This window comes from Gossypium raimondii, chromosome 10, assembly GCF_025698545.1.
Source record: "Gossypium raimondii isolate GPD5lz chromosome 10, ASM2569854v1, whole genome shotgun sequence".
Lineage (NCBI taxonomy): Eukaryota > Viridiplantae > Streptophyta > Magnoliopsida > Malvales > Malvaceae > Gossypium > Gossypium raimondii.
In genome coordinates, this window is record NC_068574.1 from 3,853,570 (window position 1) to 3,973,544 (window position 119,975).

At 31.9% G+C, this 119,975-nt stretch overlaps 13 protein-coding genes, 1 long non-coding RNA gene and 1 pseudogene across 19 annotated transcripts; 8 read left to right on the forward strand and 7 right to left on the reverse strand.

The window, feature by feature from the left end:
* The first annotated feature begins 18,272 nt into the window (after positions 1-18,272).
* On the forward strand, positions 18,273-19,746 carry LOC105778557 (fe(2+) transport protein 1). Its single transcript, XM_012602277.2, has 3 exons — positions 18,273-18,946; positions 19,032-19,181; positions 19,262-19,746. The coding sequence occupies exons 1-3, from the start codon at positions 18,335-18,337 to the stop codon at positions 19,565-19,567; spliced, it is 1,068 nt and encodes a 355-aa protein (XP_012457731.1). The 5' UTR covers positions 18,273-18,334; the 3' UTR covers positions 19,568-19,746.
* Positions 19,747-19,847: 101 nt separating this feature from the next.
* Positions 19,848-20,787, reverse strand: LOC105775142 (hypothetical protein). The gene is made up of 2 exons (XM_012597674.2): positions 20,291-20,787; positions 19,848-20,207 (listed from the first exon to the last, which is right to left on the reverse strand). Exons 1-2 carry the CDS (start codon positions 20,731-20,733, stop codon positions 19,859-19,861), a joined length of 792 nt encoding a protein of 263 aa, XP_012453128.1. The 5' UTR covers positions 20,734-20,787; the 3' UTR covers positions 19,848-19,858.
* Positions 20,788-26,506: 5,719 nt separating this feature from the next.
* Positions 26,507-27,978, forward strand: LOC105777311 (fe(2+) transport protein 1). Its single transcript, XM_012600506.2, has 3 exons — positions 26,507-27,186; positions 27,267-27,416; positions 27,495-27,978. The coding sequence occupies exons 1-3, from the start codon at positions 26,569-26,571 to the stop codon at positions 27,798-27,800; spliced, it is 1,074 nt and encodes a 357-aa protein (XP_012455960.1). The 5' UTR covers positions 26,507-26,568; the 3' UTR covers positions 27,801-27,978.
* Positions 27,979-27,992: 14 nt separating this feature from the next.
* On the reverse strand, positions 27,993-29,423 carry LOC105777310 (O-fucosyltransferase 23-like). Its single transcript, XM_052621943.1, has one exon. It carries the CDS (start codon positions 29,079-29,081, stop codon positions 28,038-28,040), a length of 1,044 nt encoding a protein of 347 aa, XP_052477903.1. The 5' UTR covers positions 29,082-29,423; the 3' UTR covers positions 27,993-28,037.
* Positions 29,424-32,142: 2,719 nt separating this feature from the next.
* Positions 32,143-36,105, reverse strand: LOC105777309 (putative E3 ubiquitin-protein ligase LIN). Of its 4 annotated transcripts, none has more exons than XM_012600504.2 (7): positions 34,946-36,101; positions 34,720-34,849; positions 33,670-34,640; positions 33,434-33,581; positions 33,101-33,343; positions 32,657-32,966; positions 32,143-32,551 (listed from the first exon to the last, which is right to left on the reverse strand). In XM_012600504.2, the coding sequence occupies exons 1-7, from the start codon at positions 35,923-35,925 to the stop codon at positions 32,532-32,534; spliced, it is 2,802 nt and encodes a 933-aa protein (XP_012455958.1). In that variant the 5' UTR covers positions 35,926-36,101; the 3' UTR covers positions 32,143-32,531. The 4 variants fall into 4 exon arrangements, with proteins under 4 accessions (XP_012455958.1, XP_012455959.1, XP_052478622.1 ...); XM_012600505.2 differs by having other exon boundaries at positions 32,143-32,528; positions 34,946-36,098; XM_052622662.1 differs by lacking the exon at positions 32,143-32,551 and having other exon boundaries at positions 32,818-32,966; positions 33,101-33,159; positions 33,299-33,343; positions 34,946-36,104.
* A 9,212-nt stretch (positions 36,106-45,317) lies between these two features.
* On the forward strand, positions 45,318-46,048 carry LOC128033826 (maturase K-like; annotated as a pseudogene).
* A 3,279-nt stretch (positions 46,049-49,327) lies between these two features.
* Positions 49,328-52,755, forward strand: LOC105777089 (BTB/POZ domain and ankyrin repeat-containing protein NPR1). The gene is made up of 4 exons (XM_012600154.2): positions 49,328-50,457; positions 50,732-51,485; positions 51,872-52,069; positions 52,275-52,755. Exons 1-4 carry the CDS (start codon positions 49,909-49,911, stop codon positions 52,535-52,537), a joined length of 1,764 nt encoding a protein of 587 aa, XP_012455608.1. The 5' UTR covers positions 49,328-49,908; the 3' UTR covers positions 52,538-52,755.
* A 5,157-nt stretch (positions 52,756-57,912) lies between these two features.
* Positions 57,913-61,620, forward strand: LOC105777706 (uncharacterized). 2 transcript variants are annotated; one of them, XM_012601094.2, is made up of 9 exons: positions 57,913-58,234; positions 59,109-59,306; positions 59,469-59,557; positions 59,648-59,783; positions 59,980-60,054; positions 60,379-60,500; positions 60,577-60,652; positions 60,873-60,932; positions 61,166-61,620. In XM_012601094.2, exons 2-9 carry the CDS (start codon positions 59,166-59,168, stop codon positions 61,292-61,294), a joined length of 828 nt encoding a protein of 275 aa, XP_012456548.1. In that variant the 5' UTR covers positions 57,913-58,234; positions 59,109-59,165; the 3' UTR covers positions 61,295-61,620. The 2 variants fall into 2 exon arrangements, with proteins under 2 accessions (XP_012456548.1, XP_012456549.1); XM_012601095.2 differs by lacking the exon at positions 57,913-58,234 and adding an exon at positions 58,283-58,600.
* A 5,177-nt stretch (positions 61,621-66,797) lies between these two features.
* LOC105778174 (uncharacterized) lies at positions 66,798-68,780 on the reverse strand. The gene is made up of 3 exons (XM_052621778.1): positions 68,378-68,780; positions 67,575-68,285; positions 66,798-67,356 (listed from the first exon to the last, which is right to left on the reverse strand). Exons 2-3 carry the CDS (start codon positions 68,272-68,274, stop codon positions 67,013-67,015), a joined length of 1,044 nt encoding a protein of 347 aa, XP_052477738.1. The 5' UTR covers positions 68,275-68,285; positions 68,378-68,780; the 3' UTR covers positions 66,798-67,012.
* An 8,680-nt stretch (positions 68,781-77,460) lies between these two features.
* Positions 77,461-79,007, reverse strand: LOC128034141 (uncharacterized). Of its 2 annotated transcripts, XR_008190249.1 has the most exons (4): positions 78,275-79,007; positions 78,045-78,159; positions 77,811-77,891; positions 77,461-77,716 (listed from the first exon to the last, which is right to left on the reverse strand). It is a non-coding gene; the product is annotated as an uncharacterized LOC128034141 (long non-coding RNA). The 2 variants fall into 2 exon arrangements; XR_008190248.1 differs by having other exon boundaries at positions 77,811-78,159.
* An 843-nt stretch (positions 79,008-79,850) lies between these two features.
* LOC105776601 (protein ROOT HAIR DEFECTIVE 3 homolog 2) lies at positions 79,851-87,879 on the forward strand. The gene is made up of 22 exons (XM_012599356.2): positions 79,851-80,344; positions 81,059-81,125; positions 81,267-81,369; positions 81,840-81,910; positions 82,671-82,734; positions 82,822-82,887; positions 83,005-83,052; positions 83,139-83,201; positions 83,306-83,362; positions 83,673-83,831; positions 83,914-83,982; positions 84,071-84,162; positions 84,470-84,548; positions 85,217-85,382; positions 85,537-85,661; positions 85,777-86,039; positions 86,124-86,220; positions 86,293-86,430; positions 86,514-86,618; positions 86,731-86,825; positions 87,031-87,127; positions 87,333-87,879. The coding sequence occupies exons 1-22, from the start codon at positions 80,191-80,193 to the stop codon at positions 87,624-87,626; spliced, it is 2,472 nt and encodes an 823-aa protein (XP_012454810.1). The 5' UTR covers positions 79,851-80,190; the 3' UTR covers positions 87,627-87,879.
* A 317-nt stretch (positions 87,880-88,196) lies between these two features.
* LOC105776602 (CBBY-like protein) lies at positions 88,197-91,611 on the reverse strand. The gene is made up of 11 exons (XM_012599357.2): positions 91,260-91,611; positions 91,046-91,095; positions 90,829-90,892; positions 90,689-90,737; positions 90,513-90,581; positions 90,132-90,190; positions 89,956-90,036; positions 89,439-89,593; positions 89,255-89,339; positions 88,611-88,754; positions 88,197-88,515 (listed from the first exon to the last, which is right to left on the reverse strand). Exons 1-11 carry the CDS (start codon positions 91,511-91,513, stop codon positions 88,413-88,415), a joined length of 1,113 nt encoding a protein of 370 aa, XP_012454811.1. The 5' UTR covers positions 91,514-91,611; the 3' UTR covers positions 88,197-88,412.
* A 1,605-nt stretch (positions 91,612-93,216) lies between these two features.
* On the reverse strand, positions 93,217-98,741 carry LOC105777573 (uncharacterized). The gene is made up of 15 exons (XM_012600918.2): positions 98,614-98,741; positions 98,400-98,507; positions 98,205-98,319; positions 97,342-98,036; positions 97,092-97,223; positions 96,482-96,571; positions 96,259-96,382; positions 95,554-95,877; positions 95,263-95,327; positions 94,776-94,950; positions 94,574-94,678; positions 94,385-94,486; positions 94,129-94,299; positions 93,693-93,824; positions 93,217-93,613 (listed from the first exon to the last, which is right to left on the reverse strand). Coding segments are annotated over exons 1-15 (2,514 nt in total). The 5' UTR covers positions 98,616-98,741; the 3' UTR covers positions 93,217-93,439.
* Positions 98,742-101,404: 2,663 nt separating this feature from the next.
* LOC105778282 (uncharacterized) lies at positions 101,405-103,741 on the forward strand. The gene is made up of 5 exons (XM_012601966.2): positions 101,405-101,889; positions 102,073-102,183; positions 102,273-102,423; positions 102,731-102,999; positions 103,127-103,741. Exons 1-5 carry the CDS (start codon positions 101,513-101,515, stop codon positions 103,368-103,370), a joined length of 1,152 nt encoding a protein of 383 aa, XP_012457420.1. The 5' UTR covers positions 101,405-101,512; the 3' UTR covers positions 103,371-103,741.
* An 879-nt stretch (positions 103,742-104,620) lies between these two features.
* On the forward strand, positions 104,621-110,027 carry LOC105778281 (probable phospholipid-transporting ATPase 5). Its single transcript, XM_012601964.2, has 11 exons — positions 104,621-105,269; positions 105,352-106,811; positions 106,903-107,013; positions 107,167-107,443; positions 107,669-107,757; positions 107,848-107,932; positions 108,011-108,220; positions 108,327-108,452; positions 108,583-108,681; positions 108,895-109,086; positions 109,174-110,027. The coding sequence occupies exons 1-11, from the start codon at positions 104,850-104,852 to the stop codon at positions 109,879-109,881; spliced, it is 3,777 nt and encodes a 1,258-aa protein (XP_012457418.1). The 5' UTR covers positions 104,621-104,849; the 3' UTR covers positions 109,882-110,027.
* Positions 110,028-119,975: the final 9,948 nt, after the last annotated feature.

Consider the following 119,975-nt stretch of genomic DNA (forward strand, 5'->3'; position numbering starts at 1 on the left):
AATTAGACCTTCAAAATACCAACAATTTGCACTCACATTATTTCAATTAAAATAATCATCAAATTGAATCTAAATTGCCTTTTGAAATGATCAAATTTGATATAGAAAACTGTCTCAGTTTGAATGAATGGTATTGAATGCCATATATATATATATATATATAAACCCACTAGCTAGCTAAGGTTGCCTTAGTTTTGCCTAGGTACTTTACTTAGAGTACTTATTTGTGGGATTTATATTAATATATCTATCCAACTATCTAAGCCAGGTTTGGTTGATTAGCTTTGCTATCCTTGTCATTATTTGACTAATTACAGATAAAAAATTCATTTTTTAAAAATGTTTTTTTAACTAATAAGATAAGATTCTAAGTATTTTGTATTGTTAATTCTAATATGGGAGTAGTGCATTAAAGGACAAGCTGACACGTCAGGCCCCTCCTGTGTAAATAAATTTATACAGATACAAAAAACAACAAGAGTGTACAGCATAAATAATTGCTGTATGTGATGTGGGGTTGGGAAATCTGCATGGCAAATGGCTATGTCGAGTACCATAGAAAGTTATTGCAGCGTAAAATACAAGGCAGAAACAATCAAAGCAATTAAATATGATATGGGTTCGAATAGTAAGGAGTTGGACTGTAATAAAATGAAACCCTAAATGCTTCATAAGTAATAAAATGTCTAAAAGATTTGTTTAATTGGTTGTTGATTATTATAAATATGTGTGTCATAGTCTCTTTCTCTCAGTGTCAGCAGATGTATCATTTAACCCCAGAAAGAGATCTTTTTTTTTTCTTTATTACTTATAATATGCGTGATGCAGGTGATCTCTCTTTTTCCTTTCCACATTGCCTCAAAATTAGCATCATTCACTTCCAATGTTATGTTCTTTTCTCTGTCTTATATTCATCCACTTGCATTTGTTTGTATTTGTACATGTTTTCCGATACCTAAAAACCTAGATGAGTGATCAATCTCATCCACAGTATCGTTTTCCAGCTATTAATTATTATATAAGATTGTATATGGATGGATGAGTCAATATCAATTGGCATATTTGGCACATATGTCGTGTTCATAGGACAACGTGTGGTGAGACATGGAATAAGGGCACTGTCCAAAGGGCAGGTCAGAAAAGAAAAGAACCCTAGAAACACGCCGAGGAAGTGCAGCAAAAGGTGTGGGGGCAAGGGGGGGTTTTGCCGTGAACTGTGAGTGAGTGAGCGTGATCGAAGATGATGGGGTCCAAGGCGTACGTTTTTTTTCCCCTTTCTTTCTGCTGCTGCACCAGACCTGCAGTGCAGTGATGGTCATAATAATATATGATAATGGGGTTATAATAATCAATGCAATGCAGCACTCAAATTTTTTTATGTGTTGGGTTTTTTTGGCAGAGAGGTTTGATGCTAATCTTGGAGGGTGCAAAGCCGACAAAAATCAGAGAAAGATTGAGAGAGATGGTGCTTGTATGTGTGCGTTGTGTAATGCTAACGCACGAAAACAAAAGACCCATAAAATAATAATGAAAAAGAAGACCCATAAACCTGCTAATTTTGGCACTTTTGTGTGTGTGTGTGAGTTCAATTTCAAGTGTCCCCTCTCTTTGTGGTTTGAATAATGACAAAACAACCTTCATGGGAAGGGAGGGATCCACGTGAAATGACTTTGCTACTTTTGCTTTAGTTTTTTTTCCCTTTCATGTCTCTCTTACTCTGGGTTTCTGACACGTACAATCTTTGCCATCCATGTTCATTGTTTCTTCCATATGTTAATGTTATGTCATGTTTTTCTGGACCCACACCTCCCCCTCTTTTGTTTTTATCAGTTTTCAGCTTGGTTACTTATTTGATTAGAATTACTTTTCTTAGTGTTAGTAGTTAAAAGGGGTATTTTACAAAAAAATATATATAATAAAAAAATTATTTATCAAAATGATACAAAAAAACATAACCGTTAAAAAAAAAAGGCTACAGAGGATGTGACAACACCCTGGTGGAGGGGCTGCCACAGGCGGCACCAGTGGTGCCAGTGGTAGAGGCGGCACCGATGGTGCCATTGCCACAGGCGGCACCACCCCCCTTATAATGGGGGGACCATTCGGCTGGTGGATGGAGAAGAAAAGGAGAGGGAAAGGAGAAGAAAGAAAGAAAGAAAATGAAAGAAAATGAAAGGAGAAGAAAGAAAGAAAAGTAAAGGAGAAGAAAGAAAAAGAAAGGAAAGGAAAGGAGAAGAAGAAGACCAAAGGAAGGAAAAAGAAAGGAAAAAAAGAAGTAAAGGTAATTTGTTTTATTAATTTAATTTTTTGTAATATTTATGTAAAAATCTATGTTATGTATATTCTATGTGTTTTATTATTTTATTTAGCATATATCTTTTATAAAATTTATTTAGCATGAAAAATCAATGTTATGTACATTCTATGTTGATTAGAATTTTTTATGAAATTTATTTAGCATGTTATAATTAGTTTTTTACAAAATAGCATTAAAAATAAAATGATAAAAAATATGTTTAAGAAAACATAAAATACGAAAAGAAAAAATGAAAATTGTATATTCACCGAAAGTAATAAAATACGAACAAAGGGTAAATAAGGGTATTTTACTAAATATTTTTAAAAATGTAATTAATTAATACATTTCAAACATAATGTACTAAAATAATATAAAATAATAAAATACAAAAATAATATATTTTATTGAAAGTAATAAAATCCGGAAAAACACGAGAAAATGACCAAATAAGGGTTATTTTTCTAAATTTATTTAAAAACAGAATTAATTAATACATTTCAAACATAATGTACTAAAATAATATAAAATAATAAAATACAAAATAATATATTTTTATTAAAAGTAATAAAATCCGAGAAAAAATACGAGTAAATGGTCGAAATAATGATTTTTAAAATTTATTTAAAAACACACTAAATTAATAAATTTCAAACATAATGTACTAAAATAATATAAAATAATAAAATACAAAATAATATATTTTATTGAAAGTAATAAAATCCGGGAAAAAATACGAGCAAAGAGCCGAAATAAGGGTTATTTTTCTAAATTTATTTAAAAACACACTAAATTAATGAATTTCAAACATAATGTACTAAAATAATGTAAAATAATAAAATTGGAAAATAGTATATTTTTTTAAAGTAATAAAATCCGGGGAAAAAAATACGAACAAAGGTCCGAAATAACGGTTTTTTACTAAATTTTTTTTGAAGTTGCAGGCACCGCAATGGCTTCATTGATTAACAACGATACACACATATCTGATACGGCTAATAATATGGTAATATATTATTATTTGTTAATCACGAGTTCTATTAAAAAAGGATATACGTAATATATAGAAATAAATCATGTTATCCTAATATTTTTTTCTGTAATTTTACACTATCAAGGCTCGTACCGAGTAATAAGGGCCCGGATGAATGGTTTAAGGTATCCCCCGGATTCACGATTGATGCCGTACTTGGAGCAAGCCGGATTTGGGTCAGCAGCATTGATCCGGACGTTCGACTTGCGGTATGATTTATTATCTGGCTAGTGGAGCGGTGGCGCCCGGAGACCTACACTTTTCATTTTTCGTGTGGGGAGTGCACGGTGACCTTAGAGCATGTTGCACTGCAGCTTGGGCTCCCAATCGACGAGAGTTCTGTAATGGAAGTAACTGCATTTACTGAGCAGGCTGCACTATGTTATCAGCTATTAGGAGACTCGCCAGAAGATGATGAGACAAATTTTACGAGCTTGATATTTACATGGCTGAAAGCAAAATTTGGATAGTTATCAGCGAATGTCACTGAAGGTGAGTTGATATGCGCTACTCGAGCGTACATCATGCATATTATAGGGGGAGTACTGATGCCCGATGCAAACAACAACAAGGTGCATATGATGTACTTACCCCTATTAGCTGATTTGACCAATGTTCGCTCGTATAGCTGGGGCTCCGCTGTTCTAGCAGTGTTATATCGGGAGCTTTGTCGGACGACAAACCTTTTTGTTGTAGACATGGGCGGATGCCTTACATTGCTGCAGTCCTGGGCGCTTTATCGGATGCCATTTTTGGCATCGGTTACTCATCAACCATATGTTTATCCACTAGTGAACAAGTGATAAACTATAACTTGTCATTATTTGTAGTCATACTATATTGACTGATGTTACCAACCCTAAACCCTATATTTGTTTGTATAGGTAGAGTATTTATCCGGGTATCGGGAGGTCGCACACTGTCCCGATATACCGACTGATGATCGAACAACATGCCGGAGAAGGGGTAAGCTATTCTAATATTCGTGACATCTTACTTTCTATATCTTACTAACATGTTATGACTAATTATAACCATGTTATTAATCATGCAGTTTATATGGATGCCATATCGTAGCGCGAAAATTACAGCTGTGATACCCTCGTCTGCATACGTTCATTTTGAAATGTGGTGCACTAACGAATCAATTATAAATTTCAATGTAGTCGAGTGGTACCATGGGAATTGGGTGCTACGAGAGTTTGGTTGCATCCAATATATCCCGGATCTGCCATGTGCGGTGGGGGCGATTCACGGCATCAACAAAAGAGGAAAACTGCAGTTGGATTGAGGGGTTAAGCACCGATAAGTTGTTGCGCTGTGGAACGATCGGATGGGTCGAAGACCTCAGATGGTTATGGCTTCCGATTTGCAACCATCATTAGAGTACATACAATGGTATTATAGTTGCGGAACGCTATATATACTTGGAGGGCAGTCGACTGTAGTCCCCCCGCACATACAGTGACTTGGGGGATCGTACCCAGCGGCCCCGAAGGAGGCAGAGCTTGCGACAGATCATGATCCCGAACCAGAGCCCAAGCCGGAGCCCGAGCCAGATCTCGAGCAATCACATTTACATGGGGATTCACATTGCTATCATCCGGATTTGGCGGGCAATGACTATATTTTGAGCTTCTCAGGGGGTGAATACGCATACGAGTTTGATCTCTTTGGATCTTACCCGCCGCAGTACCGGTGTAATATTCAGATCGATACCGATCCCACCTATAGTCGATTCACTATCAACGTACGATATTGGAGCCACCATCCACGGTTCTTGAGCTCCGTGTTCTTCACCATATGCATTGACATCTTCATTTTGCTCCATACCGGCTAACTTAGCAAATAAGTGAATCGGTGCATTCTTGTCACTTCCATTTCCACAGTAAAGAGCGACCATTGTCTCCACGTCTTCGTCGTCTACAAGTTCCATTTCGGTGAATTTGATCGGATTTGTCGAAACTGAAAACTTGTAGAAAATTTTTTATATCCTTCTCCCACAACGTCTAACAATTTTTGCATTAATCCTTCCCTTCATATCATCCAATGAGACATTTCTATTAAATCTCATTACTATTTATTCCCGACATTCAAATATACATCCAACAATTGTTGTCAAGATGATTCCATCGAAATAAACGCAAACAAAAAACTTATCATCCATCTTCAATATTTAATCTGTCATAAAATAAACAAAATCTCAAAAACAATCTCGAACGGTAAATAAATTACTTAAATAAAAAATTAATATTTCAATACGCAATTTTTCATCCTTAAGCTCATACTTTTTAGTTATCATTTTGTACATAAACAACGTTTAACCACTAATCCTAATAACTAACACAATAACAATAATAATAGTTTTTACTCAAAATAATACTAACTAACAATAATAATTAGGGTTTTACTAAAATAATAACTAACCATAATAATATTAGTTTTTACTAACAATAATACTAGGTAACAATAATTATTAATAACTAAACCCTAAAACTAACAATAATAATACTAACTAAAACCATCAATTTGAGTTTTTATTAATCTTAATAATTACTAACAATAATAACTAAACTAACAACAAAAATAATAAAATTATACAAAAAAACATAATAACAAGATAATCCATTATTTTTTTAAAAAAGCACCTTATTTTTTCTATTTTTTTCCTTCTCTTTCTCTCTTTTTCCGGCACCACCTCCTCCACCTTCTTCTTCTTCTTCTCCTTCAGCTGGACGGATGCTGGACTTATAATACAAGTGGTGCCGCCTGTGGCATCCCATTTTCTACTCTTTCTTTTTTGTATCATTTTAGTAAATAATTTTTTTATTATATTATTTTAAATTTTTTTTGTATTATTTTTGTAAAAGACCCTAGTTAAAGTTCCCTTGGGTAACCAATATATGGAATACATCCAAAAACAAAAGCAAAGTTACAATGTATAAGTTAACCCAAATAAATCACCTAATTACACTCTCATCTTATTATTATTTTATATCTTTCATTATAATCTCATTAATTAAGGATATTCATCTTCATACAAGTTGTAAAAATGATCGATTAATGATATGTACATGTGATATAAGATAAACCACAACTGTTTTAAAAACAATTGTCAAAGCATATTGTGGGTCACTATCGCAATGCCATGCTTAGCTAAGTTTAGATGAACCTTCAATTGATTTGCTGTGACTAGAAAAAAAAATTCTATCATGTACGAAAGGGAAACAGATAAACACTATTTTGACGGGGTTTAAGTTTCAAAGTTACGTATGTTTTGTACGTTATTATAAAAGTAGGGAAAAAACAGATTACAAATCAAAGACTTGTCAATGTTACTTGATTACGATTTTAAATTTTTCCTATAAATATATATTATATTACGACAAATTCACAATATATGAGTAATTTTTTAAAATTTTATATGAAAAAGTTAAAATTACTTTCAAAATTGAAATCCAATTAATAAGTGATGTTAATTCGATTAAAATTTTGAATATAGCATAGATGTGTAAAACATTGAGACTTTATTAGGTTGATGACATAAGTGATAACCACCCTATACACATTGCTGACCATGCCCCATATTACCAACTTGCTTTGCCAATCCAATTGATTACCCTTTAAAAATTTTGGGTTTATTCGATGTAATATGTATAAAGTAAACGACTCTGTCTAAAGGGACAAAAAGTTTGAGAAACCCTAAATGGATGATTATCATATAAAACAAAGCAAAAGCATCACTAGTTTTCATCTAACCCACAAAGAGAGATCATTGTATTAATCATCATATCTATACATTCTTCATCCTTTTACACATATAAAATGTAGGTTCACTCAAGTAGGAAAAGTTTAGTGCAACCATAACTTTGTTATAATTATTTAGTTTTGGTCATATGTGTAGTTTTCAATGCTATGCACATCTAAGATTAGATACATATTGAAAAATCATGTTCAATTTTTAATTAATTTTCAATAAAAATGATGTTGGCTAAGGTTGAAGTTTTGGTATATTCTTATTTTTATATTGAAATAATTTTAGGTCTAATCGGGCATGTATTATTTATGATTATGCATATAATTATTTGTTAATCTCTAAATTTAAAAGTAAAATTAGTCATTATTTTTGTGTTACTTTTGTTACTTTATGGCTTGTGGGGTTAAAATGTTCATATAACCTTAATCTACAAGATAAATTAAAAAATTAGATATTAAATATTAAATAAAATTATATTGTTTGGTAAAAGTAAATTTTTTAAATTATTAAGTTTATTTGGGTTTTATCCAATTCAAACAGTTTTTATTAGCTTAACAGTTTTATGTCGATTAATTCTTTTCTCGATTTTTCAATATCGATTGAACAAGTTCAATGAACTGGATAACCACACATGATATAAAAATTAGCAAACATTTGAAAATATACAACATAATAATAATAAGATTTGGACTTTGATTCTTAGGGGTGGCGATGGAGGATTTAACCACTTCCTATCTATTTTATTATATTGTGTAGAATCATTAGTGTCAATAATAATACTTATATAAAATAATCAATGCATTTATCAGTGAGAGCATCACTTTTGATAAAGATAAGAAATTAAAACAATTAACTTATCCAATTAACAAATTAGTACATACTTATGGTTGAGAAAAAAAGTAATTAAGTACATACTTCGGGTCAATATATCTATATATTGGCGGATTAAATACGATTTAAGAAGCAGAAGTTATATTCAAATTTTTTTGAGGTTGGAATTAAATTATATATTATTATAATAGTAAAAATATAATTTTGTTATCTTTAAAATTTTTATCATGTTAGGGGATTAAAGTATAATTTTACCATTTTAAAAAGAGTAAATAAATTTTTTTCATTTGAGGGGTCGGGGCCCTTGCCAGCCCATTAGATCTGCCCCTATACATATGGAGATTAAGTTAATTAGTGATAATATTATAGCTTAAATCACGTTTAAGATTTTTATAATGATTTGTTCCATCCATTACGATCACTTTGATAGTGATCAATAATATTTAATTTATATGCTTTGTTAATTAAATAATTAAAAGTAATTCTTTCCCTGGAATGGAAATAAATATTTTATTACTCTTAACAACCTAAAAAGAAGAAGTGCCCACAAATTTCATTTATTAATTTTCCATAGAAAGTGGGTTATATTATATAGGTCCCCACCCAATTTTTATTTTACCAAAATAGATTACATGCTCTACACGTAAATTATGGTTTAATTTAAATTATCAAAAATAAATTAAGGTGTAATTTATGAATCTCCAAGGAATTATTAATTAAAGAGAAAGTTGACCTAATTTTTTATGACGACTTTTCAATTTCTTTTATAATTAGTACATACAATTTTTTTTATTTTTATTTTGCAAGTTTCTCCACAGAGTTCGATATTACATACGATTGGTAATAGTAATTAATATACTAGAAACAAAGCTTGAGGGTGTTTTTGGGAGAAAAAAAAATATCAAAATTATTTTGTAGTAATTAATATGATAACATTGAACCCCATGTGATGATCTGATGGTTAGGGTGTTCACCGCCCCAGATGTTATCTGGGTTTGAGTCACGCTAGTTGTGTTTGTTATATATATGATGACATTGCATCTTATACGAGAAAAGGTTTATTTTATACTCATTTTGCATTTTTTAAATTTTCTTGTACAAGATTTTGGCCTTCTTATAATATAATTTTTAATAGGTATAATGTTAAATTTGGATCTCAACGTTTATATCTTTTGTTAATTTGGTCATCATTCTCTTTTGAGTTTAATTTGGTCATTAACTTTTCAAAAAGAATCAAACTATTATTTTTAATTAAAATATTGACTAAAACATTAATTCTTTTAATGATGATAACGCTGCAACCGCGTGATAGTCTATGCATACTTCACACTAACATGAAACCATTTACCTTATATGTCACATCAGCAAGATTCAAAAAAATTAGCGTGGGGTATATATGGATTGCCATCTTTTAAAATTTAATATTTTAGTAAACATTGACTAGAATATATAAGTGTCCCCATTGATTTAATTATTTTGAATGAGGGTGTTAAGTTAATGCATCAAAAAGTAATTATCATCAAATTAAATATACTTTAATGAGGTATTAATCGGTTATATATGGTGCACCAACTTGCCGCCCATGACGAGTCCCCCTGCATGATCTATCATCCATATCTTTTATTGACAATTTCTTTTATGTTATAATATAAATTCACACCCCCCCCCCCCCCCGAACTAATATTTATTTCTCCTGTCATTGTGTATGCAAAGTTTTGTCAATATGACGAAAAATTATCAGGGGCTTTTTTGAAAATTAAGGGTGTTTCAGCAATTTTTAAAATAATTGGGTGCTTCTCAATGGACTGTTTTGCTTGTTTTCTGATATATATATTAAATCATCTTTGATTGGAATAATTAGGTTTTCGATTTAAAAGGTTGAAAGAAGTTATGGGTAATAGTAAATTGTACTATACATGTATAGTTAAGTTGTAGATTTAACTATCACATCCTCCTGCATTGATAATAATACCAATACCAATTGAGTTAAGACTCAATTGGGTGTTATGCTTTAATCTTTAATTACAGTACTGTTTTTGGAGGTAAATGGAGGGGTAAGACATGTATGTATGTATGTATTGTTACTTTCAGAAAAGCTGGTAGAGGCATTGCTTTGAGATCTTTGTCACAAAGAGGAGGAGGCTTATGCTTTTCTTTTTGTTTTTGGACAATAACGTGGGCAATAGTAGTTGAAGAAAGAAAGAAATTATATAAGATGGTATTAAGACAACCTAGCTATTACTTCATCCCACATGTTTTGCCAACTCTCATGTCACCAAACAAGTAATGAAATTGACATTAATCCCACCCTGTGTGTTTATTTATTCATTTTGGTGCTGTTTTTTAAGTGTTTGGGACACAATATCTGACACAACTTGAATAGAGGATCTCATCAACTAGCTAGAGTACCCATGCATGTCTTTGTCCCTAATCTTTTCATCTTTGATTAGGATTTAGGAGCACTGTCCATGACAATGAAAATTTTGGTTTTTTGTCAACTCTTTAACCTTAAGGTTACTCAATAAAATTTTTTTATAGTAATTAATTATACTATCTAATTATTAATTAAAATTTGAGTTAATATTGGGTGTTTAAGTTTTTTTTAATAAAGATATTTTGATGATCAGATAAAAGTTATAAATATAGCATAATTTTAAAATTTAAAATTATGAAAGAGATATAATCGTTATAGGATCTTTTTACAAGAGATAGGTTTTATAGGATTGTAAGGAGTTTGACGACACATCACGTGAAACATTGAAAATATATATAAAAAAAGCTCAAGTTTAATGTTTGATCGTTGGGTTCTTTTTTTAACTTTTTGAAATTTATATGTTTATAATAATTTTTTATTCGCAAGCGTAGATTATTGAAACTGGACCACATTAAATATATTTTCTTAAAAAATAATAATCATAAAAAAATATAAGGAGAGTAAGTTACATTTGGGTAAAAAGAGATGGAAAAGGGTGTCATAACATTCCATAGGGTCGGGTGGGGGATTTTGAAGGGGATGGAGTGCAAAAAACGAACATGAAATATGGACCCCAATTAAGAGCTACATAGAGACCCTAGATATGAACCTTAACATTAAATTTACATTTTATTTATTGTTTGGGTTAATTGTGGAATAGGGGGGTACACTCCATCACATTAAAAGTGATGTTTGCTTCTTTTGTTCCCTCCACAACACATTTCCTCTTTATGACATCCCACTCACAAAGCAAGCTGAAAAGAGAAGGAAAATTAGATATATTGATAAAAAAGAAAGGTTCCCTTCCACAATGCATATCCCTTTATTTAGGATTTTTAAAGCTTGCCATGTGTTTACTTTTAAGGCATATTATGTATGGTTTTGGTAATGTTGTAGAAATAAAGCTAAGATATCATCATTATTCCATGGTTGAATCAATCAAAAACCCAATAAGGATGAATCAATAAAAAATGGAAAAGCAATGAAAAAAATAACTTCTTTTTTTTAGGGTGTGTAGTGAAAGAATACGGAGTGAACACTTCACATTCTCTCCCATTAAGAATATATATAGTAATGGTAAAAGTATCATAGCAGTCCTAATTTTAGGAATTAGATTGTATTTCGTCCACTCTATTTAAAAAATTAATAAATTAGCCTCTGTGCATTAGATCAAAGAGTAAATCGGTCGTTTCTATTAAAAATTCCATCCGTTTGTACTATTAAAAACTAACATGATTGATGGAAAAAAAAATAGTGACACGTGATATATCATGTATACTAAATGTTGACGTATGGAGAATAGTAAAATGCAATCTAACTCCTAATATAGGAACATCTATGATATCTTTAGCTTTTTTACCTTTGTGCTAAGCCTACACATTAACCTTTTTTAAGTCCTTTTCAATTCAATTAAGGGGGGGGGGGGGGGTATTTGAAGATTTTGCAGCATCTCAAAGCCGTTCATGAGTGCAAAGCAACCCAACACCCATATTGGGTATAGAATGATTATGTACTTCCTTTTTCTAGTTTTTTAAAAACCTTAAAAAAAAAAAAAAAGGTCCTAGTGAGTAGTGACCAACAAAACTCAACTACCCAACCTTCATTGTTTTATAGTGGACTACTTTTTCATGTGGAGATATAATAATTTGAAACTTAGGATATATATATATAGGTAAAGTATCAAGATTACTACGCAAAGGCAACTAAATGTGCCCTTTTTTTTTTCTTTTTTTCCTAGTTGAAGTTTCACCTTTCTTCCATTTGATGAATGCATTATTGTTGTTGGTATATGGTGAGATGAGAAAAAAAAAAGTTGACCATTGGTATTGACTTGCTTTTTTGGATCCAATGGCTTCAAACTATGAAACTAATCCATCAACTTTTAAAGATTCTTTGATGTCACAATGATAAAGCATTTGCCACATGGAGAGAGAGAGAGAAAGAGGAAATCATGTGTGGCCCATCATTATAACAATTGGGTGTTATCGAGTGGGGGTGACTAGTTCCAAAGGAAAATGTGGTTGATTGGATGGACCACAATGAACTGGTCTCAAACTCGAATCTCAATGTGAGGTCAAGCTTGTGTGCTGTTAAGTCCAAAACCTTTGATGAAGTCAGAAATAAAGGTCTTTATTAAATACATTGTCCTTTGGGATAAGCATGCATGTAGATGTAGTAAAATCCAAGATGAAAAAAAAAAAAAAAACCAAGTTATAGTTCATGCAAGTGGGAAGGGAAGTAGCTTGCATGTGTTCATAGACAGATTCAACTGTGAGCTATAGCTAATTGTGTCAAGGTTTACTAGTCTTTTTGGTACTGACTAATGACCTTAGCTTTTGTTTATCAATTACCAAGAGAAATGAAGAATAGAGGAGTGGTCAAAACAAGTCTATAGGGTGCTGGGTAAGGTTTATGCTTTGCACTTGGTTTTCAATTTTAATCCTTAAATTTGATTTCATCTGTTGAATCTAAATCTAAATTGACTTGAAACTAAATTAATTTTAATTTAAAATCCACCCAAACATGAAATAATCTGAACTAGAATTCTTTGAACAAATCATTCAAAAAAACTTGAACTTCCGAAAAATCCTAACCTCAAATTTGAATAACTTAAATAAAAAACAACCCGAACCCAAAATTGATCTAAACTTGAGATAGATTCAGAACTGAAATCACCCAAAATCTTTACAACCCAACTTAATTCCTTCTAAATTAACTTAATCGGAGATCAAATCCAACCGTCCAATTGAGAGGTATGTTTTGCAGACTATAGATAGAACTGCTCGATTCTTAATTTGTGTATTGAACGGTTTTCAGTGGGTTCATTGGCCCAAACAAAAAATGATTGAATATTGTGTATTTATATAGGAATTATAACCCAAATGTTTGCAGATGCACATCTCCATGGCTCATCTTGGGCTCTCAAAGCCTTGAATAAGATGGGATGCAGCAGGAGATGGGAATCGGGAGTCCCAGTCAATTGAGTTGGTTGAACTTGGCCCAAACTCAATGTGTATATCCAAATTACCAAGCTGCACACATTGAGTTCATTAAATTTCTCAAATAATCATTTTCACTGCTTCATCTATGCTTTAAATATCAATGGATATAACCGATTGAGTCTTAATTTGATTGGCAGTGACATTGTTTTCAGTGTAGGAGGGTATAGTATGAACGCGCTAAGATGTATTTATTCTCCTATTTAGGAATTAGAAGAGAGTAACGAGTAGTTCTGAGTATTACATCTCAACTGCAAACATTTCCATGAACGATGTTATTAAGAGAGGCTTCACTTGCCACAATTTGATTATAAATAATATATGTAAAATTAAATTAAAATTGAATTAATTAATTGAACCGAATTAATAAGGTCAATCAACCTGTTATTTAAAATTAATTCGTTTGGAAATCAATTAATTTTAAAAATTTTAATTAATTTGATTCGAAAACAACCACTTAAACAAATTAATAATAATACATGTTGTATATAATAATACATCAAAGAAAAAATATTAATTTTTGAAATATAATACATAAAATATCTAATAATTAACAAAATAAAATTCAAAGCTCAAAAACCTTAACACTATAATTGAAAATTGACTAAATTAATCAAAATTAGTTGAATTCAGTTAATTATTTTCATTAAAACTTTAATTTAGTTAACAGTTAAGCATTTTGAAATTTTGATTAGCTCAATTACTTATAGGTTGGTTTAATTAATAACCGAATTTATCATTTCGATACTAAATAATATTAAATACAATTTTAACAATGCTTGTTAGACCGTTTAAAGTTAGGTTTAGTTTATTCTTGTGTCGTGAATCATTATTTTCATATTATTTTTATTAAAATATAAAAACATCAACGAAATATAATTTAGCTAAAAGAAATAATAAATATATATTTCAGTACCCATTTAAACTTTAGTTAAATTTAAAATCGAGTCGAGTTAAAATTTTAAATGAAAATAAAACTCTTTCAATTTTATTCTTCATCCCATAAAATTTAAATCTGAATTTTACTTTAAATGAAACATAAAAAAATGTTAATCTCTCCTTTCTTGTACATTTTAGTGAGTAAAGTTTGTTAAAGGAAAAAGATGTGGAACTAACAATAACAACCATTGATTTCTTAGGAAAATAGTGTACAAACTGCATCTTCCTCTTCTTTTGCTTAATATGTCAAATTTCTAGTTGGAGTATGGTTTAATTTGAATTTCAATGTATTGAAATATACCCTTCCATTTCTACTAAAATTCCTCTTTTCTAGCTAAACATAATTACTTTTTTCCTTTTCTTTTTCAAGGGTGAGTTTGGATGGACGGTGTGTATTCTTGCAGTTAGTGTAAAAACAACAGTAACGGTGAGATTAGATATTGTAACAATATTGTAACGTGAAACAAAAAATAAATTAAACGCACCGTACTGCACTTTACCACCCAGCCAAACCCATCCTAAATCTTTCTTTTAAATTAGATTTGAAAATAATGGCCTCAGTCCTCGTATGCTTTAGGGTTTTTGCAAGATGTGTTGGAGCTTATGCTTCCATGGTTAAATTAATATGTGCTTACTAAAATTTTCATTAAAAAAAGGAAATTTCTTGAGAGGAATATATATATATATTCTGGATCTCAAACGAGTTTTGAGCTTTTAGCATTAATATGACAATACATCTTTCAATACATTAGTTTAAAGTTTAAATATGTCAAAAGTCTTTGTAATATTTTGAAATTTTTGCATTAATATGTGCTCAATAATTTTTTATTTAAAATCTCACTCTCTCCGTTTAATTTTGCGTTAAAGTTAATGATCTCAAAGGTAATACAATTTTTTAGCCCTCAACATTTATAGTTTTTTTTTGTCAATTTGCACCTTACCCTTTAAAAGTACATAAAAATTTAAATATATTTTTTTCTTATTTTAAACAAAAACATAATTTTTTAAAAAATATATATTTTTAAAAAATAAACTCTTTAAAATTTAAAAAATATTTTTTAAATATAAAAAGATTCTAAAATTCAATGTTATCTAAATCAGGCCGAACTAGTTGCACTAGAAACTAACTGGGGTATCAATTCAGTGAGAGGTAAAAAACAGTAAAGACTGGTTTAACTGAGCTAAAAAACCAATTGAATAGATAGTTGAATTGATTTTTATAATTTTTAATAATTTATTTGCTTTGAACCGGTCTAATTAATCGTGTTATAGGAACCAATTGGTCAGATCAATTGGAAATTGATTCAACCGTTTTTTATCTCTCACCTGACCGATACCCTAACCAGTTCCCGATCAAATCAATCCGGTTTAGATAGCATTGAATTTTACAATTTTTATATTTTTAAAACAATTTATTTTTAAATCTTTTGAATTTTAAACAGATTTTATTTTTTAAAATATATAACTTTTAAAATTTATAATCCATTTAAGGGTTTTATTTAATAAATATTATGCATATGCCACAATTATATTCGTCAGAATCGACAATATAGAAATTGGATTAAGATGCTACATTATTTGAGTGGCTAGGTATAAATTGTCCATTTCTTTTCAGGCATCAAGTTGAATCATTTCCCAAAATTGAAGTACCAAAAATATAATTAACCTTTTTTATAGATAAATTTAAAACTTTCACATCTTATTTTGGATATGATTTTTAATACGTTGACCGACGATTATTTTTAAAGTATAATTTATTAATTAACAATATATTAAACATAAAACCCTTTGATTTTATAACTATTGTAAAATGATCCATAAACCAAAACTTACAGCACACAATCATTGTCTGAATTTGTGTACAGCATGTACTTGAGAGATCTAATTAACTTGGCATTTTAATTAATCAAGCTTAGGTTAGATCAAAGTTAATCCGTACTTAATTAAGTACTTGTACATACCCTCATTCAATTTAATCAAAGATTAGTAAACACAACATCATCATTCATACTGTTATCCTTTCAAATGATCGTCATATGTATAAATATTAAATTTCCCCCTATGATTATCATGTAATCAGATAATTACAAGCTGTGGCAATCTTCATGCCATATCGGTTTAATTAATGCGTTTATTTGCTTTGAATCGAAAATTATAAAACTTAATTTCTGGGTTCACGATGATTCGATTCTTTCGAGTTCGTGATAATTTGTTTTTTCAATACGTTTGAATAGGCCTAATAAAAAAGCTTATTGTAGGACACCTTTTTAGTATGGTAAAAGTATAGGACACCCTATGTACTTTGAAGCACTAGATGGGTATTGTAATTCAAATGGTTTAATTAATGTTATTAGATATTAGTGTTGGTATCTCTAAACCTCTAAATACACCAATTTCAACTTTAATTTAATAACTTACCACTTACAATTAAACCAACCATATTGTAGGCCCTCAACCCATCACTTTATAATTGGCCTCAAACTTAGGGAATATATTGTTAAGCCAACAAAACCCATAAAATAAGGGATTAACTCCAGAAATAGAAGATGATAAATGTCATGAATAAGAGATACGGCAGATCACACGATTAAAATGTCCTTAGCAATCCCCATATAAAAGACCGACACATATCCACCTTCTTCGAGGTGAGGTTAGGAAATTGTTTTAAAGAGGTCAAAAATGAATATATTTTTGTTCGAGAGGATCAAAATGTAATTTTATTCATTTTTGGGTCCAAACTCTCTCATTTCAAAACTATCCGGAACAACTGATTCACTCCCTCACACTGTATCATTTTCATAATGTTAATAGTTTGAAGAATCTAAAATTTAACCGGCATAGAACAATACCACTTGAACACATAAATTTAGTTTCAATTAATATATATTAATAGTGATAATTTGATTTTTCGTCGCCAGAGTAAATATAATATATATAGATGTATACTTTTCATTTTATATTGTGTCCGGTTAATTTACGGCACCAACACTTAAAAATACGTGCTCGTATTTTTATTCCATTTATCATAATTGTCGGCATATGCCGAACACAAAGCAACCACGAGCCGAACATGCTTCTTGTGTGGCAAGCAACCTGAGATTTTTATAATTTTGAGACTTGTATATATTTAAACAAAAGTCAATGAATTAGTATTGTAATATGTTAGAAAATTAATCAATAATTTATTTTGGCTGTAGTTTCCTTTCTCTATGCTTACGCCCACAATTATTGAGAATGGCATGAAATTTGATGCCTACCAATTTTCAGATTTCTCTCTTAATGGCATGCTTCAAGCCTTGGAATTAAAGAATCACATGCTTTGTTTTCACTATAAAGAAGATTCAATTGTCCTTTTCAATAGAATTCCGATGGGTTTAATATACTATTTAGTACCTATATTTGACGTTAATGATCAATTTGATACTTGAGTTTAGTTTTAACGTTCTGTTTAGTACATGAATTTTTTCAAACGTACTTGAGTCTTTCTTTGTCCCATACAAGTACTTAAGTTTGACTTCAATGTTCAATTTGGTACTCGAAGTTTTGTTCCGGTTAAATACTTATGTTTCTTTCTACCAGAAAAGTACCGAATGATATATTAACCCATTAAAATACAAACTCAGAATTTAACACGGTTTAAGTAATTCAATAAGTAAAATTAAAGCTCGAAATTATTCATTTACAAACTTTTCTGTGTGCAAGAAAGGAATTTAAAATCTGTTACAAGTTTCAATCAAGTGAATAAATAAACTAAACTAGAAAGAATGAGTTTGTCCTATTGTACTTCGGAAAATTTTAATCTTCTTTCTACTTTATAGCAATCGAAGAATATATATATATATATATATATATATATATATATATATATATATATATATACGTGCTATTTAAATAACATGATGTCACATCATCTCTATATATAGAACCACAGTTATGCATCATCCCCATAACTCAAAGTCCTAAACATCAATTAATCTTTCAGGTGAGGTGACCAAGAAAGGTGCCAATGGCTTCTTTACTTGTCAAGATTTTTTCTATCTTCTTCATCATCATCTGCATCTTCACACCACAAGCACTTTCAGTAGTACCAGAGGAATGTAAAACCGAAACCGATGGCTGCACCAACAAGGAAAAGGCCTTACCCCTTAAGATCATAGCCATTTTCTCCATATTGATCGCTAGTATTATCGGTGTATGTTCGCCTTTATTCACACGTTCGGTCCCAGCCCTTAATCCCGAAAGAAGTTTATTTGTGATCGTCAAGTGCTTCGCATCAGGGATTATTCTGGCTACTGGTTTCATGCACGTTTTACCGGACTCTTTTGACATGTTAACATCTAAGTGCTTGAAAGAGAATCCATGGCACAAGTTTCCCTTCACAGGGTTCGTCGCCATGTTATCCGCAATCGTGACTTTAATAGTGGATTCCGTGGCTACATCGATATACAGCAAGAAAAGCAACAATGAGGTTATCCCAGAAGTTGCATCACCTGCTGGGGGTACACAACAGGACATGGCTGTGGTGAATGTTGGACACTTTCATGGTCATCATCATGGTTTAAAGCCCGCACAAGGAGCTGTAGATCAACAATTGTTGCGGAACCGTGTGATCGCCATGGTTAGAAATTTTCAGCTTTAAATATTATCTGAAAGTAGACATGTTTAATTACATCACCTCATTTGGCTTGACATGTTGTATGCAGGTGTTAGAATTGGGGATTGTAGTTCACTCAGTGGTGATAGGGCTATCACTAGGAGCTTCAAACAATACTTGCACCATTAAAGGCCTAGTGGCAGCCCTTTGCTTCCATCAAATGTTTGAAGGGATGGGTCTTGGAGGTTGCATTCTTCAGGTATTTCTTATACTTATCCTTTTTGTTCTTCAGGGTCAGATCATTCATCGAAATGCATCTAACACAATGAAAAATTATAGGCCGAGTACAAAGCTATGAAGAAGTTTACCATGGCGTTCTTCTTCTCCGTAACGACCCCATTCGGAACAGCACTGGGAATTGCTTTATCCAATACATACAAAGACAACAGCCCAACAGCCTTGATCACAGAAGGGTTGCTAAATGCATCGTCGGCCGGGCTTTTGATTTACATGGCTTTAGTTGATCTTCTTTCAGCAGAGTTCATGGGACAAAAGTTGCAGGGTAGTATTAAGCTCCAAATAAAGTGCTATGCTGCAGTTCTTCTGGGTGCTGGTTTTATGTCCCTCATGGCCAAATGGGCTTGATCATTTTCAAAACTATACGGCGAGTGAATTTGATGTAATAATATTGGGAGACAAAAAGAAAAACAAGTGCAAAATAATTATCTATGTTGACCATATGTTTTGCTGAAAACATGTTTTTGTATGTTGATCTTTACATTGATACAGTCACCAATCCAATAGAAATCATCAGTTTTTCAGTATTCAACTGTTCCATTGTTATCCTCTTCTTTTTGCTTTACTTAATCAAGAAATGGCATTAGATTCATAACTGATTGCTTTGAGACTTGAATCAGACATATTAGTCATCCATTTCTAAGGACCATTTGTTTCCCCTGCTGCTATACTGTATGCATAACATGGCCTCACCGAGTTCGCATGGACTGTTACATAAGGAGCTAGTTGCAACGAAGAACCCTCACCGAGTTCGCTTCTAAGCTGCCTTCCCATCCGCCTAATCTTGGAAACAACTTTATCAGCTTCTTTTGATATCTCATCAACCAACACTAACCACTCAAAGACCCTTGCATAGTCCTTAACAGGCCAATGGTCATGCCAAAGAAATGGATTCTTTCCAGCCATTCGAATCACATCATGCATTTCAATAGGACCATTTATGATGCTTTGCTTCAACTGCTCAAGGTCTCTCTCAACAGTCCATTTTCTTCCATGAATGAACCCTTGAGCCGAGTAATGAGCTAACCGAATGAACTGTTGAGCAGAGTAAAGCTCAAGGTCTCTCTCAACAGTCCATTTGCTTCAACTGCTCGGAGATTGTATACTCTGGTTCGATTCTTAAGATCAGAGTAATGAGCTAACCGAATGAACCCTTCACGAAGTGAATTAAACCTTTCGAACCGGAAGACATTATTGAACAAAACTGGCTGCAAACTGTCGGGTTCCTTGTAGAAAAGTGAAGCACTTAAGCTTGGCATCAAAAGAGTTCGGTTCACCATTCTAGCAGTTAAACAAGCTCTTGCAAATGCTATCTTTTGATTATTTAGACCCCAAACAAGTTGACGGGCTTCCAAAAACTTAACTCTATGAATCCCTTCATCGGATTGCAACAACATAAAGCGGCCTAGAATCATGTCCAGGTCGTCCCATTCAAGCACTACATCTCCAGATGATAAATGGTACAAAATAGCTCTGAAGAACAGAGCAATGGTGACCAAAGCTAGACATTGCATGTTATGGAAGTCAAATTGCAGGCGAATAACCTCGAAAGCTCACAGTTGGACGACAAAACCATTTGAAATTCACACACTTAATCAACCTTGTTGAAGAAAGAACATAGGAAACAAACACCAACAAAATGTAGCTTTGATATCAGAATCTGCAAAGTTCAGAAAAGAAATTATCATGAGAAATCATTTTAAGCATAGGAAAGTAACATAGGTGTAAACCAGGCTCAATTCAATTGTAAGAAACCAAGAGATAATCCAAAGGAAAATAAACGTAAAGAAAATAAACGTCATTTTCACTCACAATCTGCACAGTGTCATGGATTGACTGTTGGAGGCGGGGCAGGGCAGATGTTATTGTGTAAATTCCTTGTGGGTTCTGAGTCGGAAACTAGAATGGATTGCCAATGCTAACCTTTTGTTTCCAGCATCAATACGTAAACATAATAGTGATGGAGTTTGAACAAACTATAATGTTAAGAGTTAATGTCGCCATCATGCAGTCCTCTGCAACCAAGTTAATCTCTGAGTCACAACTCAACTCACATTTTTTTCAATAAATTAGCTTCCAGTATTAGATTAATTTTACGAATTTAATATTTAATTAATAAAATTAGCATAATAGTAAATTAAATTCTAATTATTTTTAAATGTGCTATTATCACAATTTCTATTAAATCATAATTATTTTTAAATGTGAATTTAGTAATATAATGAAAAATAAAAGGTGTTGTACATCAGTAATAACCAACCCGAGCCCTAGATAAGACCCAAGTCTGCCATCCGTGACCCTGACAGGTCCCACCGAACGATTGAGTGCGAGGCGAACCATGAGAGGACAGCAAAGGAGTTTGCTGATCTAGCTCGCACAAACCGAGTGAGGATCGCGGCCCAAGTCCGCATATATCCAAGGTGCTTGTTGAAGGCCCAAGGTGCTCACAAAAGGGAGATCACATGTTCTACAGGCGACCCAGAATAAAACACATGTCTAGTGAGCCTAAAGCACACTCAAAATATTAGTCCTAGGAATAGAGAGGATTGGAGCCCGCACAGAATGTCAGTACTAGAAACGATGAAGTCAAAACAAAACAATGGGGTCAGGTTGCGAGCTACAACAGTAGAAATACCTAAAGGCAGGATATTCTTATTAGTTCAAAAATTTTTTCTAACTTGGGCTTTTATATATATATTATAGATATATATTAATGCACAAATTGTTCTTGTGTATTTAATAAAATGTGTTATATTAAATTATTAATTATTTTTTAGTATTTACCACTGATAAGCACTTTGTAATTTGTAAAAATTACAATAAAGATATTCATTTTTATAGTGAGAAAATTATTGCCAAAATATTTTTTTTTATTTGAGCAATATAAACTATGAATTAAAAAAGAATAGGATATTGTTGTTGACAATGTCTCAAGGAGGTTTTCAGGCTCCAAAGAAGATCAAACGACGTGAGGAAGAGCCATCGAATAAGGGAGGAACTGCCTTTATTAGGGAAAAGATGCTAGCCGTGAGACTCGCTTGTCGTTTAAGGAAACATTATTGGGTAACGTTCCTAGTGGTACTTCTGCAGACCAAGAAGATTTTATTGAAGACGACAAAGTTACGGAATGATGATGTGGAAATCAGTGTTGTTGATGTCTTGCTATCGGTAGTCCTTTCCGAAAGAGTTTGTTCCTTTGTTGAGAAAAGCATGGAGAATACTGTGGCGGTGAAGCTCCTTGGTAGATGAATTGATTTCAACGCCATGTTGAATAAATCTCTGGGATGTGAAAACCCACGAAATTGATGAAGCTTGTGGATATTGAGAATGATTGTTTGTGCTCACTTTGTCAGCTATTCATGTAATTAGGATATGATCTTCGCTCGTGAAAATAAAACACATTTCATGATGAATCGTTGATCTTTTAAAAGACACTTACGATAAAAAAATTAATTATTAGTATGCGGAGAAATTAATTATTATTGTCACTATACCAATAATAAACATAATAGAATGGTTGTGTGTTGAAGTTAAAAGTTGAGGATTTAGATGCTAATAATAGAAAGGAAAAACCGGCTGAACAAGTCTTCACCATTAGCTGTGTTGTTGTTATACTGTATTCTTCACCATTACTAGTATGCAAAATGAAAGTGACGTATACGGTGAACTACCGTTTGGGTGATTAAAATAAAAATATTTTAAATATTAATAATAAAATTACAAAAATTTCATTTTAAGCTATCAAAATAAAAAAAATATCTTAAAAATTGAGATGATAATTTAAAAAAAAAACAATTATAGTTTCATAAAATGATATTTAAACCTGAACTTGCAGTGCTGAGGCAATCATATCTTGGATGTGATCAGCATGACTTGGCATTTAATCGATAAGATTAACTAATTAATCCGTACTTAATTAAGTACTCATGGTCTTCTTTAATAAAAAAAACGTAGTCATTGTCCTTGGAAATGGAACCCCCTCATTCAAATGATTTTTTTTTTCCTTGAAAAGGAAAAAGCATCATCATATGTTATCCTTTCACATATCATAACATTAAGAAGTAAGAGTATTTCGAATATTCATTCCTGTATTATAAAGATGATTACATTATTTGAATGGCTAGCTTTGATTTATCAAAATTTTTTATATAATATTTATGACAAATTTTACATATTTATTCTTAACCTATTTTGTAGACATTTTAAGAATTTAAAATCCTCAAAACACGTTTAATATATTTCAAAAGTCTTGAATCAATTCAATGATTTCAAGGTGTTTTTGAGTATCCCCTAAGTCAATAGCCATAAGTTTATCCCTTTTAATGGCTTCTTTCTATTTACATTCTCATCGTTGACTTGAATTAGTGGCCAAACTGCAAAAACAAAATATGAGCAGAAGTAGGCACTTATGATCAAACTGCGACAATCATAATACAAACAGGGGACAGCAAAACTGTTTACGCAGTTTGATTTTTCCTATGTCTGCGGAGCCTAACTCAACGAGAAGAATTCACTATCTTTAAAACAAATACAGCCAGTGAACCGAGTTCTAATACACCCCAGTGAAGATTTGTCACTTTTGTACTCAAATGTTAGACTTTTCATCACTAAATTTCCCCCTAAGAACTTAGCTTTTAAATGTTAGAAAAATCAGTTAAAAAAACGGCTTTACATTTACAACCATAATTTTAAAATTTTTCAAAACTAAACCCTCTTATGATATTTATGATAACAAACTCTAACCGGAATAAAGGCCTAAAATATATCAACTATGAGTACTTATCAAGAGCTTTAATTCTTTATATTATTTATTGTGCATAGACATTAGCGTTTTATTGTTTACCTTTGTACATGTTCTATTCTATCTTTTAGAGAGCTTTATTACAAATCCTTATAAGAGTTTAACCTTTTGTTTTAAGTGAGCTTAAACCTTGTAAACAATTATGTTTTCTTTGTTTACTCATTTCATTCCTTTGTAGAAGGAGATGTTCCACAATTTAACCTTGAAAACTTGGTGAAAGATATTTTTATCTTAGCCAAAATAAAGTATTCGAAACCTTAAAAGACAACAATTCAAAGTTAATAAATCAAGAAAATTTTTGACAAGTGGAACTAAGGTAGAAAATGTAAGCAATTGATAGTACTGAACCTTTATAAATCATTGCGTCAAAATTTGTATCCTTTCAACGTTGGCAAAATTCATGCTCTTTTTAGTAAAATTTGATTCACCTATGTTTATTTTTCGGGCATTAATTTGTATAGTTTCTAAAAATTCAAGTACCAAAAGAATATTTGTTATAGGTTTAATTCTTTATAATTGGAGCCTAAAAGTATATTCATTTTCTCAATCTTTGAACTTTGTTTTGGCCTAATTTAATACTTAAAGTATGCATTTGTTATATTTTTAATCCATTTATAACAATGTTTAAGAAAACGTTTGACAGCTTTGGCCGATAAAAACCTTCACTTGACATGTTTTGGTTAATGAAGAAGAGTCACTTGGCATCCTTTTATAAAATATTAAACTTTAAAATATTATAAAAATAAAATAAATATTTATAAATTCAGAAAATGTGTATGAATTATATTTTTATAATTTTTATATATTTATTTATCTTTTATAATGTTTCAACCTTGATATATTTGGTAAAAGAAAATGGATATCTTTTATAAATAAATAAAAAAACACATCGTGGCACTATTTGATTGGCCACCAATTTTTTTAACACTATGTTAAAATATGGACTAAAAAATTTAATAGATGCATACTTTAAGTACTAAATGGAGAAATAAGGTATACTTTACTTATTACACTAAAAATAAATCAAACTAAACTGGCAATATTAAGGATTTTTTTTTAAATGATAAATAACTGTTCATGAAATGTGCTCCATTTCTATGGACGAGGATTGAACCTCTGATCTCGTGATTAAGGGATGAGATGAATAATCACCATACCATACCTTATAATTTAAGTTTAAGATAATTATATTTTGAATTTGTGTACATTTAATTAGTCAACATTAAATAAAATCTAATCCGTACTTAATTAATTACTCATTGTCCTTAGAAATGGATTCCATCATTCAAATGATTAAAAAGAATATCATCATATTGTTATCCTTTCACACCTTATAAAAGTCAAAGAACAAAAATAGTATTTTATTAAGGTAGAAAAGCAATCAATTCTCCTCTTTTTTTTCTGTTATTGTAATATTTAATTTGATATTTTGTAAATTTAAAACAAAATTCAAAAAACAAAAATAGTATTTTATTAAAGTAGAAAAGCATTCAATTCTCTTTTTTTTCTATTTTTTTCGAATTTTTAAGTTGTTAGACTTAGTTTAGGAATGCTTCTCAAAAGTATTGCTGGGAAAATAATTTTTGGAAAAAAGCTAAATTTGACTTGAGAGAAGCACTTTTGAAAAGCATTCATGAATTACACCTAAGTGAAGCCGTGAATATGCAAATGGAATAAAAACAAATGCTTAAATAGAAAACTAATCGATAAGATAAAAGACTTTAATATCAAACCACAATCTTTCTTTTTCTTTTTCTTTTTTCCTTTTTTTGGAAAAGAGTTATAAGCGAATGAAATTCAAAGATACAATGAAATTTAATGATTATTTGAATTTTGTACTAACGAAAATAGTTTATTGAGCATTGACTAAATTATAACAAGAATATCATCTTCTATAAATATTTTATGCAGTAATTATTTATAGAATAACGTAAGTATGATAAAAGATGGAGGAGGAATAGAAAGAACTTTTGTTTATAAATTACACAATAAAGATAGATGAGTTGATTGGATCTCATCGAAGAAGATAAAAGGATTGATCAATAAAATAAAAATAATATTTCTCTGCAAGTTACTTCTTTGGTTGCAATTGATGAAGAAACTAGTGTTGAAAACTTGCAATGAAAATTCATAATTAACTAAAAATATTAACAATTAATTTAATCCTAAAACTCCAATTAAATCACACCCATCGACAAGTTAAATATAAAATTAATCAAATTTATATTTGCAACTAAATTTATTCTGAAAATTTTAAAAAATTCAAACAGCAAATAGCTTTCGTTAAATCAATTCTAATACGAATTAAATACTAAAAATTAATATTATTATATATAAAAAATGTTAAATTTAGCTACCAAATTTTTATAAAAATGCATGTAAGTTAAGACTTAAACCAATTTATTTTAAGCTTTTTATCAATAAGATGTTGACTTAGCAATATATTTATATTTATACTAGTTAAATAACTTCGTCTCTATGTATACAACCACACTTATTCATCATCCCCATAACTGAAAGGCCCCCAAAAAACACTTTCTATCTTTACATGTCAATGGCTTCGTTATATGTCAGACTTTTTTCTATCTTCTTGCTTATCATCTGCATCTTCCCACCACAAGCACTTTCAGTAGTACCAGAGGAATGTCAAACCAAAACTGATGGCTGCACCAACAAAGAAAAGGCCTTACCCCTTAAGGTCATAGCCATTTTCTCCATATTAATCGCTAGTGTTATCGGGGTATGTTCACCTTTATTTACACGTTCGATCCCGGCTCTTAACCCCGACAGAAATTTATTTGTGATCGTTAAGTGCTTTGCAGCCGGGATTATTCTGGCGACCGGTTTCATGCACGTGTTGCCGGACTCTTTTAACATGTTATCGTCTAGGTGCTTGAAAGAGAATCCATGGCATGAGTTTCCCTTCACGGGGTTCGTCGCCATGTTATCCGCAATAATAACCTTAATGGTGGATTCCATGGCTACATCAATATACACCAAGAAATGCAACAACGGGGTTATCCCGGAAGTTGCATCACCTGCTGGGGGAGGACAACAGGAAATGGTTGTGGTGAATGTTGGACAATTTCACGGTCACCATCACGGTTTAAAGCCTGCACCAGGAACTGTAGATCAACAGTTGTTGCGATACCGTGTGGTTGCCATGGTAAGAAATTTTCAGATGTTAACAAGGATACTAACATATTCAATTACATCACCTCATTTGGCTTGACATGTTGTATGCAGGTGCTAGAACTGGGGATTGTAGTTCATTCAGTGGTGATAGGGCTTTCACTAGGAGCCTCAAATAATACTTGCTCCATTAAAGGTCTAGTGGCAGCCCTTTGCTTCCATCAAATGTTTGAAGGGATGGGTCTTGGCGGTTGCATTCTTCAGGTACATCATCCACTTATATTTTTATTCTTCATGTTTAAGCATTCATCAAAAGGCATCTAACTCAAACGAAAATTATAGGCCGAGTACAAAACAATGAAGAAGTTTATCATGGTGTTCTTCTTCTCCGTAACGACCCCATTTGGGATAGCACTGGGAATTGCTTTAGCCAACACATACAAAGAGAACAGCCCAACAGCCTTGATCACTGTCGGACTGCTAAATGCATCTTCGGCTGGGCTTTTGATTTATATGGCTTTGGTTGATCTTCTTGCAGCAGATTTCATGGGATCAAAGTTGCAGGCTAGCGTTAAGCTCCAAATTAAGTCTTATGTTGCAGTTCTTCTCGGTGCTGGTGGCATGTCCGTCATGGCCAAATGGGCTTGATCATCTTCAAAACTAAAATCTTGTTGGGGAGAACTTTGATATGTAATAATATTGGGAGGAAAAGAAAAGTAAAATAATTATATGTCTATGTTTACCATGTGTTGTTGAAAACATGTTTTTTTTAAGTTGACCTTTTCACTGTAACAATCACCAATCCAAGGAAACCATTCTGATTTCAGTATGTCTCTACATATACAGATATCCTTTAGGCCATTCAACCAGGAGGATGAATTGGGTTCAACCTAAACAAGAAATGGCATTAGAGTCATAACTAATTACTCTGAGACTTGAATCAGACATATTAGTCATCCATTTCTGAGGACCATTTGATTCCCCTGCTGCTATATTGTATGCATAAGACGGCCACTGAACATCGACCTCGTTCTCGTTCTTGCATGAGCTTGTACTCCCCATTCTCATCATCTTTTGTGTTCTCTCAAAAACTATGTGGCTTGAAAAAGTCGAAAAACTGTTGCCTACGAATATATCAGCCTTCGAGCATACCTCATTATCAATTGCAGACTGAATCAGATATGGATGTTTCTTGTAAATTCCATCAACCCCTAAGTTCTTCTTTTCACAAGGAACCAACCCTTTGTTCCAACCACTCAATAATGAAGAATCATTAAGGAGGTTATCAGCAACAGCAAGATAAACAACAATGGGAGCTTCAAGATTGATGATTTTCCCCACTCTTTCTATAATTTCTTGCTTGCTGCTACATATTTGGCTAACACCTGATCTTTGTTCTAACTTCTTACAATGAATCATCCAATCGATTTCGACCCTTATATGGACAGCTACATAAGGAGCCGGTCGCAACGAAGAACCCATGCCGGGTTCGCTTCTAAGCTTCCTTCCTATCTGCCTAATCTTGGAAACAACTTTATCTGCTTCTTTTGATATTTCATCAACCAACACTAAGCACTCAAAGACCCTTGCATAGTCCTTGACAGGCCAATGACCATGCCAAAGAAATGGATTCTTTCCAACCATTCTAATCACCTCATGCATATCAATAGGACCATTGATGATGCTTTGCTTCAACTGCTCAAGGTCTCTCTCAACAGTCCATTTTCTTCCACTTCCCTTTCGGAGATCGTATACTCCGGTTCGATTCTTAAGATCCGAGTAACGAGCTAACTGGACAAACCCTTCACAAAGGGTATTAAACCTTTCGAATTTGAAGACTTTATCAAACGAAATCGGCTGCAAGCGGTTGATTTTCTTACAGAAAAGTGAAGCACTTAAGCTTGGCATCAAAAGAGTTCGGTTCAGCATTCTAGTAGTTAAACAAGCTCTTACAAATGCTATCTTTTAATTATTTAGTCCCCAAACTAGTTGAGGGACTTCCAAAAACTTATTTCTACGAATCCCTTCATCGGATTGCGACAACATAGAGCGGCCTGGAATCAAGTCGAGGTCGTCCCGTTCAAGCACATCTCCAGATGATAAATGGTACAAAATAGCTCTGAAGAACAGAGCAATGGTGACCAAAGCTAGACATTTGCATATAATGGAAGTCAAATTGCAGGCGAATAACCTCGAAAGCTTACAGTTAGACGATAAATCCATTTGAAGTTCACACACTTAATCAACCTCGTTGAAAAAATAACATAGGAGACTGTGAGAAAACTTGCTGTAAAAAAACAAAAACAAGAATAAATTAGAAATATTTTTTTTATGGAAAGTGTGTGCTTATTAAATCGAAAAAATAATGCTTATATAAGGAAAAAAATTCAACAATCAATCTCTAAAAATGAACAATAAATTGAAAATAGCTAAATTATTTATCATGAGAAATCATTTTAAGTATAGGAAAGTAACATAGGTGTAAACCAGGCTGAATTCAAGTGTTAACACAAAAAGAGTGCAAATAAGATAAAAGAAGAAACCAGTAAAGGTTATCTGTTTATGGGGCTAGCAAATTGAACAAAGGAAACCAAGAGATAATCCAAAGGAAAGTAAACGTAAATGAAAAAGCCAATGTAATGTTGAGAGAGACGTTCGCATTTCACTTACAATCTATAGTGTCATGGGTCGACAGTTGGAGGCAGGGCAGGGTAGGTGCTTCTGTTTAAATTCCTGGTGAGTTTTTGAGTTGGAAATTGGAATGGTGAACCTTAAAAGAGTTTAAAAACTTTGTTAGATAATCATTAATCTTAATTCATAAAGAATGAAACATATGTCATGATTAACCGTTTACTTCTTCTAAAACATCCATAATAATAATAATAATAAATTAGTATTGCTATCAACATTTTGAATTTTCAACCCATGAAGGGAAAATTTCATGTTGATCATGGAGAAATTGATTTTTAAAGTAGTAACCGACTTCATAACCTAAGTATAAAGGTGAACACTTTTATCAATCCACCAAATATTTGGGTTCTAAAATATTGTTGTTATTAAGATACCAATTTGCCAATATCAAAATTTTAATTTTTACACATTTTACTATCAAAGTGTAATTACATGTTAATTTACTATGTCATGTTTAGTATTCTTTTTCTTTCTTAATTAATAACTAATAAAAGAAATTTAAAAGATAATTACTTGTGGAATTCGTCCAATTAACCCTCTCCTAATAATTGAAGAATCATTTACACATAATTCAGATAGATCTATTTTCCATAATTGTTACCTAATGAATCATATGCTAATTGCATATAATAATGGTTTTTCAACACATTTTAGATGAAAAAATATTATAAGGATAGTTTTATAAAATAAAATCAATTTCTATAAAAAAATTTACAGTAACTCTTTATAAAACAATCTAATAATATTAGAAGATAGAGGAAAAATAGAATTTTAAGAACTTATCGGTATATCCTACAAATGAAATTCCTCTCCTTTAGGACGTCTCATGTCTCATGACTACCTAAATAGATAATAGTATCTTTAGACATAAATGTAATTATTCAGTAGGTATATACTTGAATAAGACCCTTTGTTATCAATTAAGTGGCATAACTTTCGGTGATAAGAGACATAATTGATCATTGTGAATAATGACAACTCTTGCTTAATAACCAAGTGACATTATTTTTAGACCATCATTTGTAACTATTGTAACATAGAGGTCGGCTTTAGCAGCAGGTATTGAACCGACAGTCTCAAGCATCATCAAGATCCTCTTCTTCTTCTTCGGCACCGCCATCACAACCATCAGCTGCTGCATTGGACAAGAGCTCTTATAGGGTCCATTCTCACCTGCAACATTCAATGTTTTTCATCTGAAAAGGCCCACTTGGAACGTCGGAACGATAGTCCCGTTTCTCTATATCAGCCTAGTAAAGGAGTTCATGCGTGAATCTAATTGCACTTCACGTTTAGCGTATCCTCCAAGTTGATGTGGTTTATGAAGACCATGGAGTTTAGAGGATTGCCACTGTTGTTATAATGCGATTTTATGTCTGAAGTCTCATGCAAGTATGAATTGCCGTGCTCCTATTCTCCAGTTAGCTTAGCATTGGCCTGGGGATTGAGTTAAGGTGTCTTGTAAGAATATGATGATACTCTATTCTATATTAATAAATGAGGTTTGATGTATCAGTTTGATCACTTTATACAACAGCAACTTGTATTGGCAGCCGTTTTCATAAGTGAAGCTTTTTCAATAATAGACAGACAAGAAAGGAATTCAAATATTGAATATTACTGGTGTAAAACACCCTTATCCTTAAAAAGTTTAACCTTTGAGGTGCCAACCATAGCTAACCAGCACAATTCAAGAGCAATAATAAGAGTTTAAAAACTTTCATAGAAGGATCCAAGAAAACTAATACAGCAAAGTACTGTTAAGTGGGGTCAGGCATGTGAAGGTGGGGCAATTAGAAAGCCAGACAGGGTAGCTGAAAACATGAAATATGTTATTTCAGAACTAGAAATTGGAATGAGACAGATTTCCTTTTTAATTGCTTCTGTTTTTGTATTATTCAGTGGAAAGAGCTGCCCCTTATGTCTTTTTCCACTATATAATACATCCACCACAAACTCTTTTTTTGTTGGATTTTTGAGATATCAATTGAATCCAAACATTCACTGCCCGGTAGCCATGTGCCATGTGCCATGAGCCATGACTGAGGATGAGATTTTTTATAAATAAGATTTTTGAGATAAAAACAGATTGGTCATTGAAATCATTTGTCATTCTAGCGAATCTGACAAAACTGTGATATTCCATGGAGATAGGATGATAACTTATGTTATCAAGATTCAGGGTGAGTATTAGATACAAATACATGTCCAATACGAGGATCATATATGCTATACTCGTGTTGATGAATACAAGGTGAAAATAACCAAACCAAACACTGTTAAAACAAAAGAGAAAACATTAGCCATCAAGCTCTTGCATGTTATAGTAGTTTTAAGTTGTTCTTGTCATTTTAAATCTGTATGTTATTGGTCATCATCATGTTTTCCAGGAAGAAAACAGATTTTTCATCCCATTCTTTATTTGGGGAAATCATGTGTATATATACATTTATATTTACCTACACTCTCAAAAGATGTGAAGAATTTGGAAGAAGTAGCAACTTATCTATCATCCTCTCTAATGAATTAGGCCAGGGTGATTGGATAATCACTTTTTTGAAATCCAATACTTGGATGATTTCTTGCATTTCTTTAACAAGCCAGACCGTCCAGGCCTCAAGCTCTGGCTACCGGTGCCTTGCAGTGCTTGTGAGTCGGTTGAATAAGCTCATCAGGCTATGTATTCTATCAAAGATGAACATATTGATCTGTCAAGGATGGAGCAAAAGATAGCAACATATAGAAGTATTGAAATTTCATATACTAAAGAAAAGAAATGATTGAATGGCCAAGGCTAGCTTTGAAAATGTCACCTGAGCTTTTTCTGATTTGCTGCAATGAGAAAGTAGCAAGCACCCTTTCTTCAAGTACTCGATTGGAATTCAAGGATTCTAGTAACCGGGGCGTGAGTATTGAGCTTGCCATGGCCTGGAAATCTTTATCTCCAGCCAAATGCAAAAAACAGCTCATCCAGGCAATGGTTACCAGGCTCGCTCGTGCTAAACTAGGAATGTCCTTTGCCATGGAATTTGAAAGAGCAGCCAAGAATCTCTTGTTACCACTATTTAGCAATGCAATTGCTGCTTTCTTTTGCCAATTTTCTATTTCTTCCTCCCCTTCATCCTAGCAAAAAATAAAAAAACTAACAGACATTAGAAAAGAATAGGTATCTGCAGCAGTTTTAGCAATAAGTGTAGTTTGAAATCTTGCAACTATAATTAACAACCATACATAGACAAATCATATTAGTAGCTTACCAAGAAATTATCACCTATTTCCTTCTTTTGAAATGAATCCTCCAAGTTTTCATGAAAGCCTGCTTGTTTCAAAAGCCAACTTTCAGTTGTTGCCTCTCCCATGTAAGAAAACCGACCTCCCAACATCGTAAGAGCTTTGGCGGATTGTTGTTGAATCTTATCATTACATTTTTCACAATCTAAAGTTTCTATAATTACCTCAACTGCTTCTTCTCTGTAGACACTGCATCTAAAAGGATCTCCCTGTAAAATGACTGCAATCCGTGATTTCTGAATCGAAATATTGCAGAATTGGTGGTATATAATGCTGTGAATGGCAATGAAATTAATTACCAGAAGATCAAGCTGTAACAAGAGGGCCGCAACCAGGGGGCGTTCTTCTGGTAGAGCTTTGTGCAAGCATGCTAATAAGATGTGCATGGTATTCAAGCCTCCCCATCCTCTCAACAGTTCATTTAAGAATTTCATCATCTGTGTTCTTCTGTTAACATTCACTTGGTAATAAGGAGATGCATTTGAAGTTCGAGAACAAATCAAAAAATCACAGTAAATCGTAAACGGATTGGTACCTGTTTAGGCAGAGTAGCTCAGTTAGTAAAGCAATAACAGATCCATTAGAATCCTTACAGTTCCCAACCATAAGTTCAATCAGAGCTGCCTTGTTCAATTTATCAGCTACATAGTGTCGACAACTTCCATCAGCTCGAATGCAGCAGGATATGATCAAGGCAGCCTTATTCCGCTCGAGAACACCACCGAACTCCACATTTCTCATCAGAAGGTTCAATCCCCCAAGAGAAACCACTTGGCAAGCATTCTCTAAGTTTCTATCTTCATTAAAACCAGTTAAAAGTTGGTCTAGGAAGTATAATGCTGCCACTTGAGGACTACATCTTATTGTATAAAGAGTCTGCAAGTGCTCTCCAAATTCTAAAACTCTAAGACTTAGGGGTATCCACTCAGTTGATATCATTTGCTTTGCCTTTGGCCTCAACAAGTAAAGCAGCACTGCAGCTTTTAAAAATAGACTACTATTTTTCAACAGTTTCAAGAAGATCTCAAGCTGTGGATCTGAGTTGAGTATTATCTGCCTATTCACTTTACTCCTAGTTATAAATTCTGCTAAAATCAATATTGCTAATTCCATAACTTCATCGTCGTTGGAAGCAAACAAAACCTCAAGGACTCCTTCAATAATAGGCGCCTTTGTTAAAGCAGCTTCAATGGTAGAATCACCATGTGAGTCCAACCATGCTTTGGTCATTACCCGGATTGCGATTTCACAGTCACTTAGAACATCTGAGGAGCAAATAGTAGCTATGGCTTTACTTAAATCACTCAAAGGAAGATCAAGATGTTCCAAGTTTCTCATTGAATTATTTCTGACATTAATTTTCCCGTTTACCAAGCATCCTTTTGGCCTACTTTGGCAGCTAAAAAACCGGAAATGGCCTGATTTTTTTGTCTCGGGCAATAATTCAGTTCTCGGAGTGCTATAAATATGGCTTGATGATGACCTCCTATGTGTCTTCTTCTTGTTCTGCCAAGTTTCAGAACCATGAATGATATACTCTCCAATATAACAGTATGATAAACTAATCGCAGCCTGATAGAATTACCTGGTTGTAGTTTTCATATTTGAACTCATTTTCTTCTGCCTCGAGGCGACATATATCGATCGATGTCCTGATTCGGTGATTAAGCTCCATGGATTGCCACTCGGTTGCGGCACCAAACACAGTCTGATACCTTTAGAAACATTCAAGACAATCAAGAAAAACAAGTCAAAACTTCTTGAATGCTTAACACAAAATGACTTAAAACTTATCTAAATTATTAACTTACAAGTTTCTATTAATAGAAGAAACTGAAGCATGAGACTCAGATGATCTCCTTCTTGATGATCCATAACTGGAACTTGATGGCAAAGGTACTGTAGGAACTGGTGGGACTTTAGCCCCAATTTTAAGCCACTCTTTGTAGTACATAGCGAACATAGCTGTTCCCATATCCATTTGGTCATTATAGAGCTTACTTAAAGCTTTCATTTTGGTCTCTTTCAAAGCATTGCCCAAGTTGGAGAGATGTTCAAGTTCTTTGTGGTACCAAACCTTAAGATGAAGCAAATGGGGAAGGAAAAAATGGTCCCATAAATCAGGAAGCAAATGGGTTCTGGCTAGAAAAGCCGAATCACAAAAAACTTGAAGCAAATGCCTAGCTGATAACCTATGATTCTTCTCCAGCTTGTAAACTATAGATAAGTATAGCTGAGCACACGCTGAAAGATGAGAATGGGGTACTCCACAAGTTGAACCATTCCTCGATTTTTCACAATTCAATGAAGCAACAATACTCAAAAGCCGAATCGAATTCCTTAACAATTTCATCCTCAATTCCTTTTTGTTCCCTCGATCTTCCACTAACTTGTCAATGCTCTCAATACCAAGTTCCATGTTCATAAAAATCCCACCATCCGAACCAGCTTTTCGCCGCGATAATAAGCAAGAGGTGCACTTATCTTTCACCATTGCACGGTAACTCTCATCTTTAAGGTACCTACCAGTGTATCCACCGAGTATAGATATAACAGCTTTAATGGCGGCTTCATCGATTACAGGCTCATCTGATTTTGGTTTAAATGATGAAAACAATGAGGACCCATTTCGGATAACAGTTTTTTCATCCTTGTGCTCGGTTATCTCCGAGCTTTTTCGGCCACGGCAGATGTAAATAGGTAATGCAGTGGAGTCATCTGGTTGGTTCTTCAATAACTTGCCTTTTTCGAACCCTTCTTCCTTGAGCAATTGATGTAAAGAAGAAGCCATTATTGGGGTTGAAGAAGGAAAGAGGAATGGAGAAGAGTCTATAAAGCTTCACTGACATTCCTCCGAGAAACCCACAAAAAACTAGAAGATAACGAAACGACAGCTATGGAAGGAAAGAGAGTTCAAAAAATGGGGTTGTAGGCAAAACAAAAGGAAACTAGGACTGTAAGTCTTTGTGGGCGGTGGTTTTGTTTGTCCCTTTTCGGCCGTTAAGAGAAGTATTTTTTTTTTAATTATGGCTAGACCTCGAGTCGACCAACCGGTTTAATCCAGTTAAAAGCAGTTAACTTCCCCGTAAAAGGGGGTTCATATTTGTGAACCGGGATTTTGAGGGATCATCAAATTATGCTATTAGTCCTTGTACATTTCACGATGTAGAGATGTAGTCCTCTTGCAACTTTAAATTTTAAAAATTATATACTCTTATTTTTTTCAATTTAAAAATCCTGCAATTAGTTTAGCATGTTTTTTACATCAATCATATACCAGCAACGTAATCAATGTATTAATAAATTTTAACGTAAAATACTAACAATATTGATAATTAAACTAATTTTTTAAATAAAAAATAAGAACACTTAATTCTACCTCTATAAATACATAAATTCACTAATATATTGCTAATTAAATTTAAGGATTATATCATCAAATATAGTATTTCTTTTTTTCATCCTCAATTCTAGTATTTCGGGCATTGGATAATTTTTAGGTACGATGATACTTGTGACTTTAAAATTTATGAAAACTATGTAGAAGACATGATGATTTATTTGACGAGCTTCTAATTAAACATTAATTATTTATTTATTTTTAAAAATATAAAAGAATAAAAAATTATAAAATAATAATAATTTTAAATTTTAATTAATTGCTAACGTGCAACAAAATTAACAGGCGATAATTTTTCCATTGATTTGACAAATAATATAAGTTTAATAATTAAAAGAGATGAAAAATTAAATGAAATGTTAAAATGACCTTTTTTATAAAATTGAAAGGTCAAATAAGTCATTATACCTTAATACATTTACAAATTTAGGATGGGTTTGAATGGGCGGTGCGTTTACCTACGGTTAGTGTAAAAAACAACAGTGACGGTAATATTAGATACTATAACGTGAGACAAAAAATAAGTTAAACATACCGCACCGCTTACCACCGCCCATCCAAACTCACCCTTAGTTGAAAACCGTCTAAATGGGACATACACCATTAAAATTAGACCAAACAAACGAGTTAAAAATATGACAAAGCACATGTAGTCTTTAAAGAAAATTTATTTTGTTGTTTTAGTTCTATCTTCAAGTCATGCACTATCAAATTCAAACATTGAAAATAATATTGTTAAAAGAAACAATCACGGATCCTAAAACCTAGAGAATATCTTAATTATATAAAAAAATATGCCCAAGTCTCTGTAATTTTAAATTAAAAAATAGAAATTATGTTGTAACATATAAATGGTTAAATTTGGTGGGCATGTTGGTTTGATAGTGGGAAGGACCAATGGAGCACATTGAAAAGACTAAACTTTTTTTTCCCTGATTGTGATTTATGAGGTAGGAAAACCAACTCATAGTCCAAACCTCATGTGGGGAAAATAATAAGAAAAAAGTAAAACTAGGAACGTAAGATGGTGACCTATCAACTTTATGATTCACGAGACAATGGGCATTTTCAAGGATTATTTTGTCGCACCCTTGTTTACGAAGCATCATATGCTGTCCTACGCAACTTTTTTTAACTATATTGTAAATTATTTTAAATTTTAAAAACAATTATCAATAACATAATTTGGACCGTCAAATGAAATAAGATAATTTCGAAGAATCTTTTTTAACGTTTTGTGGTCTTTCTTTCTCCCTCATTTCACTTCTTCTTCTCTTTGCAACTTTGGTTTTATCTAAGTTTGGTGCTATCTTCACTTAATCATAATCACAATATGTTTATTAAGTGTGTTTAGGACAAACTTATTGTTACAACCATTTCAACGGGTAAACTATTAAAATAATCACTTTTATTTTTCTTAGATTTCATTTTATTACTTATTTTTGAAATGTTATATTTTAGTCATTGGGATTTAATTGTCATTAACGGTAAGCTGACGTGACACGTTAAATCATCATTTCAAACGAAAATTTTAGGTTAAATTATACAATTGGTCCCCATGTTTTTTCGTTTTGAGCAATTTATTTTTTCCTTTTTATGTTAAAAGAGATGGAGAAGAGAGGAAAATAGAAGGAGAAGTAGAAGAGAAAGAACCAAAAAAAAAGGAAAAGTTAAAAGAACATAAAAGAAAAAAGATAAATTGCTCAAAATGAAAAAAATATGGGGACCAATTATATAATTTAACCTAAAATCTTTGTTTGAAATAATGATTTAACGTGACACGTCAACTTATTATTAACGGCAACTAATGGCTCAATGACTAAAATGTCACAACACATTAATGTAAGTGACTAGAACGTAACATTTCAAACATAAATTACTAAAATGTAATCCAAAAAAAATAAAAGGTGACTATTTTGGTAATTTACCCGAATTTCAACAATAAGAAATATTACGAGTGTTATATCTGGTTTTTGGTGAAATTTTGCTCCATTTATGCATTGTTCTAAAAAAATGTAACAAAATAAAATGAAAAAATCTAATAAAAAAATAATTGTACGTAGTACAAACTTTTTGGAATTATTTTGCTACATTGAGTACTATATATTAAACAAAATGCCAGCTAGAATTTAGTCCTTAGCTGCAAAATTACATATTTCATCGGGGCAGTATTGGCCTTATTATTCACAATAATTTTCATGTTTGTTCGTTTGCAAATGCAATTACAATCAAGGTAGCCTGTATTTTTGGTGGGGATATCGTTATTGGTATTTACTCGTATTAATATGTTTTAGATTTATTAATATTTTTAATAATTTTTACATATATATTTATAATTTTATATACAAATATATTTTAATTACATTTATATAACTATATTTATATGTAAATATAAATTTTAAATTTATTTATTACATTTCAATAACTTAATTTAATAGTTATGTTTTAATTTTAAATGTAATTATAGATTAATTAAAATGGTAAAGAACAAAATTTTAAAAATCAAATTTTATAACAACTTGTTCAGATTTATATGCATCGATGTAAGTTGGTATTGATCGAAACTAGAGGTGTTCATGGACTTCATCTGAAAATGTAGACGAAGAAATAAATATTCCTGAACTAATGGATACTGAACCAACAGATCCTTGTAGAAAAAGAAAAATAGAGTCAGATAGTCAAACAGATGATTATCTTAGGTCTTTAAACAAAAATTTTAAAATTGATAATGATGCTATAAGAATTTTTTATAATAACATCGAAAATATTGCAACCACTGAAGTAAAACCTGAATATCCAGGAGAAACTTCTAATCAACCTATTCAACAAAGAATAGATGATTTAAATAAAAGAAATGTGGCCCAAGGAGGAATTTATTTAGATTTGACTGATACTCTTATTTCAAACTATGAAAAAATTATAGATGATTGGGCACAGTCAATGACTATTGTTGTAAACAACAACACATGGTCAAAAGAAAATTTTTTAAATTACTTAGTTGGAACATTTTAAGGAGATGTTCTACAATTTCTCAGGCGATGGGAATAATCTGAGAAAGGTAAAGAACAAAAGAGGCAATTAATCAACCAGATAGGAATCCCTAAGGATCTTTTAAAAGAATTAACCTTAATTCTAAAAACAGAATTTTGTGGATATTATGATAAAAAGGATCAAGATAGCACATCTAGTTATATCCTTTCTAAGATTAAATTATGTGATATTTGAAAAATGCTAAAAATTGGGTCCAACCCAATCCGCCCATATTAAAAAAAATTATATAAAAAATTTTAAAAATATAATACATTAAAAATACTAAAAATATTAAAATAAATGTTGCCCAACAAATTGTAAAATAAATTTTAAAAAATCTTTATACTTAAATAATATTAAGATAGGCACAACTTAACAAGTAAATTGCCTTTAAAATAGTAGAAAAATTAATAAGAAAACAAGAACAATAATATTAAAATAGTAGCAACATAATAATGAAATGATAGCAAAATAATGGAAAAACAAACAGATTTTTTTTGCAAATTTGGGCCGGATCGAGTTTAGGCCAAAAGACCTTACCCGAGGCCTGGCCTAAAATGGGTCTTATTTTTTGTCAAATCCCATTTTTAGGCCTATATTTTTATTCAACTTTTCTCACTTTTCAAATAGACCTTCGGGTTAAACTGAATGACTCAATCTATAAATAGATCTAATCAAAATGTACCAAAACAAATCGGAATGATAAAAACATACTAAAATTTTGATCAAACTGTAGAAGTTTAAGACCTGAATAGAATTAGTAGCAGTAGGATATCGTCAACATGCTTATGATCTATGTTTTACGTTTGTATAATAAATTCTTTAATAAAATAAGTCAAATTTTATTCTATTTGAATTTTTATGCCTTTTCCTTACGGCTGCTAAATCGTACTTTCCTAGAAAAACAATTAAAAATACACTTTTAAATCAAATATAAGTTAAAATATGTAATAAGCTTTTTTATAAATTTATAATTTAGTCTTTAGAAATTTATCCTTTTTATTTTCAGATTTCAAAATTCAGATTCAACTATTAACATTGGTAAGATTATTTTGTTAAATTAAAGTTTATTATAATATCATTTTTTTACTTACATTGCTACCAAGTAAGGTTTTTTTTCAAAATGTCACGCCAAAATTTTAACTAAAAAAATTAACAGTGTTAACAATTGAGCTTAAATTTTAAAATCTAAAAAGTTGAGAGACTAAATTTCTAAAAATAAAAGTACAGACTAATTTTCAAATTTGTGAAGAGTACAAAGATGAATAACATATTTTAACCTGAATATATGTAAATTATTAAAAATGCCTCAATTTCTTGAATTTTGTCCACAGGCGAATCTAGGGGGGCTGACTGGTCCGACCCTCCTAAAATGAAAAAAATTTTACTTTGGCTATTTAAAATTTTTAAAATTTTAAATTAATAAAGGTAAAATTACACTAGCCTCCTAAAAATAATAAAATTTTGATTTAATCCTTTAAAATTTACATTTTTACTATAATAAAAATTACAATTTAATTTCAACCCCTAAACCACTGTTCTAACTTTTCCCCTGATTTTATATCTGTTTTCTTTCGAATTTGGGGTAGCTATGATTGCTAAATGCTAACCCAGTAATGTCCTGCTTTTCTTTCCTATTCATTTTTAAGGAAAATGTAGAACAATCCAACACATTAAACGGGTTTATTTCAATTAAGGTTTTCTTTTTCCTTTTCATTTTTTGGTAAATCATGAAATCATATGATTGCAACCCCACATTTCCAAAGAGGGGAAGAAAGAGCTAAAATAAGTAATTTCATCTCCATTTTGATCAATACATGGAATCTGTCCATGGCTTCCACAGATAGATAGGTAATAATTAATTTCCTCTAATGAATTATATATTTTAAAGAAGAATAATAATTTCACATGTTATATTTTTCGGTATGTTTAGACAGTACAAAGTAATTGAATGTAAATATGATTATTTGAGTAGTAATTAATACATTATATTTACAAAGTTACATAATTTATAATTTAAAAAAATATTTAGTATAAAAATTATTAATATGATAAAAGTAATTTCTAAACAAGTAAAAAATTAAAATCAAATCATCATATGTATCATGTTAGTCTAAATATCATATGCATTTTTTATCTACTTCTTCTAATGCATATTTGTTGGGTTATTTCCTTTTAATATTTAACATATTCATTATCATCATCTGTTGGGATTTGACTGAATTTATCATCATCTAAATTTAAATATACATAATTAAGATTATTAATATCTCTTTCTTTCATTTGCTCTTCGAAGTATAGATCATCTCAATTCCACCTATCATGGAATTTATGAAATAAGCGCCATGCTAGTATGATTCAACCTTGTTTTTTTATGCTATACTGAGATAATGTTGTTAATATAGCAAATGTTTTTTAGAACAACAAATGTTTTCTCAACCACATTTCGAAGCCTTAAATGTATCAAATTAAAGAGTTCACAAGTTGTCTATAATGCTTGTGTCTAGCACTATTTCCTCGAATGGTATCATACCCAAAGATTTAGTGTAAGAAACCATTTTTATTTGCATAATTAGCATAAACATTATCATATTTGGGGTCATAGTCTAAATAGTATATAGTTTTAATTATAAAAACTTAATTTGAAGAAAGACTTATGCTAAGCTATATCACCTTTTATAATACGTAAATTAAAGGTAGGTTTGGATGGACGATTTTTGTCTCATGTTATATTCTCTAATCTCACCACCACCACTGTTTTTACACTAACCACAGGTAAACACACCGCCTATCCAAACCCACCCTAAGTAAAAAATAATATAAAATTTATTATATATAACTTTTATAAAAAAAAATTAAAGGGTTTTATAAATTATCCAAAACTTATATAACACTTCTTATAAATAATATTTTTTTCCAGAAGTTTAGAAATTTTTTAAGATTTAAATAATATTTTTTGTTATAATTTTATAAGATAAACAAATTATTTTTATAATATAATTTTAGGGTTTATAATATAATAATTTTTTTACCATAATCATCTCAAATACTTATATATGTTCACACTTATAACTTTTATAACTTATATAAAAATAACTTTTTTAAAATTAGATTTGAGTGTAACTACTTGTATTTAATAAATTAAAAGGTTTTGCTGATTGAGTCTTAACTCGATTGGCATAGACATTGTTGCCAATGCAGGAGAATATGAGTTCGAGTCTGCTGAAGTACATTATCTTCCTATTTATAGATTGGGGTGGGGTTATGGGTAATTATAGGCATTATGTAAAAAAAAAAATCAAATGTGATCAGAATTCATAATGAGATTATCAATTAGATGACAAATTTTATATAAAAATATAATACTTTAAACATATGGTAAGTTTTTGATATATTGGTAATATACTTTTTTTATTTCACAAGTAACTTTATAAAATTATTATGTATCTTTTTTTAATACTTATTAAGTATTTTATTATACTCTTATAGGATATTTGTCAACCCTAATCTTATTTGTGAAGTTTAAAAACTCTACTGACAGTATGAGATGAGTTTTTAGACTCCACAAGAAAGGTTAAGAGATTAACAAGTGTTCTATAAGAGACGCATAACAATTTTTTTATGACTTGTTGTGGAACAAAAAAAGCGCATTGCCAGTATACCAAATATCAACACTTTTAAAATCCAAAATTTTGAACTCAAATATTAAAAAGAAAAACTTCAAGTCTATTCCTAACGAAGTATCAGTATTGCTGGCAAATGTTGACACCCTGAGTCTTTGAGTATCCAAATTCAAGTCTTGCAATCATCATTTATTGGTTTTGTCGAAATATATTTCAATTATTCATTCGATTATGCTTTGTATTGGTTTAATTCTACCTTCTAACTGCCTATTAAAGGATTTCTGGTTCCACCATACACAATTTCATATGTGAATTTTGCTTATACTTTGTATTAATTTAATCCTGACTTAAATATATATTGATAATTATATTATAGTTGTATTTATAAACTCTAAAATTCATCAGCCCTACTTCAGCCTCCATTTTTCTTTCCATTTTATTTGGAAGATGCTAGGCCCGACCAGGAAGCCCTTTGAATATTGGACCGTACATTACAAAAGTCCATACATCAGGCCTTAATATTATTGACCAGAGAATTGTGTGAAAACTACAGCTCCTGTATTCAATTAAAGAAGTTGTCTGGGGTGAGTCCCATTCATGTGTCAACTTTGGGTATTATTGGGATCAAGTTGAAGGTTTGTAGGATGCTATGGATTGATTGGTATTATCATAAGTACTTTCCATTGATTATATGAACCCACTAAATATGACAAACATAAGGTCAAATTTCTTTGACAAAGTATGGGATGACAAATTGTTCTCGCGATTGTGCCTAAAATAATAAATAAAATAATTTTAAAAGATATTTTTATAAAATGTAATTGATTAAAATATTTAAAATAATTAAAGTTAAAAAGTTTTAAATAAATGACTAAAGAAGTTCAGATGTGACAGGAAATAAAATATTTTCAAAAATTTAGTGTATAATCGATTAAATACATTGCGTTAGTTAATTATTTAATAAAACTCGTGTTTATAAAGTTTTATAAAAGCTCTATAATATATATATATATATATATTTATAAAACCTGCATAAATTATTTTTATTTTATTAAATTTAAATTAAAATATTAAAATATTAAAATAATAAAAAATATTTTAGACTCACTTAGTAGGGTTAGGGAGTTGACAAGTGTCCTATAAGAGTATAATAAAATATTAAAAATAATACATGTCAAGTTTTTAAAAATGCATGTGGAATAAAAATACATTACCGACAGACTAAATACTTGTCTTATATATAAATAGTGAAAATGAATAAGGGATCGGATTCGACCCAATTCCAACCACAGCTTTCTTTTAACCTTTAAAAATAAAAAGTCAAAGAAAAATCAACTGAAATAATTAACTTATACAATACCAATATATAAAAAGAAAGAAAGTAAATAATAGACTAAAATAAATCTAAGAACTTCAAAATTTTAATAAAAAGTAATGTAGATTTTAATTTTAGGGTGTGAAAGGAATATATTTGAGTGTAATGACTCATTTTCTTTTTCCAATCACAGTTCGGGGCCTGTAGCCACACACATATGTATTTTATTTGGTTATTTTAATTTTAAATTTATCAAACAATAATTATATTTTAAGGTGTTTTAAATTAGAACATGGTAAATTTATTATCATATGTATGTATCGTATTAGTTTGTTATTTTCATATATCATTTAAAATGATTTAATTGTTATTTATGTAAAGATTGAAATTTTAAAATTTAAAAATATAGGAATTAAGAATTATTCAATTAGAGAATATGGACTAAACTACAACGTTACATATAGATAAAGATTAATAGCCAAATAACCAAATGTTTTTTTTTTTTGCCAATAAAACATATTCATAAAATGATTGGAAAAACACAAAACATCACCGTATCAGCAGAGTAGAACACCACAGAAACAACAGAGAAAGAAAAGCCTAACAAAGATAAATGAGCAGACATAAAATCAACTCTACCAGAGTGAGGCCGAACCCAAAATTATGCAATAGGCAGAGTTGGCAAGCTGTCCTTGTTCAGGATAAACACCAATGAAGATGGTGGATGATTTATCCAACCAAATGGATTTAATTAGTACCGTTTGGATCAATACTAAAATTTTAAATTTCGAAAAAATATAAAAAATTAAAATTAACACGATTTCCTATACCACTTATTTTTCGGGGGGTATATTTATGCACTTGCTCATGAGCATGGTTTAAATAAATCAATGATTTTTTTTAAAAAAATCAGGGTTATGGTAATAAATTCAATTCACTAATTGTGAAACGTTTAATTCTTCGAATGGATCAACAGAATCGTATTAGTTCTGCTAACCATTCCAACCAAAATCCGGTTTTTGGACACAATAATAATTTGTATTCTCAAATGATAGTGGCAGGATTTGCAGTCATTGAGGAAATTTCATTTTCCTTACGATTAATATCTTACTCACAATGGGCAGAAACCGCAAAATCTCATAATTTACAATCAATTCATTCAATATTTCTTTTTTTAGAGGACAAATTCTCACATTTTAATTATGTGTTAGAGACACTAATACTTCATCTCATCCATCTAGAAATCTTAGTTCAAGCCCTTCGTTACTGGGTAAAAGATACTTCTTCTTTGCATTTATTACGATTCTCTCTCTACAAGTATTGTAATTTGAAAAGTTTTATTACTCCAAAGAAATCTATTTCGATTTTTAATCTAAGATTATTCTTGTTCCTGTATAATTCTCATACACGTGAATACGAATCCATTTTCCTTTTTCTCCGTAATCAATCTAAGTTTTTATTTGTTTTTTTGAACAATTTTATTATAGGTTCTGATCATATATATATTTTTACACAATACTTATAACCATCCATAGTCTCTCCTTAAGTCATAAATGTGTTTTAATGTACTCGAATCCATATTCTCCTGCATAAATAATAATACTTATATTAATTAAACTACGATTTAATAAACTCATGTGATGTGATGTGATGTTTTGATTTGATTTATTTTCCTTTAATTTTTATAAATTTATAAATGGAAACGTAAAGGTGGAACCAATTCCACCTCATCCAATCCTTACATGTCATATCTCAAATGTGAACGCAAATTCAACAAATTGATTGGATTTTTACTTTGTCGATGCTACTGCGAAAGGAAGGGTCTTGGAAATCGAAAGTAACCAAACTTGAATATTGTGAGTCTTTCTCTCTCTGCCGACTGACCAATTGCATGCACATTATTCACGTTTATTATTAACTTAGTAAAATACGTTGGTACATTTTTGCAAATAATTTATATGCCCTTTAGAAAAACAAAGGGTTACGCCATTTTTGTCTATAGATACACCTAATCTATTTTATTAGTAGTACACATTTTTTAAATGTGACGATATTTTTTTTGTATAAATTAGATTAAATTATTTTAAAATAAAATAAAAATTCTATGACTCAACTTTAGTACCCATAAATTTTATTTAATGAAAAATACGCCTAAAGTTGATCGTTAAATTATCCATGCAATGAATAAATTAGTTTTAATTATTTAATATATGTTTGCATAAAAATTATTTAATTAATAATTAATAAATTAAAATAAAGACTAAAACCATATTTTCTTATATTTTGAATTATTGTAAAAAAATTAATATGACAAAAAGTATTATGATATTATATATTACATAATAATTCAAATCTAAATATTGTAAAATATTAACTAATATTAAAAATTAAAATGTTAAATGAAAAAATATATTTATTTTAGAAAACCTTAATAATTTGTATATAATATAAAACCAGTTTTATTTGGGAGTCATTGAAATTAATAGGAGTAATTTGGTTATTTTAAAATGTTAATAGGAGAAATTTAGGTGTTTTGAAAAACAAAATTAATTAAAATTTTAATTCAATAAATGCTTTTATTGAGATTAAATATAGGTAATTTAATTTTAATTAATTATTAGGTGTTTTTAATTAAATTTTCAGTTCAATAAATACTTTTATTGAGATTTTTTCAATAACTTTTATTGAGATTAAATATTGGCAGTTTGGGCAAAATAAAAATATAATTAATTAGGATTTGTTAATTTTATTATTTATTTATTATTTTAATCTATTTTCTATCTATGTAAGGTATAAAATTGGTTCCTAAAAGTTTATAAAAACAATTAAGCTCTTTTTTTTTACTCAATTAGGTATTTAAACTTTCAAAATGTATAAAAAAAATCCTCAAACTTTTCAAAAAAACAATTAAGCTCCTGTATTTTTTTTGCACTCAACTGGGTACTTGAACAAACCTTTCAGTTAAAGCCACCACATATCACAACCATAGCGTGACATGTGGCAAAAAATAATAAAAAATAAAAATCAATAAAAGTTTTAAAAATGATTAAATTTTAATAAAAATATTTAAAAATTAGAAGAAAAATTATAAAAATCACAAAAATTGTAAAATTTTATAAAAATCATAAAAATTATAAAATATATAGAAATATAGAAAAATTATAAAATTTTATAAAGTCATAAGAAAGTTATAAAAATATAAAGAAATATAAAATTAGTAAAAATTATAAAATTATCGTACTAAAAAACATTTTGTATTTTTTCTATATTTTTATTGAATTTTATTTTATCATTTTTCATACATGTCATATTGTGTTGTAACACATGATAGCTTTAACTAAAAAAACTAGGAGTTGTTAACTTTAATGGTCAGAGTTAAAGTTAATCGTTAAAGGATTTTTTTTAATGTATTTTATAATTTTTATACAATTTTACAATATCTTATAATTTTTCTTCTAATTTTTAATAAAATTTTAATATTTTTTATCCTTTTTATTAAAATTTAATTTTTTTATATTTTTTATTGATTTTTATTTTTTATAATTTTTTGCCACATGTCACTCCGTGGTTGTGATACGCGGTGGCTTTAACTGAAAAAAATTTAAAGGCAGCTAACTTTAATGGCCAACTATTAAAGTTAATGGTCAAATATTATTTTTGATACATTTTACAGTTCAAATACCTAATTGAGTGCAAGAAAAAATTAAGGACTTAATTGCTTTTTTTGAAAAAATTTTGAGGGCATTTTTAATACATTTTGAAAGTTCGAGTACCCAATTGAGTGCAAAAAAAAAAAAGGCATGGCCTTAATTGCTTTTTTTGAAAAAGTTTTACAACTTTTTTAATGTATTTTGAAAGTTTAAATACCCAATTGAGTGAAAAAAAAGAGTAAGAACTTAATTACTTTTTTTGAAATGTTTAAAGGCTTTTTACACCTTTAAACCATAATTTATCTAAATTTAGATAATTTATACTTAATATATCTTATAACTTTTTTTCCACACAACCTTTTTTTTATGATTAAGAATAAAAAAATAACTTTAAATGTAACACCCCTAACCCTAAACCGTCGCCGAAACAAGATTACGGAGTATTACAGGACATATCGAATAACTTATAACTAATTCACAAATAAATAACATACATAGCGTACTGTAATCAATACATCACCTAGATACATTATCAAAAGTTTTTATGATTCTCCTTTCAAAAAATTTTCTCTAACAAATCCAAAGTTTTAATTGGCTTTTAAGTAATTTATTAATAAAATTAAGTAAAATAGAAAAGCTTAAAACTATTTTCCAATACATAAGTTATAGTTTAAGTTTTTAAATTACTTTCAATATTCAAGAGCTTAAAGCTAAACCTTGATATCACACTCAAAACATCATTTATAAACTTCTTTACTTTTTTAAAATTAAAAATTATTTTATTATTATTTTTTTTATTCTAAGTTAGGGCCTACATTATGATTAGAAAAAAAAATCCAAACCAGTTGACAGTTGGCAAGTAACAGCGAATAAGGAGCCCACAAAACTAATGTCATGGATGACGTCATCGGAACCTAGCCATAATTTACCACGTCACCTTTAGCGTCATCTAAACGACTTCATTTCACCCTCTCAATTCCACAATGACAAGCCAAAAAATATGAAATTTCCTAATAATCGTCGTTTTCCGGACGGACGTGGGGACTATTTTTCTTTTTTTTTTTATTTATTATTTTCTGCATTTTTCTTAATTACTTTTTTACCCTTCTCTTTCAAGTTTTTGATTTTCTTCATCAAAAGAACGGGGGAGATCTTTTTGACAAGTTCAATTTTTTTTCTGCATCTTTTATAGAGCTAATTAGGTGAAAATTAATGCGTTTTCTTTCTTTTAGGATCTGATTCCTGATCTTCTTTTAAAAACTTTTCCTTTCTTCTGGTCTTTTTTTTTCCCACTTATCATGTCAATTGAAACGTTTGGAAATTCAAGCAAGTTTGTATTTTTATGCTTTCAGTATAATTGTTTTCCGCCATGTATTTTAATAAAATTTACTCTTTAAAAAAATTCAAATTGGGATTTTCTGTTTCATCTCATTGTTGCATAAAATTATTGTGATGATATCAGTATAGATTTTTTTTTCTGTTCAAATGATTCGGTTTTGAGTATTATTTGTCTGAAAACTTATTTTCTGAGAAGGAAAAAAAAACCAAAACTATATAGGAATAATTGCTAGTTTTGATACTTTTGTTTAACAATACTATTTCGGATTTGTACACAGTTTTCTTTTACATTTAGGTTCGAGATTTAGTTTTCCTTTATGTTTTTTTCTGTTGGCTCAATAGCAATAAAAGGTTGGATTTTTGGGACCAGAGTTTGGATCTTTCTTGTTCATGAATTAAGCTTTTGTTCAAGATTTTAATGGCTTATTTGTCTGAGCCATCATCTTCTTTGAGTTTCAGTTCATCTTCTCATCTATCAAATGGCTCAATCACTCACAATATACCCCCTTTTTCTGTTCCTGAAACTGGGGCTAACCTTGAAGCTTTAAGTTTGACCAAGCTCAGCTCTAGTTTGGAGCAACTAATTGTTGACAATTGTCCTGTTTTTAGTGATGCTGATATAGTTGTTGAAGGTGTTGCTGTTGGTGTTCATAGATGTATTTTAGCTGTTAGGAGTAAGTTTTTCAATGAGGTTTTTAAGGAAGGATCTGGGTCTTCTGAGAAAGATGGAAAGCCAAGTTATAACATGTCTGAGTTGTTGCCTTATGGCAAGATTGGACTTGAAGCTTTCCAGGTGTTCTTGAGTTATTTGTATACTGGAAAGCTCAAGCCTTCTCCTATGGAGGTTTCAACTTGTGTTGATAATGTTTGTGCTCATGATGCTTGTCGACCCGCCATAAGTTTCGCCGTGGAGTTGATGTATGCATCATCCATATTTCAAATACCGGAGCTTGTTCCACTTTTTCAGGTAGAAAATCATGCAGATTTGATTTTTTAGCAACTTTGTTTACTTGTCAAGGGCATCAATTTTAAGTGTTGACTTGTGATTATCATAGTAATAGTTTATATATATATATATATATATAGATGTAAATGCATTGAATGTGTACTCAGTGTAAGCTTCCATGGATACCTTTGATATATAATAGAAACCATTATGTTGATATGGTAATTAAACAACATTGTTGGCTCGACTAGAACAAGAGAATGCCTACTGATTTCATTTTTGTATATATTTGCAGCGGCGGCTTCTTAACTTCGTTGAGAAGGCTCTCCTAGAGGATATCATCCCAATCCTCGTGGTTGCTTTCCACTGTCAATGCAGTCAGCTAGTTTCTCAATGTGTTGATAGAGTAGCAAGGTCGGATCTTGATAGCATCTGTATCGAGAAAGAGCTTCCTTATGAAGTTACGGAGAGTATTCGGTTGCTTCGCCGCAAGTCTCCCTCTGATGGTGAAGGCAATGAGGCAGTGGTTGATCCTTTGCAAGAGAAAAGAATTCGGAGAATACATAAAGCATTGGATTCTGATGATGTCGAACTTGTTAAATTACTTTTAACTGAGTCTGACATAACTTTGGATGATGCTACTGCACTCCATTATGCTGCAGCATATTGTGACCCCAAAGTTGTCTCTGAGGTACTTGGCCTGCGTCTGGCTGATGTCAATCTGCGGAATTCTCGTGGTTACACAGTTCTTCACATAGCTGCAATGCGAAAAGAACCATCGGTGATAATGGCACTTCTAGCAAAAGGGGCATCTGCCTCAACACTGACATTTGATGGACAAAGTGCTGTTAACATCTGCCGGAGGTTGACAAGACCAAAGGATTATCATGCCAAGACAGAGCAAGGGAAGGAAACGAATAAAGACCGGATATGCATTGATATTTTAGAGAGGGAAATGAGGAGAAATCCAATGGCTGGAGATGTTTCTGTTGCTTCCCATGCATTGTCTGATGATCTGCATATGAGACTTCTGTACCTAGAGAATCGAGGTATTACTTTATTCGGGGGATTTCATGTGGCTCTCTCTAATTGGTTTGTCATATTGCATTTCCCAGCATTTCATTTATGCTGTAGAACTAGCTGAGATATAAGTCGTAGGTCTTGTACTTTGGTCATCCATTTACGATGCCCCAATAAAAGGCTATGTTTCAATCGAAAAAGTATGAATGTGATCAAATACTCGGTAGGCTTCTTTCAGTCGACTTTTAGATAGAGTCAAGCATGTAAATTTTCTCTTTATAATCTGGTTTAAGATGTGGTTTTGTTCCTTCGGATTTAACTACTTGCACTTAAAAGTGCATTCATTCTGCAAGTGCTCCTATTACGAGTTTGTATTCTGTAGAAGATTAATCATTAGTGGTGTTGTCTATTGCAGTGGCATTGGCAAGGTTACTTTTCCCTAGTGAAGCAAAACTAGCCATTGACATAGCACATGCCGAAACAACCTCCGAGTTAGCTACTGGCTTTCCATCAAAATGTTCAAATGGAAACTTAAGGCAGGTTGATTTGAATGAGACACCCATTATGCAGAAGCAAAGACTTCTTGCTAGGATGCAAGCCCTTATGAAAACAGGTGAGGGATTGCGCTTTAAATATCTTTATATTCAGGTCCATGCATCTCTTCCATGTCATCCTTTCTATTTTTGCATTAGGAGGTTCATTTTTTGTCTATGTCCTGTTCAAGCAAGTAGTTTTTAGTAGCTATTCTCTGTTGGAAATTGATACAAACAAAATTTGCTCACAACTTCTTAAATCTATTATGTTGGTTTGTTTCACAGTGGAGATGGGTCGGCGCTATTTCCCTCATTGCTCGGAAGTGCTCGATAAGTTCATGGAGGATGACCTTCCTGATTTGTCTTACCTTGAGACTGGCACCCCGGAAGAGCAAAGGATAGAGAGATCACGCTTCAGGGAGCTTAAGGAGGACGTTCAAAGGGCATTTAAGAAGGACAAGGCCGAGTTTAACCGCAACGGTTTGTCTTCATCATCATCGTCATCTTCTTTCAGAGATGGGGGCCCCTACAAGTATAGGAAATTGTGATTATATCAGTAAGGATTTCTTGTGAGTAAAACTTATAACTCTTCTCTGCTTCTGTCTACTACCTGTCGCCAGGGATAACTTGTTTGATAACCTATCCTCTGGTGATAAAGGTAACCAAACTTATACATACACCATTAAAGATCTATAGGAAGTTTATGTTCTTTAGTGACTTAGAGAACTATGATAATAGAAATTTTCAACTGATTCATCTCTTTTAACCTTTGTTTATTTTCTGAACAAGTGGAGCAATATGCACGGTGGAAAACGTTTTTTGACGATCTTATCATTCTAACCAAAAACCCTGCGGCCGAAACCATCAACTTTAATGAAAATTCTTGGCATCGTACTTTCATGTGTTTTTATAGCATTAATCATACTGCAAATATACGGTTCCAGAACTTTGAATAGATACATAAAAAGAAGAAAGAAAATGTGAAAGTTATGTCTTTGGTTGAAGGCATCAGATACCTGTAAAAGAAGTAGAAAATGTTTCAAAGAAGAAACGTCGTGTGGCTTTAAAGGAAGAATTTTTAGCTTAGCATAGCAGGCGAAGCAAAGAGGGAATCCACATTTTAGGTAGTAATTTTAGCCGTTCACTAGGTAATGGGGGTGCCTTTATTCTTCACTTTGATTATGGCCAACTTTACCATTAACATCATAAGGTCATTCCATTCATCCTCTGAGTGGCATTTTTTTTAAAGATGAATATAGAACAATTCTGGTATTCACCAGTTTCGCTATTTAAAGTTTGAAAGAATAAAAATATAATAAAGTTTGACAAACTTTTAGAGTTTTTCTCATAAATATTTCTAATAAACAAATTTTCAAAAACTTTTTAAGTTATTTTCACTATTTTTTTATATGAAATATTATTTTTATATATAATTAAAATTAATTATAAATTAAACAAAAATAGAATTCGATTCAATTTCAAGTAACTAAGATTCTTTAGCATACATTGCATAACCCGTTCAAACATCTCGATATTTCGATTTTTTTTACTCAAACTCGAGCCATTGCGGCCATTGAGCCAATTTATAGAAAATCTCACCATATCTACATGTTCCAATCTGGCAATCTCCAAGCCCCTTCAGTCAGGCTTTTGAGCAATCCTTTTGATCTTGGGAATTTTTAGTACAATGCTGCTACTACTTTAGCAGATGTTTAGTAGCAAGCTTGGGCCTATGTTTATGTTAGTTGTCAGTCCACAGACCAAACTGTCACAAATCCTTGATTAAATGTCTATGCTCAAGTAGTCAAGTTTCAACCTAAGCCCCAACCAGGTATTTTTTTTTAACTAACCCAAAGTTAATTATTTAGCTAATAAAATTTTAACACTGTTGACAAAGGTTAAGGTGGAATCCCATTTTATGTAAAAGATTATGTGGATAATTTTAATCTAAGTAAATTATGTCTAATACTCATCTCAAGCTTTGAGATGAATTCTTCTAAAATTATAATGTTCCCAAGTCCATCTATATTATGGTTCAATTTTTTGTTTTTTTGAATTATAACAGGAGGACAAAGTCTTAGTAGCAACGCGATTAGCGCGATTTGAACCTAAGCTACATCTGGGGTGGTGAACACTCTGACCATTAGGTTTGAACCTTGGAGACGACATTATTGGAAGGGGCAGCTACGAACCCTAAACATGACCCATAAAACGGAAATGATGTGTTATTTTAAAATAAAAATAATTACTTGATAGTTATGTAATAAAAAGAATTATGTTGTAGTCAATGATCTCTTTGTCTATTGGCAAAAATATTATGTTATAGGTACGAGAGTTTGAATTTGATCTCAAATAATTATTCTAAAGATTTTACAAAAAATTCTCATAATGTTAAATTAAATTTATATTTTAAATCCGAAAAATTAAAACAGATAAATTAAAATTTTAAACAGCATCTTGGAATATGTTTTCATGTAAAAGTACAATTTAAATTTTGCACTACAAAATCAAATCAAATAATTAAATGATAACTCTGTTAAGGAAAAAAAATTATTTACTTCTTTTTTATACGAGTATAGCAACATAATTTTTAGTTTTTGTTTTTTGATACAATACTTAGAAGTACCAATAGTACGTCTCTAGCCCTTAAATAAAAGAATAATATATTTCAGTGCACTCAAACCATGTTCACTTACACCAGCAACAATGTCGATGTTAACTGAACCAAGACTCAATCGACTAATATGAGATCTAAAAAATTTCAGATTTTCTTTTTCCTAGTGTTACCCTTTTTAGTTGCGTAAACCAATAATAATTAAATATTTTCCATCGAATTAACTAGAAAATTAAAGAATGGAAAAGAGTAGTTGAATACAACTACTTCATTTAAATTTATTTAATTATTTGATTAATATATTTATTAATTATCTGTATCTAGCATACACTACTACACTAGAAGTCTAGAACCCACCAAACCCATGCATCTCATTTACTCAAATCAATTGCTATCACATTATTTTGATATTTTATTAAACTATAAGGATTAAATTCATATTTTTATAAAATATAGGGATTAATAGTAGAAATTAATCATTAATCAATTACAGAAATTTAAGGGTAAATTATACAAATAGTCACCCAATTATTCTCGCGTTCTTGTTTTCGCAGCTCAACTTTAATTTTTTTTTTAATTTAAGTATTAATGTTTGAATTCGTTTATGTTTTGGTCACCCACGGTTAAATTGATAACGAAAGCTTTTTTCTAATTTGTATATTAACACATTTAATCATCAATACTTACTTAATCTATTAATTTGATCCTAATTCTAAATAACTCAATAAATCTAACCATTCACATTTACAAATTCTATCTATTTGATCATCAAATTTCCCAATCAAAGCTTTCGGCTTTTAAAACTCCCTAATAGTTCAATAGATGCGGAACGCCTCTGTTTTAAAAGCTGAAAGCTTTGGTTAGGAAGTTTGGTGATCAAATTGATAAAATTTGAAAATATGAAGGGTTTAAATTTATTGAATTATTTAGAATCAGGATATGTAAGTATCGAGGACTAAACATGTCATTATATTTAGAAAAAGACTTTCAGTTGTCAAAATAACGGCAAGTGACCAGAACAGACACGAATTCAAATATTAGTGCTTAAATTGAAAATTTTTAAAGTTGAGTGACCAAAACAGGAACACGGCATAATTGGGTGACCTTTTGTATAGTTTACCCAAATTTTAATTTGGTGAAATTTGGTTATCATAGTTTCTTTTTGTAATTATATAATCCTTGAAAGCATAAAAGGATTGGATTGAAATAAGCTAATTAAAACAGGTAGTAGTTTAAAAAAGTAAAAGAAAAAAATTGAAGAACATGGGGGTGTTGGATGGAATTTCATGCACGTCTTGTTTTAATTTCTTATTAAAATTTATCGAATCACATAACACTATTTTATTAAAAGCAGATCATATTCGCTTATTATTTTATTGCACATTTATTTATATTATTAAATTTTTAATTGAGTTAACATCTAAAGTTAATTGTAGTAGAATCTCGATATTTAGTTTATTGGTCATGAGTATTTATCTCGTAATTTAATTTATGAGTTCAAGTAATAGAGATTGTTTGTTTGTAGTGTGTGTCGTAATAATCTATTTCCGTAAAAAATATATGAATTGTAAAAAAGAAAAAACCCTACTCTTAATATCACTAAACTATTAGGAAGTTTATATTTTGATCATTCAACTTCAAAATGTTACAAAATGGTCAATTAACTATTTGAAAGTTTTCATTTAAGTTATTGGGCTGTTGTATGACTTTCTCTGTTTACACCGGTTGCACTAATCCGAAGCTCTTATTCTCCTTTTCTTCTATAGTTTAATTTTTTTTTCATGAAACAGCCTTGAACATCGTGAATCTATGAACAAAAATTCAAATAACTTTCTTATTTGATCTCGAACACCGACCGTCAAATCGACTTTGATTTAAGGTATATTCTTATATTCGTCGATGAGTACTAATCCACTATTCCATTCGTTAAATCGTCGCTTGGAGTTTACTAACCAGACTTTAAAAAGAAAAAAAAACTTAACAATTCAAAGACTCAAATAAAAATTCTCGAATAATTCGGTGACTATTTTGTAAATTTTTTAAGTGACCAAAACATAAATTTACTGATAGTTTAATGATCTTACATGTAGTTTTATCTAAAAAAAATCTATACTGATTTAATTTTAACAAATTACATAATTTTCGCATAAAATTTTTTTAATATATTATAACAAAATATTAAATATAAACAAATCCTTGCATTTTCGAGGAAAGAATTGCTAAAATATAAAACGATGTTCATTCATGCCAAAAGCACAATGAAAGCCAAGGCTAAGGGAATGCTAATAGGGCGGATAAGGGGAAGGCCAGTGCCAGATAGCCAAATTAATTATTGAAAATTATTATTATTTATATAAAATTCAAAAAGATATATATTTGAATCCAAAATATTATAAAATTTAATATTTTAATTTAACATTTTATACCAATTTTATATTAATTTATTATATAAAATTTTCAACTACATTATAATTATATCGTAATTTCGTTTTATTTTGATTTCTAACAAAAAAAAATTCATGGTTAAACTCTAGTGCTAATAAGGATTGTCATTAACTCAGGTATGAAAGGATTCTGGATAAGTAAAATAATAATATGAGGTTTTAAGTTTCTTAAAAGTTACAAAAAAATTTCTAAGTACCTCAAAAGCTGATAAAAGAATTTGGGCCCTTAAAAGCTAAATTTTTTTAGGGCCCCTTAAAAGTTGGTAAACCTTTTTTTGGCTTTTAAAAGTTAAAAAAAAATTGTTGAGCACTTTAAAAATTAGAAAACAATATTTTGAACCCTTTCAACTTTGGGCAATCACACCTCTAAACGATTCCCAGGTCGGTCTTGAACTCAGGGATGATGGAACCTGTTCCCACCTCACAACCCCATACTTAGAAGACCTTACTTCAAATTCAATGCTTCTTAAACAACTTACACATATATATATTGTATACACTTACTCTCACACCAAGCAATGGAAAATTTTGATATTTAAAAAAAAGTAACAAGAATGGTAAAAGACAACGCAACCTAAACAGATATAATCGAATTTATAATGAAATTCTTAAAAAATCTAAATTTATATTATTCGAACAACATATAAAAATATTTAACTATTAATGCAAATAAATCTTCTCAGGACAAAAAAAAAGTTACTAGATAACAAACTAGTCACATGATTCCCATTTCAAGAGTTTTAAATCACTTTGAGCTTTGGAATTGATTCAAGCAAACAAAAAAAAGTAAAATCCAAAATTTCTACATATAAAACATAACATAACCCATAAAACAAGTGTCACACATTTCTCATTTTTGGTCTTATTATTATCATCTTCCTCTCAATCTTGCAAGGATAAGATTGCAATGGGCTAAACTCCACACTCTCCACTGAGTAAAGTGCCCCAAACCAACCAAATAATCTGAACACCCCAAACGTCTCTCATTAGCCAATCTCATTACATGACCCATCACCATTCACCCCCAACACCTATATTCACCAATCCACATTCCACACTGCTGCGTCTTTCCTTCTTCTGCTGCTGCTTCTTTTGCTTGACTTTTTTAATACCTTTCAATTATTTTGGTTATTATTGAGTTGGTTGAAGATTCCAAAATACTCTTCCCACACTGATTAAACCTTACGGTTGGTGCTCTCATTTTCTTTTTGGTACCCAAATGATAAAATAGGATTTGATTTCACTTCTTTCTAGTTTCGTATACCTTATGTTTTGGTTTTGAGTCTTCTTCTTCTTTCATGGGTTGTTGTTCATTTTTGCATTGCTATTTTTGCCATTTGTACTCTTTAGTTATGGGTCTTTAAAGGTTTGTTTTTTCTGGGTTTCAGGCATTAATTAGCCTTGGAAAAAAAAAACCCTTTTCTTTTCTGGTCTCTGGTTTAAGGTTTCTCTTTCAAAGATTTGGTTTTTTTCCCCTTTCCTCCTTTAAATACCAACTTGCATTTTGCTTACATTTCATGGTTGTTTCTTCAAGCTTGTAACAGATGCTTATGGTAAGTCGATTTATCGGATTTGTTAGCTGTTTTGCGTCTATCATTATAACTTTTGATTGCTTGATCCAATGCCATCCAAGTGTTCTTCAAATAGATTACTTCAAATTTCAATGTTTTTTCATTGCATATTTGCATTTGCATTTGCTTACCTGAAATGGGAATACTTGCTTGATCTGAATCTTACCATTAGTATTTGCTTTCTTCATTTTGATTAAACTTTAAGAATTTTGGTTGTTTCGTGTGTGCTTTAACTTGACTGAATTGAAGTTATCGTTAAATGGAGGAGATCTTATATCTTGGAATAGGATGGAAATTGTTGGCATCTGTGTTGATTATTTATCTCCTTCAAGCCTTTGCTTGTAGACTATATGGTTTGTGGTAGTATCCAATGTAGAAACCTCCTTAATTTTCTTCTTTAGAACCATTATTCTAAAACCTACATGATTGAATGCTTTCTTTCTTTTCTCTGATACCAATTTGTTTTTGTTTATGGCATTGATGAATGAAGGAGGGAGGAGACTAAGAGGAGACACCCATGTTGCTAAGGTGATCTTGAGATTCCAATATGAGAGAAGTGCCTAAACAGACAGTGATGGCTATAAAGTCTTACCAAAACCAGGCTCAGTTGTTGGTTAAGAACTACTTATTTGCAGATCCCTTCATTCCATACACTTCCATCCTTGGTGGCATTCTTGCTTGCAAAGTGGTAAATTGAGTTTTGCCTATGCTAAATATGTTTCAACTTTTGAATTCAGGATCATTGAATCTTAAGGCAGGATGTCCCCTCGTACCGTTTTATCATGAAACTTGGATGAATGGATTTTTCCTTTAATGATGTTCATTTTACATGTTTCTCTTCATCACTCAGGCATATGATCTTACCCAGTTAATCAGCAATTTTTACAGCAAGACTTACCCTGGTCTTACTAAAATTCAACGAGTAGAGTGGAACAATCGGTTAGTGTCGTGCATGATCTAGTTTCTCCTTATTTTTCTTCTTCTGTTATCATGTTCATTCCCTAACTGCTCGTTAATGTATTTTGGCAGTGGTATCTCTACTGTTCATGCCATTTTCATTTCTGCTTTGTCGTTGTACTTGGTTTTCTGGTCGAATCTCTTTTCTGATGAACTTGCTGGTCTTCTTGTCTTCCGAAGCTCACCACTTTCTACTTTTGGATTAGGGGTAAGTTTTAACCTTCTTATGTGATCTTTAAGATGTTCAACCGGGTATCCATCTTAAATGTTTATTAAACATGGCATCACTATGTCTCATATAAACGCTGCTTCTAAGATCACTTTCCTGGATAAAATTCAAGTGCCAACTTTTGGTACAATTGCTAGGCCTTTTTAAAATACTTATTACTTACTATATTTTACAGGTTTCTGTTGGATACTTCGTTTCGGATCTTGCAATGATTTTATGGCTATATCCCTCTTTAGGTGGAATAGAATATGTAAGTGTATACTCTAAGTGGATAGCACTCTGGCTTTGATTTTTACTCTTTGTTTGTTGTGTTACTGCTGTAAAGAATGATGGCACCCATTCTGTCACCACAGTCGAAGTTTCCATAAAAACTCAGCTGTTTTCCTCGCACCTTTCAACTTAAGACAAACCCATTCGACTTATTAATTGAATAGAGTTGAGTATTTATACAACCGTAATGGTTTAAAGCAAAGCAGGCAACAAATTATCAAGTGTCTCATGCCTGAACTGCTTATGTTCATGTAGTATATCGATGCTAAGGGATGACTAATAATATACTAGCATCTGATTGCAGGTTATTCATCACAGTCTTTCAGGAATTGCAGTGGCGTATTCAATGTTTACTGGCGAAGCACAGCTTTATACATACATGGTTCTTATATCTGAGGTGACAACACCGGAGATTAACATAAGATGGTAGGTTCTAACTAGTGAGATTTTATTTATTGAAATTCTGATATAAATTAAACCATCTCCTGTTTCGGTGATGAAGGTATCTTGATACAGCTGGTATGAAGAGGTCCACTGCATATCTCATTAATGGAATTGTCATCTTTTTGGCTTGGCTGGTGAGCTAAACTGTTCTATAGTCATCGTAAAACTGACATGAGTAGTTATATCACAGAAAAAAATAGGAAAAAGAAGGGAAAAGTTGAACAAGTAATTAGATCCTGGTGACCTTCAAAACAAGCTTTTGTTTGTATTGGGTAGCCGAAATTCCTTTATTAAAGTTCCTTTGCCCTTGTCTTTGAGCATGTCAGATGAACTGAGGTAAATTATAAATTGCAGGTTGCAAGAGTTCTGCTATTCGGCTACATGTTCTACCATGTGTACTTGCATTATACACAGGTAATTTCACCTCCATGATCTTTGTATTTTAAGGCATGGTCAATCTGTGTTTCATCCTGATATTCACCCTCCTCCGAACACATTGTCTAAAATTTGTACGCCCACGAATAACCATCTCTTCACAATTTCCATGCCCAAACTGTAAACCATTTGAACAATCCTGGTATCATTGATTCGTTTTGCTATAATTATCTGCTAAAATTCTGTTCCGACTGACTTGATTGATTCAATAGGTGATCAAGATGCATATCTTTGGCTATATCTTGGTTTTCGGTGTGCCGGCAGTATTAGCCACCATGAACTTGATGTGGTTTGGGAAGATTATTAAAGGTGTGCTGAAGACTTTAGCAAAGAGGCAGTGATGAAATATCGCCAGTGAATGCCTAATAAATCTTCAGGTATCGTTCTGCCCGAGACTTGTACATTTTTCTACTACTGCTGCCATGTAAAAAATCATAGAGAAAAAAGTCAAAATCCAAGTATTAAAGAAAAAGAAAATCGAGTCTGATCTGGTTTTTCCAGTTGATGGAGATAGAATCGTCGTTGTAAATTGTTCCGATCTAATATATATTTTTGGTAATCATTTCTCTTGTACTGATATGTATACCTACACCATATCTTTCATTTACTTCTTTCATGAGCACATTTTACTCTCAAAATTTGAATTAAAGATTGTTATATTTGAACATTTCTTGATTATTTGAACATGGAATTCTTTGCCTACTTACATTACATTACATTACCTAATTAGCATATTGAAGATTTTCTTATTGGCACAACCACATGGTTCTGAATTGGCAAACTTGATATGTTACTCTGACTCTTCATTTTCTTTGAAACATCTGTGTTCAATAACTTCAAACATGAACACGAGAGTATAATTTTACAATAAAATAAAAACACTTTTTTTGAAAAATTAAGCATGCTCATATCGAACATATATCCATATTTGACACTTTAAATCTGGATAATATAAACTTTATCAGCAATAATCTCCATGGAACAGCAGTAATCCATATCGACATAATCTGACAGGATCAGCACAGCAACCTAAAGACAATAAAAAAAAAAAGTATGGTTTTAAAACTCTTTTTAATTCATTGCTTTGTTGTAAGAATCCCATTAAAGTTGAATAAAAGGAAATCTAAAACAAAGGTAGGCAGTAAAGAGACTGGCAATGTTATTAAAAAAATTCAAGCTTTTTGCATTTGCTGTCCTGCAGATGCATTGCTTTTAAGTTTTAGCATCTGAAAACAAACAAACTTATCTGGAAAGTAGATTTTAGGAGTTGTAATCCTAAATATACCTAATAATGTTCTTGAAAGTGGTCTTAAACTGTCATCTAATGTTTGGACTTGGTAAATCCAACTTTAGAATTTGGCCTCTTTGTTTTATGTGTGTGGTAGGTTGAAGGACCTTAAATAAGCCATGGAATGGGGGATGGGGCGTTTGAGTTTTAAGCCCCTAAAACTATCCCTACTACTAACATCATCATCTTACTAGACTTGATTATCGGTCGGGTCATTTGTCTAAATTTAAAGATCTGTTTGAAAAGTAAGAGGATTTAGAAAAAAATATAAGCTCGAAAAATGGGTTTGGACAAAAAATAAGACTCTTCTTCTAAACAGGTCGGACCTTGGGTAATGATTTTTTTGGCCCGGGCTCAAATCTGCCTAGAAATTTTTTTTGTTCTTATTTTGTTACTGTCTTGCTGTCATTTTGCTACTATTTTAGAGGCATTTGCTTGTTAAATTTTAACTATTTTAGCTTTATTTAAGTATAAAATTTTTTAAATATATTTTTAATTTGTTAGAAAATATTTATTTTAATATTTGTAGTGTATCTGATGTATTAATTTTTAAAATTTATTTTTTTAATTCGAGCGAACCGGGTTAAATTCGAATTTAAATTATTATTGTTATTATTATTATTGGATAGATCTTGAGCAAAATTTTAAACTCACTTTTTCAAATTAACCTAAACCCAAACCTAAAATTTAACATCAATTTTATCCGATGAATGATTAGGTGATCACCTAACCCCATGAAACTGAAATCTATTATTTTTATAGGGTTTTAATGTTGCAGGCAGAGGACCGTAAAATTATAGTATAAAAATATAATGTGAATCTTCTATGAAGTATTCCCAGAGATCGCCTCCCTAGAGAAGAGCAAAGTCGAATAGAAATTTTTGAATTTACATTGAATGCACTTTCATTTTTCAATTGAATTAATCCAATCAACCAACCCCACTTTAACCAAACTTTTAATGACTCGAACAGGGTTCTAATTGAATTGATTAATTTTAAGCTTGAGTTAACTAATGAGGCCTCTCTTAATTCTATAATTTCGGTAACATTAAATCATATACGACCAAAATTAATCACCTAAGTTTGAGTATTAATTGTGAATTGAGTCTTAATTTGATTGATATTGATATTATTGTTAGTGTTGGAGGATGTGAGTTTGAATGTGTTGAAACGCATTATCTTCCTATTTTAAGGGTTGGGGAGGGGTTATAGATAACTTTAGACATTGTATCAGAAAAAGCAGATATAATAAGAACCCGTAATGAGATTAATGTTCAAAAAAAAACGTAGGTACTAATTTGTCCAAGTAATACTTCTCCCATATCTTTGATTAATGTAAAACCCAATTCAACTCAAGCTTCACTCAGGTTCAAGACGACAACTAACTAAAATTTATTTAGAAATTACAAGAATTAAAAAAAATTGCAAGAGTTCAAAATGCAATTATAAACCAAATATATTTAAGTTTTTGGACGAAGATTTTTTTTAAAAATTGAGATTTGTAAAATGTTAGTATTTGTAATTATTTTATTTGGATAAATAAATGATTTTGGAAAAATTGAATTTTTAAAATTTTATAAATTAAAAAGTAAATCATTTAAAAAATGTAAAATATATATTAAAAATGATTTTAAAATTTAAGTTTTTGATGTTATAATGGCCTGCCCCGCTAATCCTTCTTTGCTCATCATTGCGGCGGTGAGACGTGGACGTCTCACCATTGCATTCGAAGTTTGCTGCTCTAAAAGTAAAAAATACAGACACGTGGCGACATTGACTTCGAAGTTGTCAAATCTTCATGTGTTGGTAAATTCATTAAACAAATTATTTAACACTAAAATTAAGCCTACATGTAAATTAATTCTACAACTTAACCTAATTAGTAAGACACTAAATTAAGCCTTAAACCTCACAATTTTACTTCAAAACACGACAAAAACCAATGTGTAAAAACTTAAAAATATAAAACAAATAGGTTAAATTCTAAAATTAGTCTATGTACTTTACAAATGTTATGTATTTAGTCCCTATAATTTAATTTGATCAATTTTAGTCCATCTACTTTTCAAATGGATCAATTTTAGTCTTGTATTTTTGAAATTTGAAATTTTAGTTTTGACTCAAATAGTAAGAGTTAAATTTGTTTGTTTAAATTCAATTGGTTAAAATATGTCATAGGTCCTTGTACTCTTCATAAATTTGAATTTAATCCTTTTACTTTTTAGATTTTAAAATTCAAGTCCAATTGTTAACACTATTATTTTTTTAGTAAATTGCTGGTGTGAAATTTTGAAATTAAAAAAACCTCACTTTGTAACAATGTAACTAAAAATAACATTGTAATGAACCTTAATCTAACAAAATAATTTTAAACGTGTTAATAGTTGAAATTGAATTTTGAAATCTAAAAAGTAGATTTAGTTCATATTCTCCAACCAGATCATTTTAAGTCCTTATACTTTTTGAAATTTAAAGTTCCAATCTCGACGCAAATAATAATTGTTAATCCATTAACTAAAATTTTAGTGAGTAATATGTAGAAATAACAAGCTAGCATGACATTACACATATGATTATATGTTTTGACACATCAGATTTTGATAATAGTAAAACTTGATTTAATGAAGTTAACAGTCATTTGGTGAGAATTGAAATTTTAAATTTTGAAAAATAAAAGACTAAAGATACCAAATTAAAGTATTGGGACTAAATCTACAACTTTATAAAGTGCAAGGACTAATAGAAAAATTTAACCAAACAGAAAGCACGCATCAACTATTAATAGAAAAAAACAAGAAGATTTCTCAACGTTTTGATATAAACCAGGCAATTACATGAATAAATAAGACAGTCCATGGCATGGTATGGCCATGGGACCTCAATTTGCTTTAAAAGAAAGGCCTTTATAATAAAATGTGCAGAATAATCGAGCTCCGAACTCAACCTTTCATGAATTTCCCAAACATGTTTCCCCAATAATACAACAAATCTTAACAGGAAACTGTGCCAAACTTCCCACTACAGAGTTTATATATATATTTACAGAAGAAATCAAAGTTTTGAGCTCCAAAAATGGGGGAGAGGTCCTGATGATTTTATTTTTTTATAAAATGGATCTTTAAGTGTTCCAAAGTTAAGCAACAATGCTTCTCAATTCACGTCCATTCTGCACATTAAAAAAGTATAAACCTTTGTATCCCATATTAAGCTGCTTTGGAATAGAATGCAAACACTGTTTAACCTACTGCTAGTATGTCTTATCTCTAGACTCTGTGGTCTAAAAATTCTTTCTTTATATCAAACATTCTCTAATCTGCAGATACTGTAAAGCTAATGAGAGCTATGGTAGGCACACACACACCATGGCTACAAATTTTCTTGTTCTCGAGGATTCTTATTCTTCTTTTTTTCTTAGTATATGCTGATGCTCTGTCAGATCATAACAAAAGCATTTTTTGAAGCAAGAAAGAAGCAAAAGCAGATTTTCCCATTTTTTTACCTCGAGTTTCTTTGTATTTATGGGTTTTTATTTATTTATTGATGATATGGGCATCTTTGCAAGGTCATGTTCCTCCATTTCAAGTTCATGTTGGGAACCAATTGGGGGCCCTCCTCCTTGTCCTGCCAATCAGTTGCATTTAAATTTTCAAGTACAAAAAGCCCTTTAATTATATGTAACATTTTGAAGATTTAACTACAAACAATGTCTAATGTAATCCAGCTTGATGGGGTTTAGCTAAGTCAGCAAGTAAACTTAATGGTACTATAAATTGAGTAGCAAATGGCCAAAATAGGGGGGAGGTAGATAGTAACTGGTGAGAAAAGGTGGGGGGAGAGAAAAGCTGAAGATGGCAATTATATCCAGCCTCTCTAACATAATAATAACACTCTATAAAAGCTGCATATATATAAACCCTTTTGTCAGAAAATTACAACCCAAAGCTACCAAATTAGCCAATAATTGCCTCTTCTTCCTCTTTTTTCTTTTGTTTTTTTTCCTCTTTCTCAATCTGAATTCACAGTGGAAACTAAAGAGAGAAAAAGGCCCAACTTTTGTGACAGGCAAACAGAGACTACAATACAAGAAGAAGAAAAGAAAACTACTACCTCCTCCAATAATATAACCCAGAATGGCATTTCTGTAAATTTATGGAACCAGACATCCCTCGGGGCCTCAGGGTTCAGAGATGCATTGACTGGTCGCCTTTTGACCAGTACCAGAGAAGTACTGGTCACTGCATGTTCAGTAGCCTGCAACAATATTTTCTCTCACATTTCTACCTCATAAATGATAAGATGAGCCCCTCACATTTCCACTTCCCCTACTATGGCATGTGTGGTTCACACTCCAAAGGACCAACCATGTATTATGAGCACTGTTTGAAAGGGTTGTTTTGGGGTTCTTTAAACAAAGAAGTGTAGTAGGGTTATACTGCCAAGTCTGTAACATATTAAGGCAAACTTAAATAGAAAAAAGTTGCAGACTTTGTATGACAATCTTTAAACAAAGCACTTATGGCCTGACCTACCACTTTTAATCCATGTGATTCAATCAATTGAAGGAGATACACAACAATTTGCTTATACTTCACTTTTGAAAGCATTACAACCAAGCCTTAGTTTGTGTTTAAACACAAAATATGAGTTTAAACACTAGAGATTAAACATTAGAATGATCAATGGAAGTGAGTAGAGTACAAACATGAAACATAGAGGATTACCCAATTACTATATACAACTACCAATGTGATTAATTAATATTAAAAGAGAATCACTTGGGAGCTGATGACTGGTTCTTGTGGGAAGCTAAAGCAAAGATGGAATTAGCAAGCTTGTTAATGGCATCAACCAGGCCATCCATTCCTTTTTTATTGACCTCAGTCTTGGATTCTTCAATCCTTAGTCTTCTTTCATGGAAGCTTAAGAGATCTCTATGCCGTCTCTCTTCTCTTTCTTCACTAGCTTGGATGGCTTCTGCTATAATGGAAGCACTTCTGGAGATTGCAGTGCTTACTTCATTTATGTTGTTTGCAGTCCCACTGGTGCCTTCGCCATTGCCACCACCTCTTCTCCTTCTCTTTGCTGGTGAGTCTGAATGCTCACTTGTATCAGAATCTGAGCTATCATCACACATCTCCACAACATAAAAATATGGAACCAATGAAATTAATCAATACTAACTGAAGATTTTATGACACACGGAAATTATCAATTATTAGTGATGGAAATCCTGCCAACCCTTTCAAGCACACGCACGCACAAAAAAAAATGAATGCTATTAAAAGGCACATTAAATCTATGTGAGCAAGGCAAGGGAAAGAGAGAGCACCTACCTATGGTGGGCAGTGGCTGAGCATATGAAAGAGGTGGTGGTTGTATTATTGGTGCTGGCGGCGGCGGCAGTTGTGGTGATGCTTGTGGTAGAGGTAATGGAATTGCAGCAGGTATAGGAGCTGAAAGTTGATGTTGTAAAAGAGGAGGTAATGAAGGTTGAAAAGTACTAACCATTGGTCTATCCATAACATAAGGTAAGTTGGTAATATTGGGATCTGACCCTCCACCACCACCAGCCGTAGCGGCCACCGTTTGAGCTCCTTTCTTCTCCACCACCTCCTCCAAACGTTCATATATCTGGCGCAACATGTTACTAGGCAAGCTTTTTTCTTTTCTTTCATTCTTCTCCATCTCCCAATATGATCTTTGCTTACTATCATTCCCTTCTCTCTCAGCTACTTTCCTTTGGTACTCCCTCACTTTCTTGTAGTCCCTCATGAGATTATCCCACTTGTCATTGCACTGGTTTTGGCTCCTTAAACACCCTTTTCCCCAACAATAATCTTCCACCCATTTCCATCTCAACTCTGTCGGTTTGTTCCTCCCTTCACTGTGATCCCCACTTCTCTTCATCCTTCTCTCATAATCCATCTCTTTTGCCTCAATCAACACCATTGTTTCATTAACAGTCCAGTTCCCTTTCCTGTATTCCCTAGTTACAGCATTGTTACCGCCTTGGTCATCCATCATCAAGTGCATGCGAATACACCCTAAAACAACATAAGCTAAAATGGCTCAACCAAAAAAAAGAAGCAAAATGACGTCTTTTTTACAAGAGAAAGAGAAATGAAAGTGGAGGGACCTGATTTGATGTCTAGGTAACAAAGTAGTCAAATATCACAAAGATTTCTAAATGTGGCAATGGAAATACTATATGTTTTATTATATGCATGATCATGTTTTTGCTGCACTTAATAGAACTTGATCATGCTATTTTTCAGTGTGATTGTGTTCTTGGTTTGCACTAACCCCTTAAAATCATAAAAAAGAAATCTTGAGAGGTTAAAAAGTTTAAATCTCAAACTACTTATTGAAACCAGTGGTGTGTCTCTCCCCACGAAGTGAGGGAAAGCTTAGCAAACTATGAGAGAGACAAAGAGAAAAAGAGTGGGAGAGAGGAAGTGTTCTCAAGTGAACCATTATAAGAAAAATGCCAACCAAATCCATTCAAACTGACATTTCAACAAACCCCAAAAATTTTCAATGAGAATGGTGAGAGAAAAGAAAGTGAAACTGTTTTTTTTTTTTTTTACTTTATAATATTTATATTATATAGTATATTTTATTAACTTTTTTAATCCTGTTCAGGATGATCTAGCAAGATTTTGGCTAAGCCACCAATGTTATCATCCTCACTCCTCTTTTCAACTACATCTATAGTTGTGAAAAATAAATAAAAAACATCTATAGTTGCTTCCTACTATAGAATAATAAAGAAAAAACACACTTTCACAACTGTATAACATTAACTTCCTTAATAAAGTAAAATTAACTCACTTTATGTTTTTTTTTTACAACCATTTGACTTTTTAAAGTAGTCAATTTAAAAAAAGTTTCTAATTTAATCAAATACTAAACAAATTTTATTATGCCAATAGCTTGCAATGCTAATTAATACTCATACTGGTAAGTAAGATCATTCAACATGATTTCTGACCTTAAGGGTGCGTTTGAATGGTGGTTAAGCATGATGCGTTTAGTTTATTCTTTGCTTCATGTTATAGTATTTAATTTTATCGTTATCGTTGTATTTACACTAACCGCGAATAAACGCATCATTTATTTAAACTCACCTTAAATCTTAATATCTGAAATATTTTAAAGTTGGGTTTTGTTTTGGTGTATGAAAAGATGATCGTATGTGGTTAGATTTTGCTTTAAATCTTTATACTTTTCATTCATTTAGAATTTAGTCTTTCATGTTTAGATTTTAAAATTTAAATTCAATTGTTAATGTAATTAAAAGTTTTCTCTTAAATTTATTGGTGTGACATTTTAAAATGTAAAAAAATGTTATAATAAACTGAAATTTAATAGAAAATTTTTAATGATGTTAACAATTGATCTTGCTTTTCTAAATCTATAAATTAAAAGACTAAATTATAAATATATGAAGAATACAAGTACTTAGCATAAATTTAATATAATTATGGAGGGTAAAGTTGAGGATAATTACAAAAAGGACCGAACTCAAGGAGTTGGTTTGGACATAATGGGAGGAAGAGGACAGCTTTGTCCTTTGGGGAGGAAAAACACAGATGTGAATTTCGTCTTTTGGGAAAGACATTTAAAGCCCTTCAGTGCCACGGCATCAACTTTTTTTTTTTTCCTTAGCTTTTATCTACCTGCCAACCAGGGACCAGGGTTAGGGTACCAAAAGTGGTTGCCAGTGGTCTCACATTGACTAGGGTTTTGACCATATAGACGACGAGCCCTGGCCCATAGGGTCTTCGAAGCCCCCTTGACTAGTCTCTTTCGTTCTAAGTTTTTGGACTCTAGCCTGTACTTTGATTTTTCATTTTAGCTGTAACAAATTTTTTTTCAACATTTATTTTTTATTTTTAATATGTTTCTCCAAGTATACATTTATATCAAGTACTTTTGTTAGTTTATTGTCAATATGAGTTCTTCATGGGTAAAACTATTGGAAAGTCCTTGTATTTAGGGACGGAATATATTTTGGTTTTTTTTACTAAAAGAATCTTTGTATATATTAAAACGTGTAAATTAGTCCGTTTGTTAAACTTTATCTGTTATTACTAATTTGATCTTTGATTTATAGTTAAAATATCATTTTAATATTTCTTATATTTTTTTAACACTAATTTAAAAAAAATCTTTAAAATAAATATAAAATTTTAAAATTTTACAAAAAAATTAAAATATTTTGATTTGTCGCGTTCCTCGACCGCCTGGATTATCCATCGTTATCGGCAAAGAAGAAAATCCCAAGATTGGAATTGATTCATCATCTGTTGCTGTGTTCCATTTCCATGATTTTGGACTTGATTTTAATTCTATTTCCAACAGCTCAACTGGGAAACCAGGGATTAACCATTGTAAAGAAACCAAAATCAAAGAGGGGTTTACAGTTTCATATGTTAAAACATTGGGGAAGTGGTGGCGAATTCCGTCGTGGGGTTATGTCTACCATCGTTGCAATTTGGGTGGACATTATATTCACCGTTGCCCTACTAATGCTGACCCTCAGTTTGACTATAAAGGGTTTCCAACTCAGATTTGAGTTTTAAAAGCTTTAAGATTTCGTATGCCTCGACTTCAACAACTTCAAGTAGCTGTAATTCCATGGGTGAAAATTGTTGTTTTGACGAGGTATTGTTTCGCTAGTTTCTGTGAAAAATGCATGAGAGATTGCATTGTTTCAATGGCTACCTCTGTTTGCCGAAGGCAAATAATGGGTGATGATCTTCTTCATAATATGACTCTCAGAGATACTATCAATCGAATTCTAAACAATCTGAGAAAGTTTGGAACTGAAGCTTCCGCCATGAAAAGGAAGCTCACGCTCTCAATGGATGAAGACGAGGAACAAAGGAAGCCCATAATTTTTAATAGTTTTAATATTTTTTAATAATTTATATTTATTTTAAAGTTTTTTTATTTTTTAGAATTAATGATAAAAGAAAAAAATTAAGAAATCAAAATGATATTTTAACTATATTTCAGCGAGCAAATTAATAATTAGCCATTTAAATTTACATTTTATGTCATCATTTAACGAATGGGTTAATTTGCATGTTTCAAATATATAAGGATTAATTTATCTATTTTCTTTATAGAATGGTCGAAATACAATCCACCCTTTAAATATAGAGGCTTCCTTGTACTTTTACATTCTCCATAAGATAAGTATATATTTATATATGTTTGTTTTATTATCACTGTTTTTCTTAATATATTATATTTAAATTCTACATGTGGTAAATACATATATATTTACAGTTTGAAAAATTAAGAACAATTAAAATTTACAACACTTTTAAAAATTTAGATACACATGAATTAACTAATTTTAATAAAATTAAATTACTTTTCATATTCATTTTACGATACATTAAAATACAAATACCTTTCCCGAATAGTTGTACATTCATTTTATACAATGCAACCATGCGGTAAGGAATGAAGCAAGAGACAAAACCATAAATAGTTTTTGAAGTATTTTTTTGTTATTATGTAATTAATAAGAATTATATTATTAAAGTGAATAATCACGTATTTTAAATATAAATCATAAAATAAAAATAAAGAAAGAAACCATTGTTTTTGGTTCGAAATTATTGTCCATGCATAGATCATGCAACACAAAAAATAATATGATGTAAATTATTAAAGTATGTTTAAATATATTATACTTGGTTATAATAAAAATAACATAAGAACAAATACATTGTGCATTTATAGATGACGCTAGGGGCGGATCTAGGAGAACTGACAGAGGTCTTGGTTCCTTTAAAAGGAAAATTTTAATAATTAAGCCTTTTATAATTTATAAAATTTTAAATTAGTAATGATAAAACTACATTTTAGCCTCCAAAAATGATAAAAATTTGATTTAATCATCTAAAAATTATAAATATATAAAATATTAAAATAACAGAATTATATTTTACTATCATAAAAATATATAATTTAATTTCAGCCTAAAAAAAAATTTGACTTCACTCTTATCCCTTAAGTCATATTTATATCCTCACTACATAACACAAATGCTTATAGTAAAATAGAAAAATAAATAAATTTATAGTAGGAAGAAAAGCAACCACGAGAGCAATATATGTTGAATAATAAGGAAGTTGGACTCAGAGTCGATTCTGGGGGTGGCTGCATGTCCCAGCCCCTAAAATGAAAAATTATCATTTAGGCTCTTTAAAATTTTTTTTAAATTTTAAATTAATAAAAATAAAATTTCATTTTAGCCCTATTTAAAATTATAAAAATTTGATTTAATATTTTAAGAATTATAACGATATAGACTATAAAAATTTAAAATTTCATTCGACTAACTATTGTTCACTTTGCCGCTGGTTGGGCATACGCCATCGAAGTTGTTGTGGGATTTGGGAAAAGTGATGAAAAATCATAATAATTAAGGAGATAATGAAATACTATCCGCAACAGTTCCATATCAACTAAAAAAAATCAATTATTACGTGTAAAATATAAGAATAGGGAGCCACGAATCCGGATAATGAATGGCATAATGGTTTTTTTGGTTTTTCAATTATTAAAATATTATTTTAGTTATTTATTTAATTTATTATTTTTTTAGTTATTGAATTTACAATAATGATTGTCAAGTGGATGATATGACAACATTTAATTAATTTTTTAAAATTTAAAAATATTTAAAAATATTTTTTTATACATTTACATAGGACTGAAATGAACCGAGTTTGAACGAACAACCTTTGTTCATGTTCATTTATTTACTTTTAAGTTTGTTCGTGTTCATTAAAAATTTCAATTTTTTGTTAATGTTCGTTTTAGTTAAAATTATGTGTGTTCATGTTTGTTGGTTTAATGTTCACGAACATATTCATTTAACTTAATCGAACATGTTCACAAACATTAAACGAATATATTTATGAACATGTTCATGAACATATATTACTCTTTATTTAAACTAGAAACAATTTAAAATAATAATATATTGCTTATTCATAAATTTAATAAAAGTATTATATAGGCTTATATATAATTTTCTTTTATAAAAACTCATATCTATATCTATACTACTATATATAAAAGGAAGGCTCTAAGAGTTTCCAGCTTCGACACGTGTCCTTGTTATTCTTTCTTTTCCTTTTTTTTTTACATTATTAGAAAAGCGGTTTAATTTCAATTATGGTACCTCTACTTTCTAATTATAAAAGGAAGGGCCTTCCCACATTGACACGCCATCGTTTTTCTCACATTATAAACAAAGTTAGTTAATTTTCAAATCTGGTCCCTCTATGTTTTAACTATATAAACATGGTCAAATTTTAATTTCAGTCCCCATGATGCTTTTGAGATTTGATCTTTATACTTTAATTTTTGACATAATTCATCCCCTCAACATCTATAACGTCATTAGTTAATCTAAATATTTTATTCTAATTAAACTACCAAGATAAATTTAATAAATTGTTAACATCATTGAATTTTTGTTAAATTCGAGTCCATTACAATGTCATTTTGTGACATGATTATCGAGTGAGTACATTTTTTATTTTTAGAATGTCACATCAACAAATTTAGCAGATGTATTTTAATAATGTTAATAGCTAGACCTGAATTTTTTAATTGAAAAATAGATGGACTAGATTTCAAATATACAAAAAGTAAAAACTTGATGCATATTGCAACATTTTAATTTTAACTATTTAACCCAAAAATAATTAACCCAACGTGTGCGAGTTAAAAACCATACTAGTATAATATTGAATGTATCACAGTAGAGGAAAAAGGGATGCTATGGTCTTCCCTTAGGTGGCATATGTCATTCCTTTGTTTTGGTTCTTATATTACGTTCAAAATTGAGATTTTTATAATATTATTAGTTAATTCAAATACTTTATTCTGATTAAAATATTTATGTAAGTTTTAAATATTGTTAATATAATTAAAATTTCCTGTTAAATCAAGTTTGTTATAATTTTTTTTGTTATATGGCTACACGTGAGTAATTTTTAAATTTTAAAATGTTACACTAGTCAAATCCAATAGAATAAATCTATGCTAACTAGATTTGAATTTTTAAAACCTAGAAAAATAAATAAGCTAAATTTCTAGAAATAAAAATATAAAATTTAAATTTCAAATATGAGAAAAGTTTAGGAACTTAAAGCATATGGATCGATAAAGATTTAAGAGTTAAAAAAAAAAAGAAAGAGAGTGAGATACATGGAACATTCAATTGAAATGGACACCTAGTCCGATCACACTTAATATAAAAATAAACATATATCAACTTTGGTTTAATATGTAATATTTGATAAAATAAATTATGATCTAGTACTTTAATTATTATATGAAACTTTGATTATGATTATCATGTATAAATCAATTATGGTTTTGATTCAATTGTACATCTTTAAAAATAAATATAATAATTTATTTTCATATTAGACTAAAATAATTGTTTGTGTATATAGTAAATAAACATAAGATGGCATTAGATTAGATCATATCACTATTAATTTGTGAAAATTGAATCAAAATAAAATTTATGTATAAAATTATACAAATTCAAAATTCATGCATAACATTTCATATAAAATTAAAGTTTAGGAGGACATGGGTTCGAGTGCGATGAAGCATGTTATCTTCCTATTTTAAGGGTGTTCAATCGGTTAACTGACTTGAATTATCATTAACCGAATTAACCGACCCTTTTAAACCCTAAACCGTTAATTGAACCGAAATTTTTTCAAAAAAATTTAACCGAACCGAACTTTTTCGGTTAATTCGGTCGGTTAACCGAATTAACCGAAATTTATATATATATTTGGTTAAAACAAGTATAGACATATAAAAAATTAACAAATCGATTAATTTATATTTCCAAAAAATTAACCGAATCGACCGAATACTTATATATTATAATATTATTTATTAAATTCGGTTAATTCGGTTAACCGACCGATTTCGAACCGAATTAACCGTTAACCGAACTTTCAAAAAATTATTAACCGACCCCTGACCGAATTAATTCGATTAACCGATGATTAACTGAATTCGGTCGGTTAACCGAATTAATTCGATTTAACCTGAAATTTACACACCCTTATTAGACATTATATAAAAAAGAATAGATATGATAAAAATCTATAACGAGATTAATATTTAACAAAAAAATTTTGGTAAATGAAGGAGGGCTTTTAAGGCCCTATCCACAAGGTTTTAAACATAAACATTTAAACACAAACATTCCTCCCATAAGTAATCTCCATACAATCACTTAAGATATTGTATTAATTTTAAATTTATCTATAAACTTTAAATATTATAAACAAATCCTTAAACTATAAAACTATCATAGAAGTTCCTGTATTTAGAGGTAGATTGTATTTCGGTCTCTTTCTTTGAAAAATAGGTAAATTAACTTTTATACATTTCAAACATGCATGCAAATTAGTCCATTCGTTAAAATTTTTTGTTAAATGATGATGTGAAACGTTAAATCCATATTGAAAATTATTTTTATGGGTAAACTATAAAATGATCACCCGACTATGCTATTCATTCTATTTTCTTCACCCAACTATTAATTTTTTCGATTTAGTCACTAAATTTTTAAAATTAAATATTTTAGTTACTCGAGCTTATGTTGGCTTTTTCATTGGTCTATTAACAAAATTAGCCTCTAATTTAATAAAAATAATAAAAATATTTTAAAAGGAACTGTTGCAAGTGATGTGAAAGAGAGTACTATTTTTCTTATTTTAATATCTCACATGGGTTAGTCGATGGGTTATAAAAGGCTAAAATAATTTTTAAAAATAAATTTTAATTTTTAGAGTTAGGACTAAATTGACGTAGATTTGCTTTTATTTTTCTTTTCATGCTCGAGTTTTCAAACCTATGGATTATATTCATGGATTCATTGGTGATTAGTGGGTGACTATTTACGCTATGGGTAAATTACATTTAAAGTCATTAAATTTCTAGTAAATTTATGTTTTGTTCACTTGATTTCAAAAAGTTATAAGTTGATCACTAAATTATTCAGAAATTTTTATTTAAATCACTAAGTTGTTAAAATTTTTATTGTATAACCTTCTCCATATGCACCACTTGCACAAATTGAAAGCTCTTCCCCCCTTCTCTTCTATAGCTTAATTTTTTTTTTATGAAATGGCTTTGAACATAACGGATATGTGCACCAAAATCCCAATAACTTTCTTCTTTGATCTCCGATATTGATTGTCAAATCAACTTGGATTTAAGGTAAGTTATTCTATTTGTCAATAGATACTGATCTGCTATACCGATTGTTGAATCGTTGTTTGGAGCTCGCTAGCTAGACTTAAAAAAAAAAAAACAACCTAATGACTGAAATAAAAACTTTCAAATAGTTCAATAACCTGAATGAGAACTTTCGAATGGTTGATATACTATCCCAAACTCATACCAATCCAAGGTTGCATTAACATTAATGTTGTTCTGCAACAAACATTTTACAAACATATGGGATTAGCTTTGGCGATAAATTAATCCCTGTAACTATTTAGTAATAAATTTGGTGTCTGCAGGAAAGATTTATTTGTTGTTTCCCTGTAATGTTATGGCTTGGATTTGGATGGTGATTTTTTTTTCATCGTTATTCTCTACTTTTATTAATAATAATATTATTATTATTTTGTTGAGAAAAAATTGTGTTTGTGTCAGTAATCAAGTCATCATATTTTTTAAAATTATTTAATTAAAAAAGACTTTGCACCTTTTTAATATAAATTCATATAAAAGTTTTACACATTAATAATCTATTTTATACAAATTTTATCACATTTGTGTATTCATATACTCATACTCATGTTGTTTCATGGTTTAATTATTTTTCAATATTTATATTGTATCTTAGTTCATCTTATATTGTGTATACTTTATTAAAATAGTTTAATTTTAATTTTATTATAATAAATCAATTAATTTATCCAAATTTTCAATTAAGAATTATTTTATGAAATAATTTTATTAATAATGATTTCGCATGCGCATTATGCCAAAATAATACTCAGGTTCTAAATGTTTGGTTTAATTTCAAAAGTTTTATATACGTTAAATTCACCAAAAGAAACATAGCATATCCATAATTTTTAATTACTAAAGCCCTTTTCTATTGAAATTAGAAGTCAAACAAAGGCGGTAAATAAAGAATTACTTCAAATTTATTTCGAGATCTTTATATAAACTCAGATATATTTTCAAGAAAGTTAGAGTTGAGATTCACCTGCAAGAAATAACCTTTTGCTGTTTTCTTTTTTATAAATTTCCATTCAACAAGGCTTTTAGCGGTAACCGGAACCAAAAACAAACGAAGATGACAAGCCTGGTATTCTTTTGAATTACATGGATGTCCCCGATTGTAAAGAGAGCAATGTTTCATTGGAGTTGTCTCTTTCGTCGTGGTCGTCTGTAACATTGGGAAAACAAGAAATTCATTACGATAAATTACAAAGTAGGATAGGGAAGAGCAGTGGAGTTTTTCTGTCGGAACCGAGCTATACCACTTCCAAAATTTCGTTAGAGCTGTCTATTTCCGTTGATAATATGTCCACTAAAACTGATGAGAGAAAACAAGCGATTTGCTACAAAGAAAGCAATGATCAATATACAAGAAAATTAGACGCTACCGATGCTGATATCTCGTTAGAATTGTCTCTTTCAATGAACAAACCCCAAAGGGTTGAAGTCGGTGAACGTAACAATCATTATAAACTGAATATCAATGAAGCCCTTACTTTGGCAACTACGAGTGATAATTTTACATCCAATGCCGATAGCTCGTTAGAATGGTCTCTTTCAATGAATAAACCCCCAGGGTTTGAAGTTGGTGAACGTAACAATCATCATAAACTGAAGATCAATGAAGCCATTACTTTAGCAACTACGAGTGATAAGTTTACATCGAAGAAAAGACGAACAATGGGGAAACTGACGAATAGAAATAAAAGAAATGAAGTTGAAATACCGACTCAAGTGAGGCATCATGATGATCCATGGTGCATCAAAAAGAAGCTTTACACAAGTGATCTCGGAAACATGTCAAGGCTGATATTACCATCGGAGTTGGTGGAGTCTCATATTTTATCGCATTGGAACGCCGATCAGCTAGCCCAAATTGAAGAAGGTTTACCCGTATTAATTTGGGATTGCGATACCCGCACCGAACATGAGATGAAGTTCAAAAGATGGAAAAATGGGGCAAACGTGCTTATCAAGAATTGGATAACACAGTTTGTGAAGAGGAGAGAACTAAAACAAGGGGATGAAATTGGTATTTTCTGGGACACCACTAACTCAAGGTTCAAATTTTCCGTTCTTAACCGAGCTCCAATGCTTTACCAGTAATTTTTACTTTTTTCTGTTTAGAAGAGAAGTACGATAGATTTGCGTTTCCAATACTGGAATAAGAGGCAAAGAGAACAGTGGAAGAGGAAGTCGAGAGGGACCGATTGCGTAACTTGCCTGTCTGATGGGCGAGTATTCTGTCATGCAAATCGGAGAGATGAGGGATCTGGAGCGAAGGAGGAAGCAGATGAACAGTTTTGGAGCTTTGGAAAGAGAAGCAATTAAAGTTGGAAGCTGTTTCTGTTTTGTTCTTTTCAGGAGCATCTCCTGTCTTTTTGCTGGGTTGGGTCATATATTTGGGCCTATTTCTTTGTCTTTGTTGGGCTGTTTTGCGACTTGGTTTTTTAATAATAATACGCAGCTGATTATTCTTAAAAAAAAAAAAACTGGAACAAGAGGCTAAGGGGCTACGGGCTAAATTTGATGGATATAATACCCAGCTGTTACTAAGTTTTTCTATTTTTAATTAATAAATATATTAATTTTAATTTTTTATTTTAAATCATCTTTTACTTAATAAATCTTTTATTCCTATAAGAACTAAAGTTGGCATGTGTATTAACCTCTCTCTTTTTTAAGTCAAATTTCAATTTTAGTTGTTATGTTACAATCAAATTTAAGAATATTTAATAATGATCAAATTTCAATTTTGATCCTTATTCTACACTTGAATATAAGATTCAATTTTTATATTTTTAGTTTTTTGACATAATTTAGTACCTCAATCTTTTACAATGTTATTGATTAACCTAAATACTTTATTTTGATAAAAATTAATGTAATTTTTAGAGTTGTTAACACTATTAAAATTATTTATTAAATTTAAGTCAACTGTAATGCTATTCTTTTGTTACATGACTAGTAAATGAGTATTTTTTAATTTTAAAATGTTAACAAGATTTAAAATGTTAAAATTAGACTAAATAGAGGACTAAATATTTAAAGTTAAAAGTAAAAAGTAGAAAAAATTTGGAAGTATATTTTAATATTCACGTAATTACTCTATAATTTATTTAAAAATAATTAATAATTAACCTAAGTAAAACGTGATAGGATAAAAAAGAACAGTTATGGTTTTAAAAGATGAGAGTTAAAATATTCATTGACAAATACATGTGCCAAGTAAATTTCATCATTACCATTATCATTTACCACGTCAATTTGATTTTCATCATTGCCAAAAAAGAATTAAAGAAAAAAGAAGAAGAAAATTCTGGCAACCCCGAGGGACAAGCTATCCCGAAACTCTGGTCGTAAGCCAAAAGACTGCTTCTTTCTAATTGGATCCTTCTTCTCTACTCTTCGCATTTTCTCTCGCTTTCCTTCTTATACCTCAACCCAAAATCCAAACAAGCCTTAACCATCAAGAGTAGAATAAAGTTTTAAAATAAAGTATCTGTCTGCAGTACCTGATTCTTCACCAGAACCAAGAACAACCAAAACCTAATTCCATACTGCTTATTCGGTGTTTACAGATCCACCTTTGATTCCTCAGATATATATATATTTTTCAATCCTTGATCCGGTTTTGTGGAGATGGCGGACACAGACCATCGTTGCTCGACACAATTGATCGATGGAGATGGAGAGTTCAATGTGGTTGGACTTGACAACTTCATGCGGACTACTAAATTCTCTCACTGTGGCCTCTCTTATGCTGTCGTCGCCATCATGGGCCCTCAAAGTAGCGGTGCGTTGCGTTTTGATTCGTTTCGAGCTTTGCTTCCTTTTTCTATCACTTCGTTTTTTGTTTGTTTGTCGTCTGCATGTTTACTTTTAGCTCCTTGAAGTTTCTTGGATTAGATATTGTTGGATTTTTGTAAAAATCGGATTTTTTTTGTTTCAAAACTTACTTCAATTTTGATCGACTCTATTACTTTATTTCTTCGAGCAAATCTAGTTTCTTTAATGTATTGCTTTTGTTAATACTAAAATGAGATTGAATCTCGAGTGAAGTTGATTGATTGTGTTTAGTTAAATTTGGCTTTTGTGGATAATTGTCTCTGTAAGTGAATATTTGCATTCGAAATTCTTTTTTCTCTAATTGTCTAATGTAAATACTGAACTTGTCTGTAACATTTAGTGGATTTTGGAAGAGAATTTATGTCCTATTGTTTTTATCAGAAAATTTGTTTTGAAAGTTGATGCTTGCATGCTAATACAATAATTACCATTTTTCTTTCTATTATACTTTTTTTTTACACATAACTATTGGATCATTTAAATTTTTTCTCCGAATTTAGTTCGTTGGTAAATCTCGTTAGGTTGATTACGACTGTTGTAATATTTTCTGTGGCAACCTGATGGTTTATAGGGATGGCTGCTCTTATCTTTAGCTTTTATAATGTATTGCTTGTAATGGTGTTTGCCTTGTGGACTAAAAGGTTTCCTATTTTGTTGATAGGGAAGAGCACCCTGTTAAATCATCTTTTCCAAACAAATTTCAGGGAGATGGATGCATATAGAGGAAGGTTAGTTCTTGCAATTCTCAGATTCTATTGTTTCAGAAGGAATAAATATTTGCCCTTATCTTATTACTGTGTAGTATACTCTTTCTGCTTTTATTTCTCTATTATATGATAGATTTCTAAACTAATCTAATTTCATTGCAGGAGTCAAACTACCAAGGGTATTTGGATTGCACATTGTGTTGGTATAGAGCCTTTCACAATTGCTATGGATTTGGAAGGTACCGATGGAAGAGAAAGGGGCGAGGTAACTAGCTTTTTATAAAAGTATTTGATGTTAAAGATAAAAGCATTTGCATTGACAAAGCAAGTTATAAGTTGGTTCATTTGGAGAGGAAGGGCTTTTATTCAGTGAGAGGCTTTTCAGATTAAATGGATGGGGTGGAATACTACAATTTCCTCGATTTTGTTTTATTTTGGCAAGATATGATCGTAGAAATATTTACTCGGTTGGGACATTAACAGGATGCATATATATATCACATCCTATTTACTGGGCTTCCTTTTGGTGTCCACTGTCCATCCTCACCAACAAACACAAAGAGACCAACATGGAGGCATATAAGGCTTCTGATTTTGTAGTGGGCATCTCAATGTTTATATTGCTAGATATAAAATGTGTATTGATTGATTATTCCAGTCATTTTCATTTGTTTGGTTAGTTGCATTTCTTTGTTGCTACATTACATTGGCTTTTTCTTATTTTCTTATTTTCAGGATGACACTACATTTGAGAAACAAAGTGCCCTCTTTGCTCTGGCAATTGCTGATATTGTGCTCATAAACATGTACGTATCTAAATACATGCTTTTGATGTATAGATTTGATGGTTATTGCAGTAGGTTGGAGCTTACAGGGCTCATGCCATATGATCTGTAGAAAATTTGGCAAATAACAGGCGCTGGACTTTTAGAGAGTGACAGGGTAAAAATATTAAAGGTTTCTTTTCTTGAAAGCAACATTGTCAGCATTACTGCTAGGATCTCTTAAATCACTATAAATCTCTATCATTATATCATTGCTTTGCATTTAAATTTGGATATATGGACATTTAGATGGCCCATACCAGATGACCAACATGATCACATTTACAAAAATTTCAACCTCCCAACCTTACATGTATTCGAACTTCAATTGATAGACTCACCGCCTTTTCCAAAGGCTAGCAGTGGATGAAGGCCTGTCTGTGTTGAACCTCCTTTGCTTACTAATGGCTCTTGTGCTGCCGTTCTTTCTCCTTGTTCACTGAAATATCCTGAATTAGAAATGAGTAATGTTATAATATGTTATGCAGCTTTAGGACAATCTTGAATATAACTATAAATCTTAATTTTGATCCGTCGAAATAAATCATTGTGCCATTTCTCATCATTGTTTTTTTAGTTATCTTTTATCGGTTTCTTGTTTATATTGTCATGGTGCTTTATTGGTGATGCGTGTGTTTGGCTTTTATGGAGTTTGATTTTGTTCTTATATTTCAGCCTATAATTTCAAATAAGATGCTAGAAATAAATTTAGGTGTTAATCAGACAGTTGATATTGATATAGGTGGTGTCATGATATTGGTCGGGAGCAGGCTGCCAACAAACCGCTTCTGAAAACAGTTTTTCAGGTACTCCGTGTGTACCTAATCCTTTTCTCCTTTGTTTATCTGCTTTATTTATTGTGTTTAAGAGTCTTGTTTCTAATTTTAATCAAGGTTATGATGCGATTATTCAGCCCCCGGAAAACAACACTTCTATTTGTTATACGTGATAAAACAAAGGTCTGGATTAATTCTTTTCATTTTCTTCTGAACTTATTTTGACATTTTCTGGCTTTGAGCTGAAACCTTTAAATATACACCTTTTTTCCTTCTCTTTTTTGTGATTGGTTTTTGTAGACCCCCCTTGAATATTTGGAGCCTATACTAAGGGAAGATATTCAAAAGGTAATGTTGCGAATTCTGTATTTCTACTCTCCCTCTCTCTCTCTATTTTTTTTCCCTATCATTTTAATTGGTTGAGTTCACTGCAGATATGGAATGTAGTTAGTAAACCTGCGGCCCATAAAGATACACCCCTCAGTGAATTCTTTAATGTAAGAAGATTAAGAATGTTATTTTTGCTGATCACTTGTGTGCATTTACTACATATTACTGCATGGTTATTAGCATTGCTTCACCGTTCAACTTTGGCATGAAGGTGGAGGTCACTGCTTTATCAAGCTATGAAGAAAAAGAGGAGTTATTCAAAGAGCAGGTAGCCTCTCCCTCTCTAGTTGTCAAGTTTCATCATATTTTAAAAGTACTTGCTATAACTAACTTTTAGTGACTGTTGTTAAGCCTTTCCATGTTATTTGTTTAACCTAATAATTGTACTTTGGTTATAATTATCCTTTGTTTTTTTTGATACATGAGAGAAGGCTTGAAGCGTATGGATTTTTTTTTTTGTTGGGGGGAGGAATGAGTATAATCCTGAAGCTTGAAGCTAAACTAACCATTTTAATTTATGTTAAGAAAAAAAGAGCACGGCTTCAGAGCCTTACTTCCTTATCTGATATCTTATGCAGGTTGCTCAACTAAGGCAGCGTTTTTTCAATTCTATTTCTCCAGGAGGACTTGCTGGTGACAGACGGGGTGTTGTCCCTGCCTCTGGATTTTCTTTTAGCGCACAACAGATATGGAGAGTTATAAAAGAGAACAAGGATCTGGATCTTCCTGCTCACAAGGTTCCTCTTCATCCAATGTTCCTATCCAAATGGCGTTTCTTTGTTTCCCATTTAAGCAAATGATTTATCATCATGTTCATAGGTAATGGTTGCCACAGTTCGTTGTGAAGAGATTGCAAATGAGAAGTTCTGTCGCTTATCATCTGATGAGGTACTTTTTGCAGTTATCTTCCACTTAGTTGTTACTTTGACTAATCGAATACTTTGTTTTAGTAACAGAAATAGTAAATGTCATGTAGGATTGGTTAGCATTGGAAGAAGCTGTTCAATTTGGGTCAGTATCTGGTTTTGGGAGAAGGCTGAGCTCTATCCTAGAAACCTACTTTTCAGAGTAAGTTTATCTCTATGGTTAGCATGTTAAGTAACGTATAATTGTTTGATGCACTATTTCAATTTTAGATTTATGTAGAAGAATGGTCTGCTAATTTAAAAAAAAATATCTGTAGTGAAGACTCTAAGCTATGCATTATGTTACCTGCCTTTGTGAGTTAAAAGTTTTCTTCACTCAACTTTCGTGGGTTGTTCCGAATTGTTTATTGTTTAAATGATTCGATAAATTTATTATTCATGTTGAACCACTGTTCTTTTCCCTGCACACCATAATCCTGTTTGTACATTTCAAATTTCTTTTGCTATAGATATGACTCGGAGGCAACCTACTTCGATGAAGATGTAAGAAATGCAAAAAGGAAACATCTTGAGTCAAAAGCTTTGGATGTAAGTTCCATTTGCCTCTTACCACTATGTTACTTATTTTATTTCAAAAGGTAGATTGTTTGTCTAGTTAACATTCAAGCTTTCTGTGTTTAATTCTAAGAGGTTTGTAGCATTTACCAAGGATTTTTTTATCGTCTGCTTGAAATTATCTTCATACATGCAACTGCAGCTAGATTTCCTAATATCTTTTGTCATGTCATGAATGATGAAGTGACAATATTTGGTGGTGGTGTAATAATCTCCATCTTCTGTAACCAGTGAACCATGGTGGTGTGATTTGATTAATATCTATCAATTTTATTTGTCCCTTCTCTTTGGTTCTATTAATTCTGCTTGTGGCTTCGTTTAGAGCTTTCTATGATATTTTTTTGTTGTAGAGAGAATTCCCGACTCCCTTGATGGTAAATTAAATAACCTGGCAGCTACACAACTGATGTATTCAACTATTACACTTAATATGTAATCTGTTAAAAGCCATGTGAGTGGATTTTCAGATTGTTCTTAATTAGCTCTAGTATTGTTTGCATGTGCGTACCGTTCAAGAGTCACTGAGGCTGGTATGGTTTTCAAATGGTTCACAGTATGTGTCGTAATGAGTAAGCTTGTTGAAAATTTTGATATTGCGCAAAAAACTTCCTCTGATTGAGGTATTCTCTTGAATTGAGCAGCTTGTGCATCCTGCTTATCTCAACCTGTTGGGACATTTACGTTTCAAAGCACTTGAAAATTTTAAGTCTAGACTAGAACGGATGCTGAAGGAAGCAGAAGGATTTGCAGCTTCTGCTCGTGCATGTACTGAGTCTTGTATGCATGAGTTTGACCAAGGATGTGCAGGTAATGTAATAACTTCTCATCTTGTGCTTGTGCTGTAATGACCTATGCCAAGTAATCCTAAATTATCATAATAATAATATGATCTTAGAAGTACTGAGTTTAGCATGTTCAACTTGTTACATCTGCTTCATTGGTCTATTTTCTTCTCTTCCAGATGCTGCTATCAAACAGGCTAATTGGGATGCTTCTAAAGTTAGGGAAAAACTGCGACGCGATATTGATGCTCACAAATTATCTGTTCGTGATGCGAAATTGTCAGAATTGGTTGCTAGATATGAGGTAATTTTATTTATTAAATCAACATTGTAGGACTGTTATATCTATAGATATTTATTAAAACATTTCACCATTGTTTTATCAATCGGCCAAGTGTTGACATTTTAGTTTTACTCAGGAAAAGCTTAGACAATTGTTATGTGAACCAGTGGAGTCTCTATTTGATGCTGCTGGAAGAGACACCTGGGCTTCAATAAGACAACTTCTTAGACGTGAGACTGAGACTGCTGTGTTAGAGTTTTCAACTGCCATTTCTAGTTTTGAGTTAGACCAACCTACAATTGAGAGCATGCTGCAAGGTTTGAGGGATTATGCAAGAAATTTGGTGGTGAAGAAAGCAAGAGAGGAAGCCGGAAAAGTTCTGATCCTCATGAAGGATAGGTAGAGAACCTTAATTTTTAAGTATTATTTTTGCTGTTTGATTAGAATAGTCTGTTGTCTTTAATGCTTGATTTACTGTATCAGGTTCTCAACTGTCTTCAGTCATGACAACGAATTAATGCCAAGAGTTTGGACTGGAAAAGAAGACATTAAGACAATTACTAAGGATGCTCGTGCTGCGGTAATCTTTTTGGATATTTCAAGTGTGTGCTTCAGCAATCTGCAAAACTTCTAACTATTGTTCTGGTTGCAGTCTCTGAGGCTGTTAGCTGTTATGGCTGCCATCCGGTTGGACGAGAAACCAGATAAAATCGAAAACATACTACTTTCTTCCCTAATGGAAGGAACCGTGACTTCTCCAGACCCTCTTGCCTCTAGCACATGGGAGGAGGTAATATGGGTTGGTTAGTTTTGAAATGTACATCGTACTTTTTCAAACTAAAGTTTCTTATCTAAAAGTCACACATGTATTAGGTTCCTCCTGAGAATACCCTGATTACACCAGTACAATGTAAGTCACTATGGAGACAGTTCAAATCAGAGACTGAATATACAGTTACTCAAGCTATTTCAGCACAGGTGTGTCATCTAATGCTCCAGTTGGTTGCTACTCTTGCTACTTGTGGGGGATGGCATATCAATGAGGAAATAGTTTAGGCTATCTTTCTAATGATTTCATTTCTTATTTTAGGAGGCATACAAGCGAAGTAACAACTGGTTACCTCCTCCATGGGCAATTGTGGCAATGGTTGTCCTTGGATTTAATGAATTTATGCTTCTTCTAAGGTAAATTTCATCTAATCTAACTTGTATTGTGCAGTTATTCATCTCTTCTTCTTATTTGTTTTGTTCCTGTGCAATGCTCTTTAGCATGAATATTGACATAAAGACTGATTCTTATCTCAGTTCATAATACTAGTATGGATCTTCCTTGTTTACATTCTACCTTGATAGCTATTGTGCTCATAATAATTCTTTGCTGATGTAACAGGAATCCTCTCTATCTCATGTTTCTATTTGTTGCTTTTTTACTCTCAAAAGCCATGTGGGTACAGATGGATGTCCCAGGGCAGTTTCAACATGGCACTGTGAGTATGAAAGACAATGCACTCTATTTTTGTTAATTCTTCCTGGTAGTTGTGGCCAGTGATTTACTGTTTCACGTGAAGTTGCCCATAGCATATGTTCCTTCAAATTTCTGCTTTTGGTGCTGAAACGTTTTACTGTGGATTTATGTCCTTATGTTTTCTTTTGTTCTTTGAAATGTTACCAACTGATTCAATTTCTTTCCAGCTGGCTGGGCTAATCTCTATTTCATCAAGGTTTCTTCCTACTGTCATGAATCTTCTAAAGCGACTTGCTGAAGAGGCCCAAGGCCATCGAACCCCAGAGTCCCCCACGCAACAGCAATCATCAGTAGCTTTTCAGAGCTTCAGGAATCAAAGTCAGCTAAATCCATCAAGCTCAATTGCACAGTCATCTGTATCATCCAACGTTTCTGTGTCTGATAGTAGTGTCGAGTACTCGAGCCCTAACTTAATGCAGAGAAGAAGTACAAAAGTTCAAGAAGCAGAGCTTTCTCAATAAAAGCTAGTCTTCCGGTGTAGAATGTATACCAAGTTAGTTCAAGTACTACCTCATGCAACTTAAAATCTTCTTTGGGATGAAAAATGGGGATATATAATATATGGAGAGAGAGTCTTTTACATAAGTAACGAAGGATGCAGGATTTGGATGTGCTCTATATGTTAAATGAGTTTGCCAAAGTTACCAGGGAGATTTGTTTTGTACGCACTTTTGAATAAATTTAATTAATGACATCTTCCTTTTTATCCTCTAAGTGACACTCGGGTATTCTAGCCCAAAACATCATTTGATGCTACAAGTTGGTTTAATTTTGCTGTACTTGCCTTTGCTTCTTCCATTCCCGTGTTCCTCTCCTTGGAGCTAAAGGATAATATCGATTTCTCCGCCTGTGCATTGTACGGTTAACATTAAGTTCAGTCCTCGGTGCTTTCCTTATTCTCTCAGGTTAGTGGATAAACGTAACTATACTACACTATTTTTTTTCCAATTGAACTTCAATTGCAGCATTAATTAGTACTCCTTTTTTCTGATTTCAGTGGATATGATGTCGGAGCTCCAGACCAACAGGAATTTCAACTTGAAAAGTTGCAAGCTAAATGTGTAGAAATCCATGAAAAAGCAAGACCTAATGTTGCTGTGAAGGAAGGTATGACAATCTTGAACAAAAATCATATTACAAATTTTAAGCCTGTATCTGCTTGACCAATGAACATTAAAGTTTCCAAATGGATTGCATTAAATGGCGAGCAATCAGCTCAGGCACCTTGATGAAGAATATTTCAAGGGTCAAGACCATCGCTTTTGGCATAGTTTAGAGATTGTTAGATCTGCACCTCCAAACCCATCCATTATAGCATTGGCTGTAGGGAACTCTGCTCTTGATGTGAAACTACAAAAGAGTAGACAAGCAATGATTCACATCATACGAAACGAGGATTGAATAGCATTACATGATTGACAATGTTGAGGAGTAAGCCTTTTTACCTGCTCCGCAGCGCGACACGGGGCATGCCTATCTGCTCAGCTGCAGCAAGTCCAGATTTGCTTCCTGCCACGAGGATGCAATTGTAGACAGGAACCTCAGCAATCTCTGCCCCTGCACGTAGTGAGGCTACAATCTTCTCCAACCTAGATAGCATTCACAACATCAGATGGAAGTTGGTAATGCTTCAGCCAAATGAGTGACTCGGCGAATCACGCATAAACAGAATATAATACATAAGTCCATGCATTTCCATTTCTATTTTCCCTATCTCGAAAAATCATGGAAATTTTAGTATATTTATATACTTCTCAACAATCAGCATTGACTAGAAATACTATTGACAATTGCTAAGGATGTTTGAAAATGGTGGTGCTGCAATGCTAGTCGTCTTAAGTATTGCAATTCCGGTTTTGAAGTCATAATATCTTACTGTGGGTGCATTCCAGGAAAAAAACAAGATAACTAAGAAATAAACCAGAAGTGAAGCTATAATCAAGAATCCATGTGGAGCACAGAATTAACAGCTTTCCAGACAGGTAAAGCAAAAGGTTACATGAATTTCAAGTTACTAATTTCCTTTCTTTGTCGGCCTCAGTTAGAAAAAGGAAATCTAAAGAACAAAAATAGGAAGTAGAGGTCTGACCTTTCAGATGAGCTGGTATCAATGTTAACACTCACTTTCAGCAAGGACGCAACCTCCTCCGCTATTCTTTGTTTCTCAGCAGAAGCTGGCAACGAAGCAAGAGCAAAACCTTTTAATACCAACAGACCGAACTGAAAGAATGCATACCATTTTCTCACCAAATACAAGGACCGAGAATATATACCTGCTTTTCTAGCTTCCTTAGCTAGTTGTTCATCCAAAGAAGAAGACATTCCTTTGCCAAACACAAGTTGACCATATAAACTCTTTTCTACTTCCTCATTCCCAACAACTTTTATTTTCGAGAGTCGTTCATCACCGAGTTTCTCAACTATAGAACTTTTTTTTTTTTTGACAGCAAAGGGAAAACATTAGCAAGCTTGCAAGCAGTCAACAAAGCATCTTGAACTCTAGCAAACTGGTAAGTGTTCGAAGTTAAATTCATTAGCTTAAGCCGTCAATATCTCTGAGGTATTGAGAAGGATGTCTCGAAAGGACTCCATAGTACAGATAAACTATGTCATTGAGATTTGCTTTTACAAGGTGCTGCTGTATAATGAACCGGAACATGCTTATACAAAAAAAAATAGATGGAAAAGAGGGAGAGAAAAGCTAGCAGCATACTCGAATCATAGCGGAATTACATCTCTTATAGTCCAGAAATGATGCATAGCATAATATTGGATATCACTAGGACATACCGAGCAGTTTTTTCTCCACTTCTACTGTAGGCTGTTAAGATGATCACGGGTATTCCTTTGTTACATGCATCATCAATAAAACTGCATAAACACAACAGTAAAACCAGATTTGAAGGACTGGTGCTGAGGACAAGTAGGTTTCAGAAATGAATAAAACACAAAGATCGACAACTTACTCCTCAACTCCTGGTCGTAAAGGTAAACTTTTCAGCATCAGTTCCTCCAGTGCATTTTTCTGCCAATAATATGATGATCATCCATTGGCTTAACATGTTTTACATTATAACAAGCAGCAAACATGATGGCAAGCAAAGCTTACATAGTTACAAGAAAGACTGTACGGTGAAGAAAGAACTCAAAGGTTTCAAGGAAAGGATAAGGAGAGCACTACATCCATGAAAAAGTTAATATCATTCTTTATCACAATTCAACTGTGTCTTGTTCGGACTCTTCAAGGATCCTCCAAATACAGTTAAAAATTTCCAACATATCCGCATAGGACACATACAAGTATCTACCATTTACACCTAAGTACGAGTAATGTAGATTCAGGTTACCTTCTCTCGCAGTACACTTTTCACAAATGGCTCCTTCTCACTTGTAGGCAATGAAGTAGGCCAACCAATCTGCCAAAGTATACCAGACTTTAAGCCACAAAATTGATATAATATCATGCAAACATACAATGCAAACCTCTAAAGCGATTTAATGCTTTCAACGACGAGAAATGTACTCGATTAAAATATAGAACCAGCATCTTTTCTTCATTACCAGCACTTCTCCTGGAAAGTAATCACAAAATGCATTTCAACACGATTCATAGTTTCAATCATTTATATATACATGGAAAGACGACCTTAGCCAAGGTTTCACCTTACAAGATCTGAATACACGGGTTCAGTCCAGTTTGCGCAGTCAAGCCCGAGCTTTTGAAATGCTGGAAATGTTTGAACAATAAACAGTAAATGAAGTAATAAACAAATGATTAGCAAATGATCATGATTAGCAAATGATCATGAAGCTTAATCATTGAAGTATTAACTTAGATCCTTTTGCGGAATAGACATATGATCACTTCATTTGGCCGCACCTAAATTGAAGGCTTGGCGATTACCCAAACGATATGCATCCATAATGACCCTGAAACAATTAAGAATTGTATCTCAAGCATAGTCATCGAAATTGCTCTATTGAACAGCTGAATTGAAAAAAAAAGTAAAAAGGGCAAATCCCAGTAACCAAAATGAGGAAAAAGAAAGGGAAAACCATATTAACACCAAAAAGTTAACCTTATAAAGAATTACCCATCAACTTCGAGAAGAACAGCTAGTTCCTGAGGTGGGTTTTGGCTCTGGGCACTAGAAGGTGAGCTGAAAGCAGTGAAGCCATTGAATTGCAGGGGTTTTCCATGGAAGTTGAAGTTCCTCGGGAAAGTAGAGGAAAATGAAGGATTGGTTTTAGGAGGCAGAAAAAGATGGTGGTTATTGTTAATAGTTGCAGTTGCGGTGTTATTGGAGAAGGCGAGAGTGTGAAGGATTGAACAAGAAGCGGTTTCCATGTCGTGATTTTATTTTGCTAAGATTTTTCAAAGAGAGAGATAGTGGCTGACTGGCTGCCAAAGAACTCGTTTCTGGCTTACTGATTTTGTTGGTCGGTCTTTTCTCTCATCAATGTTCGGTTTCTCGATTTAATTTACCATTACACCCTTCTCTTCTTCTTTTTTTACCCGACCCGTGAACTTCATTATGCAAGAGTTAGAGGTTAATAGTTTGTTATAAATTAATCGAATTTGTTATATTATATTAAAATAAACCATAATCAATTTTAACTTACTAGTTTTGCCAATATTTATACATGAAATCAACCATAATAAAAATGAAAATGCTTTCATGAATAAATAAATTTTGTATTTTAATTAAGTTTAAAAATATTTTATAATTGTTTTTAAACATAAGTTGTACAATAATTTTAAAATAAACATATTTTATAAAAGTTATTTATGTTTTATAATTTTAATAATATAGCATTTTTTATATTCAAAACATTATTATATTTCAAATAGTTTTATACATAGCTAATGCATTGCACGAAAAAAAGAGAGAGTTCCGCTTTGGTATATTAATAAAATAAGAAAATATTTAGTACACTATCAATAGAGTTTTTCGACTCGAAACAGGGTCTGACAAATGTGTTATAGAAGTGTAGTAATATATTAAAAAGTAAATATTTCAATTTTTATGGTTATTTGTAGAATTAAAAAATATATGTTAGTATACTAAATACTAACCTTAATAAAGTTAAGTATTAAATATAAGTGTTAGTATTACTGACAATGTATTTTTTTATTTCACAAGTAATTTTACAAAATTGACATGTGTCTATTTTCTTCTTCTTTTTAAATATTTATTGTTCTAATATTTTACTATAATCTTATAGAATGCTTGGCAACCCCTTAATCCTATTTGTGGGGTTAGTGTACCAAATATTTTCTCTACATATAATTATATTATTTTATAACATTAATTTTGTTTTCTAAAATGATTTATTTCTTAAATTTAATCAGATCAATATTAATATATTATTTTATTTGTATGGCTTTGTCATAAAAATTAAATATAACATTTAGATTTAAGAAAAAAATAATTTATTTTTAGAATAAAATCAATTTAACATTTCTAACATAACTATCTATCTACTTATTTATTCAACACTTTTTTTTGCTGAAAGTTTGGATTAATTAAAAGAATTAATAAAATTGTCAAACACATTAATAGAATTAAATATTAAAAATTTTATTTTAATTAGAACAAATTTTTTTTAACTATTTATCAAACACAAATGCTTATCATAAGTTTTTTGTGAATGCTTCATATAGACGACGAGCTTGTACACAAGTTTTACATCCAAAACTGACTCCCTGAACCTGAGTACCTTCCAAACTCATCCTACTAAAATACATTGGAAATCAACAAGGAAAACCCAGTAGCTTATACCTACTATCACCACCTTAGTTGGATTCGGAAAGCAAGCAAATCAATGCCAAATAGCCAATGACCTTTTCCTTTTCTCATCTACTGAATAACTCATAATAACCCTTTATATATAAACGCTCATGTTAAGTATAAGATGACAGAATAAACACAAAATAATGCCAAGAGGGGAGCTTAGGGATTTGGTTTTTCTTTGAAGACCTGGGAATCTGCAGTAGATTGCTGTGTCAATTGTAAAGGATCAAAAACATTTCAGGGAAGACCAAAAATATTTGATCTAAACAAGTATCTATAAATTATATTTTACACTTTGCCATCCTCATACAAATTAAATAAGAAAAAGCAAAAGCGGCCTACAAAATTGATGCTAGCTTGTAGCTTCTAACAAGGAAAAAAAATGAAAGCAAGCATAACATACAAATAGGAGGTAGCAGAAATTGAAGAAAAGCCAATCCTGCTTACCCCACTGCATTCACTATGTTCCATTTCAAGTGCTAATCTGAGAATTTTTCTAACTTCTTTCTGCCATCGTCCAAGCTATCCATGTTCTTCCTCTTCTTTGATAATCTAGTTGGATTTTGAAACCCATTTTCTTCATTGGTGAATTGTGCAGCTGTTCGGGCCCGCAACTCTTCTAAAGTCTCACCTTCTTTTGCTCTTTCTAGCACCTGAAAATCATAGACAGCATTTACATCGCTGTTGTTGAAAAGGGACATGCAAAATTGTTAAATCTTGGAGACGACTTACCAGATGACGACCGTAAAGATGAGTGCTTGAAAGTGCTTGAAGTGCATTTTGAGCTTCTTGCTTTGTAACAAACTCCACAAATGCGAACCCTCTATGGTTTCCAAATTTCATTGGTAGTCTTAAGCTCTTGATCTGGACAGCCAGAAAAAAAAAATTAGGGTCAACTAGAGAAACATAGAACATTTTGGTGTCTAGCAGAAAAAATATTAGTGCCGAGCTTGGATTAAAAATTCTTAAATTAGGTTCAAATTAATCAAGTTTCAATATTTTTTCCCTTTTAGGTTCTTTATCATGCAAGATTCCATCATTCACTACAATGATTCTCATGAGCAATATAGAATTGTATAACGATGACGACTAGAGTTAGTTATGTAATGGGGGAATATGTAGTCCTTAATCATTTATGAAGTTTATAAGTTTACAAAATAAAAAATACCTGGCCAAATGGGCTAAATAACTGTCTTAGATCCTTTTCTGTTGCTTCGAAAGCTACATTTCTTACAAGCAACTTTGTTGAACTTTTATCCTTCTCAACATTTTTCACTGCTTGTTCTTTCTTGGCATGACAAAGTTGTAAGATAAGTGCATGCCCATCCAAAATAGTTCCCTAAAAGAGAGAAAGGCATCAAAACGCTGCACCTCAAATTGTTGAAACTATATTTTTTAAGCTAGTTGATCTTAATTGTAATTACCTGCAAGTCTCTACAAATATTTGTTGCTGTCTCTACTGAATCAAACTCAATAAAACCATAACCCATCGAGACTTGCTTGCCATTCTTCAAGTGCTTTTTTACCTGCCAAAAAGAATGGCAAACCCATAAGTATCAGAAGGACAAGATCGATAGTGATTTAAAAAAGGTTCTGAATACCCAAATAATTACCCTGATGCTCTTTACTCTTCCTTCCTTCACAAGTTCAGTGAAATGATTCTTCAAGCTCTCTTCGGTGGTCTTGAAATTGATGTTCTTGACAAATAGAGATCGTGACTGAGATAGAAAAGCAATGATAAGTAATCAAAGCAAAAGCTTTATTGCACCAAAGAAAGAGAAGAGGAAAAAGGAAAACTCATATCATATGCCGAACCTCAATTCTATCAGGATCGATATCTGCATCTGATATTCCTTCTACATGTTGTTCCAGAATTGCCCTTTTAACATCATGTTCACCAACAGCTACATTATTCTTTTTGTCACCCTCAGAGGCTGAACTCTTATTCAGAACATTGTCAGGAGCCCACTCCAAGTATAAAGGAGCATCCCTGTATTAATGGAAGAAAACCAAATTCAGGTACCATGAATACTAATTCCAGCACACTTGAAAGATTCTAAAATATAGGATCCACCACAGTGCCTAACAAATATATATGAAGATATCCAGAATGAAACCGTTCAGGTTAACAACTGCCAAGTTTAAGCAAGTACAACTAAAATAAAAACAAATTAGCATTCATCTGGAGATAATTTGAAACTTTAACTAATATTCCTCCAATAAGAAAATATACTAGTAAGTTCATTATTCTGAATTGCTGTAAAGGTATTAAACTAATGTCTAAAAGAGGGGGAAAACTCACTTGAAACGTTTGTATGCTAAACCCTTAAATGCTGCACGAGCTTCAGCTGGTTCTAGGAAAACAACCTGAAATGCCATACACCAAAATCATCAATAAAGGATAAAACAGTCATGCACCATATAACAGTCACATAACCTGAAATCAAATTTGCCAGTTCTTCACATTTACATGTTTCCACATCATTAATTTTAAAAGGAGAATAAAAAAAAGTACTCCCCTACCCCCCCTCCAAATGCATAGCCCTAAACCAAAAATCTATTTAGAAGTTATAATTACAACATAAATGCATACCAGGGCCAATGTTTTTGTTGGAGGGAGAATAATCTTGTCTAAACTCCCAAATTTTCCAAACATCTTAGCTAGTTCACCCTCTGATGAACCGTATGGCAAGTTCTTGACTAACAGAACATGGTTACTCCTTTTTTTCCCATCCATTTTACCAGCAGCTATTTCCTCCAAAGAAGAGATGTTTACTCCAGAATTTGTAAGGGCCTTTTTTGTCTCTGAAATCACTTGAGTTTCCCCCAAAGCAATACGCACAGCTAGATCATCTGCTTCTCGATCAAGTAACTCACTCTTACTCACACCATATTTCCTAGCAATGTTTTCAACAACCTATTAATATGCAAGAAAATGAAAAGAGAGGTCAATGATACAATAGCAACATAATTAACATATAAGAGCACTTCAGTACAGCATAGCCAAAGATGTAAGACTACTATTATCAGAGCCAAAAACATGACAGGTCAGAGAGATTGTTAGTTCAATAAAATAATTTCATATCCATGGGTTGTCAGGATGGTTAAGTTAATAACAAAAGGGCATGTGAAATGCAGTTCAAGATCAGTAAATGTCCTTTGCAAATGACAAAGCATTTCATGGTCAATGACAAAAACTAGAACATACTTTAAATTCAGATAATATACAGAAACTGCCTAGGATTAATTTCGTTAAAAAAGAGAAAACAAATGCTGTGATATATTCAATAAAACATACTGTATCAGGGCGCATGAAAAGACTATTCCATGCTTTTGTGTCCCCACCAGCTTCAGATGCCTTCCTTTCTTCCTCCCTCTTTTGCTTGAAGCTTTTTGAACCTTGGTTAGTTGAAACATTGATCCTAAGAGATAGGCACATTGGATTAATGACCATAATATCTGGGAAGCAATTATCATTGAAACCTGAAGGGTAAAGAGTGATTGTAAGTGCATCTGCTTACTCTTGTTTGTCTGCAGGTTTTTTTAGTTTTGCGGGCATAACATGCAATAATCTACCCTGAAAAATCGATTTGTCCACTTCTTCTAAAGCCCTGCAAAATTTAATCAGGCAATAAGATCCATAAGCTCATATAGGATATCATAAAACGATTCAAAGCACAGATATATCCCTAAAATATGTAAGGAACACAGAAGGCTGAATGATCAGCTCCGCTTTACTATTAGTGAAATCAGAGAACAAGAGGTTAAGAATTAAAGCTCCCAAAGGGAACAGCCTGCATTTAATCTTTTGCAGGTGAAGAAAAAGAAAAGAATCTTATAATATATGAATAACATATTAGTAGAAAAATAGGATTTTTAAAAGTTCTACTAGGTATGTATGGTAAGCCATAGAATTGCTGTGCCCCAAAAAACAAGCATTACCCTTATGCAAACCTCGAATTCAAGAGGGCAACCAGAAATTTATAGCACCTAGCAAATGCACTAGAAAATTTATTCCTTCTATGTTCAATTATGAGCTCTCGGCATGTATGTATTAACAAACCTTCAAATTAAGCTTTGACAAATTTTGAAGTATCAAAACCAACACTAAAATAAATTAACAAATAATACCTGACTGCACATTCTGGAACCTTGTAAAGAACATATGCAATTCCCTTGGAACGCTTAGTGTCTTTATCAATAACAAGATGGACTTCTGAGATATCACCAAATTTGCCAAATAGTTCCGTCAACTCATCTTCACTGTCGATGAAAATGGGAATAAAAAAAAGATAGAACAAAATTGAATATATTGCCATGAAATGCCCTTAATAACAATTAAAAAAATAATAAAACCAGCAAGTTGAGTACAGAAATATACTTTGCTGTATATGGCAGGTTACGAACAAAAAGTCGACCACTCTCAAGGACTTCATCTCTGTCATCTTTCACGCCTAAAGATGGGTTGCCTGGATCAAGGGTTTCACCATCAAGATCTTTGGATGAATCCTCTTGAGTCTCATCCTGGATAACATTCTCAGAGAGTGACTTCTGTTTTCCCTTTTGGCCATCACCATCATCATCATTTTCCTCATCGTCATCACTTTCTGAATTTGACCAATCTTTCTTCACCCTACTCTTGAAATAATCCATATCCGAAATTACCTCATCACAGGCAACATTGTCTGATGCTTTGGTTTCATCTTCATCCGATGCAATGCTGGTTTCATCAGAGTCGGGCTCCACCAGAGCCGATGTCTGTCTGCCTTCCTTCTCAGCTACACCTTTTCTCTCAGTAGCTTTGCTACTCTGATTTACCGGGGTGTCAAGTACAATGTCATTTGCCCACATTTTAGACTTAACCCTCGGCTGCATAAGCTGAAGGAACTCTTGAAGCTGTGGGTCATCATCATTCTCACCATTTTCAATATCATTTTTCCCACCTTTAAAATCAGTTAAGGCAGAACCTTTAATCCCAACTGTGTTTTCCGTAGCTTCAGTCAGATTATCCTGTTTCTTTGCAGAATACCGACTCCACGGACGAGGCGTGTTCGGGTCCCCAACTTTACGAGCAATCTGAAAGAGAGCAACATAAGCTTTGTTTCTTCTAATACATTTCAAAATCAATTCAGCTCCCAATAAGTATACCATCTTTCTTTCTTTAGCTACATACGAAAACATTAATTATGGCAAGCCCTTTGAAGTTCCAAAAGACAAAAAAAAAAAAAAAAAGCAGGGGCAAACCTCGCATATGATTCTAGAAGTGTCAAGATAAGACTTGTTAAAGTACTTGATAGCTGCCTCTGCTTCTTGTTCCGTACGGTACCCAATAAATGCAAATTGTCTACTCTTTCCATCTCTGATTAAAAATATAAATTCATTAAGAAACAATTAACTAAAAATTTTAAAACAAAACAAAAGAAAGAAGTTAATAGTTACTTGGTGCGCATAAGCTTGGCATCTGTAACTTCTCCTTTCTGAGAAAAGAAGTCTCTTAAACGATCTTCCGCGATATGTTTTGGAAGATTTTTCACACATATTCTAGACCTTCACAAACCAAAAATTTACAAAAGAAAAAAAAAACAAAATCGTCAAATTGTGAATACACTATAGTGATTCAGCAGATAACTGGAAAAGAAAACAAAATTCTTACATAATTTCTCTCAAATTGAGATAAGTCAGGGCGCCGCTTGTCGAGGGAATTTCTTTTTTCTGTCCTAGTTTCTAAAGGCCGAAGTTCAGGTAGAGTAAGGGTTCGCTCAGTCGTTGAAAGTTGCCTTTGAGTAGAAAGGGAGAAGGGCTTCTTAATTTGAAGTTTTGAACCGGGTCTATTACGGGTCAAAACAAAGCCCACGAACTTGGCCTGTTTTTTAGAATGGTTTGGACCATTTCTTGGTTCATTAGTATGGGCCATTCAATTCTAGAGCTTGCATATCTCGATCCAAATATCACCTTTAAGGCTTTAACCAAATTTATTGTAGTATTTAATTTATTTATATATTTAAATAATTGAATTTTGGTGTAATTATTTATAATTAAAAATTTGTAATATGTTTGGTAACCACTTAATTAGTAAGGCCCACTAAAATGTAATTGCAGCTAGGGGTCCACTTAATTTGTAACTGTTCATGAATCGTTCATATAATGTTTGTTTATGTTCGTTTATTAAGCTAAATAAATGAGTATGAACAAAAAATTTATGTTCCTTTAATAAATGAACGAATACGAACAGAGGTGTATTCGGTTCGTTTATGTTTACGAACAAGCTCGTTTATTGTTCTATTACAGCATGTTTGGTTAGCATGAATAGCCATTCCATTCCTTGCCTATTCCGCGCGCTACAGTAATTACACCCCTATTCCACAGTTTGGTTCACCGTTTACCGATTCCTTGCCTATTCCATTCCTTTCTTATTCCCTCAGCAGCTGTAATAGGTATTCAGGGGTGGGGGCTTTGAATAGCCATTCCATTCCTTGCTATTCCCTCGCCGTTTACTGATTTCACATTTTGAGACCAAAATAGCCTGCTTTCTTCTCCCTAAAATTTTGCTCCAAATTTCATATCCCCAAATCAAGTATCGATTTGCCTTCATCTTTATCTCCCCAAAGGTAGGTTTTCACAATTTCTTGCAGTTCTAGGGTAAGAATAGTCATTTTGTTTATGGCTTTACTAGTCTTCCGCTTCTTGCAGCGACTGACAAACAATAGCGAGAAGGGAGGTAATCTTTTTCTGCCCTCATCAAGCTTTATCCTCTCCGGCGTTTCCCTTCCATTGATTGCAGAGGTAATTTTTTTACTTCTTTTATTCATTGATTTTTCCTTCTTACGTTTGGGAACTTAAAACCGATTTCTGCCCTCAGCTTCATCTTCTCCTACGTTTCTTTTCTTCATTTTATCAGGAACGAAAAATATTTTTTTCACTCTTTGCTTAAAACCGATTTCTTGGGTTAGGGCCGGGAAGATAATTTATTCTTTTCTTTCTACTCCTAACTCTACAGCAGCCTGACAGGTCATTACCATCACTCTTTAGCAGCTCGCACTCTTTCCTTGTTTATTTTACAGGTTAGTTTTGCTTTTCCTCAAATCTGCAATATTTGTTATATTATTCACCAAAATATATTTGAATATTTTGTTCTCCTAATTTTCATTCTTTTCTTATGATTTCCATTAGGCTTTTCTTTGACTGTTTCTATTGCATGTTCGATTGAACAGATGAAAAGTTTTTCAAGGTGATTCTATTACTTGTTTATTCTATTGCATGTTTGACTGATTCTATTGTTTTCCGAATGGCTTGTGATTTCAACTAGTTGAGTTCTGTTTATTTGCATTTCTTGAAATTTCCTAATGTTAACATGGAGTTCATGTTTTGGTTTCTGTATTAAGTTGATGTTTTTCTGTATTAAGTTGATGTTTTCCGTTTGTGTTTATGGATTATATATAATTTTTATAGTATTATATATTATGATTTTAGTAAATTCATATAAGAATGATTATATTAAGAATTTTATTAAATTATATATTTTTATTAAATTATATTTAATAATAATTATGTTAAAATATGATTAAATTATTTATATTAATAATCTTATCAAAATTTAATAACAATAACAATAATCATCAACCTCAAAAAAATTCTGCCAAGGGTATTCTAGTCATTTTAGTTTTTTTTCCTTATACTATTACAACATCATTCCATTCAACCAAAGACAAGAATACTATTATAGTTCTATTCCATTCCATTCAACCAAACAATTGAATTGCTATTACAGCTCATTCCATTACAGCTCTATTCCATTACAGCAAACCAAATGTGCCGTTAGTGTAATAAAATCATCTTGGTTTGTATTTTTCATTTATAATATAATTATTAATATTTATATTTGACTATTTTATTTCTAAACAATATATGTGTGAATTTATTTATTATTTATTAACATTTTTCGTGAACATGTTCAATTATATGTTTATGAACATGTTTGTTTAATGTTCGTGAACATGTTTGATTAAGTTAAATGAACATGTTCGTGAATATTAAATAAACGAACATTAACAAAAATTTGAAATTTTAACAAACATAAATTAAACACGAACAAGCTTAAAAATAAACAAGCGAACATGAACAAATGTTTATTCGTTCAAGTTTAGTTCATTTACAACTTTAATTGCAGCACCCAATTACACTATACAATTTTTAATGAAGAGTGAGAATTTGAATAATTACTACAAAAAAATTATGATATAATCCAATTAATTTATCAATTTACAAGTATACTCCTACATAATTTAAATTTTAAAAGTAATTTTGTAAAATAATAATTTAATTTTATAATATATATTTTATTTAAAAATATCATTATATATTATTTTATTGATCTTGTTAATTTTCTATACATTTTTACTTACTAAAAATTAATATATTATACATAGCCCGCGGAGATTAAAAAAAGAAAAAGAAAAGGGATGCCGGGCTCATTACACAGAAATATGCAACGAAGATGAGTTAATTCGGGGATTTCCTTGTTCCAACAAAGGAAAGTTGTGAAGGCAAAGTCAATGTCTTCTTCGTACATGTCGTGGAGATCGTCTGCCTCGAACAGGAGACCAACTCAACCCACTAACACTTCCAAGAATCGTGGAACTATCTATCCGGACCTAAACCAGGATCCGACTCCAAAACCCGTCATTCACTTTCTCGCCTTTGCCCTCATAGTCTTTCTCGGACTCCTCCAATTCTTACCGGCTTCCCATTTCCGTCACCCCTCCGACCCTCACAGAAAGTGGGTCCCTTTTAACTCCCACTCCTCTCCCTCTCCCACCGTGAAACTCACCGTTGATGAAGATGACGGGTTGATACACATTGTTTCATGGATGCAGTGTTTGGACCTTAAAGTGCTGGCAGTCCTTGCCAACTCAACTCTTTCAAGTTCAAGGTATCGGTTTAATTTCTCGAACTTGCTCTGTTTTCAGGGACCTTTTCTGGGTGCAAGTCTTATCGGCCATTAATGATGCTAAGAGCAAATTTGAAGAGTTGACTTCAAGATTTCAATGCTAAATAATTTGTCGCCTTTTCTGCTTTTCTTACTCATTTTTTCTGTGTTTTTCTAAATATTCAGATATCCAGATATGCTTCACTTTCATTTCTTTACACCTCAAGGGGACAAAGACAAAGTTTCCTTTTATAAGTTGAAAGTTTTATTTCCACATTCAAACCTTGAACTTCATGGGTAATATATTGTTTTTTCTTCTTCTTATTATTACATACTTACAAGGTTCATGTCTTGATTCTTGTTGATGTTGTTGTCAAAATATGTAGGCAAGAGAAAGTGAAAGAAATAATTAAGAGGGCTTCTTCTGAAGCAGAATATGACAGTCTCAATCTTGAGGAAATAGCACCTTTCATTATACCAAGTGTTCATCAGTCTCTAACAAAATTCATATATGTTTCTCCCAATCTAATTTTAATGGTTGGTTTCTTCTTTACTATGTAATTTATAGTTGCTAACAGATTAAATTCCTAATATATGTTCAAGACATTGGAAGTTGGAACACTTTAAAACATGATTGCATGCATTCTCTGATGCAAATAGAAGAACTGGATTCTATGTTGCCTCCATATATTTAGTTGTTCGGTGCTTGCCTTACCCCTGATGGGAAGTTACAGGCTTAGAGGATTTGGTAGTCAACTAATGAATGTATTTGAACATTAGGCTATTTTCTTATTTGGGATGGCATTTCTTGTTGTAAAATTTCTAGACTTGGCTTTCATTGCAGGGAAGAATAGAAGAGCTAACCGGAATTGACTTAAGCGCTCATGCCGCTGCAGCTGCTGAGGACTGCTCTAATAGGCTAAACAGCTATGTCAGCTCGGATGTTTTGGATGCTATTCAAAGATCGGCCTCAAAACCATGGATATCCGTGACACCATATGTGAAGGATGCATGTATGCCTGACTTAAGTTTGCTTTTGATTAATGGAAAGAAACTAGAGGAGTTTTTGGAGGCTGTCTTATGGTGGAGTAAAGTTCTGAATTGGAGTGACAGGTTTCTTGTTTTTTCCCTTCCGCCATAATATTCTTCATAAAGATGATAATATTACTTCTTTATATTCATCTCATAACCAGAGAGTGATTACTTCTACATTCGTCTGCATGTATACATATATATGCAGGAGTGATAAAAGGAACCCTGCAATAGGATTAGCACTCTATAACAGATATCTAAAGCTTTCAAATTCCTGGTTGGTGAAGGAACCAGCATCAGTAGACACCATTGAAACGAGCATGATCACTCATTATGATGGCCCCAAGATTGTTTGCTCTGAATTTGGAAATGACACCATTCCAGGCTCGTCTCATGGAAACTTATGGATAAAGTACCTTCCTTCAATGTCAAATCAGATTTTGGGGATCTAGAATAACATACTATTTGTGGGTTTACACTATCAAATTCCCAATATTTGCAGCAAAAGACAAGATATGTTTACAAAGTGCCGCCTGCCAAGTGCCAACAACCATGATTAGCTATAAATTTCTTAGCCGGCCCTTATCTAGTTGTGCATTGCTCGATTTTAATGTCCTTTGTTTATAGCTATCAACGCAAGGAAGTCAGAATAAATCTGTGAAATAATCTTATACATTTTTATATTGGGATCATTGGTCTGACCACAAGCCAACTTTCTGCCTTGTATATAACCTTGTTGTTTCCCCATGGAGGTTTTAGTTGCATTGGTACTTGATATCAGTTTAATATGAACCATTATATTCAAAGTCAAAGGCTCTATTCACCTGGCAAGTTTATTAATTGTTCATTTGTTTTTCAGTTAGGCAAGCCTATGCAATTGGTCTTTGTTTTTTAATCATTTTTGCCGGGGCTCCTAGGCCAAAGTTCCTTGATGAAAGGATAATAATGAAAATACCCATGAATTAACGCATTTCAAGTTCTCAAACTAACGTGTAAATTTCATTACCCACAGATTATCACGCCATTAATTGTGTTTATACATCACTTAACTAATAACGAATAATTTAAGAGCTTTGGAGGGCTGCTCAGGGTAATTATAATCCATGTTCTTGAAGATATATAACAATACATGAATGATTCTACGGAATTATTTTAGTCTTTGAAGATTTATAAAAAAAGGGTTGGTTGACATTGTAGAAACAGAATAAAATAACACATGAAATAGTATCCTTTTATATATTCGGAAGCTCAAATCTAGAGGCAGATGAACACAATAGGGTAATTTTTTATGTTGTTCTTCTTTTCGTGTTTTGAACAATAATATTAATTGCTTTTCTCTTGTAATCTTTAAGATGCCCATGGTCACCTTCATAAAATTGACTATATATATATTTGGTTTGAAAAAAAAAACACCTTCCCAAGATTCAATTCTCGAATCTAGAGGCAATTCTGATTGATTAAGCAAAAACTAAGTCTTTGAAGACCTTTTTGAGTATTTTGAAGTAAACAGCAAGGCAAGGTCGATTTGCATATAATCATATAATATTTTAACTCAAAGAAAGAAAACGGTGAAGTGTTTTTGAGGACGAGGGATGAAAATGTATATATATTTTTATCCGTAAAATGCGGCTTAATGAAGGCCTGCTAGATCTACGAAAGTCCAACTTCTAGCATTGGAAAGTCCTTCTATTTCAGAAACTACAATGATAGAATATGTATAACATTACAAAAATCAATGAGCTTTGTTCCTTTGTTTTTGTATTTACACTACTTGTGTATACATCCATGATTACAATGGCCGGAATCTATAGTTTTCTGAACGCCAGGGACCTATGTGATTTTCCATAGGCATTTTCGTACTCTTTTGACTTATCTTCTTCATATGATATATAGTTGAAGAGGGAGCTTGAAGTTTGTGAACTTTGTTAAAGATGGTGGCTGCATCATCAAGGAAAAGGAAGGGGAAGATTAGATGGAGCAAACTATATTCTTTTGCTGCATGCTTTCGACCCTTGACATCCAAAGAACGGCTGGCGGCTCGTGAGCTCATCGGTCAGCCGGGGTTTTCTCGGGTGGTGTTTTGCAACGAGCCTCACCTACACAAGAGAAAGCCTTACAAATACCCTTACAACTATATATCCACAACCAAATACAACGTTCTGACTTTCCTTCCAAGAGCACTTTTTGAGCAGTTTAGAAGAGTAGCCAATTTCTATTTTTTATTGGCAGCAATTTTCTCACTATTTTCTTTAGCTCCTTTCTCACGAGCTAGCTTGATTGCTCCTTTGGTGTTTGTGGTTGGAATCAGCATGCTTAAAGAGGCTGTTGAAGATTGGCATAGGTTTTTTCAGGTAACTTGTAACTAAGCATCACTTGTTCATCTATATTTTGTACCATTTACTTATTAGATAAAGCTGTTTTTTTTTTTTGCAGGATTTGGATGTAAACAATCGAACTGTAAAGACTCATATAAGCAACGGGGTGTTTGTAGATAAGTTGTGGAAAGAACTTCGTGTAGGGGATGTTGTAAAGGTTAACAAAGGCGAATACTTTCCGAGTGATCTTCTTTTGCTGTCTTCCGGCAATGAAGATGGTGTTTGTTATGTGGAAACCATGAACCTTGATGGAGAAACGAATCTGAAGATCAAAAGATGCTTGGAAGCCAGTCTTTGTTTGAATGAGGATGAAGAATTCAGTAAATTTAAGGCCACTGTTCACTGTGAGGATCCGAATCCGAACCTTTACACCTTTGTTGGGAACATAGAGTTCGAGAAGGAATCGTATCCTTTGAGCCCTTCTCAATTGCTTTTACGAGATTCGAAACTCAGAAACACTGATTACATTTATGGAGTAGTGATCTTCAGTGGACATGATACAAAAGCAGTACGGAACTCGACAAGGTCGCCATCTAAACGTAGCCGAATAGAGAGGAAAATGGATCATATTATCTACATTCTTTTCTCAATGCTTGTTTTGGTTTCCTTGGTTTCCTCCTTTGGATCTTTATTGTACTTGAGGCAGGACATGGTTGATTGGTGGTACCTTCAATTGCCAGATGATAATAAAGTCAATGACCTTGATGATTCGAACTCTGAAAAATATGATGATCGCTTCTTCAATCCATCAAAGCCGGTACAATCAGCTGGTTTACAGTTCATACGGGCCCTTGTATTGTATGGCTACTTAATCCCCATTTCTTTATACGTCTCCATTGAAGTTGTTAAAGTTTTACAAACAATGCTTATCAATAAAGACATAGAACTGTATGATGATGTAACATGCAAGTCAGTTCAAGCTCGGACTTCGAATTTAAACGAAGAACTCGGCCAGGTAGAAATGATACTCTCAGATAAAACTGGGACTCTGACATGTAATCAGATGGAGTTCAGGAAATGCTCAATTGCTGGAGTGTCATATGGGGGTGATATAACTGAGGTTGACCTTGCTGCATCAATGAGAATGAATGCTGATTTTGAACCATTCGAGTTCAGTATTGATGAGACCGATGGAGCAACCCGAAGCTTTGAACCATTTGAGTTCTCGGTATCAAGTTTTAGTGCTCAAAATGGGAATGCAAGACTTACAAAAACTGAGGAACCTGTTATCAAGGGTTTCAACTTTAGAGATGACAGGCTTACGAACGAGAATTGGATCCATGGATCCAACTTATTCGACATTACAATGTTCTTTAGAGTCATGGCTTTGTGTCATACAGGCATACCTCTCGAAGATGATAATCATAAGACGGATAAGCTAAGTTATGAAGCAGAATCACCAGAAGAAGTATCTTTCCTTATCGCCTCACAAGAGTTCGGTTTCCAATTTTGTAGAAGAACTCAATCATTGATGGTTCTTAGGGAGTTTGATCCTTCCTCTATGAAGGAAGTTGAGAGGTAACTTGTTGTCTTTCACAAAATTTACTTTGTTTCCAATAGTTTCCTTTCAATTTAATGCCTAAATATGATATATCAAGTTCATCTTCAGGGAATACAAGCTGCTAAATCTGTTGGAATTCAGCAGTTCGCGTAAGAGGATGTCGGTTATAGTCAGCAATGAAGATGGACAAAATTTTCTACTTTGCAAAGGTGCAGACAGGTATATCTAACACCTTGGATTACTTCAAATGCCGATTGATTCAATTTCATATAACAAGAATTGAAATGTAATCCATTATTTATAACTTGGGACTAGTCCATTGAAACCACCTTATCACTTATGTCATGTGTTTCCATTGGTCTTGATTTTCAGCATAATCTTCGATAGACTAGCCGATAACGGAAGGGCATATGAGCAAGCAACCACTATGCATCTTTCAAGTTACGCAGAAGATGGTCTTCGCACCCTAGCTTTCGCCTACAGGACAATTGAGGCAGCTGAGTACGAAAGTTGGAACACAATATTTACACAAGCCAAAGCTACCATTGGTCCTGAAAGAGAAGAACTACTAGAGCAAGCATCCGAAACGATAGAAAAGGACTTAATCTTATTAGGTGTTGTAGCTGTTGAAGACAAGTTACAAAAAGGGGTCAGTCAGTTATCTCCCTCTTTTGTCACTTTCTATGTGTTTTCTCTGGTTTTGTTCAATAGCAACGATACATATCCAGACATGTTCAAGCAAATGTCAAAAGTTTTCAAAAAAAGCAGCCCTGGATGTCCTTGCTTGTTGCATTTGCTACTTGATCTAACAAGCATATAATTCCAACATTAGTTTCCTGCAATCAACTGCTTATTCTATTTATGTACATAACAGGTTCCAGAGTGCATAGATAAACTTGCCCAAGCAGGGTTGAAAATATGGCTGCTCACTGGTGACAAGAGGGAGACTGCCATAAATATAGGGTGAGGCTTATATCACAGTTCCATATCTTTGTGTGTGTATATATATCACAGTTCCATATATATTTGCTATTGTATTGGCCCATTTGGCAGATTTGCTTGTAGCTTACTCCGTCAAGATATGAAGCAATTCCATTTGAGTTTGAGCAGAGATGCTGAGTCTAATAACCAAGTAAAGGTAAAAGTTAACTTGAAAAGGGCATTATGTTTGTCATATGCTTGGTAATAACAGTGACTCCTTTTTCTAGCTTTTCAGGATATGAAAGAAGACATTTTGCAACAAATTGAAAGTTCATACAAAATGGTCTGTGAAGAAAGAAACAAAGAGGCTCCATTTGGTCTAGTTATAGATGGAAAAGCTCTTGAAATTGCTTTGAGAGGGGACGTAAAGGATGAGTTCTTGCAATTGGCTGTTAACTGTGCTTCTGTCATATGCTGTCGAGTGTCCCCAAAACAGAAAGCTCTGGTATGGCATTTTGTCTTTGTTTCCTGTCACTTCTTCAATGATACATGGAAGCTGAGCAAATTCAATTTTCAACATCATATGATATTGATTTGTGTGGAAATTACAGATCACTAGATTAGTAAAGCAATATACTGGCAAAACAACTCTTGCAATTGGGGATGGGGCAAATGATGTTGGTATGATTCAAGAAGCTGATATTGGAGTCGGGATCAGTGGTATGGAAGGAATGCAGGTAATTTTTCATTATTTTCATTTAGATCAATGGTGGCAAGGGATCTTTAGGCTTCTGCATTGACTCTTAGTTCTATATACTTGTCGTACATCAAGCTAAAAGTAGTTTTTTCATGGATGATCACTTGCAGGCAGTCATGGCCAGTGACTTTTCGCTACCACAATTCCGATTCTTGGAGAGATTGCTTATAGTTCATGGCCATTGGTGTTATCAGAGAATATCAAAGATGGTACGTCTTTAATTTATATTTAAAAAAATTTCATGTACATACATACATGCATACATACATACATACATACATACATACATACATACATACATACATACATACATACATACATACATACATACATACATACATACATACATACATACATACATACATACATACATACATACATACATACATTCAAGACCTTAATTACTGGTGAAATGGTTGTAGGTTCTGTATTTTGTCTACAAGAATGTTGCTTTTGGCCTCACTCTATTCTACTATGAATTATACACAAGTTTCTCTGGAGAAGTCTTGTATGATGATTGGTATATGACAATGTTCAATGTGATGTTGACATCCTTGCCTGTCATAGCATTAGGAGTCCTCGAGCAAGATGTTTCATCGGACATATGCTTGCAGGTAATGTTTAACTAAATACGAACACATAAAGCTTCCATCTTCGAAACATTTACACAAATTTTCTCTGGTTCTTATGAAATGAAGCAGTTTCCAGCACTTTATCAACAAGGGCCAAGGAACGTACACTTCAGCTGGAGCCGCATTATCGGGTGGATATTAAATGGCGTGGTTAGTTCTCTAGTCATCTTCCTGGCAAACATTTACATACTCTCCCCAACAGCAATGCGAGAAAACGGATTCGTAGCGGATATCGATTCTCTAGGTGCTACAACATACACCTGCATAATATGGACTGTCAATTGTCAAATTGCCCTAATCACCAGCCATTTCACTTGGATCCAACATCTCTCTATATGGGGAAGCATCCTGTTATGGTACATTTTCTTGCTAGTCTATGGTGCATTGCCTCCAAATTTCTCAGGAAATGCATTCCAAGTGTTGGTCGAAGGCATCGGACCGGCACCCTTGTACTGGATGATCACGGTGCTCGTGGTCGTCGTGTCTCTCCTACCATACTTCATACACATTGTGATCCAAAGATCATATTTTCCCATGGATGATCATATCATCCAAGAAATGGAGCAGTGCTACAAGAAATATGATGTGAGAGATAATGAAATGTGGGTAAGAGAACAAAGGAACTCCCAGAGGTCTACTCGCATTGGGTTTTCAGCAAGAGTTGATGCAAAAATTTTGTCATTCAACCAACAGTTGCAACAAAAGAAATTGTCAATTTATAGAAGTGTGACAAATAGCCCCATATATAGATCAATAACTACCAGTCCCTTTTCCTAATACTCTCCTTTTTCCTCATTCTTTAATTTCATTCAGATATTGTACATTAGGAAATTGCTTATGTTATTCAAACTATTCTACTTGTACTCAATGCATCTTTGAATATGTGTACAAGAGCATGGGTGAAAGTTAGAATTTTGTGTTAAGAGTCGAAATAAAATTAAAATTTTTTGAAGAGCCAAAAGCCCAAACACACAGAATACCCTTTTTGTTAGCATCAATAATTAAAACCAAAAAAACCTTAAACCGTCGTCTTCAATTCTCGTTTAGACTCTGCAGAGGTTTTGAAGTTCTACAAAAAGCAAAAGCCATTGCCGAGCTTTTGCAAAAATACATGAAATATTTGTTAAAAAAACCGTTCCATTTATATGAGTAAGAAGAAGAAATTTTAGGAAATAATAGCATTGAAGATATCAGTTGGCTTTGTTCCCTTTCTGAATCCGAGCTTGTAAGTTATCTTTTTTTTTTTTCTCTGTCTAAATGAAAATCGGTAAAGAAGTTAAGCATTTAATTGAAATAAAATTTGAACCCGATTTGCAGGATTTTCTGATTAGCTTAAAGAAGCTTGCCGTGAAACGTGCTATTGCAATTGGACATGTTCAACTAGCCAATAAATTTGATTTGAAGGTGCTTCAAGCCCCTGGTATTTTTCCCATTACATTTGTTTTTACTTGTTAATTTGATAGTTTGTTTTGATGGGTTGCCCTTGCATTTTTGGTTCTTTCAATGCTGTTTTGGGAAGTTTGGATTTTGAATTAGTATGGCACCCCTGGGCTGCTTCTGTGCTTATGTAATGCAAGCTTAATTGTAAAAGATTGTGGCTTTGACTCATTCCTTGTACTGTCTTCGTAGTTTCTTAAAGTGTGTTGAAATACTATACTTTGAGGAATATTTCACCACCTTTGCAAGTCATGCATATTGCATTTGATTTCGGTGACATTACCTATAGAGTAAGAAAGATACTGAACATAGAACATCACTCTTACATTGTATTCAAACTTGACATAGGGGATTTATTGTTGAACCAACATTTGGAAATACTTTTTGGAACCCTTTGCTTTATTTGGTACATGATTTTTGAAAATACATATGCTAGGGCTTTTGGTGCGAATTGCCGAGAACATGGGAGGTTTCATTCTAGAACCTTGTATATTTTCTGTTTCTCCTTAGTTCTCTGTTTGGTTCTCACGATATTTCAGTTTCTCATGTTCTTTGTTATGACTCGGTTCAATCTAGACTTCAGTTTTTGCTTGTTATTCCCTTATATGTATAGTTGATCTTGGTTGTTAAATTCTTTATATATATATATATATATTTAGGATAACCATTGTCTTGTGACTTTTAATAGGCTTTATTTTGATGGAATGTCTCAAAGAAAAGGTTAAGGACCTGTCACTTATTCCTAGCTTGGTAAATTCTGCTTCGTTTCTTGATTATCTGATTTATTAAAATGTAAGCTCGAGCCTGTGATGAGCATTGAAGAGCTAAAGAATCACATTGCATTTAAAGCAAGAAAGGAATTTTACGAAAGGTATGTTTGAAACTATCAATTTGAATTTATATATAGATTTCCTAGTTAAGAATGCATCCATGATTCTCGTACCAACAATCATCATTGTGTTCACTTTGGTAGGTTAGTATTTGCCTTCAACAACCAGAAAAAGAAAAAAATAATAAAACAATTTGTGGAAAGCTATTCTAGACTAGGAATTAGATTCTTATTTTAGCTCACTCCTCCTGGGACCTGGTTCTTTTCAATACCGAAAATTTTCAGTATCATGAGCATAGGAATTAGTCTCGCATTTCCTTCATTTAGAAATCTAGTGGGATTAAGTCTTATGGTCAGTTTTTATTTCATTGAATTTCAATCTTGTTAATGCTGAAGAAACAATACATGTCATTACTGATGAGATTAATCATTAATAGATGACCATAATTCCTTGTTGGTTGCTGCTGTCAGTGTGTGAAACCAGAACAATATTGAAACAGTAGCATGTAAATGTCACCATCTTCATTCATAGACTATTGTAGTTCTATTCCCTTTGGAAAAAAACTTCAATATGATGTGAAGTGTTTATAGAACTAAATCTTCGAGTTGAAATGATCGTAGCTCGACCTTTTATCGTTTTACGATTTTTTTTTTTGGTTTTGGGAGAATCCACTTCCTATGGTATTATGTTAGATCATGAAAATTGTACAGCAATGTTAGTACATATACAATGAAATCCAAAAATGTGGGGGTGAATATGATCATGGGATTCCTTTTGCATCAGTCAGAGCAAGGCAAGAAAGATTGAAGAGGCCCTTCATGTTCTTAGTCTTTTTTACAATAAAGGATCTTCTAAGAGATATTGCTTAATCAAAATTCCTAATAAAGTATACAACTTTGATGGAATTGTGGCCCTTGACCATTTCGTACGTACCACTATTTTTAAAAAAATTATTTTTAAATCCAATTTGTCTTGTAACCAACAGAATAAAGTTAAAAAGGATGATGCACTAAACGGTGCTGGAAAACTCTTATGAACGTGGATGTTTTTTTGAGGTTAAATTATGTTATTAGTAAATTGTGAATCTAATTCTGAATTTTAATTTGAACTTTTTTAATTTATGTATATTTTGAATTTTAAAATCTCAGTTTTGGTTAACCGGTTGTTGTTAAATTCATTAGGTTATGTTATTTTCAAAGTTTTATGCGACAAACATAATATGACATGTGTAATGCTATGTCAGCTTGTTATTTTTACATATTACTTACAAGAAAGTTTATAGACTTAATGGCTGTGATTTGTGTCAAGATTGAAAATTCTAAATTTGAAAAGTATAGGGATTAAAAAAGATCAAATTGAAAAACTCTGACTAAATCTACAATTTTACCCATAGTATAAAACTAATAGCAGAATTTAGCCAACATATTTAAAATATATATATAAAGACAAAATTTGACAAAATCAAAAAGTACAAAGAATTAAAATTGATCAAAATAAAACATAGAAACTCTTAATCAGTGGTCGAGGGTTCGATCCTCGCTTTGAATATAGAGCAACTTTAAAACTCGTGGTTAGCATTTATAATGGGTTTACAGAATACGAATAATTAGTTACTTATCTCGCCCGGTAAATACCTTTAGAAATAAAAAAAAAACTAACTTAAACATAATTTTTTAAACCAATAGATGAATTTTAGTCCATAATTATGGACTAATATAATAAATTCATAGTTTTTCAAAAATATCATTCAATAAAATTACCATTGGATATTAATATCTGCAACATTTTTAGTATTCTCAAACTGCCACATTTTTGTAAGAAGAGGAAAGTCTTCACATCCTTCCATGCTTTGCTTTGGATTGAAATGTCAAAAGAGAAAAAAGAGCATAATAATAATAATAATATTAAGATTAAAGTTATAGTTGAGAGAGGCTAATTAGTCTAATTAGGGCTGTGAAGAAATGATTAAATATAGTTCCCCTTTGTCCCCTCACCTCTCCAAAAGAAAAGAAAAGAAAAGAAGAGAAAAAACAGACCAACTCTACATCATAAATTTATCCCATTTCTTTGCCCATATATACCTTTGAAACTCTCTAATACGAAACAAAAGACAAGACAAAATGATCATGTAACAACAAAACCCAAAACACACTTGCAGGACAAGATAGACACATGATGATGATGAGATTTGACATATTGGGTCATATTATATAAATACTGTACTCCATATATTACATGGTCGACAATGAGCTACAAAAAGTAGTCATATACAAAGCATGCAAAGGAATCTTATCGTATCATAATTTTGGTTTAAGATTACAAACATATATTGTCGGTTAAAAACATTGATTATTGGATTAATTAAATGGACGTTGGACCTCAAAAGATTTTGCTTCAGCCTCAAGCAACTCTTAATAAAAATTATTCCCTATCCAATATGAGATCATCAAACAGTATATTGGAATTGGGATATGGATCTAATTAAATAAAACGAAGAAACTTTCAACTTTGATAAGAAATCTTTATTATTATACCCAATGCACGAGCTTATTATGACTTTTGGGTTAAGGTGTTATATATATATATATATATCCTTTCAAAGGTCAATGTCACCAAAAATTACTAGTCTTTAATTTGTTCACGTCAAGGGTCTAGGCAGGATCTTACCATTGTAATCACAAAATCTTTGCTGACAATATTTCATTATAATACTAGTATTTTCTTCATTGTTACTTCTTTTATTAGGATTCTATAAATTTATTGTATTTAATAATGATGTTTTCACAAGCAAAATGCATTGAAAAATAAATATAATTCTACCTCTATAAATTGTTTTTGGAGTTATATATGGTGGTTTAGTATCAAACATACTTAATTTAATGATTTATGTATTATTAATATATTAAATATAAATTAATTTTGTTATGTCCAACAAATTACACAAAAATAATTTATTCAACCAAAATAAAATCAATAATTGAAGTGGAAAGGTGTTGACCCTCACTTTTTTTATAAAAATATTATAAGTAAATATCTGAATAACTATAGAATCAAAACATTAGAATACATAGATAGATGATTGTACATGCACATGATGGGATTAGAGAGCGCACATACATATGATGGAATTTAAATCGAGTAATTAAGATCGCTAACAATAATAAAACTTAATTGCAAATAAAATCTCACTTTTGCATTATATGATAATAATTTTTATTAGTACTTGATACATTTTCAATATAAATTCATCAAATGTACTTCAGATACTATATTGACCCTATGTGAATATTCCTTGCATATTCTCTTCACTAATTGACTAAACTTGTATTGTTATTACTTGAAATGCAATTGCTTGCTTTGAATATATGCATAATTTGAAGTTTGAAAATGGTGGATGTTAGGTATTCTATTATATCATTCAAAGCTACATTTAAAAGAAAGATTTAATGAAAATGAATGAGTTCAATGAACGGTTAGATTTCTCATGGATTTGATAGATGTAACATCAAATCTATTCATAATTTGATTTTCTCTTTCTTTTTTGTTAGCTAATACTCAATGTTTAAACTTATACTTTGAACCTATGATTTTGGCCTCACAAAATTTTTATTGCATCAAATCACCCCACCCAACACAGATTGGCATATGTGAATTCAAGATATGAAAAGAGAATAAATTTCTATAAAATGGGGAAATAGGTGGCTGCAAATATCAAATAGTATGTGAATTCAAGATATGAAAAGAGAATAAATTTCTATAAAAGGGGGAAATAGGGTGGCTGCAAATATCAAATAGAGGAGTTTCATGGATTTACTTAAATTGACAATATTGGCAGAAAGTTTAGGTGAGAAAATTTGATAACTGATTGCTTCATCAAACTTCTGGCCCCCAATTTCTCAATCCCAAATTCTTCAAAAATGGCCACAATTTGACTATATTGTTTCTCAAGTTTTAATTTGGTCAATATGTGTGACCTTACAAAGGAAAGAGAATCCTATACAAAAGTCAAATGAAAAAAAAAGAAAAATTGTTGGGATGGACTTGATTAAGCAACAAGTAAAAAAAATAGCGGAATAAATTGAGAAATTGAACACACAAACTTAAAGTGGAAAACCTCCTCTAAAGAGGATAAAAAAAATCACGGGCAAAGATAATTTTATTATAATGGAAAAAGAACAAAGAGTACAAAAAATGAAGATAAAAACTAAACCCCGAAAACCTAAAAATAAAGAACCCTCAAAACGTAAACACAAAATTCTCTAAATGTGTTATGAGTTCTAATATCTAATTGGTGTATTTTTTAAGGTTGTAAAAGAGCCTATTTATTAGCTAAATTCATAGGCCAAATAATAATAAAATAATCTATACTAATCAGAGTTTGATTGAAACAAATAAACAGAGTTTAACTAAAAAATTATTTTTCAAATTTGACTGAAATAGGAGTCATACTCAATAAATCTCACCTTGACTCATATTTCCGCAATGCCATCTTTGCCAAAGCCCACCACAAGCCTATCTTGAATTATGTAGGGAATTAACTAAGTACACTGCCAAATTAAAACTAACCCGAGTCTAATTTTCACGAACACAGTGCCCTAACTTTTCAAAACCTGCATCCAAAAAAGAACTTTTCTTCAACAAAATGGTCATACCGTTTTCCCTCCTATGACCAAGTTGCCTCCGCTCCAAACGAGTTGAATTCGACTCCATAACGGATAAGGGATGCCCAATTTCACCGGTCACTATAAAACCTTTCAAAATATAAAGACTGCCGATTCTTTTACCTTTTAGCAAAACAAGAGATCCACGAGATACTTTAACGTCACTCGACTCGATGTTGATTCTACATCCTTTCAAGTCTAAAATACTTAAGGAGATGTGATTCTTTCATAAATCAGGTACATACCTGACATCTGAGAGTGTCTTAATCGTCCCATCGTGTATCCTAATTTTAATAGTACCAATACCAATTACCTTACTAGATGAATCATTTCTCATGCGCACAACTCCACCTTCAACCTGACTGTATGTGGAGAACCATTCTCTATTGTGACACATGTGGAAAGAACATCCCGAATCTAGGATCCACTCGGACGTGAGCTTGGAGTTATCGCTCGTTGACACTAACAAGAAATCATCACCGCTTTCATCGGCCAAATTAGCACCAGCTACATCTTCCTCGTTACTCTCAACAACTTTTTTATTTCGCAGTTTATAACAATCTGCTTTGACGTGACCTAACTTTTTACAATAGCGACACCTTTTGTCTCGTTTCTTTGATGCTACCAAAACGGAAGCTTGCCTATCTGCCTTGCTATCCAAACGAAACTCATTGACAAGTTTGTCTTTACTCAACAAATGACCCTTCACATCTTCGAATGAGAGTTTGTCTCTGCCATAAATCATGGTCTCCCTAAAAGACTTGTATGAATGGGGTAAAGAACACAATAATAGCATAGCCTGATCTTCATCATCAATATGAACCTCAACATTCTTTAAATCATTTAAAAGAGTAATGAATTGACTGATGTGATCTCTAAGAAGCTCGCATTCGTTCATGCGAAACGTAAATAGACGTTATTTCAACATTAAACGATTAGCCAGAGACTTAGTCGCATAAAGAGTTTCTAATTTTTTCCATAAGGCAGATGAGGTCTTTTCCATCAATACTCCTGCAATACCGTATTCGCGAGGCACAACTGGATTGCAGACAAGGTCTTTTCATCAAGCTCTTCCCATTCTATTTGATTTAGATTCTCAGGCTTTTTTCTCGGTAACAACCTTTTTCAAGCCAGTTTGAACTAGAATTGCCATCATCCAAACTTACCACAGATTGAAATTTGTCTCACCATCGAACTTCTCAATTTCAAACCTTGTTGCTGCCATCTCTGAACAGGCTGATTTATGAAAATTAAACTAGCTCTAATACCAATTGTTCGGATTGACCCGATTAAGCAACAAGTAAAAAAAATAGCGGAATAAATTGAGAAATTAAACACACTAATTTAACGTGGAAAAATCCCTCCAAACAGGATAAAAAAACCACGGGCAAAGATAATTTTATTATATGGTAAAAGAACGAAGAGTACCAAAGATGGAGATAAAAACTAAACCCCGAAAACCTGAAAACAAAAAACTCTCAAAACATAAACACAAAATTCTCTAAATGTGTTATGAGTTCTAATCTCTAATGGGTGTATTTTCTAAGGTTGTAAAAGAGCCTATTTATAGGCTAAATTCATAGGTCAAATAATAATAAAATAATCTAGATTAATTAGAGTTTGATTGAAACAAATAAATAGAGTTTAACTGAAAGATTATTTCTTAAATTTGACTGAAATAAGAGTCATACTCAACAAAAACACATGTGAATTAAATGTAGCGTTTAATTCAATTGATTGATTGATTTATTTATTATTAAGAAGTGACCTCTATAACATAGATTTTTGCGGTTAATTAGGAATGTTATTTGAAATTTGGACACTAAACTCAACATTTGAGTTAAGAAGAGTAATTTTGCAACTACAACAATAACTTTAAATAAGTAGGTAAGATGCATTAATCTCGCATTGAAAAGTAAAGATTTTTGAGCATATAGGCGACTGTACAATAAATTATATCATATATATCTTTTGGGAAGAGAATAATGATCTTGATTAGTGGTATTAGAGCAACCTTTGATTATTTGATTCCTCGTTGAGCACCCCCAACAAGTGAAGTAATCAGGGTGGACCAAACGTGGTTCTATGTTGAATCCTTGAGGTGACGTTGTAAAAAAAAATAAAAAAACTCGTGATAAAATAAATAAGACGGATCAATTTCAACTCCACGTTAAGTCCTTAAAGTAGGGTTGCGAAAAAAACGTGTGACAAAGATTGAGGGGAATATAATATTAAAAAGCAAACCTAATCATTAATCCCATGTGGAGAATGACTAAAAATATATTCTTTTGAATATACAAGAAATTTCAATATTTCATTTTATTTTTGAAGATCTCTTTTTAAAATTTTCACATGATTTTTCAGATGTTGTAAATTCTAATGGCTGTACTTTTTCCGCACAGCATCATCATATTCCATAAGAAACAAGCAAGCATGTCATGAGTTCAACACAAAAGACTTGAATTTTATACTCATTAAGAATTTTGGCAAAATAGACTTCCATTTTCCGCTAACAGACAACATTTGTAGTCTGGATGTTCCCAGCCTCGTAATTGCATGTTGCCAATCACTAACACAACCCAACCTAATTATAGGTCTTGTTTTTCACATGAATTGGACTACCAAATCAGTATTCAATTTCATTATTTTCCACAACTCTGGGACCCTTTTTCTTCAAGGTCGAGCTCGGAGATTAAGATGGAAGGGGATGATTTTCTTGTTCAGAAATTCCTAAATCGAGTGTCTGAGATTATTTGAATTATGAGTATTTTGAATCGAATTTTAGGTTAGATTATCATAATTGTATAGCAATATATATAAATATATTTTCAAAAAGTGATCAGAGTTTGTAAAAGAAATTATTGAATAACACTTAATTCGAAGTTTGACAAACATGATGATGATAATGATTATAAAATTTATTAATTTCCATTTGTTTGACTAAAATTGCTTGACTAATTTTTTATAAACAAAAATATGAAATGATTGCTCACCTAACTAACTGACCAAATGGGTTGTGTATTTGTTCCTTCAAAAGCAGCAAAGTGTGCAGTTGTTGCATTGAAGCATTTGCATTTTTCTCTTTCACTATTATTGTTGTTGTTCTTCACTTTACCCACCCTTCACTGTTCTCATAATCTATATTATGGCTACCTATTTTTTCCATCACATTGCAATTTGCCCAACTCTATATGTTGCCAAATTCGCTATTTATAATATATTGATATTTATATTATTATGATGAAGAAAATTAAATAAAAACATATTAAATGTATATTTTTTAGAGTGAATAAATAATCAATACGTGATGGGAGCTACGAGTGAGCAATAAAAATCGAAAAATCAATTTAAATTGAGGTGTTTGGATGGTTTATGAAATGTAAGTTAAAAAATTGTGTTGCTCGAGATCAAACTGATTTCTCTTTTATTTAATTTATAATTAAATTTATTTTTATGATATAAAAGTAAATATTTTATATTTTCGAGGTGAAAATGACTTAAAAGATTTATATAAAAATATTCTTTGAAAAAAGACCATTTAAATAAAGTTATTGATTATTTTTATTTACTTGAAAAATATTTTTTAGAAAATTTTACGAGAAAAACTTTGAAACTTTGCCAAATAACATTCAAAATCCATAAAACAAAACTCATTTTCTCAAAATAAGCCCCAAAATCAAAACAAAAAATTAGCATGAAAAATTGAAATCGGACGAACTAAACCAGATTATGATAGACAATTCAAAAAAGCCCTACTGAATTGAACCGATATCACCTTTGATGAGAGGAAGCATAGTTTATAAATGTATTTAACCTTTAAATTAAAAAGGCCCAAATTCTCTCCAAATCATTATATCCTTTATACATTTGAAATATAGTCCAATTGTTAAATTTATTAGTGTGTGCCATTTTGAAATAAAAAATGATGTTGTAATGAATTTAA

Bases quoted from the DNA above. Each gene is read 5' to 3' on its own strand.
- LOC105778557 (XM_012602277.2), top strand. From the start codon at position 18,335: ATGGCTTCTTTACTTGTCAAGATTTTTTCTATCTTCTTCATCATCATC. The intron at 18,947-19,031 runs GTTAGAAATTTT...TGTTGTATGCAG, and splicing joins GGAACCGTGTGATCGCCATG to GTGTTAGAATTGGGGATTGT. The intron at 19,182-19,261 runs GTATTTCTTATA...GAAAAATTATAG, and splicing joins TTGGAGGTTGCATTCTTCAG to GCCGAGTACAAAGCTATGAA.
- LOC105775142 (XM_012597674.2), bottom strand. From the start codon at position 20,733: ATGCAATGTCTAGCTTTGGTCACCATTGCTCTGTTCTTCAGAGCTATT. The intron at 20,208-20,290 runs GTTGAGAGAGAC...CATTCATGGAAG, and splicing joins GCAGTTGAAGCAAATGGACT to AAAATGGACTGTTGAGAGAG.
- LOC105777311 (XM_012600506.2), top strand. From the start codon at position 26,569: ATGTCAATGGCTTCGTTATATGTCAGACTTTTTTCTATCTTCTTGCTT. The intron at 27,187-27,266 runs GTAAGAAATTTT...TGTTGTATGCAG, and splicing joins GATACCGTGTGGTTGCCATG to GTGCTAGAACTGGGGATTGT. The intron at 27,417-27,494 runs GTACATCATCCA...CGAAAATTATAG, and splicing joins TTGGCGGTTGCATTCTTCAG to GCCGAGTACAAAACAATGAA.
- LOC105777310 (XM_052621943.1), bottom strand. From the start codon at position 29,081: ATGCTGAACCGAACTCTTTTGATGCCAAGCTTAAGTGCTTCACTTTTC.
- LOC105777309 (XM_012600504.2), bottom strand. From the start codon at position 35,925: ATGGCTTCTTCTTTACATCAATTGCTCAAGGAAGAAGGGTTCGAAAAA. The intron at 34,641-34,719 runs GTAATTCTATCA...GAAACTTGGCAG, and splicing joins AATATGAAAACTACAACCAG to AACAAGAAGAAGACACATAG. The intron at 33,344-33,433 runs GTAATTAATTTC...GTCATTTTACAG, and splicing joins TGTTACAGCTTGATCTTCTG to GGAGATCCTTTTAGATGCAG.
- LOC105777089 (XM_012600154.2), top strand. From the start codon at position 49,909: ATGGCTTATTTGTCTGAGCCATCATCTTCTTTGAGTTTCAGTTCATCT. The intron at 51,486-51,871 runs GTATTACTTTAT...TGTCTATTGCAG, and splicing joins TCTGTACCTAGAGAATCGAG to TGGCATTGGCAAGGTTACTT. The intron at 52,070-52,274 runs GTGAGGGATTGC...TTTGTTTCACAG, and splicing joins GCAAGCCCTTATGAAAACAG to TGGAGATGGGTCGGCGCTAT.
- LOC105777706 (XM_012601094.2), top strand. From the start codon at position 59,166: ATGAGAGAAGTGCCTAAACAGACAGTGATGGCTATAAAGTCTTACCAA. The intron at 60,501-60,576 runs GTAGGTTCTAAC...TCGGTGATGAAG, and splicing joins CCGGAGATTAACATAAGATG to GTATCTTGATACAGCTGGTA. The intron at 60,653-60,872 runs GTGAGCTAAACT...TATAAATTGCAG, and splicing joins TCATCTTTTTGGCTTGGCTG to GTTGCAAGAGTTCTGCTATT.
- LOC105778174 (XM_052621778.1), bottom strand. From the start codon at position 68,274: ATGCACTTGATGATGGATGACCAAGGCGGTAACAATGCTGTAACTAGG. The intron at 67,357-67,574 runs GTAGGTGCTCTC...ATGATAGCTCAG, and splicing joins TCAGCCACTGCCCACCATAG to ATTCTGATACAAGTGAGCAT.
- LOC105776601 (XM_012599356.2), top strand. From the start codon at position 80,191: ATGGCGGACACAGACCATCGTTGCTCGACACAATTGATCGATGGAGAT. The intron at 83,832-83,913 runs GTTCCTCTTCAT...TCATGTTCATAG, and splicing joins TGGATCTTCCTGCTCACAAG to GTAATGGTTGCCACAGTTCG. The intron at 86,619-86,730 runs GTGTGTCATCTA...TTCTTATTTTAG, and splicing joins CTCAAGCTATTTCAGCACAG to GAGGCATACAAGCGAAGTAA.
- LOC105776602 (XM_012599357.2), bottom strand. From the start codon at position 91,513: ATGGAAACCGCTTCTTGTTCAATCCTTCACACTCTCGCCTTCTCCAAT. The intron at 90,582-90,688 runs GTACATTTCTCG...ATACTTTGGCAG, and splicing joins TGGTTCTATATTTTAATCGA to ATTGGTTGGCCTACTTCATT. The intron at 89,594-89,955 runs GTATGTCCTAGT...AAAAAAAAAAAG, and splicing joins AGTGGAGAAAAAACTGCTCG to TTCTATAGTTGAGAAACTCG.
- LOC105777573 (XM_012600918.2), bottom strand. The intron at 96,572-97,091 runs GTATTATTTGTT...TAAATTTTGCAG, and splicing joins GTTCCAGAATGTGCAGTCAG to GGCTTTAGAAGAAGTGGACA. The intron at 93,825-94,128 runs GTATTTTTTATT...CTGGCTGTCCAG, and splicing joins TATTTAGCCCATTTGGCCAG to ATCAAGAGCTTAAGACTACC.
- LOC105778282 (XM_012601966.2), top strand. From the start codon at position 101,513: ATGTCTTCTTCGTACATGTCGTGGAGATCGTCTGCCTCGAACAGGAGA. The intron at 101,890-102,072 runs GTATCGGTTTAA...CTAAATATTCAG, and splicing joins TCAACTCTTTCAAGTTCAAG to ATATCCAGATATGCTTCACT. The intron at 103,000-103,126 runs GTTTCTTGTTTT...ATATATATGCAG, and splicing joins GTTCTGAATTGGAGTGACAG to GAGTGATAAAAGGAACCCTG.
- LOC105778281 (XM_012601964.2), top strand. From the start codon at position 104,850: ATGGTGGCTGCATCATCAAGGAAAAGGAAGGGGAAGATTAGATGGAGC. The intron at 108,453-108,582 runs GTAATTTTTCAT...GATCACTTGCAG, and splicing joins GTGGTATGGAAGGAATGCAG to GCAGTCATGGCCAGTGACTT. The intron at 108,682-108,894 runs GTACGTCTTTAA...AAATGGTTGTAG, and splicing joins ATCAGAGAATATCAAAGATG to GTTCTGTATTTTGTCTACAA.